Genomic DNA, 108,820 nt, shown 5'->3' with positions numbered 1-108,820 from the left:
ATGTGAAGCGTAATGTGTAATGTGATGACAATAATGTGTTGCTTTGTAACATGTTACATCCAGCATCCATCTTTTTTAATTGTTTAATACTGTGCACAATTTAAAAGATGTATATTATCACACCTTTTGAGAATCATTTTGTCTAATGTACATAAAAATAGGCCTTCTAAAGATTGTCTAATGTATATAAAATCAGACCTTCAAAAGATGGTATTATACATTTTATGTTAATTAGCTGCACAAAAAGATGATCTAACATCTTTGACAAGAAACATCAGGCTTTGGTGTCAGTTCCTCAGTTTAAAGAGGAAGAGCTTCATGCCAGATAACATTTTCCACTGACATTTAATTATCCTTCAGGGAGAAATGCATTTTTAATGAGCTGGAGATAGAAGCTGTCTCTAGACTTTAACCTTAATAGACAAAGAGACAAAACAGCCACAAGGAAATACTGTAATTTATTTTAATTTTTGCTGGTTTTGTGCAAAAATGACACCAGGCATTTAGTGATCACATCCTAATCACATGCAACAACAAGAAGATCATGTGGATTAATTGCTAAACTAGTGTTTCCTTATGTGTATTGACCTTATGTGGGTTTCCTGTCCCTTTTTTATTTGTTCCATTTCCACTTTTTTTTTTTTACTTTAACTTAACTTTAACTAATTCTCAAATCACTTCAAAGAGCGCTCTTATAATATCTTAAAGCTGAGAATATAAAATCACATTAATGAGGACTTTGTCAAACCTTAAGAAGTGAAATGTACCACCTTTATTCACAGCTTATATAAAGTTATCTTTTGTGCATGTGTTGCTGTATATTTATCCCCTTCAGACTTAATCCAGTTTTCCTTGTGCCTTGAGAATAGGTATGCCAGAAACCTGTACTCTGTTGTTGCAGCTGCATGTAGAGCACGCTTTAAACTAAATTCAAATTTCCGTGTTTCAAATGTTCTAAAATGCCATTCACTGCCAGTTTTAAATAAGCTATAGAAGTAACGGTATCAACTCCTATTTATATAAGCATTTCACATTTTACTGATGACTCAAAGCACTTTTCATGTGGTGTTTTATTCTATATGCTTTAAGCCTTCATCTACTTCAACTCAATGGACAATTGAGAATCATTAGTGAATTTAACATGCATGTCTTTGGACTGGAAGAGGAAGCTGAAGTACCCAGAGAGAGCCCATGCAAGCACAGGGAAGGATCCATGGAGTATATCACTGTGAGGTGGCGGTCCAATACTGCTGTGAAACTAACCTGGCCAGCATTAAAAAAAAGACAAAAATTATGTTAATGCTGACTATAATTAAAATAAAACTACGCTATTACACATTTTCAAATTGAAATTGAAATTCCCATGCTGCTATAAACACTTTAAAAACACAAATACTTACATTTTGTGACCAGCTGGCATGACCAAAACAAGGACATAACCCCAGCAGTACATGGGAGGTTGGCAAACATTGGTGCCTCCAGTTTTCTTCCTATTATAGAACTAAACAGGTATTTTGCTAGCTGGTGCATTTACCTCTTGGAACAAACATTCACACCCACACATGTATGCACATATAATATGGTGTGACTGTGTGGCAGGCCAAACATTGTTTCTCCTTACATTGTCCCTAATTCACATCCAAAGCTGCTCAGTGTTACTAACTGGAGATTATTCATGAAATAATGGATTGTTCTCTTTGTCTGGATTATGGTTATGTTAATCTGACTTTCCTGACTGAGACTGAAATATGTGACTCTTGTTGGTGGGTTAAATCGCTTTGGAGCTTTTCTGATGCTACATTGACCATCTTTTTTTCTCTCTTTAGTCTAATTGCTCATAATGTATTATGCAGTCTTTGACATACAGGTGGACTGCGTGCAAAACATAAACCCAGTGCAAATGATGCCAGGTAAAACATCCAGAAGGTCATGATGTACAGCAGACAGATGTGCAAATTAATACACCATTACTGGATTTTACAAACATTGCTTAGATGGGACAAAGGGTTTTAAAAAATGGATTTTCTATCAGCTTTTGTGTAATTTGGCATACTGTGTGGTCTAATTCTGTTATCTAATTCTGAAAAAATGCATTATGCTGTAACTAAAAGCTTAGATGATGACGCAATTTCCCTGTTTGCTAGCCTTGAAAGTAGCAACACAGTTTTTCGGTAATACTCGGTAGGTGTGGTTGTTTCCAAGGTTATTTAAGAACTTGCCAGAATTGCTCTGGTAACTAAGATCATCCTATTAGCTTTCTGTTCATGTAATTCCAGATTAACTCAGGTCAGTTACCTACTGTAAGATATTAAGGGTTTGAATACAAATCGAAAAAGCTGCCTGCCTTTCTTTCTTTCTTTCTTTCTTTCTTTCTTTCTTTCTTTCTTTCTTTCTTTCTTTCTTTCTTTCTTTCTTTTGCACTTGATCTCTGCATTTGATTTAATTGAACAATGACCATGATGTGGATTTATTGACTTTATTAAAACCAAAAAAATGGTTCAACATATTTAAGAAGTGTGACGGGAAAAGAGAAAGCCCCACCAAGGCGTTACAACTGTCTGCTGATGTCAGTGTACTAGACACCAAAACTGGGCAATATTACTTTTAAGGAGTTATGTTTTCTATCTAATTTGGCATTCAGCATAACTACTGTAAATCGTCAGCACTCTGTAGGAACTATGACCCATAATATTAGACCAGAAAAGAAGAAACAAATCAGATGATCCTCTATGTACAACCACTCGGTGATGGTGGGAAGGAAAAACTCCCCTTTTACAGGAAGAAACGCTGACTGAATCTGCTACCATTGACTGGAGGTGCATTCATCCAACCAACTTACTTTTACCATTTTCCAGCTCCTATCTCCATAAACAATCCATATTAAATAAAATTAAGAAGAAGACGCTACACAATACCAACACTGTACCTTTAATGGTGATGTCTGGTGCTATTTGTAGTGGGTGTTCTCAGCGTACATTCTGTGGGCAGTGTGTCTTTTTTGTCTTTTCTATCCCTGGTGCTCTGATACGGTGGTAGCACTGATAAGCCGAGGTGTAAGACACTTTCTGCTGAGGGTAAAATGTTGAGAATGAAGTTGTTGCTTTTCCTGTGCCTACCAGGGCACATGGGGAGGATGATGGAAGAGAGGTTTTCAGAGGGACAAAATAACAGCTAACTCTATTTGGATTCTCTGCTCTCAAAGGGCACTGAGGTGCTGAGGGCCTGGCAGGTTTGGCACATTGAGGGTTAGCAGCAATGCGTTCCATTCGATTTAATTCCTCGACCTGACGCTTTTTCCTTGTATGAGCTGAAGGCCTGCAGAATGTTAGTCAGCTTATGTTTCTAACTGTTGCCACCTGATAAACACTTTTTGGGTTTTGTTTTGTTTTTCATGTGAAAGCTCAGGCATATACATGCCAGGACTATACAGTGTTTTTACAATGACTAAACCCAAGTGTCAATCATTTCTGCTGTTTTTCCTCAGAAGGTCTTATGCACAACTTTCTTTCTTCATGCTAGCAGATGTATTTTTTTATCTGTTACTTTTTTTTCCCCACTCCAGCCTCTTTCGTCCTTAATATCGCCAGGGTTTGGAGCTATATAGCTTAGCATTATTCAAGTGTGTTATCTGCAGTTTGCTTCTTAATTTGTTTTGGTTTAGTCTGCTCTCAGGAATTTCAACTTGTTAAAAAATAAATAAATAAATAAATAAAGGTTAGCGTGAAAATAGACCACTTCGTAACAAAGCACAACTTCCATTTACCCATTTCATCTGCAAATAATTGTACTGAGTAAACAATTCGTAAATTGTCCACAGCAAAATGACAAACAGAGAACGAGGAGCTGCAGCTGTCCCTCGTGGGAGGTTTCTCCACCAGCGAGTCAATTAAATTCAGTTGTCTGTGCTGCACTTAACTCATTTTGCTGTAAGTAACACCGTGTGCAGAATGTAAGGAGAAAAAAAAGAACTTTGATAATACGAGTAATTTCATGTGTTGGCTTCCTGACTGGGTAGAATTTTTTTTCCCCACCCAATAAACGAGCCGCCACACACGTATTCTTTAGTAACCTTGGTTACAAAGGAAAGTCTAATCGCAATGGATAAAACTGGTAAATCTAAAGATCGATGCATATCTTCTATATGTTTTGTAGGGTTTTCATGGCTATTTTGAAGTACTAATGAGTAGTAACCAGTAATATGCACTTTAATAACAAATAGCATTAAAAGAACAAGTGTGGCCCTGCCATTAGTTTTTTATGAAGCACATTATAGTGACATTCATTTAATTTCTGTTTGGGTAACTAATGTTTGCCTGAGAATTAAAACTGAGCGACACCACAATAGTGATGGAAATGACAAAGACCAACAGAAACGAGAGACTGGGTGAGAAAAAGGAAGCCAGTCAGCCTGCGGTGGAAGTGATAAAGGGTAATGAGTTATAGCATTCACAGGTACATGGTGATCACATATATCACAGCTCCGTCAGCTCTGGCTGATTCGTGACAGAATATTTCTGCCTGATCTCACTCACAATCTCAAATGATTATACACTGAAGTGGCAATGGCTTTGCTTGAAGTCTATATGTGTGTGGCTGTGTTTGAATTAGACACTCTGTTTTGGGGGGGCTCCATGCAGACTTATCAGTCTATCCAAGTGAAAATAAGAGTAACTGGTCTGCGAAGGAGAGAAAGAGAGAAAGTGGCTTCTTTTCAGATCAACATCTCTGAACAAAGCCGGAAGCCTCCGTTAATGAATTGGACTGTCCCATACTAATGAATGGAGTCTAGAGATGGGCAAAGGAAATGAAGGGAGTAGGGGGATGTCAAACTACATGAACGATGAAGTCGCTCATATCAGGGCCCATATTACAGAAGCCTATTAGTCCTCCTGTCTCTGATGGCAATGGGCGTAATGAGGTAGTCTCCAAAGACCAGATTGATGCCTGTTTTAACACTCACACTCCAAGGATGATGAGAGAGCTTATTCTGAAGATGAGCAATGGGCTGTGATAACCAGAAAAAGTCTTGTTTGCTCCTGGAGTGTTGTATAATTACAGAACTTAAACTTTATCCCAGAGTATGAATTTCTTTAAGTTCATTTTTAAAATCTTGACATGCGACATTGCAATCAGAGGAATGTGACCCTATGTTAAGCAAGATGCCATTTCTCATATTGAGAGGTTTTATCATATTACAAATAAACTTGGTAGGTTAACACACTGTAATGCCGTCATTTGGAGTATTCTTCCCTAACTTAGTTTTCTCAACTGCCTTAGGTGATTATTCCAGCAACCCTGCGACCCTGTTAAGGATAAGTGGAAGAGAATGGATAGATGGATATTTTATTGTTATTAATATTAAGTAAAGACTTTTTGAATCATTTTTACTATGACCAACTCATATTTAGCTCCTTGGAAAAAGGCAAACGCATTATTGCTTACATAATAATTTTACTCAGCTAAACCAGCACTTATTCAGGCAACAGGAAATGTTACAGCTGTGAAGCGATTTCCAAATACCCAGTCTTCTACCACGTTGAAAAGATATTGATTTTTTTTGATAGAATAAGCCCTTTAGGCCTGTGTAACACTCAGAGGCAATTAAAGGCTTTTTCCACCTAGGTATGACACATTGATGTTCACAGACAAGAAAGATGCCAGGAATTAGTTTATGTTCAAGAGTTTCTCAAGGGTGAATGTATTTCTGGGTACAATAAAACACAGATTTATTGTTTAATTGTAACAATCTAGTGTTCTGTATGACTGCAATAGCTAATGAGTGTAATAAATGAAGTAAACGACTGAACAAAGAAGAGGACTGACACATTTTAAAAGTATATCTTAATATAAATATTTTATTCAGTGCATTTTTGTGTATACAACAAATAATAAACAACTGGAAGTTATCAGCCAGCCACAATGTCTGCCTGTATATGTTGTTTCATCAGAGTATCTGTCTGGTAGTTTGGAACACATGATCCAACATGGGTTAATACACATAGCCTACATCATGCAGCTCTAGACCAGAATTTCCCTGCCTTCTCCCATGCAACAGATAGGTTCACCTAATAAAGACCACCTCCAGAGGAAACCAAGAAAAGAAAGTCTCCCAGAAGCATGTACCAGAAGGAAGTTATGTAGCTGAAGGGAAGCGTACATAGCCCACAAAAGGGTCCTTTTTGTACATATGTGTTTGTACATGCCCAGTGCAAGAAAGGGAAGATGTTCATTTTTGTATGACTTTATCTTTTTTTTTCTTCACTTTTACAAATATGACGTGTCCTATAAAATGTTAAGCCACCTAAAAGTCCACAGTATTTTTTTTAAATATAGAAAATATTGTCACCACAATAAGTTACTCAAACACATAACAAGCATCCTGGGAAGGGTCATTCACCATCCTATGGTGAAGTGTATCAGTCAATAGAAGTCGACAAAAAAGGATGGTTGGGGTTTCGAAGTATGACACAAGCACAAAGGGAGGAACCGATTACGAGGACAAGAGCTAGAGACATTGTGACACTGTGGTAACAGAAGGGAATGGGGACACAGGATAGTCGTTTCATACCTCAGTCATCGAGTGTATCATCAAAAAGCACGTCAAGCACGCTGCCAACTCCAAAGTGGTTAAAATCACTTCCTTTGTCTTTCTTTTTTCTTTTTTCACAAACCTTTGCTTTCTCTCATCAAAAATGTACAATAAAAAAACAAAAAGATCCAGCTTTGCTTTTATACTGACTTGGCTTTCAGCGGCTTAAAGGGACACTCTTTTTCTGTCTTTGGTTTGCTGGAACCATTTTTCATTAATGAACAAAGATGCAAATGCTTAACGATGGCAAGGGAAGAGAACAAGAAGGAACATAATCAGTTATTAAACAAAATCTCACAGCTAATTCAGAAAATTAGCAAAAACTAAGGTGCAGCTGTGGCATCTCCAAATTTTTAAAAAAATAAAATAAAGGAAAAGGTAAAACTGCAAGAGAGCCACACTGCCCCTTATATCTCAGGTCAGTTGTACATAGGCTTCATTTTCCCATGCTAGAGAGCTCAGTCTCTGAGCGTGTGCACTAGGACGCAGGAGAGCTACCATCTGGCTGGCCACAGTCTCAGTAGCACTAGGCTGTACCATACCAGGGAGTTTATAGGCTTTGTATTCACAGAAGCATGGATGAGACAGAGATCAGGGCTTGTACGGTACCACTGCAACCTTGTAGACCAGCACCATTACTGACTGCCCTGAACACCTGCATGTCTAACTTCCCGTCCCTGTCTAACAGATACACGCGGGCTTGGTGTCTGCATGAAGAAAACTTACTGTGCACAGTAAAGTAATTACCAAAATAAGATAAAAATGAGCTAACTGGTATGCAATCATCACAAAAATAGAGTGTCTAAGGTCGTCAATAAACCTCAAGCCCAAAAATAACGTTTTAATCAGTTCCTTAATTCCAGAATGATCTATGTGCTGTTAAGTTTCTTACTGTTGATACTGTTTTGATGATGACCGACCAGGATGATAGGTGCTTTTGATTGACGGTGTCTGGTTGTTTATGTGTGATTTGTTGTCCTAGCTAGTCCTGAACCGCTGATCGGAGAAACAAGTCTGCTTGGATTCATGCTCTGCTAGAGGTAAGGTTTCACGGTTCGGCCCCAGGCCTGGGTTGGGCTACCAGGCTACGTTGATTCGTTCTGGCTCACAGCTTTCCCTCCATTGAGTACTGCTGAGGCACTCCGACTCTTGGTGGGTGTGCCACTGCCAGAGCGGGAGAACTCTGTCAAGTCGTGGAGAGATGGCTCTCTGTACATTGCAACTGTGAAAACACAAGAAAAATGCAAATCAGGCAAACTGACATGTTTTAACAATATTAGTGAAAGAGGCAGTGTTTTGTCCACTGGTTAAATGTCTGTTTAACCAGTTGTAACCATTATATTTCCAGATCAAAATACTGCCGAATATAGTAATTTCATGAGATGTTATCTGTCTCACTTGTCACCATCCTGGATTACATCATCCATTACGGCAATTAGCCTAAAAAAGGAGAGCTACCACAGCTGAATTACTGTCTCAGGCAGTAATAGGTGGCAGCTAGGGAGGATAGCAAAGTTTAATTGTTTAGTCAGCTTATTAATCAGATCATAAGCTATAATTACTCCTATCACCAGAAATACAAAACTTGTCTTTTTTCATTACTTTCAAACATAAATATCATCATGTACCCAGGAAAAAAACAGATAATATCTATGTATAACATGTTATTGTTGCTGTGCTGTTTGTTTTCTGTGATCTCACCATAGTTGTTCTTGCTTGACAATTGTTTTTGCACTATTTTAGCACATAAACATTAAAATTTGATAAATAAAGAGATTTACATTTTAAAAACCTGTGTCAGTTGATTAATGGTTCAAAATTAGCTCAGTATCGCTAAGAGACCATCCTTCTGCACACACATAAAACTACCTGCTATATTATTGTTTAAATGACAAAATAATTATTTGTCTTAGTCTTTTCTATGCATTAAAAACCTGTTCATCTAATATTTTGTGACGTTATGGAAGATTGCTCTCAGCTTATCTGTCCAAGTACTTTTTGGCACCACGTTATAGTTCCCTCCAAACTGCTGAATCAAGTAGACCCTCTTGGTGCTGAAGTAAAAAGAAAAATCTTATATTCACAGCATGACATTATAAATTCAAGAGTTGCTAGTGCTTCAGCTTTGCTGTGTGTGCAGCACTGGTCCAGTCTGCATTTAACAGCACCTTTTTCAGGAGAAATATCAGTAATCTGAGGTTCATAGTCTTTGGTTTCAGGATGTTGTCAACATCCTTCTGCCTAGCATGCTATTTGATGTTCATTCCTCAGGGAGTTTGTGGCTGAAACAGCAAACCCAGTCCTTCAGACACTTTACTTAGTCCAGCATTTTTTGTGTCAGCGGCAATCCAGTGCCCATCCTTGTATAAAAACATAAATCATTGGGAGGATTCGGTTGGGAAACTGCTGATTGGTTCCAGTCTTGTTTGTAACAGCAGGCTATTCTGTTATTACAGTGATAAGTGGCTGACCTCAACATTACGGTACTAGATCATTGCTATCCTCAACACCTCTGCTATTTTATGTATTTAAACCCAGAACTAACCATATTGTCATTTTTCACATTTCTCCAAACAAATCACCTAGTAGATGCTACTCCACATAAAAGCAGGTGTTTGCTTCATGTATCAGGAGTTTTTGGGAGAGTTTTAAGAGGCTTTTCCACTTGGACTTGAAATGACACGAGCTAAACTCGCTACATCCAGAGGAACACAGTATGAGAGGCTGTAGGCTGAGGCTCACAGAGTGCAACCAGAAGAGCAGTGAGTAATGTCTGAAAGAGATGTCATCGCCAGTGTTGAGACAGATTCTTAATTGGTGCCCTGTAACACTTCTCCCTCTGAATGATTTCAGAGGGAATGATTCTCCAGTGCAAAGTTATTTCCAATCAACTCGCTACATCTGAAATTCAAATGAAGATTTAATAAATATTGTGCACTACAGGATACTTTAAAGTTTGTACACAAGAAGGAGTATTACAATAGTGTCTCATATTATATTTGCTTTTGAAAAAAAGAAAAAAAAAACTATATTTCCTCTCCAAGTTAAAATGCAGCCACAGTCGATAGTTTTCGGTATCAGTTACAATTACTGTGTCACATAGCCTCGATCTATCCTCGTTATTCAATTCTTCTCTTTCTCTGTATTTGTCTGTCAGCATAAAGCAAGCCAGTCATTCACCAGCTGTTTCTCTTCAGTGTGTTTGAGACCCTCTGGATGGCCTGTTAAATGAAGGTGAAAAGCTATTATCGTGATCTCAGAGGGCAAATATGGGTTCTTAATAAGATGCTGGCTGGGGAAGCTTCCCTAAAGACACAAGAAGGGGGACCATTGATTCAGCAAATAGAAGAAATGAAAAAATTAACTCTAAACTGGAATATAAAGCACTCTACCGCAGCTGAAATACTGAAGAAAATTCCTCATATACTACTAAGGTATTCTTTTGTGTTAAGATGATGTTTTATGATTTGGTTCTTTATTGCCATTAAAAACGTAATATTTTAGGGGGGGATTTAATGTGGGTGAGTGGCAGATTTGACCCCAGGCATCTGCAATAGCCCTAGAGCTTATAGGTCACCTGCTTAACCCAGTAAGGTACACCAGCACCCGAGCGATGGCCAACTTGATGCTGTCTATGATTGCATAATAACAATAACAACTTCCTCAAAGCAAGCAAATGCACACTTATATTGCCAATATCTTCGACTTTAAGAGGTGTGCATAACAGCTGAGTCCTTATAAAAAATCTTCCTCATTCAGTCACTTTTGTCAGTTATTTGCAAAGTTTACATTGTGTGACAATCAAATTGTTCGAAGTGAAGAATACGGCCAGCGAAAGTACGTTCCAAGGACATGCACTTGGATAATTAAGCAGAGTTTAAGAGCCAAACAAACTTTCACACGACTGTATTCTGACAGAGACAATGTTTAGCAGGTGAAAAAGGACAATTTGAAACATTTTGTCTTGTTGCTGTTGCTAGCTATTATTACTGGACAAAAACATTTTTGTAAAGTGTCAGGTTGTCTACAAAAATAAAAATGAAAAATGAAAAATGTCAAAGCAGAATCCCAATTTGGCTGAAAACACAGAAAAATGAAATTTTCAGTCAAAGTCAAGCTTCAACATTCCAACCAGCTTCTTGGTCGTTTGCTTTCAACTGTGTACTCAGCTGAAGTGAAAATAAACTGAACTGTGAAAATTTCTACTTTACAGGAACAAAGACCTGCTATTACATCAGAATATGCCAATAACTGTGTTTCATGTGCAACCATCTGATGTGCCACAATCTCAAACGTGAAATTTGAGCTGCAAAGCAAAGATGGGTTCAAGACTAAGCACAACAATCTATCTCTTCTCCAGTTCTACAAACTATGTATGAATATGAACAATTTCCCCATTTTGAGGAGGTGGTTCTGAACCAATCTGAACCAAGTTCAAGCTGCAATTATCATCATCAGTACTACCATCACACTTCAGACACCCACCCAAAAAAAGGTTGGTCCAGCCACTGCATTTCAGAGACTAGTGTGAAATACAATATGTGGGGAATATCTGGCTTTTGAAGAATGTTACAAAAATTTAAATGCCTCTTAATAGGAAAAAAGACTACCATTGATTTAATATTCAATCTTAACATAATTTTAAAAATTATAAACATAATTTTTTTCCAAAACAGCCAGTGTAAAGCCAACCACGTACCGCATTTAATGCAATATAATGCTAACGTTGTCACGGTCCTGGGTCTCCTGACCCAGCGTTTTTAGTTCTTTGTGATTTTCGTATTATTGTACTTGTGTGTGATTTATTCTATGGCTTCTAGTTTTGATCCCTTGCCCTTCATGTCTCCCTGTGTGCCCCTCTGTGTATCTGTGAGCCCTCGTCTCTCCTTATGTTTTATTCCATGCTTCCCCTGCCCATTATGTCTAAGTTCTCCCCGTGCTCTCTCTTCCCCCTGTGTGCCCTCTATGTATTTATGAGCCCTCGTCCCCTTTCGTGTTTATTCCATGTCTCCCCTGCCTGTTACGTTGGTGTTCTACTCGTGCTCTCTCTCCTCCTGTACTTCCTGTTTCACCTCTCCCGTCAGTGTTCAGTTCACCCCGCCCTGTCTCGTTATGGTTATCAGTGTCACCTGTGTTCCCCGTGTGTTCCCACTTCCCTCGTTAACCCTCTGTGTATTTCTGTCTGCGTCTCCCTCTGTTCAGTGTGACGTCGTCCCTCATGTTGTGTGGATCTCCCTGTGTCTCTCTGCGTATGTTAGTTTACTTTTCCCAGTTTAGTTTTGTATTTCCTATGTTCTGCCATTCCAGCATTAAAGCTGTGATTTTGAGTTCATCCCCGTGTCTGTGAGTTTTGCGTTTGGGTCCTCCTCCTGCCTGCCACACAGCCGAGCCTTGACAAACGTATTAATGTAAGTTTGACATGCTGCCATGTTTATGACATTTTTATGAGTTATGTTGGTAAAATTAATGTTAAGCTGTCACAGCAATTTCTCAAATGACTGCAATTTTGTTTTAAAAATTCACAACTGCATCAGTGACACTTAATAACAAGAGCTGTAAACATTCAGCGAGACTCCCTCATACTCAAGACTCGTGTCATAGTTTTGGCACATCCTTAAAAGTAAATTTTTATATTTAAACTTGATTATCTAAATTCAGATCATTATTTTAAAGCTCAAAAATACAGAACCAGATGACAGGATCTAAACTGCACTTAACAGTCAACAATATAAAGAAACTGCCCTCTGCATTGTTTTGAGTATTTTGCACTGCAAGCCTTTGATTTCTTACTGAGACAAAAAATGAAGACCAGGGTGTTTTTCTTTTGTCTGACTAAAAAGAAAACAGTCTCTCTCTCTTTGTCTATCCCTCTCTCTTCTTTCTGAAAGGTAAATCTGTGTCTTGTCAAAGATGAAAGGACTGTGGCCTGTTTCCTCTGTTGCTCATGGCCACATTACCACATACATATTCTTTATGGGTGGGGTTCTCAGTGAATTTACAGTCCTGCATGGGGACTGCTAGTGAAAAGTGTCAGCCTCGCTTCGCATTGTGCCTGCAATGGAGTGTGACCAGCTTGAGGAAGCTATTGAATAGGTTAATGTAAAATTCTCTGAAGAAAATGCTTAGTGTAAAGGAGCCATATAGAAAACAATGCACTTAGTTTTTAGCCAATAATATCTACAAAAAGGTCTAAAATATAAATAAAATAAAAATGGGCTAATTGAATGGGAAAACTGATACCTTTTTGAAAAGCAACCATTTTGCAAAGTAGTGTTGTGTGTACATACTTGATTATATGCCAGTATTCTCTCTCTATTATTTCTGTTACTTGTCAGTATTTTTCATTTTCAGGGAAGACTACAGTAATAATAGCTACTGTTACCTTTTACACTTTTGAATATAAGCAATTAGAACATTAATGCAACCAGGTATGGATAATACATTCCACAAACTAGTTCCTATCATATAACAGATATATTCTGAACCTTAGTATTGAAAAGTAAAAAGTAAAAGCTCTGGAAAGGCCTACCTTTTAGAGGTTTGGGAAGAAAGTGGGCTGCTGGCTTGTTCTTCTTGACATGATTCCCCTTCATGATTTCTCCTTCCTTGTTCAGACCGAGGTACCAGCCCCTGCCCGACTGCTGCTGCCGGTATATCATGGAGGAGTATGTCACATAATAGTTCTCGAACACTGACTCCTTGAATTTGCACTCCGGTGTAAAGTGTTCCTGTCAGAGGATGAAGACAATCAGATATACAGGTAGTTTGACAGTAGTTTACGAGATCTAACGTTAATTTAAACTATATCTATAAATGGAAGCAGATGAAATAAATAGTTAATTACTTGATAGTGAAACCTAATCATGCTACATGTGCTGCAAGTTCGACAAGAACTGTATCTTAAGTTTCAAGCGTCTGCTTTAATGTGCCATGATAATCTTCTAAAATCTATCCGTTCCATTTACTGTAGTGAAGAATGTAGCATAGATAACAGTGATATGACAGATATAGAAGAGTATTAATAAAACATACAGGCAGATTGAATACTATATTCTTATTTGGTCCTAGCTGTTAAATATGTATGAGAAGATCATTATCTTTCTGAGTTAGGGAACTTTATGTGTACTTGAAGTTGCACATGCATCTTTTAAGGTTTTTTGAATACTTCTTTTCTCTGTCACTGATCTACTGGGTGTGGCAGTTTTGAAGTTCATCTTCTGGACTCCATACTGTGCAAGAGTTCATATGCCCTTTGAGTTAGGTTTAGTATCTAGCACTTGTATGGGTTTTTCTCATTATTGCTACAACAGCATCAGTGAGGCTTATTTCCCCTGAGACAAGTGCCTATGTGTGCGTGCATGTGTGTGTGTGTGTGTATGTGTGTGTGTGTTGGTGGTGGTGGTGGTGGGGGTATGTGCTTAGCTGAATGTTTGCAGTGTTTGTGGAGCTGCTTGGATGGTAAGCACAGAAAACAGTGTCTAATCTGTTAGGAGACAATTTCCCTTGAGAGAGATCAAGGGACAGTGCGTAAGACTGTGCATAAGGCAAGTAGGGCAAGTCACTGGTGATTGTTCCTGCTTTAGAGTTTTCTTCTTTGGACACTTTGAAAATGGAAGTACATAAAGTGCATGCAAACACCAGCATGTGCACAGTTAGTCATATGTAGAATAACCAGTAAAAAATAAGGATGCCTCTCACAGATTAGAGTTAGACTCAGTCTTAATCCAAGTAAAAAAAAAAACCAAAACATGACAGGTGAAAGTGATGACGTGTCTCCAAGGCCAGCAACCCAGTGTGAGAGCATGACAAACAACATGTCACTACCAGACACAGTCATCTGCAACAGCGTATCTTTTTTTTTTTTAACAGTTCAACAGTGTCACTTTTGTGAGCAGTAACAGGACTTCAAAAGGCGGAATGTCATGTGTGATGGTTTGGTTTGAAGCGTGTATACAAGACAGTTAAAGCACACAAAAGACTGGAATTTGTTGAACTTGTTAAAACAGCTCTACCACATCACACTGAGCCTTTTGTCACACAAAGCCTCAGAAGTTACTCAAGACATAAAATCTACACCTAGCTACAGTAACTGAGAACCAAGCTCATTTATCACCCCCTCTCACTGATTTAGCCTTCACAGACCATGCATCAAAAATCTCTAAAAGAAGCAGAGTGAAAGTGAAAGAAAGATGATGACACATCACCTTAATAAGATGTATCCAGTAAGCTCAGACCTAGTTCTCAGTTTTGCTTCAGCATCATGAGTACCAAAATTCTACTGATAGATCAATGTTTCCACTACCATTGCAATAAGAGACAGACTCTTTTTTGCATATCTTATGTAATTTACAGTCACACTAGTCTCTCTCCTTGCCTCCATTCTGGGCTTTTCCGACTTTGTGTCTATGTGTGTGTCTTTCTACCATGGGTCGGACTACCCAATTACCAGAGTTACTAATAATCTTGTATTCAAATGCATGAAAACATATTAAAGGCTTCTTTTTTTTTTGCTTTGTATATTATCACCATCATCTAGCTTTCAAAAATAAAAATTAGAGTGTAAGATCTTCAGTCATGTCCGTGCAGCTGTAGGCGGGCCTATAAGTTTAAGCAGTTATGTAAGTGGCTTCAGTGTGTTCTTACTGGATACCCAAAGATCGTGCTTTATTTTTAAAAGAGCTAGAAACTCCACATCAGGAGGTTTGAGGTTTGAGGGGTGGTTACAGAGCAAGTCACAGGTTTTTCAGTCTAAAGACTGGAGTTTGCTTCCTGATTTTTGCAGTTTATCCATTTTTTCTTTCCAATTTGTTTTTTTTTTTTTACCACTTGTTATAATTATTCCTTCTTAGCATTGCATTGGAACCTACTATAAGAAAATATGTTTGCATGTTTTTAAGTTAAAATATGCCCCCTTGTGATGCAAAGGGTCCTTTTCCATGCATCTTTTAGGTTGGAAACCTCTCTCTCACTACTTAAGACCAGTGTGTCAGGACACAGATGAAAATGTCACCCTGTGCATAATTTTGAGATACCAGAAGTTTTGACAAATCAGCATTTAAGGCCTCAAGGAGGAGAAAAAAACAACATATCTCAATTGCAGCAGCCTCCTTCAGCAGGACAGTCACTCAATGAACTACAAAAACTACTTTGAACACAGAGCCCAATGATCCATGGGTTGAAGTAGAACAAGCCTGAGCTGGCAATCCATTAGCAGGGGCACAAGGGGCAACGTACATAATATGCTGGTGGTTTTAATGTTGTGGCTGACCAGTGTAGAAAGACTAAGCAGCAGCCATCTCAGTTATGCACGAGCAGCAATTGGAACCAGAACAATAAGCTACTCTGAAGCCAAGAGTTCTGTTCTACCTTTAATAACGAGCCCATGTGGGTTTGGCTCATTACTCTCCTCCTGGAGAAGAATAAGTCCGAGTCTATTGATAAACAGACAGATACAGACACACGCACAGTTAGAGCCAGGATGGAGGAGAGGCTATTGGCCATTACAACTGTATCTGAACCGATCTCTGGACAGAAGCCTCGCTCAAACTGACGCAAAGAGGGGCCAAAATGGCAGGGGATCCCCATTTCTATTCTAACAGGACTGTGATAGACAGAAACATTCAGACTCTTTGGAGTTTGCTCCAGTAGCATTTTCTTCAGTCAATAGCATGCTGATTGTTCACTAAAACCAATCTCCCAGTGAAAAAATAAAAAAATCTTGCATCACTTTAATCATGACTCGACTGCTAGACGAAGCAGGGGGAAATCACTTTAAAAATAGAAAGCAGCCTTGTCATCTCTCTCAAAGCATTTCTCTATGGTGGATTGGCTAAATAGACCTTTAATGATTCCATAGCGCTGCATGGCCTTTTCAATGTGCAGCTATGAAAAGTCATTTTCCTAATGCTTCACAGCTGGCAACCTTACTTGGAAAAAGTTCAGAAAAGCTGTTTCACAGATACCAGAAATGGCTGAAGTAAATCAGATGAAGTAAGTCTCCCGTGTGTTTGATATAACCTGGACAATTACCCCTGCTGTGCTAGTACATCACCTTGTTCCTAATAATGAAGCCTGGAACTGTTAATAAATTTTTTACATTTAATACAAATGGAAAAAAAAAATCTGTCCTTGTCTATTCATATATTCCTTCTAAAGAAGCTTTGTAAAGGATGCTTTTATTTAACTTTATAGACCCTCTTTGTATTAGCATGCTCTTTGACATGCCTGGTAGGCAGAATAGAGATGGAGAATTAAAGGTTATCTTTTCACGATTTATTATCATGAAAAGAGTCCCTTTTTATTCACACATTTTTAAAAAATATTTCCCTGTTCATTAATTACACATTGAATTGTATGATTTGTGGTTCACAGGTTGGCTACCCATATATTCTATGTTATAAAAAAGATGTCATACCAGTAATTCTTAGTTAGTAATTGAATTTTTTTGTGTAGTTTTTTTTATCAGTATTAAAACTTCACAGCGTTCATACTTAGGTTTATTAAATTTTGCATTTTGAAAACGACAAATGAGCTCTCATTTCAGCAGTCACAAGCTTATCCAAATGTAGTCTTATAAACAAAAGGCTTTTATTGTCAAATAATATTGCATACAGAGAACCGTCTGCTGTTTTACAACAGCTGAAGGCATGGTAGTATTGCCTGAGCACGGTCTAATAACTGCCTGTAGGAGGGAGACATTTAAAAGCTGATGAAGCGTTAAACATACTGTGCTAAAGGATGTTTCCTTGTCATTTTAAAAAATACATTGACATGCATGGAAAGACCCACAATCTCCATCTGGGGAACCTGCACACACACACACACACACACACACACACACACACACGCACACACACACACACACACACACAATTAAACAAATCAAAAGTGGTATGGGTAACCGTTAAATGAGTATTCCATTAGCAAAGCAATCATGTCAAGAAACACTGTCAGTTACGATGCACTCTTAAATTGTTTGCTTCAGGGGAGCAATTGCAGCCCAGTAATGATTTTCTGATCCAATCAGCTGGAGGAGAAATACTAGCATAATGGAACTGATCTCCTCTGTAAATATACTGGCTGGATTTCGACGAGACAAGACAAGCCAAATCAATGCTATGTGCGTATTCAGCTGCCATATCAAAACAAAAATGACACCAATTATACCAGTGCATTCAGAACTGAGTGTTGTTCTTTGCAGACACATTAATTCACAGTGACTGACTGGGCAGTGGAGGCAAATCTTACTAAAACTGTTTTTTCACTGCCAGTGAAACTGGACTAAAAGGGTTTTTTCTGGGGTTTTTTTTTTTAACTTTAGCTAAAGAAGAAGAACATACTGCCAGTGGTGTTCAGTTGTTTGGGGATAAATTGAGATTTTTAATCTAGTGGAAAAGACCCTTGCAAATACCAAACACAAACAGGCACACCCACACAGGGTACACATTTAATTTACAAGCACAAGCACATACACACAGCACAAAGTAGTTAATGACACAGCTCAATGGAGTGAAACCATACAGCAGTGGCTATTTACCAAAGGTATTGTGCTTGCTAAATAGCTGAAAAGGCGAGCGCCAACCACATATCAAACAGGAGTGCACTAAAACACAAATACATAATGTACAAGGACATAATACACTTCTTTGATACCCTTCTATCTGTAATTTTATTTGCTGTGCAGTGCTAGTTCTGAAGAGCGTTCATGGGATATTTTCTGTAATTACAATTTACAGATGACTCTTGAATGCCCCACATGCTGACAGCTTGTATTTGTGATTGCTGACACAAACCTCACAGGCAGTAGATTGTCATGAAAAGTGAGAAAAAAAATTTTTTTTACTACAAACACATGTTTTGGTTACATTTTAAAGAATAAAACATGCCCTTTAATGGCCTCTGAAGAAAAATATTCTGAGTTAAAATGCATTTCTAAACATAAACTAAAATAGTAAGTGAGACTTCAAAAAGAACCTTTTTCTTTTCCAACCCACTCTTCTGATGATCTGTCCTTTAACTTTTGTATTTTTTGGCACTTTTTAAATGAGCATGCAGGACTTCACAGAATGTATGACCATTGTATAGATTTAAATGTCAGGTATTTTAGCCTATACACTTCAGTAGTTGCCTGATAAATATCTTCACCCCAAGAGCCCTGAACTCTCCATTTTACACGTATGCTCACACACAGCAGTCTAGACGAGACTCAACTGGAGCCATAGTGACTCACACTAATTCAAATTTGACCCACCAGGAAATTAATAACACCACTTCTAAGGCACCTCGTGAGATATGTGCACACACCTTAGCTCAGCATCTAAAAACATGCTTGCAGATCTGAAACTATATCAGCAAGGATTGTTTTATCCATATTAAAAAGCAGTGAGTTGGTAACTGCATGTTTTTGTTGATTCTTTTAGATTATACCAACAACAGTTATTCCTTGTTAATAATATTAGTCGAATTCTAATGCTAAACATGCTTCATTAATTCTGACAAAGGAGAGAAGCAAACAGAAAAATAGAGGATAGTAAAGTAAACTACATATTAATTGGATCTTCCTCTCCCACACGTTAACACTGATAGATGAATATATTTTCACTGGTGCATTCTGTCTCACCCACACATGTGCATTCTTTTTTCTCACTTTTCATTTCTCTCACACTACCTTTTTCTTGGTGTATGTCTCCTGCTCCTAAATGTACGGAACACGTCGTAATGTATGATCAAATACACAGGGAGGCAAAGCAGTCTCCAAAAGGTATTCACTTATTGGGATCAAAGGAAATGCAGAGCACTGGTTGAATCTAAAAATGCATATACATTTATAATAAATGACAAAATAATATTAGTGTCTAAAATGTAATCTGTAATCTGCCTATATATGAATTTCGGGAATCCCCTTTGTTTTATTACAAACGTGTTTCCACACTTATTTATGCACAAACCAATGAATGCAGAATAACTATATAACTATATCTATAATATAGCAGCACCACTCAATTCCCAACCCAGAGCACATTATCTGCTGTTCCACTGTTGATTAGGATTCTCCCTACAATAACTGACTCCTGGCTTAATGTGTGGCTAGAAGCCAACACTTTACCAGAGCAGCTATCCCAACAACACAAATACTAATTGTTGGCTTTCCATTCACTTCGGTTTCATTTCTAATTTAGCTGAAATAGAAAACTCAACAACCCAATACTTATCTGCATTCATACAATTTAAAAAAGAACAAAAAACAAAACAAAAAACTACTCTATTTGATCTGAGCTCTTTTATATCTCTTTATATCTATTACATATAAAACAGCATATGTAAAATACTGTTTTAGCATTTTGCCCTGGGATTCCCTCATTGGATAGAAACTGAGCTTTCAATATGGTGATCCAGATACTTGTTTCCCTAAAAGATGTAAATATATATAACTCACATCATCCCACAACATCTTTTTCACTTATAACACTGATCATGCCGCCAGACTCAGCCAGAATCTCACCAGGATGAGAAACAAATGGGGTAAAATTACATTACACACCATCTAGTGTTGTAATGACTCATTATCTATGCAGATGTCTTACCAGTGGAAAGTTCTTAGTGTGATTATATAGACTTTGAATTGGATTTTGAGTTCAACAAGAAGGCATCAGTCAAACATTTCAGGAAACCTGGTCAGAAAGTTTGGAATAAATGAATATCATCTGCATAGAAGTGACAGAACCAGAAGTACCACCGTCAAATAGTCTATTTTGTAAACGGGTTTTAAAATGTTATTTCAAATTCACAACAGAGTTGTTGCAATCAAATACAACACATGTAACCAAGACTGAAATGTAAAAAAAAATGCATACTATGCCAATCTAAGGCAATAGATTGAGAGTGTTTGCTAGCGCTGTCCTTAGAAAACGTCGTTTTTACCGTTTCTTGCCGCTGTAAACGCCACTGTTTTGTTCAGAAAAAGTTGAAATGGAGATTCTGGGTCGCTGCATCTTGTTGCTGTGTCATCTTAAATCAGTCGTGTGATTTTGACACGCCGGCGCGTCCATCGACCCCAGAGGGTTCATTTTCATATAACAACTATTGTTATGTTTTTAATTTTCAGTCTGTTTTTTGAGGTCATTATTTTTATGCTAACATTATTTTTTAATGCAGACACTTTCTCCTCAGTGATGTTTTTTTTCCTTCAACTTCTGTTAATGTTTTGGCATGTAGGAAAGGTGTTTATAGAAGGAGATAGCCAGAGCACAATTTCCATATAATCTGCATAAAATTTGCATAAATCAGAGTGATTGTCACTCTTCCTGTCTGACGTCTGCCTAAAGCACGGATATATTCAAGCCTACAAACTGATGGAATGGTAAGAAAATATTTTAATAGATAAAGTGAGTATCTCAGAGACTTTCAGTAAAGACTGAAGGCTGTTGAAACTTTCTCACTTGACTGTAGATTTTTTTAAAAGGTCATATTCATATCATCTCAAATGAGTTTAAGTCTTTGCTAGAGCTGCTGGTTTGAATCTAACTGTTTTTTTGCAATGCCACCTCTGCAACAGGCCAATCATTTTGTTTTAATACATATAAATTGACTGGGTTATAGTTTACTTTTAATTTGCCAGCTAGCATTATTGCTTGCTTGGTCGTGGCTCAGGCAGTAGAGCAGGTCATTTACTAATTATAAAGTTGGTGCTTTAATCCATGGCTGCTCCAGTCTGTATGCCCAAGTATTCCTGGGCAACATACTGAACCTTGATTCGTCAAAGCATGAATGTGTGTGAATGTTACATAGAAAGCACTTAGGCATAGAAACAAATGACTGAACTGTTGAATGAAACATGTATTATAAAGTACCTTAAGTGCTCAAGTAGAATAGCAAAGCACTATATAAGAACCAGTTTATTTACTGTATGTACACATACTAAATTCTGCCTTACTGGATATTGAACCTGCCAGATATTTTACATGTTTGTAAGACATTGTATAGCAGCAGTAATACTGGCCTCTAAGAGGGATATCAAAGGCTTATCTGCCTTTTACTATGGGTTAATTAGCAAACATAATTGAGTTAATGTTAGTTAATGCTCAAGTGGATCTCTGTAAAATGTGCATATGTTTATTAGTCAAGCAAACTTTACGCCTGATCCATTTTATTTTAGGGGGAAAAACTGCAAAGACAAGCAGACACACTTGCAGCTTGGAAGTTCCACATGAATTCATAGTAGCAATTGCTTTGTCAGGGAGCCAAAGGCTTAAGGCTGATATCGGCTTAAGAAGAATGTCCCAGTATGTCGTAAACAGCATGCAAACTATCCCTGGATTGCCAAACTTTCTTCAGTCCCTCCCACCACCACTTAACCTTCACACCAAAGCACCAGCAAATCTTTGTTCAGTACCAAAAAGAAACTTCCAGAGCTGCAAAATAAAGCCAACACAAAAGTGGAAAAACCTGGAGTTTAGTTTCTCCAAATGGTAATCAGACTCCACAGACTTTCATGTTGAAATGTCCAGCTTAGCAGCGCTGAAGAATTATATTTACGTCAGGTACAGAAGACATTTTTGGCTCTGTGGATAGTTTCCTTTTTCATGGGATGATCATTAAAGTGGACTTATCTGTGTGCTGTTAGTGCCTTTAGGATCATTTTAATGGATTATGTGACTTATGTCATGGCTTTTGTTTTGGTACAGTCAACTAAAAAGTTTATGTCTTAGTTTTGGTGAGTGAAATTTCAGTATTTTGTTACTTTAGTTTGTTACTTGGCAACAATTAGCTGATATGTCTGACTATGCATTATAGCCATACAGTAATGATTGCAACTTGCTAACCAAGATAGCAAACAATAAATGATAAATTTGCATTCCACTTTTCATCCGTCCAAGTTCACTTGTGGCTCCAAAAAATCAACAGAGGCCAAAATATTAATCACGATGGTGTGTGTGAAGTACAAAACCAGCGAGTGACTGTGGCTACATATTTTATGCTGCTCAGTACTTTTCAATATTTTCTTTTCACATTTAAGGTTTTAGCTCTATTGCCAATTTCAAATTTAAAGTAATGGTGTCAGCTCCATATAAACCTATTTATTAAGTGGTGCTTGTGTGTGTGAAAGAGTACATTCAGGCCAGAGACAGAGTGGCCAGGAGGTTTGATCGTCTTCTTTGTTCATCTCATTATTTTCAAAATGTGTAACAGATAATTTGTCAGCAGCAACTGCAGAGTAAAAAGTCACAAGATCATTAGGTTTGTTGTTTCCAAGCTTGATGCCATTAATTATTTGGGAGACCTTTTACCATAAAGAACAATTCTTAGTAATTTGATTATGAAGACATTCTGTCTACAAGGAATGTGTACATGGAAGCCCTCTGGGTGCACATCTAACCAGCCTGTCAGTCTTCTTAGTGGCACCTGCCACTGAGAGGTAGTACGGTGGTGGCATTTGCAAAAAAAAAAAAAAAAAAAACCCCACTAACAGGGGTAGGCAAACAACTGAATGATGCACTTTTTCACTGCTAAACCTGCTTACACACTCCTTGAACTCCTTATTCATGTTAAATTACATCATTTTTTGTTTTGTTTTGTTGTGTTTTTCTTTTTAGTCAGGCTTAGTATGATGTGTCTTACCGATGTGTACAGGAAGCCCTCACTGTTCATAGCCAGATAGAGTTTGGTCTGCACCCCCTGGATGGCCACAACTCGTAGCCCCACTGGAATAAGGTTGAACATGGCTAGAAAGAGATTGGACAAGAGAAACAAATGATAACAAATTTATTCTGCAAACAGTGCACTTATGTTAAACAATATATATGGTAAATAACAAAAAATGTCAATGTAAACCAATTACAATATTGTTTTATGATTTTATTGTTTCACTGATATTACAGCAGCAATGTCATCTAACAGTAAATGGGGTTACTATGGCCACAAGTGCAGGAGGACATGTCATGCTGTTTTTAGTAACTGTAGTCAAAGCACAGTCAGTACAGCAAAATGCAATCATTGAGAATCATTGAAGAATCCACTGGTAACGGTAACAAAGAAAGCAACCATATGTTTATTGTTTTAGCTCTTGTGTTGCTAATTCTGCATTCACATCTAAGAAAGAAAAAGAAAACCTTGCATAACTTTGGATGCATAGACCACATACAAACACACACACACACACACACACACACATATATAAAAACCTGTCTATGACCGGAGGGCTGAAAGCAAATTGTGAGGTTGACAGAGCCAGCGGCAGCCCGGCTGCTGTGTAGTATATCTCTACCTAATTAGTGTTAGCCTGTATAGTGTGTGTGTGTGTGTGTGTGTGTGTGTGTGTGTGTGTGTGTGTGTGTGTGTGTGTGTGCGCACACGTGTAGATTTCATAAGTTGCTGGCACTGAACACCGCAGGCTGACTAGAGGAAAGCACATGAATGTCCACCTGAGAGTCTCCATGCTTGCTTCTGTTCCCAAAAAAGGAAACTTCTCGCCTATTGTACTGACTATTGTTGGACACACTCCCAAATTCCACTGCCACTGCTGTGGGTTGTTGTTGTAACATTTGATGGTACTAAATAAAGCAAGTAAAGTCCATAGAAAAATAATGTTTCTCTTAAATTTCCCCTTTTGAGTGTCAAGCGTTTATGTTATCACATTATAAGAACTTTTCGATTTAGACACACGAGAAGACAAAGTAAACTTCTGTCAGTTGAGCTGTGAGTCAGTGTGCTTCCTTACTATAGATCCTCTTGTCAGCCACTTAGTAGATCTGTAAAGTCCTTAGAGCAAAGCACACTATATGGGTTTTATGATAGGCTATTTCTTTTGCTCTTAATAAAAAAAAACCCTACTGACTCCCTTCTCTCTGGGTTTTTTATTATATACAATGCTCAAAGGCATGTGTGATATATTTACTTTGTACTGCATTTTCAGGTCATTTCTGGTCCTGTGAAAAGCCCCAGAACCAGTCACTCTCTAGTTCTGTCTCTTTCTTATCTCTCTACTCCTTCTCTTCTTTTAATCCATATTTTTGTTTCCATCTTCAGTGAAGTATGAAGTATTCTTCCGAAAATACACTCTTGTCTGTTCTAATATCCTTATTGACATGTTTCAAATCATCTATCCCAGCTATCCTTCTGCTTAATGCTAATGAATTTTGTTTATGCATGGTGGATGCTCTCCCATGCATCCACAATTTTCAGAGACATTCTTAGGTGCTTGTGTAGTTGAGTCAGTGCAGAGTAAAAAGTCACAAGCCCATTAGGCTTGTTGTTTCTGAGCTTGGAGCCATTAATCAGGAGACATTTACCATAATCTTCAGTAATTTGATTATGAAGACATTCCGTCAACAATGACTGTGTACATGCAAGACCTTTGGGTGCACATCCAACCATCCTGTCAGTCTTCTTAGTGACGCCTGCCACTGAGAAGCACTGCAATGGTGACATTTGGAAAGAAAAACACTAGCAGGGCCATTGTTAGGCAAACAGCTGAATTATGCATGACTCGTTCACTCTTGGACCTGCTCACATACTTGTTTATTATAATATCTGTTATGACATGTTTCAAATAATCCATCCCATGAGTGTATTTTCCAGCCATTTAAAATGACACATGAATTAGATGGTGACTTGGCTAATCAAAAGTAATATATGAGAGCTGCTTATATTCTTAAAGTACTTTGGTAAAGTCTAGTTTATAATGTCCATATTATACAACAGTTATCATACTTTTTCTCTAATCTATTCATTATATAATCAGACCTTCTGTTTATTTCTCCTAACAACTCTAACTCTTGCTCACTGCTGCTGAATGCTGCATTTGTATGGTAGATTTTCTTTCATGCAATTCTCAGTGAGATTTGTAGTATATTTAAGTCAAATTGTTAATTAACTTGTCTGGCTAAAGATGCATCCCCTCTCAAACAGAAATGAAGACCGTCATCATTAATGCAGCTTTCAAAAAGATGGCACTAAAAATCATAACGCTCTATATTGAAGACGTAAAAATTACAGTCTGGTGCATGTTGATGTTTTATACAGCTCAAACGTAGGACCTACCACAGAGTTTCTGCAGTATTTTTAGGTGTACTCTAACTTATGCATTTAAGCTGATAAATATGATTGCCAAATATATATTTGGTGATTTTGGACCTCTGTAATTGTATTTGGACCTGTGTAATTCAATTTTGCATCGACTATTCCTTGTCTGTAATTTTGACCTGATTTGATGGCTCCTTTTCTCTAAAACCTCTTGCTGTTCTTGTCTTTGTAATTGCACCCTTCTCACTGCATCATTCCACTGAGTTTTCTGCCACGATACTCCCACCAAGATGCGCACGTACGCATCTGCACTCTACTTCATTTCAGAAGGATTACCAGCTGGTTTACTGATGGGGATTTTCGAGAGGTGAAACTCAATTACTTCTTGGATCCTAGAAACACCTGAGCACACTGGAGAGGATGATAGGTCTACCACCCACTCACAGACCTTTCCTGCTGCACAGAGGAATATGGAGTAAGAAGGGCGAGGAGGCCTGAGGGATAGTTTTCACAATTGCTTGCAAGCTGTCTAAGTTCCACGTACTAACAGCCATGAAGTCACAGAACAGTCAAATTTTAAATACTTTCTTTTACTCATTCTGGGAGCAACATGACAGCAATTAGAGTAGCCTGAATATGACAATATGACAAAGTATTGAAGCTTAAAAGGAAGCTGCGGTGACAACAGTGTAAGGCACTTCTGTGGTGAGATTAGTGTTGAACTAGTGACTCGTTGGTTGAGGAAAGTGGGTTACTTAAAAAAAACCAAAAGACTGAATTAGATAAATAATAAATAAGATTCTTGTGATGTGATTTGACTATGTACGACATAACTGATGTGTTACCCATTAGGAGCCGTGCCAATTAGTTTGCCCTTTGGGATTTAGAGTATCTAAAATTATGGATTCAAACATCTAAATCTATTTACAAAAATGAGGTATGAATGCCTCAAGATTGACAATAGTGTGTATGCTGAACCGTAAAATGCCCTCCTTCTTTCCTCCCCAAAAATGAGTTGTCTCATTGTAGTGCTTGATTTTCCTACTAGGTTTTCTTAGTTGTGATACAACACAAGAAAATATCTGATACTGTATAATATTGGAGGAAAAATCCATATTATTCTGTGAGACGTGTATGTCTTATTTGTGCCACTGGTTTAACAGCCACACTTGGTCTTCTAAACAAGTGGAAGTAGCAAACATCAAATCTTTGTTTGTTTTTTGGTTTGATTTTTGTTTTGTATTGTTTTGTTTTTTCTGTGTATCTGTGTGTGTGTGTACACATTTAAGAAGGTCCTCTCCCACCATCACAAGACACCAGTAGCTCCAAGAGGACTGTGCTCTCCGTCACCATGGAGACAAGCGCACCCAGCGCCTAACAACGCTATTTTTGGAGCAGTGCAAAGAGCTTCACTCTTTTTCCTTTTCCTATTCAGCAGCAATCTTTTTTTTTTTTTTTCCTCAAAACTATTTTAGTCCCATAATGCAGGTCAGTTGTTGCATAAGTTAATAAAAATGAGACCATCCAGATATTATGGGTGGGGTGGTCTGTGTAAGAAGTGAAGTGCAACATTTTGTGGGTGCATGTTTGTTTAAAACGTTTCATAAGCTTTGCTTATACTACTGTACGGTGTGCTCTGTGTATTATGGAACTTGATATTCTTATATTTAAGAAACAAACTTCACAGGACATTATAAGGTATTGCTCTGCTTAGAAAACATCCTACATCCACAGAGTTGCTATTTATATGTAGGAGACACCAAGGGACTCAATGAATACTAATTCAAAGGCCTCAGTAGTGTTTACATCCACTTAATGGTGAGATTACACAGCACTGAACAAATCCTGTTTCACAGAATACTGTGCACACTTTTCCCACATTGTTAGATGTTATTTTCACTCAGCAGCTATTTTATAATTTTAATCTTTCAGGGATATGTAGTAGTGCTCATTGCACCATCTAATTAAAAGTTGGTCAGTGTCTGTTGTATTGTTACGAGACAACTGCCTGTGCTATTCCACTTCCATTGATCTCTTTAATCAATTGGAAAACAAAGAGCTAGTGGGTGTGTGGCAACGAAAGGAATGCATCCACACATAGTGTAAGGCAAAACTAGATCTCATGACAGAGGCAGTGTGTAGGCGTGAAAAGCCAGTTATGACCTGTGTTCAGTTTGGAAAAGGATGATTTTGATTAGATCAAATTAAACAGGGTCACTACTTCACCGCTTAGTTTGTATACTTGCAAACATGTATACAAACTTAATATTTTCTATGTAATAAGAAATATTTAATGGCAAAAAAAATCAAGATCCATTTTGAACAGTTTAAAATGCTGCTCTCTATTAGAGTTAAAAGAAATTCAGCATTTAAAGTCAAGCCTAAGAAACCCACAAATAAGGAGAAAAAATATATATATCAGCTCTCCTATAGCAGTTTAAGGAACATGGGCTTTATGACAAACCTGAAACAGTCTTGACACACTGCAAGATGAATATAAGTGGTGTAACCTCAATTATAGTACATAGTATAGCACAGTGCTGATAAAAGGTAAAGTGGGTGCATGATTGAAAAATAAGTGGAATCCATACACCAGTACAATGGAGTGAAACTTACTGTAACCATTGTCCTCCTCCTTTGTTCCATCAATGGTTCCATCTGCCTGCAACTGCAGGTGGAAACCTTGTCGACTGTAGAGTTTCGTCACAATCCCCTTCAGCTGGGGCTCTGTGGAAGAAGAGAGCAGAGAGGAGGACACAAGGATGAAACCACAGAGTACAAGGTGGAAGATAAAGTCGTTCGTAGGTTTGTAATGGGACATACTGCCGCTTGCATTGTACTCTTTCCAACAGCTTTTCAGCTATTAAAACCACAAATAAAAGAAAACAAAATAAATCATTTGAGTCGACAGGTAATTAATGAGGCTGAGTGGCACACGTGATGGGAGATTTAAAAAAAGGAGAAATAGTCACAAATGAATGTGATGTTGTGAGACACCTGTCAGTCAAACAAATGCAACCAAAATGAGCAAAAACATGCTGGAAGGAGTATATTAACTTACTTTGCTCTCACCTTCTCGTGAAAAGGAATTAGAGACTACTGTAATTATGTCTTTCTAGACAGCATTAGAGACAGATTCTGGCCTCAGTTAGAGAAGCTGCAGTCAGACACGTTCAACTGACCATTTAAATGGTAAACTATTTAAAAGGTATTTAAATGGCAAACTATTAAGAGCTACAGTTATATCAAATTGTGTTGTGTCAACATTTTAAAAAGCATTATTTCTGTCTTTCGTCTGCAAAATCTAAGGGCCAGTAGCTTGACAACAGAGATGAGATCAAAGATGGACAAGAGTATCCAAATAAGAAATTGGTTCTGAGGGCATGAAGTGATTTAAAATGGCTGAAATTATGCAAGTAACCCCTCTTTCTCAATCCATGTTTCTTGTCAGTCTCTACTCCATCAGACCTGCCCAACAGATGGACAGCTACAAAAGTAAAAAGGAATACTAATAAAAATCTAAACTTCAATGAAAAATGGTATATTAAATGCTCTCAAAATGTTTGAGGCACACTTTAAGAGACAAATAGCACCGCAAATTACAGCGCATAATATTTCTGTCTAATTTTGCATGGTAAGGAAAGCGTTAGAGTTCTGAAATATCTGTTGAAAGCCTTGTGTTCTTTTGACCGTGTTCATCAAAAGTATGGTCTTAAAAAATGATAGTTTTAAATATTAAATCTGTTTTGCCTGTCTGAGTTACATTAGTGTCTGATAAGTGCTAAGTGCTCTTCAGTCTTTGGTTACTGTCCCAAGTGGAGTGTCCTTTACTGTTGTTAACCACACCATTCAGCTGTCCTATCATCTCATCCATCTTTCAGTGCTGTGATCACCAGCCTTACTAAGGTTGCTTTCGCTGCGCCAGGGTTTATTCAGTCTATAGAGTGGGGATAGCGTAATAATTGTGGTATAAAACTTTGCACAAAGACATAAAGGAGCCTAAATGCATTAGCTCTACAGCCGCATGTACATATAATGTATTTCCTTAAAGATGAGGCACCATATACCCGCCAAAAAGACAACACCCATTGCTTTCCCTACAGGATAACTGGAAATTGGATGTTAGAAAGATGCACAAACTGCAGGATAGTCAAAGTGTTATATAACCGCATGTCTTAACTTTCAGGTGAATTATACACAGAATTACAACAACAACAACTTGAAAATGAGTGAATTGGATAGAATAAAGTGGGAAGAAAATACAGAGATGAACGTTGTAAGGCTATAGGGTCATACCCACAAACATAAGGAGACTGACACTATAGCAAGATGTGATGCCACTGCAATAATGCAAGAAATTGCAGCCACTTTGGACTTGGATTTACATCTCACAGTAGAACTACATACCTAAAATACAGGAAATTCTTAAAAATACTGTATCTGCCAATGCTTTTATTCCTGCTGGATAAGTTTCAACAACAAAGCATTTGGCAACAGCATGCAGGAAATATTATTTGGAGCTAATTGTGAGGTTTGCTTAAAATTCTAAATGAAAGTTGGGACCTGCTTATTTAAATGTGTGCATCTGAAGTTTAATATTAATCTGTTTTTAAGTTCTGCCATCCTGGAAACCAAATATTATATCCATTTTGGAAACTAAAAAGAGTGAAATTTATATTACTTTTGATGGAGTGATTATCCAGATTAATTGGAACAGTAAATCTTATTAATTTGTGACAGTGAAGTCTTATGTGATTGATCACCTAAGCCTTTTTTACATCTAGTTCAGTAGATAGGCAACGAGCGATTGGTTTGATTTATCTCGCACTATTATTTGAGATGCAAGGCGACTTCTGTGTTGATACACTTGATAAGCATGCCTTTCAATCTTGCACCAACTTTTTCATCCATCTTTTCCGAGAAAGTGAGCGTTACATAGTAAATATCTTTTTTAACTGCAAAAAATGGCACTCGTAATAAGAAAGGTGATGATCAGAGTGATCAAAAATGTGAGAGCCTGATGAAATTGGAACAACAGACCTGGTCGTCTCCTTCGCCTTTTCTTGGAACCAAAGAGTTTGACTCGTGAAAAAACGTTCAGTCGACTTGGTTTTTCACAGCTTCCTTTGGTTTTACTGGGGCTGCTAACGCAGCGGCAGGCATTAGACTTCTCCCGCTCCCTCGCCTGCCTTTTCTGCCTTATGAGGGAGCTGGCAATAGCTGCCGCCATAGCCAGTTTGGCAGCTCTCTGGGGGAAAAACTTCCTGAGAAACGGGGAAGATATCACCCCCTTTGAATCCAAGAGATTGAGGGGAAATGTCCAGAATCCGATGCAACAACAACAACGATGTGTTAAATATGGGCTACTATAGAGCTTTCAAAGTGCACTCTAGTGAAAATGGAATAGTCCCAGGGGTGCAGCGAAGATGGCTAGATGATGTCCACATGGATCATTTTGATCATTAATTTAGTCGCTTTTCAGAAACTGTCCGTTGTAGCCTCGAGAAAAAAGTGAAACGTAACGAAAAGGATAAAAAACAAACGTTCCATCCGAAGCTGTACAAAGACTTTGGTCTCACAGCACATTGCATCTTCTTCCGAATGTATCATTTTCTCGGTATCACAACAAATGCGCACAAATACAGTTTGGTGAGCAGTTTTCCGCTAAACTACATGGTCGCACACATGGTAGTCGTGAATGAAGCTCGCTGCGTAGTCATAGGATGGAAACACCTGTTTGCAGACGCCTGGGGAGTGTGCAGTGCTCGTTATCTGATTTCCCTAATCTCTTGCTGTAGCTGCTACTGTTAAGAAAAAACAACAACAACAACGAGAAAAACAAGGAACGGAAAAAGGATTCAGACCGCTTTCGCAGATGATGTAAACGAATAACAACAGAGATCCCATTGTTTTTCTCTTTTTTGTTGAATCGAAGCAAGACAAGGTAACAGCAGGAGCTCCCTCATTCTGGGTCAGTATCCGAGACCGGCTCAACCACAAACTCAGCTGATCTACCGAGAGCATCCCACCTACAACCAAGAGAATGAGCAGTGGGGAGGAGGGAGAGGACGGGGAGTCTAACTGGTGAGACACAAACCAAGTAAGTGTGCACACTCACACACGTTTGACTTAAAGTAGTGATAATTCATATTAGGAGAAAGGTACGTAGACGTGTGGAGGCGGAAAATCCAGAGAGAAAGCGAAAGAGAGCGAGAGAGAGAGAGAGAGAGAGAGAGAGAGAGAGAGAGAGAGAACGAGTAGATGAAGAGAGAGAGAGAGCATATTAGAGACCTTTCTGGTTTCACTTGACAGAAGTGAACAGAAAGTTACTCAAAAACTACCAATATAACTCATTTTCCCCTATGGAAATATGAGAAAACAGCATGTGAAAAATAAATCCCGTATTTTAAACTGAGGTGAGAACGAACTCCCAGCCACATACTACTTGAATTATATGCATTTTAAACATTTAAAGTTGTAGTATTATTAAATATTTGTTATTTCCAATGCCCACCTAAAGGTGCAGATGACTGTAAAGAATAAAACCGTCAACTGTTCAGTTAATGTAAAATGAAAATAATGTATTAAGACCCAACCAACAAAATGACAGTAGATTAACCATCAGCATGTATCCTTAAAATGTCATAAATCCTCACTTAACACTAAACATCAAATTGAACAAATTGAAATCACCCCAATCTAAAACCCTTTCCACCAACATCGTGGTGAAATTTTCATTTCTTAATGTTACAGGAGCTACAGGTGAATTATGAATTGACTTTATGAAAATCGAAACTTAGTGTCAAACGTAGTGTCAGAAAAAAAAAACCGTAGTCTGGAATCTAAAGCTGAAAACAACTTGCCACGGTTTTGTTGTTTTCAAGCCTGACTTACAGCGTCCGTTGCTTTACTGAGAATATTTAACAGACTAACCAATGCTGCCATCTAGAGTTCTCAAGAAAATATTTTTTTAAGTAATTAATATTTTATTTATATCCACTGCTTTATAAATGAGACCAGTAACACACGTCAAGTTTATAACTAGCGTTGAATAAATATGAGTTTGCGCATAACTAAGTGTAAAATCTGGGGAAGTAGAAGTGCAATAAAATCAACTGAAAGGCATTTAGAATTAAGCTCGACAGAGTATAACCCCTTTTTTTCATAATTCTGAAAATAACTCGCTTAAAAATACCACATTTGAAAAAAGTTTGTTCAAACAAGATAAAATCAGTGAAGCACATAAGCGAAGATGAGATCCCCAGACCTTTTTATGTGTGTGTTGTTGTTGTTTTTGGAGCGATCTCCACTTCAGCACCATGGACAGCAACTTAAATGCAGTAGGATACAAATAAATGGACCAAATAGACCAGACGACAAAACACAATAATCGACTTTACTAGAAACTCTTTTACAAAAAAAGAGAGAAATAAATACGAGTTTAGTCCCAATAATTAAAGATAATTGCTTTTTCTTTTCCTTTTTTCAAAGCAGCATAAATTCTAAAACAAAATAAACAGCCTACCTGAAACTGATTTTCTCAAGGGAAAAGTCATATTTTCTCAACAGCGTAGCCAAAGCAGTGACTTGGATACTTGCAGTCCTTGGGTGGTGAAGTGAAGGCGAGTAGACGATATATTCAGCAAAGTTCAAACCATTGTCAGACAACTGTCAGAGGCGTAGTGAAAGAAAAAGCATCGAGGCGTGGCCACCAACAGGAAGATCGTTATAGGACATTAGCGACAGGCCATTATGACTTCTAAAAAGCTCATTAAAGATTAATTTAGAGGTCTTTTTTGTGCGCCAAAAACGTACGTGTATTCAATGTATTGCTCCGCTCGGAGGGGAAGTCGGACGAGCGGGGAGCAGATTGAAGACAAATGAACAAAAAAAACGCAGGCGAAGCTTGTACTTCCTTCTTGGGGCAGTGCAGACTGTTCTCATATTACAAAGAAATGTGTAAAATGATCCGATAATGCATTGACTAAACCTGTTATACAGGCCTGTCTACTTTCGACGGAAAAATATCGATAAGCATTCAGCAGAGACAACAGTACACATTAGACAAAGTGTATTTTGTCCGTATTTGCACTCAGTTCCTTGAAACTGTTCCTTTCTCAAAATGCCCAGTAACACTGAGGCTGACCAAATATAAGATGGGATTGTTATTCATTATTGCAGTATACATTTCTCTCAGTGCAAACCACGAAGCATGCTCTATTGGTTTAATTATACCATTTAATTTGAGTCAAAGTACAGCAAAATACAGTGAAAAGGGACTTGATCGCGAACGGGCCTAAAACCGAGAGCAGAGTGACGAGAACTACAACCTGAGTGATGAGGGCAGTGTACCCTGACTGACCATGTGCGCTTTCTTAACACTAGATGGAGCAAGTGGCCAGGCTATGGGGCAATCAATGCACCCGAAAGGGAAAAACCTACATTTGTCTTTGTAAGTGATTTTAAATTTAGTATACAGTAATAGAGAAACACTTAAGCTCTAATCTAAACTTAAATCCATAATGTAATAAGATGGAGTATGTCTATACTATTATACCAGACATGCCCCCATATTTTAAGGGCCAGTAATTGTCTCCTTTTTCTCCTTAAGGCATAGTTACATTTAAAATCAACACACTACAACTGACTTGTACTGTTGTTGTTGTTGTTACAAACAATATGGAATATTGTAAGATTACACCTTTAGCTACTACAGATTATTTAGTTAAATGAAATACCTAACACCAACATGGCGAAACAAACAAATCATCAAGGTCAAGAGTGCAAAAAAATGAAAAAAATCATAGTAAGTCTTCCCTAATGAAATTCATATATAAATAGATTTCAGGGGTTTTGTGGGCCCTGAATCAGAAAATATATATTTACTGGGAGGTGGAGTGAAACAATTATAACCGTGTTACATTACAGTGGTCTGCTAGAAAAGCTTGGATACCATAATTCACATGGATATTAGTGAGTTTGACACGTACCACCCACTAGAACATTCGTGCACACTAAGCACACCCACCATGATAAAAGCACTCCCAGACAGGAACAGCCTCTCCCAACTGGAAAATGTGCCATCACACTACAAAAATAGCTCTGAAGCGACTTGAGGAATTGATCCAGCCTCCAAACCCCCCAGATCCCAACTTAGTCTGGACGTTTCTGAACAAGATGGATTCACAGGGGCACCACCTTGCAACCTAGAGAGCCCAAAGAATCTGATGTGTCCTAGGCCCAAAAACCACTGTAAACCCACAACCCTGTGTCCACGTCCGATTGATTGAGAATTGTTTGAGAAAAAGAAGGAAAACTTGCACAATACATATTAGGTAATCATTTTGATTGCTTTGATAGATAACTGTAAATTGTTCGCACTCAGTTACAATATACTGATTTACAAGAGAGGGGCTCAAATGGGGTGAGAGTTGAAAATATTTAATTTTTCCATTCACCATCTTCAATGTGCTTCATAGATAGCTCAATATAATGGTCTAGAAACAAAACTAACCTTTAACCTCGCATGTTCTAACAGTATAGGACTGCTAACAAAATATAATTATAATATTAACATATTATATCAGTAACAAATACCCTTTAGAGGGTCATTATCTGTATAGCAGTTTGCACCATAATGTATGCTAGCTGTAGGGGACATTTTCACTGTGATTAATATCGCAATGCAAAACCAAATATTGGCTGTTGTAATCAATTCTGCATACTTTTCATATTTCCTTTCATTTCCTTCCTCCTCACTTGAAAGGCTAAGCTTTTTAAACAACAGAATTACAGATACAGACAAGAAATATTTTACGTTGAAAATGTGAATTAACATACTGTAGCTATGCTGTGGTTGTCAAGAAGCATTTTGTGATTTTTATCTTTACTTTACTTACTTTACTTTGTAATACTGTACGCGACAAAGGACTAACTAAATAATGAAGCAACTAGTTAAGCTGATCGGACTTGGCATGGTCTGTGACTCTTGCAAGTTAAATAGGAGTAGTTTATAAGTGAAACGTTACAATATACTGTATGTTTAGGAGATTTGCTGAATATTAATATGCACAGTATTGTACGTGCCATAAAAACAACTCAATCACAGTGGGAAAGGGGAATATTAAAACTCTGTCCAATCTTATTTATACAATGCAGCATACATTACCCACATCTGGTACTATCCAAAGCCTCTAATTCTGCCCATGGGTAAACACAGAACAGCAGCTTTCACCAATAATCTCACGTTTTGCGTCAGTTGTCCTACTATTGATAAAGCCAGACCATCACTCAAGCAAACAGTGTTGCAAATCTGGAGATGACTGGATTTATCACTGACAGTTAGCAAGACAGAGTGAGGTGATGAGAGTCGAGCTGCTGTGTACAAGCACACGAGATACAAAGAAGGTCGCTCTTGCTGTAGTGCTTATCTTTGTAGCAGCCCTTCTATGAAGGAAAGGTGGGATTGGGTGTGGGGATGTGCAGTGGCACAATAAACAATGCTAACAATAAAATAAAGTTATATTTTATAATGCTTCTTTAAATCTTGAATCCATCATTTTTGTTTGAGAAGATATTTCAGAATAAAACATACCTCTACTCCACTTTTGTCTTTGTATACTGTATATATATAAATATTTTTTTTGTAGGACAAAAGTGCAATATAGCTGTACTGTGCTCATTTGAAGTCTTGCTCTCATGAATTATGCTGTCATAAAATCAACAGATTGGCGATAACACAGCAATCTCTGGCTTTTGTCCAAATGCAAAATCTGTTCCTTTCTCAACAACAGAAAGAAACAGAGTGACCTCTGTAAACAACACCTATAGACACAGTAAATAAGACAAGTCAGTAAAACACAAGGGCACACACAAACACAGAAGCTGTCTGTCTGTGTATGTGTTTGGATGCTTGTGTAGCAGTATGCCCTGGGTACATTAATTATTGTAGTGCCCCAGAATGCCAGTCTACTGTAACCTCCCTGGGGCACCTTGCCTCTGCTTTGCCCACACACATGCATTCATACACAAAGGAAGACTGAGAAAATAGCTTAAAATAGCTAAAAACATACAACTTTGATAGTATCTGTCACAACTGTAGTAATGCAGAGTCTATAGGGTAGTCTGCCTGCACCAGAATCTTAGAACAGAAAACATACAGCATACTTTTTCCCCATTTCCTTTAATTTTCTGTAATATACGTAAATGTTTACATTAATATCTAGATTATCTTTACTTATAATGCAGACACATTTAAACTATAAAAGATGTTTAAAAGCCAGGACTTGGGGGGGGGGGGGGGGGGGGGCAAGAATGTTTGTCCTGTGTATACATGTAACTGTCCAGCAACCACAAAAGAAACCCAAAGGGTCACCCTAGTGCTCCATCATCTCTGGCAAAAAAGGGTTAAACATCAGAGGAAAACTAGAAGATAGCGTGTGTATTCCCAAGGTTGAGTGCTGTGTTAACCTTTATATTATTAAATATCACCCAACAATTAAAGCTATCTCATCTTTTTAATAACCCAAGGCTGTCATGATAACACCTAGCTCTTAATCATTTTTTCAAATTGTGAAAGAAAATTGGCCTCCAAGGGCAAACACTGAAAAAACTACAGCGGTTAACCTTGCCAGTGGTGTTTAATAGTGGGCAAAGTTGCATGATACGATGTGCTACTGACTGTATAAAGATATTTAATGTCAAAGTAAATTGTTATCTTCACGCACCATTTCAAATGGCAATAAGAGGATATTTAACCTTTTTGTACAGCGCGAGGGGATTAAGTGAAACATTATAAGGGAGACAGGAACAGTCTCATAAGCTCAGAGGGTTGCTGCTCTAATCATTTAGCTCTTTGGCAACATTCTCCTGGCTTTCTGCTCTTTGCGTGCGTGTGGGTAACAGTCACTCCACTCCAACAGCAGCTTGCAGCATGCTAGGCCACCAGTGCCATAGTGATACCACGCATTGCCATGGAGACCGCACATACGTAATAGGGTGTGTGTGTGTGTGTGTGTGTGTGTGAAAGAGAGACAGTGAGAGAGAGAATGGGGGTTGGGTTTTACAGAAAACTATCATTCACTCAATGTTTCAGTAGAGCATGGTTCTACAAGTCAGTCATGGGTGACTGGCAGACCCATAGCAATAATCGTGTGATCTCTCCAACTCTTTCTGAACCAGAGGGCTGTGCTCACTGTATGAAACCAAGGAGTCGGTAGACTGAAACTAGAGGACAATCTATTATTCCTTCGCGTGGATGATTCAGGATCATGTCTAAAGCCCCACCATGGGAACCAATATCTATTTTTTCACAAGCTTATATGCTAAAACATTTCCACAGTGGCTGTAATGCCTAAACAGCTGATGCAATTTGAAAAAGTTTGCACCTCCGTTAGAATTATTAAAATGGTGTCGTAGTCCAAATATTTATAGACCCAAGCGCCTTTTTCACTGTCTTTAAGTAATTTACATTAATTGACAAGGTATGTTTGCTTTTAGTTGGAGTGAAAATACGATAAAATATATATTTTTAAACATCTAAAAGGCATTAAGAAGATCATCTCTGAGCTTTTTCCAAGTCTGCTTCTCATTAAATCACCAGTTCCATCTCCACCTCTCTTTTAAATGCTAAAGCTAATTAGGAACAGACGGAATGCCTGGCATTTGTCAGCTAACCTCTCCCCTTTTGTACAACAACCATCTTCAAAGTCTTTATCTGCTGATTAGCGCTGCCATATTTCTTCTCACACAGATGACTACTAAGCTTTTTTGTACCCAAGTGACAGGAAAATAATTCTAATTCGTATATCAATGGAAGCTAAATATGGCAGTGAGACATAGGACCTGAGCACTCTGCCAGACACTTTGTGCCTGTTTGTTTGATAGCAATACAGATAGATGTGGAGATTCACTCCTGGGTAATTGCCATCATTTAGATGTTTATTTGCATTCTGAAAATTTGCAGCTAAACGTGAGGAATAAAATTAGACAAAGATTGTAATTGTGATTTTCAAATAATATGACATTGATATTTGTGATGTTATTTCATTAAGTATTTAAATTATATTAACTATTGAATATAAGAAATGCTGCCATTATGATGGTACAAACAGCACAGAGATTAGGCCATCTTTCTGCTTTTTAAGTGTTAGTGTTTAACTCATTTAGTTGTCTGATTTGTAGAGAAGAAATATTCTATGTTTAGAGTCAATTACAGCCTTTCATTCAAATATATGTTTGTTTAGACATAACATGTCCTTTACAGATGTTTGATATACTTCACAAAAGAAAAAACACAAAATAATACAAAGAATACACTGTTGGATCTGTTTAAACATCTCTGACTGTAGCTGTCACTTGTTAATTTACATTTAGACAAATTAACAAGTGACAGCTTTCGCTGGGAGCATACTCAGGGCTTTCATGTTCTCTGACCTTTGCTCCTATTGTGCCTCAAAATGTGAGCACATGCCTCTGTTCCAGTCTGAGCGTATGTGTGTACAATATGTGTGTAAAGGTTCCTAGGCTGTAATGATGTGGCAAAATCTCTGTCATGGTGTAAGAAATAGCAGCATCCTGCTCTGGATGACTAATGGGGCAAATGTTCCCTCATTATTTCAGCACATATGTAAATATGAAACGATTAGCTAAAGAGACTACCAGTTTTCTTGTCCTCTTACCCTTACTTCTTTTCGGACTTCAAAGATGAGGATGATTGCTGATGATTTGCTAAAAAATCTCCAAGTCACAGACCCTGAAGACCTTAGAGTTAAATCATGCCAATAAAAAAACTCATTAACCAGCTCTGGCATGCCTTATTTGACCCTCAAGGTGCTCTAAGCAGGTTTGCAGAAAAGTAGGATGTATGAAAAATGTAAATTGAAATGTAGCATCTATGTTTTACGCTGGCACATATTTGTGCAGTGTATGTAGATGAGTCATGCATTGCATGACCCTGCAGTTTTCAGGTCCCACGTGAATTATGGCTGAATCATAACTAACTCTGCCGGAGGCAAAGGAGAGGTTCTTAAAAGCTTCAGTGACAGATTGCTGTGCACGGAGTCCTAAGCAATGTGACTGTGAATGTTAAAACTGCAGAAACTGTTCTTACAAAAATAAAGCTATAATACAATAATCATTTAATAAACTGCACTCAGGTCAGGTTATATGAAATAAAGTTTAGCTCCAGAGGAATGTGGAGGACCAAGTTCATAGCAAATCACAGGCTTAGATTAATATAAAATACCATATATTATTTTTAAGTCTTTTTTTTCTTTCATTAATACTTAACTCCACATTGCTTTTCAGTTGGCCATTTAAGGCAGGGTACTAGGAAGAAAAGATTATACACCATGATTTAGATGTGCATCAACTTGAATATACTTCTAGCTGGCCAAAACTAATAGGAGTCTCTAAATGCCTGTTATCAGAACAAAGTCCAGCATCTGTCCTTGCCAGCATCACAACAGGAGTTAGCTGGAGGAGGGAATCAAGTGCAGGAGATGCTCCCTTGCCAAAACGGATGGTTGAACAGTCACATGGGTGAATCATAGCTAGATAAGTCAGTCGAAGCCCTTGGGCAATATCCATCATGATGAGACAGCTACGAGAAGATGGAAAGAAAATAAATGACTAAAACACTTTGATTTTCTTTCAGCTAATCTCCCCTTCAGTACGCTGAAAATGGGCTCCTGTCAAAGTGAAGAGGGACATCTGGTATCAAACATGGGATATGCAATATTAGTGGCTTCACTCGTCTTCTAAAGTGATGGGTAAGCCACCGTACTGTACATACATGATATTTCCCAAATAAGCAAAATTGCACATTACATAAAGTGACTTATAGAGCATGAGATTTACAGCTTTCATACTACATGTTGGATGAACATAAATATATCATTAACTGCTATTTCTATGGAACAGTGACCATGGTGCTCATTGAGATATGAAACCAACCAAGACGTTTTTTAGCCGATCAATAGAGAGTAGCGCGTGTCTGAAAGAGGATATAGAGAACTCGAGGATGTATGTTGCAGAGTTTCTGAAAGTTTGTATAAAAAGCTTCATGCTAATTATACCCCATCAAGTAGGAGCAGTCTTAGTCCCAGAATACTGTAAGTGAAGTGATGTTGTCCTACATAGTTTTTTCTCCAGTACGACACATCAAGGATGAGTATGGAGTATGATTAAAAGCATCATCTCAGACACCGGCTGGCTTAAACTGTCTGCTTACTGATGGAGACACAAAGAAAAGCTCAGAGTCTGGCAGAGCTCAAGGTCATGCTTCCTTCTTTTAAGAGTTGCTAACTTTAGACACATTTATTTTCTTGAAGGATGGGCTCTGTCTAAAAACAGATGATGAAAGCAAAAACATTTCTATTGATTAAGCTAAAACTACACTTACACCTAATATCGTGTCGCGATTTGTAAATTAAAAGATTAACTCTTACTTGAGATAAAAATGTTTTCTTGTCTTGTGTTTTTTAATAAGGAAGAACACTGATAATTGTCTGTATCTTTGTCATTTTGTGGCAACTTGTCTCTGTTTTTATAAGTTTGAGTTTTATTTTGTAACTGTGTTTTGTGTTTATACGTCCCTCTTTTCTTTTGCTTCCTTCACAGCTCTGTGTATACCATTTTCAATGTACACTCCCACCTTCTTTGCACTTTTTTTCCAGAAGTTATTAAGGAACTCTTTTATTTCACTATCTGTCAATTTGCCTGCAAGGAGATTTTTTAGCATTAATCAGGTCTCTGTCCTTAGAAAACCCCACTAACTGGCATCAAGAATAACTGAACATTATGCAATGAGGTCAAATGTGCAGTGCAGCGAACTGGATGTGAACAATATGAAGCTCAATTTAGTCTGGCCACGCACTCTGGGTTTCTAATGCACCTGATACATGTCCTCATGAAAGGTCTTGGTTTTTCATTTCCCTGGGGGGAAGCTGCGGTGCAGTGGCGTGTCATGAAACCTCATTAAGGTTCATAGACAGGAAAGATCAAAAGAATGGCTCTTGTCGTGCATACAGTAAGTGATGAGTGGTTGTACTGTATATGGCATCCCAATTATTATTAAAATTATGATAGTGTTTACAAAAGATCCGAATGTATGTGAACATGCCAGTGTGATTGCACGGTGTCAGATTAGGATGGATTTTTTCAGTTTACTTAAAAGCGTTAGAAGGAACAGATTGACTAAGCTGAAAATGACATGACAGGGGACATGAGTCAACTGATGGAAGTGGGTGGGTAAATAGGTCATGTTCCCTATCCAACACAGAGTCTCTCAGCTTTCAGTTCCATACCCCCATTCCTGTTAGTGAAGTTAGCACATAGAAAAATCAATGTAAGCATAATGAAAATGAATGGCAGTGGGCTAGTGTTTGACATATACTGGTGGGAGGAACCCTACACAGAAAAGATGGAACAAAACAAAACACTAAAGCAGCAGTGGTGCTCTGTGGTCTGAAGCAGGCATATATCAAAGAACAGAATTAGATTTGGAGAATCATACCAAAGTCTTCAGACAAGATTTTTTACATTACATGCTGAGTGGTCAAGTAAGGAGTTTTTAGCAACCTTTAAACCTGAACAAAAGTGTCAAAATAAAGCAGATTTAAGGGTGATAGCATGTTTTTTAAGTGTGAATTGTTCTAAAGAATCAGAAAAAATGTGTTAAATAATAAAGGACAAACTTATGTGTGCTAAAGCTACACTAATAATTAGCTGTTCACAATTTTTCCCAAAGTATTGTTTTCTAAGAACTATAAATTAGACTATTTGGTAGCAATGACATGCTGGCCTGACTTCACTCAACATGCTCTTATATTAATAAGAAGTCTCTTAGTACTGCTGAATCATATTTGTAGCACAGACCATGGGGAAAAGGCCACTGGAGAATCTTAGCATGACCTGCGACATGCACCATCATCCTGGGTCAATGTGTGTGTTTGCAACTGAGGAGATAACATCAGGAGATTATAACATATTAACCAACGCTTTGGCAGTCGTAGCAGATTAGGGAAGGGATGTTTTGTTGGACTGGCCTGATGTGGTGATGGTTTATGTGTGATGTTCAGTGCTGCTGATGGACTGCCTCACTGTCTATGTGATTGCTACCCATTACATCATTCTGTGGCCTGTGACATCCTACTCACACACATCAATAGGGACAAGCAAAGCGTACACTCATCATACCTACTATTCATCATACACAGAAGAAGCACTCATGTTATTACAATACACGAGCGGTGCCTCTCAGTTGATTTGGCTGCAAACAGTGCCCACTTGTACACAAAAAAACTAGCCGATTGGATATTTATCAATGTACTACCAACCTGCGTTAATGCAAACAGTTACAGCTTTTGCTACTCCTGTTCAGATACAGAAAAAACAGGCGGTGAGAGAGTGGTGAGGTCATGTCCCACTTCCTGCATTAACAAAAAGTAATGTAAGCTATTATTAGTGGAGGAGCACTGAATCTTTATTAACCTCATTCACATACGATGAATGACTAAGCCCTCTGCAAATAGTAAACAAAAGTGGATGGATTCTAGTTGAATAATGGAAGGTAAAACGGTACTAAGTTTTAACATTTCCTTCTTTCCTTTTTTGTAATTCTAAAAACTGGTACTGTTTGTACTGTAGATGCTGGATGGGAGGGCTCAACTTGTGTGCAACACAGCTTGCAAAACAATTGTAGAAATCCTGGGAGGCAGATGCTGTGCTGTATGTGGTTCTGGGAGCGGGGGGAGGTATGGCAAAATGCAGCTGGCGGGTCAATGAAGCAACAGCAGAATGCACTAAGGCTCGGAGAAGGCTTTGGGGGGATATGGCAGAAGTCTGCACTGGGTTGCCTCAGCAAGACAAAGCTTGGTTGACCAGTCTGTCTTTGATGTCTGCACATATGTATTTGCATGCACATCTGAATCCTGCATTATTTGATCAGCATTTGACAGCTGAGGTTAAGCACATCCAAAGAGATTCAACATCTCTGTGCTGCTGTTTATTCAGTCCAATGCACTGACCTGTCCCTCTTGGTGACTTACATGCCTACTGGAAAATTAGATTTCAGGCTTCAATAATGACTTCACAGCATACTGATGTAAGATACCTGACAGAGGTTATGTGCTTGTATGTAGGAGCAATGGGGGGGGGGGGGGGGGTGACAAGCTTGAATGACATAGGAGCACTACACTCTGCTGAAACATGTTGAAGGCTACTGGTTTGTATAGCAAGGCCTTCAAGTTACCTACATTTCTGAGTTTATTTTATAAAGACACACCACATAATTAAGAAGCACTGAACATCTTAAACCTGAAGTAGCACGCAACCACTAAATCTATAGATATCTACAAGTCTAGGATACCAATGTGAACACCCAGTTTGATGCAGTATCATGATTAAATCGATGATTTGACAATTTAAGCCTTTTTTTTTTAAACTACAGCTGGTTCCTCAAAACTCTGGAGGAGATAGTCATATCTACACTGTGCTGACTTGGAATTAAAATGTCAACTGTGGAATGCTCTAAACACTTTCCAGACATAAACTCCACTGAAAAGAAGGTAAACAAACAACCTGTCTCAGATTTGTGCAGCACCCCAAAATACAACAAAAGAAATTGTGAAATGGGGGTTGCATTAAATGCTTAAGTCTCAGTTCCCTATAATCCCTTTTGATTAAATGTTCTTAAACGTCAGCTTACAGCACCAACTTTTCTGCAACATTTGGCAATATCACTACACATAGTACACCCTCTGTATGTGAAGGACAGCAAAACTTTTCTAGTCCTTAATCTGGTTTTGTCTGCCTCAACGGAATTGCCAAGTCATCTTAGGGGGATGGCAGGCGACATGATGGGAACAATTGGGTGTCTGTATGAATCTTACCCAATATTAGCCTTGGATGGCAAGCTGGCACATTACTTGGTACCCCTGAGAGTAAACACTCAAGGGTTTTACATAACCCCGCCAGCTCCCAAGATGACCCTCCAACCGTCTCTACTTGTCTATTGTTCTTTCAGTCTCAGCTGTTGCAATGTTTCAGCACTTGTAGTGTAGTGCTTCTGCAGATTAGATTAGATCAGAAGGTCTTAGGAGCTTTTAGTGTCTTTAATGGTAATCACACTTTTTTTGACAGTCATCAGTTTGCCACAACTGATGATTTCTGATAAATATATTTTAAAATGATTTCACTCTGTAAATACCGATCAGATCCTTCAGAAAGAAAAAGCATCCAACCTCAGTTTATTTAGTTATTATTCAGTATTCAGCTGAGTGTCTGAACTCAGCAGTAAAACCTGTCTAATACTAGACCTTTAAAACATATATGTTTATATGCATATTTTTAAGCATATAAACATAATATTAAATAACATGCTGAAAAAAAGCACATTTGGTTATCAGACACTTGAAATCAAAGGTTAAAAGGGGTTGGAACAATCTGGACAATCTGGCACATTCAGTTAATGAGCAATTAAATCTGGAGGCAGGTTAATGCATGTTACTGTCACATGAATACTGCAGCCTGGCATTCTTTCCCGTGATGGCATGGGGATATGCTCTATTACCAAGAAAATAATGACATCCCACAGCATGGGGTCACCCTCAACACATCCGCTTTCTCTCCTTATCCCTCTCAAGCGATCATGGTGCAGATGTGATTTAAGTTGCGATTGTAGTACTAATGTACTCATGTTATGAGTGTAATTTGTTTTTGTTTTGCAGTTACAACAGTAACTGACTATATATAAAACTACAGCTAACGTTTATAATTTACTGTATATAATTTCTACATACCAATAATAGAATGTAGAAAAACTTGCTGAAGCCAGAGTCAATGAGGGCTAAATAACACCACAGAAAATTATTGAACTTGTTACTGTGGGTGCAAAAAGAAAAAAGAAAAAAGCTACAACTGTAGGTAAAAGGAGAAGGTTTAAACACTAATTTTTTGTTTTTTGTCTCACATCTAGGAGGATACGGGTAATTTAACTTTTGTTTTAGCTCTAAGAGTACACACAAAGAAAAAATGGACACAATAAGGACGGTTGGGCAGTCTCTACCAGTGAATCCCTGTGCTATGACTTGGCAAGGGGAACAAGCTGTTGAATAACTAGCAGTGCCATGCTGCAGTGCTGGCAGAGGACCAAATACAGTATAGTGTGCAGTGTATTGATTTTGACTGGTATTGTTTGAGGTTATTATGTAGTGGCAGAAAAATTGTAAAATAAAAGCAAAAAAAAGAACAAAAAAACACGATTTCCATCCAGGCTCCATTTAGAATATATGTATTGTCCATTTGAGTATTTTGCTTCAGATTCCAATGTGGGATTTAAATTTAGTCTCAGCTGCTATCAATAACAACAACGCTTTCAAAGATGCAAGGCTCTCAAACTGTTATAGCTTATTTTCTCATAATTATCTAAAAAAAAAAAAAAAAAGGAAAAGGAAAACAATTTAAGGCGCATTAAGAAAATCGACCCCTGCACTGTTTGTTTTGGCAAGAGCAACTTATTTTTTAATTCACAAATCACCAACTGCCAGTTTTTAAATATATATTATTAGCATAGCAAGGCACTGTAAACTGAAGAAGCGATGATCTGTATAAAGTGCAATGTTTACCAATACAAGAAGGAAGAGAATGAACTTGTGTCGTATAGAGGCACAGTTTTTCAGTTGTAGTTGTAGATAAGGTCACAACAGCATCACAGAAGCAGCCTGTTATACTACTTAAAAACAGAATGTTTTTGAACTGTTAATATATTACATCCACTGAACATCTTCTCCTTCTCTCCAATAAGTGACACTAATTTGTGTATATCTGTAATCTCCATCCTGGCAGCTGTCAGAAGCTAATTTGCTCGCTTCTCATTAATGTGGTGCTGACTCAGCAGCGTGCCTCATTGCCCCCATTAAATAGCTTAATGCTTGTTTACTCTGAGAAAGATGTACACACTGCTTGTGTCACAGTTACTTTAACGTGACTCCTCTAGTGTGTGGTTTAGACTCAGATTGTAGTCAAACATGAACTTTAGTGAATAAAACAAAGTCCATTAATGACATAAGCTGGGATATTAGTGTCAAGCTGGGTGAAGAAGTCAGGCAGTGATGGGAACTACTGACTTCATTAGACCGACTAATGTGTGCCGGGCAATAAACAGACGTGAGAAATTAAAACAGACCGTTTCTGCTGTCCTTGGACTGCATGAAATAAACAACTAGTATTTGTCAATTAATTACGATTTAGCATCTTTTATTTGCCAAACCTCACTTTAATTTACACAATATGAAAAAAAATATCATATACTGACTAAAATAAAGCCTTTTCTCACAAAAGTATGTTGCTCTTATCCACTTTTTCTTCTAGTCTCTGTTAGAATTCTCTGCAATCAACAGGGAGCAGCTTTGCTGAAATGCTACTATATAATGTACAGTGTTCCATTTGATGTGTGCCCTATAGTTATCACATACTCTGTTTGATTTAAATCTAGCCTTAGACGTTTCTAATTTATTTAATAGAGTTTCTGTTTGTAAGGGAGGTTGTGGGTGACATGCATCTCCTCCCGTTGCATGCACAGCACAAATTTTGATTAACTATATGACATGATGTATATTTAAACTGTGTACTGAACTGTATATCCACTCATGTCAAAGCAATTTACTGTATCTCTAAACAGAATGGCCCCGGTTATTTGCTGTCTTATTTCACTCTGTGTGGATATTGCCATGAGGAGAGAAACTGAGGCGTGCAGGGGAGAGAGAAATGTTAATTAAATAGACAATGATGGAATGTAATAAGCCTGGCAACTTGACTTTTCTGCATTGGTCTCCTGAGTAATTTCTTGTTAATGTTGCAATGAACTCCCGCTCCTGCTGATTGTTTATGCTTTCAGCTTAAGCTTCAAAGGTGCCAGAAATTAATGCTACATTAATATTTCTGCCAAAATCAGAGAAACATTTCCATGAACATACGTACTATTTTTACGTATATGACTTTGAAACCCATTTGGAGAGTAAAAACATAAATGTGACCATTTTATTTCTAGGTTTGTATGTCTGTAAGATTTAAGTCTAAGGCCATGGTTCTCAGCCCAAAAAAAGTGTGGAGCACCAGCTATGGGTTAGGAGTGAGTTGCTGCCCCAAATGGTGGAATTTAAGTATCTCTGGGTCTTGTTCATGTTTGAGGGTCGCATGTAGATTGGTGTGGCGTCACTGTACCAGTCTGCTGTGGTGAAGATAGAGCTGAGTGTGAAACATAGGCTGTTAATTTACTAGTCAATCTATACCAGCATATGTGGTTGAAACCCCAATGACACCTCTCTGGACTCATAGAAAGACGAATGTAACTATTTTATCCACGTAGAATAAAAGTTTTATCAGACTTACAAAGTGAGAAATATTCATCAGATAATTGCAAAGAGAAAGGTAATTGCATTTGTCCTGGAAAAAGTAGAAATTTATTCTAAGGCACAAATTTTCTCTTACTAGAAAGTTTAATTATAATATTTAGGTGATGCTGAAGTCCTCAAACTGACCTTGAAAGCACACTTTGGTTTTGACTTCTCCTCGTATACCACAGGTGATGTGGAGGTTTTGTCTAAGTGGCCAGAATGGGAAGTACTACTGTACTTAGTAGAATTTTTAAGTATCGGTACTTTACTTGAGTATATATTTTTCTGGCAACTTTTTACTTTTACTTCCTACATTTTAAAACAAATATCTGTACTTTCTACTCCTTACATTTTCAGAACAGGCCCGTTACTTTTGGTTGAACAGTATCATTTATAGCGTTAAAGTGGGCAGGAAGGAGTAGAGGTGCCCGTAAGTTGTGTTTGCGGTACTTCAGCATCTAGCTAGCTCTACAGAAGGAGAGGAAATATCAAGTGAGCAACATTTTTTTAAAGTGTCAGGTAATTTTATATTCAACAGTTCTATCAGCTCAACAAACATCAGCAAACACATAAGCTGTTTGTGCAGTTTGTCACACAGTGTGTTGCTAGCTAAAAGTCCAGCTACTGTATTTTCTAGGGAGAGAAAAGAAAGAGAACTTCACTCAGAGATGGAGAAAGACGCTGGGAGACAGACGGGACAGGAGAGGAAGAAGAGAGGTTTTATTTAAAGATAAGGATCACTCAGGGACACTTGATAAACTGCAAATTCAAAGCTTGCATGTAATGTCATCATTTTGCTCAGATGTATCTATCTATGTATGATGTGGTCTAATATATTATATATTTTCATTTTGTGAGACATCCTGCAAATTAAACTAAGTATACTAAATGTTTTTTAAATGTTGCATGAAAATTCTGGTTAGATTTGTGCAGAATAAACAGGTTTGCTTGCTTTAAAGCACTGTGTGTGACTGGTGCACAGTGGCTGTGGTTCTCAGAGTCACATTTAGGTTATATCAAGTGTAGTGGAGATGAATTTGCATTTAAGATGAGAGTGCTTAGATTAATTCGCTGAATTTCAACTTTATACCAGCTGTTTATGGTCTAGTATAAAGATAGTATAAAGACCATACTGTCAGTGTAGAGGATGGAAATCAGCCATGATGGCACTGAAACATCTGCGTACATCTTGTTAAATTCAGTTGTGTAAATCCACAAAGAGCAGCCGTTCAGCTGATCCTGTGCACTAAGAAAACCTAGTGAGGCTCACATTAGAAATGACTGTGAATTGTAATTCTTTTCCCTATGCTGAGCCACTACACAGATCCTAGCATTCCCCCAATCTGCTGAAACCCTGGCTGTTCTCATTTTACTGTTTAGGTGTGGAGGCAAAAGAAAAAAGTTTGTTTTTTTTTAATTACCTTTTACTGCATGTGACCTACATAACAGATTAGAATCCGAATTTAGATTAGAATAATATTTGTATTCTCATACACTAATAATATTTTATTATTACATTAATATAGCACATGGTCTCACTGTCGTTACCCACGTGAGCATTCAAGTCTCCCAGCCGGAAAAGAGTGGAGTGCCCACTCCGGGTCGGGGATGAGTTCCTGCCCCAAGTGGAGGAGTTCAAGTATCTCGGGGTCTTGTTCGCGAGTGATGGGAGAAGGGAGCCGGAGATCGACAGACGGATTGGTGCTGCGGCTGCAGTGATGCGGACGCTGCACCGGTCCGTCGTGGTGAAGAGGGAGCTGGGTGTAAAAGCGAAGCTCTCAATTTACCGGTCGATCTACGTCCCTACCCTCACCTATGGCCACGAGCTGTGGGTAGTGACCGAAAGAACGAGATCGCGGATACAAGCGGCAGAAATGAGCTTCCTCCGAAGGGTGGCTGGCCTCTCCCTTAGAGATAGGGTGAGAAGTTCAGCCATCCAGGAGGGGCTCAGAGTAGAGCTGCTGCTGCTCCACATCGAAAGGAGCCAGCTGAGGTGGTTCGGGCATTTGACAAGGATGTGTCCTGGGCGAAGTGTTCGGGGCATGTCCCACCGGGAGGAGGCCCCGGGGCAGACCCAAGACACGCTGGAGAGATTATATCTTTCGGCTGGCCTGGGAACGCCTTGGTGTTCCCCCGGATAAGCTGGAGGAGGTGGCTGGGGAGAGGGAGGTCTGGGCTTCTATGCTTAGGCTGCTGCCCCCGCGACCCGGCCTCGGTTAAGTGGAAGAAGATGGATGGATGGATGGATGGATGGATGGATGGATATAGCACAAGGTTCAAAAACGGTTACTAGGGGCTACTTTTTTCTTTCTTACTTTGAGTACATTTCAGAGCTGGTACTTTTTTACTTTAACTTGAGTAAAGAAGTTTCCTCTATTACTGGAGTATATTTTAACAATAATATCTGTACTTGTAGTTAAGAAAAGAAAGTCTGTACTTTTGCCACCTCTGTAAGTGGCAATACCTATCATTCTGAATCAGAATCAGAGAAACATTATTAATCCCTCTGGTACACAACTGTGATGATATCACTGTTTGTATGCAACACAAGGCATGAAGTGGGTGGCTTGACTGCGGGCCCATTATACCCACCGTTATGGTGGCATATGCCAAAAGTAACATCACATATGCTGGTGCAAGCTCTGCTTAGGCGTATTTCGGCTGGTCATGAACTTCTCGATTTTTGTAACGTTGTACACATGACACAGCTAGCTTGGTGACCACAATCATGTAAGTTTTTAAAAATAAAATTCTAATAATGTCAATGCAGAATCTCATAAATGTTCAGATTATACAGAGGGAAATCCTACTGCAAGTAGAAAAGATAAGATGAAGAAGAGATGTGTTCATGATGTGTTCGTTTCCTTCGTTTCACGTCTTTTATTGGTATACCACTGCTGATGTAGAGGTTTGGTTTTATTGCCTATCATTTAGGAGAAAACTGTAACAACTCTGGTGTACCCTCGATACCATTATAATTTATGACGGGGCTGTGATGATGTCATATTTAGTTCATGACACAAGCAGACCCTATTTGGGCCCATTACAGAGAGGGCAAGGAGCTTGGTCATTCGGGTGAGGTTTAGAGTAGAGCCACTGCTCCTCCACATCAAAACGAGCAAATTAAGGTGATTGGAGCATCTTACTAAATGCGTTTCAGGCATGTCCTACCAGTAGGAGGCCTCTGCATAACAACTCTTGAGTGGCTTTAATTTGCACTCTTTTTATTGTCTGATCAAAATGACTAAAAAATTGAAGTTTGTATAGCAGTTGTACTTACATCTGGATAAGGCTAAAAGCACATAAGAGAAACATAAGACTAAAAGTACACAGTAGGACTTTCATAAAATTCAAAATACAAATTTCTCCCCTTACATATGATCAGAGAGGTTAGGTAAATGCAGAAGAGCATGCAGTGCTGATATGACACTGACGCTTTTCTGCTACCCTGCGCTCTCCAGGTACCAAATCGCATTATCATACACATGATTTATTCATGCATAGTCTATTTATGCATCAACTTGGAATTATTGCCTTTATGCGGAAAGACAGACTGCAAAGGACAGAGAGAAAATTAGACAAGCTGCTACTGTGGAATGAGTGCATCTAATGGTTGCATGTTTGGTCTTGTTGATATTGCAGTAATGTGCAGGCCGCAGTGGGATCCCCCAACAGACTGTGCTATTATCAGCAGCAAAAGTAACCCCCTGAAATGTAATTGCAACTTTGTGGTGATTCACCATCATGCATAAGTGGGAAATAAATGGTGCTACTACTTACTCCTCTGGCATTTCTGTTTTCATTTCCTTGGCAGCAGATTAAATATTTGTCAGTACAGTAGAAACACATTAGGTAGTAGCATAAATGTTGCACAGGTCCTGGTCCCCAATGTGTCAGCATTACAAGTTCAGCGACAGCTGTGATTGGTTCAAGATATCAAGCTGTTGTGAAAAGAATGAAAATAAAAGGCCTAACGGGATGGAAATCTGCGACTACAAACAAGCAGTTACTCTTTGTATCCAGCATGGCTACAGCTTTTACAGAATGGCACCAGTGGCAGCCTTGCTTTCTGTGTAAGGTTCTTTGTGGGTGACTCTGTGCCCATTATAATTAAAAAAGAAACAATTTGCACAAACACAAAGAGAAAATCCTAGAAAAATTAGGTTTTCTTACGTAATTCTTTGGCTAAAAGTTGTGTATAGGTATAAGTCTATAAGTTGACAATGACTAAGCTTTTTGAGAGAACAAGGACTGTGGATATTGTCCCTCATCACTTGGTCTAAAAATTGATTTAGAAGGACTCTCCCAATAACCACAATTTAAAAACATTATTCATCTATACCATAACTTATTCAAGTTCCTCGTGTGCATTTGAATGCGAATATGTGTGACACCTAAAATGTCTATGTGTGTGAGAGACAGAAAAAGAGAACAAGAGACAGGGATACATATGATAAAGACAAGTTTGTGAAATGGGTATCTCAAAAGTGACAGCATGTGACATTTCTTTCTGCAACACAGTCACATTTCTACGTCAGTTAGCATTTTAAAACTCCTGCAATTTAAAGTCAGCCAATGTGAAAGAACATCTTGTGTCTGAAATGGACAGGAAAGCATAATTCAGCTGGAAATACTTCTACAGCTTATTAAGTATGTCACACGCAAATACTATATATATATGATTTAAGCACTTTACTTCCCAGATTGCCTTAGAAAGTTGTCTGTCTGTGTATATATCATATAGCCTCAAACTATAAAGACAAAGTCTTGCAGTACTTTGAATTATGGATGGATATTTACACAGATCTGCTCCTCAGGCACCATCTTTTGTTTCTACTGTGGAGACACAGAACAGAGCTAAAGAGAAAAACAGAAGCAGAAAACAATGATTTGAGTATAAAGAGAAAAAGATGGTTACACAGACTGAGTCAAGGAGAGTTTGGATAATACAGAGAACAAACTCTTTGACAGCAGGCGACCCACACAGGCCTGAGAATGTCACACATGTCTCTGGACGTGTAAAGCTAATATACTGGTCCCACTTCAGCCACTTCAGTGTAGTTCTGGGATATGCATCAGAGGAATTGGATTGACTTTCTTAAAGCCTAGGTAATTAATGGATCTTGCTGTTCATACTTCTTCAAAGCAAGTGTCACTGTTCACAGTTCAACAATCTACTCCTGCTGGCACAAAAGAAGTCTTGTTTTTACTACTTATTGTGATAGTTTTTATTTACTGTCACTGATGTAGTTTAACCATAGAGGGAAAAATGTAACAAACTGCAACAGCCTGGACTGCTGTCCACTGTGACTTACAAAGTCTGTTAGACACAGAGCTAAGTATTCTAGAAGCTAGAGTCCATGAAAATCATTAATAAGCAACACAAAGCAGTTGAAATGCTGTTGCCATGGTAACAGTGTGACGGGACTGACTTTCTTGCCCAGATTTCTCAGAACGCATAAACTTACATTAAATGCTGTCTTTTCAACGAATGTAAAAGCTAATTTGTTGCCATTCTACCAAAAAATATAAAACATTTTTGTTTTGTTTCTTAATGTGGGAGTTTGTGCTTTTGCAAAGATTTTCAGGAGACAATTACATATTCTTTATAATCTGTGTATCTCTCTACACGGCCTGTTCCATAGATCAGTTTAATAACACAGTTTCCATTCACATCATGCATCAGCATAAATGACATCCTCATGAACAGCTTACGTAAGAGCTGTAGTCTCCCCTCCTTCCTTTGTAAATTCAGTCACGTCCAACTGGAGCTGCAGACAAACTGAATAATACATCTGTAATTCTCCAGCCAGACCTCTGTTAGTATACCACTACTTTATCTCTCTCACCCTCACTTTCTTTCCTCACAAGGATAAGAACGTGTGTGCAAGTCCTTCAGTGAGTAAAGAGAACGTTATCAACAGGTCAACTAATATGACAGGTCCAGAAACTCTGTGCCAAACATGACATTTAAATACAGCAGAATATAGACCAGCACACTGTAGACAACATGTGTGAGAGAGTTCATCTCTTACCAATCACGATGTCTGTAAAGGAAAGCAATTTCTACAATCGTAATACCATACAGAAGGTTGAATGATAAATGAGGTAGCCAAAGAACCTGAATGCCAGAAAGAGCAAGGTGCAGTGACATGCTAGGAGCAGAAAGTTTTTATTTTGTTTTTTATTTTTCTTATACATGGACTTCTCTTAACAAATTCTGCGTACTTGTACTATATGCAGGTATATTTTCTCCCCATAGCTGCATACAGCAAGTATTGAAGCAGGAAAATGAAACATGGAGGAAATGTAAAACAAAATAATGTTAGGCAGGGAGAGAAGGAAGGAAGCAATGGTAGGCTGCAAAAACCAAGACCACTGAACCACAGGCAGAAGCATAGGAAACACGGGAAGGAAGGAGAGGGAGGAGGGGTTTGCTGACTTGACAGTCTGTGGATGAGTAGATCACTCTTTAGTCATGGATATGAAACATAATCTTCACAGCCTTGTGTTGTTTTGTTTTGCTTTATTGGGCCAGTTTAAGTGGAAGCACATACTGAAATCGCCTAGTCATTGAACTCATTAGGGCAGCAGCTGCCTCCATCTATAACCCCTTTTCTTTTTGCACTTTGTTTTGGTCTGTGCATGCGCCTCAGGGTGGCAATGACCGAGTTAATGGTTTGGGGTAGGGAGGGGTGGACAGGAGCTACAGATGCTATGCTCCTCAGTCCAACATAACGGGTATGCAGGCAGACACACATACGCTCACACAAACACGCACTAAACTGGACGAGGCCCAGGGAGAGACGCCGTCCTACAAGTTCTCTGCTAGCGAATATCCCCTCAGCACTGGGTCGTCTAATATGCCCAACACGCACACTTGCACGCACGCCTTCGTGCACAAACACACACATGCAGAAGCGCACCAGATGCTCTCTAAAAATGGAACAGAAATTTTGAAAAAAAACTTCGTTTGGAGGGACAGAATATGAAGAGGGGGTGAGATGAGAGTGGTCGAAAGAAGCGAGGAGCATCAGCAAATCAAAACAAGGAGGGGTGCAAACAAACCTTCGGGTTCTGCGTTCTCTTTGTGGGCGACTTGCTTCAGTGGGCAGCAGAAGATTTCGTGACACTTAGCACGAAAGGGGGACCCTTTACTCCTTATATCCGCAGAGTGGATGGAATCCTGCCGTAACATAATGTACTCCTGGGTACCTGGGGCAGCGTCATCCTGGACTGCGGTGTGCCATAACAGAATGAACTGGGGTTAGAAACCACATAAAAACAAAAGAAAACAACAACAACAGCAAAAACACAAGCAAATAAAAAGGCATTAGCAACAGCAACAGCATTAAATAACGGTACTAAAATGCATACTGACAGGCAGAGCAGGGAGAGAGAGTACAGGAGGATAAAAGAGAATAAGAAAGAAATAGACAGGCTCAGATAAAGAACACTAAGATCACAAAAATAACTCAAATAACAGACAGACAAATAAACAACAGTGGGGGTTGTGTTATATATATCCTTAGTCTCTGAAAAGGAAAAGTGTTAAAATAACACAAAGAAAAGATAAGGGGACCAAGAACAGTTCAATGTTCAAACTCAGTGTTATGGCAGGTTTTTAGCAGGCACTGGACCAGCACTTAAATGAGGTGATTGGGGTTGGGAGAATAATATTAAGTTGTGGACAAGCCAAAGCAGGTAAACGTGCAGTCTGCTACAGTATATATGAAGCAAGCATCCCAGAATCTTAAGGCCCCTTTCTGACAACATATCCACCCCATTTATTTTGAGTAGGCAAGCAAATGCAAGGCCATGCACAACCCCCCAGATCACACTGGGTGGCCACATTTGCTTTCATGAAATCATGCTTGGGACAAGTGACATTAAGGAGAGTTTTTATAACTTGACTTTGCATGTCTCTATAGGATTTCTGGGGTCTTGTGAAGATCCTTGTGTTTCTGATTCGGTCTGGACTGGGCCTAATGCATCCGTCCTCTTTAAGGCACAATGCATGTGCTTTAATCATTGACCTATTTTCTCTCTGTTGATGGATTAGCTACAAGCAAACCAGTCCAAATAAATTGTATCTTTTTATCCTAATGGATTTCAGTGTCATGCCTCTCTCTGACACACTTATTATTAAATGAAAATGACAAAAGAGAAGGCCATTAATCATCTGCCTCCACTGAACCACAAATAGGAGTAATACCCTGTTCATCTATGACATGTGTGACCAACATAATTATCTTCCATTTGCAGAAAAATGACATTATGAATAATTCCAAGGTTTTACATATAACTCATGACTCATTTTCCCTCACATTCAACTGATGATCTGATATTAAATCTTTTTGTATTGCATGTAAACTTCAGTCAGCCTCATCCAGAGGGCTAATCCATGAATTGATAAATACAAACTCAGATGTACAAACACGTACACAGACCCTCAGCACACATTGATGTGGATGCACTGTACTTTAACACCTAGTATGTCAAGGTACATACACACCTCACACATATCTTGAAAAAACATCTTGTACTCTTGTTTTGACTGTTTAATATTATACCTGTCATTTATTGACCTTGATATGTTGTAACCATATGGAGGAAATCCTGACAGAGCAGTGTGCAATCCACTATGACTTCCAAACTCTAAGATTAAAAAACAAACAGCATGAAAAAGTATATAAGCAGCACATGGCCTTACTTAATGTTTTTAACTAGTCTTCAAGATAACCTATAAGTTACTGAACACTGTGTTGTAGAGATAAAATGTTCTTCATCTAGTCTATGTGCTGCACACCAGCAACAAATCAACAATCCCAAACATATAGCTAGACTAAAAAAGGAAAAGGAGTCAGAGCCCTGAACGTCATAGACATCTGTGGTTACAAGAATCAACACGAGGCACCCAATGCCCTTACAGCCAAAGAAAGCTGTTGCAAGTTCTTTATGATGCTGAAGAACAACCAACCTTCCAAGTAAAAACTATGCAGGTGTACATGGACTTTACTACTTTAAAGATCATGGGTGGGTCCATAAAATATTAATTTGAGTTTATTCTCACTCACTCATTCTTTTAACTCATATTTTTATACTTTGTTTGAAGTCACTTGGAAAAGAAAAGTTAAATATAAGATAGATTTTTTTTTAAATGTCCTAAAGCATCTTCACTTTTAGTCACTAAAATGTTTTCAGAGTGTGCTGTATTGTTATTAATGTACTCATAAATTGTTTGACTTTCCTGAACTGTTGATTATGGTGGGGTTTAATGGAAACAGTGGACTCTGTATAGGAGCAATATGTCTATCAGCAAATGGCAATCAGTGTGTGATTATAGTTCAAAAATCCAACTTAGGCAACATTATGACTATGATTAAGATTGTTGTTGTTAATGTTAATAATTATAATTGTTATTATTAAAATTAAAAACACCCAGCACGCCCCTGCGGGCGGTTTATCCTTCAAGCTCGGGTCCTCTACCAGAGGCCTGGGAGCTTGAGGGTCCTGCGCAGTATCTTAGCTGTTCCCAGGACTGCGCTCTTCTGGACAGAGATCTCCGATGTTATTCCCGGGATCTGCTGGAGCCACTCGCCTAGCTTGGGAGTCACCGCACCTAGTGCTCCGATTACCACGGGGACCACCGTTACCTTCACCCTCCACATCCTCTCGAGCTCTTCTCTGAGCCCTTGGTATTTCTCCAGCTTCTCGTGTTCCTTCTTCCTGATATTGCTGTCATTCGGAACCGCTACATCGATCACTACGGCCGTCTTCTTCTGTTTGTCTACCACCACTATGTCCGGTTGGTTAGCCACCACCATTTTGTCCGTCTGTATCTGGAAGTCCCACAGGATCTTAGCTCGGTCATTCTCCACCACCCTTGGGGGCATCTCCCATTTTGACCTCGGGACTTCCAGGTTATACTCGGCACAGATGTTCCTGTACACTATGCCGGCCACTTGGTTATGGCGTTCCATGTATGCCTTGCCTGCTAGCATCTTGCACCCTGCTGTTATGTGCTGGATTGTCTCTGGGGCATCTTTACACAGCCTGCACCTGGGGTCTTGCCTGGTGTGATAGACCCCAGCCTCTATGGATCTTGTACTCAGAGCTTGTTCTTGTGCTGCCATGATTAGTGCCTCTGTGCTGTCTTTCAGTCCAGCTTTGTCCAGCCACTGGTAGGATTTCTGGATATCAGCCACCTCCTCTATCTGCCGGTGGTACATACCGTGCAGGGGCCTGTCCTTCCATGATGGTTCCTCGTTTCCCTCCTCTTTCTTGGGTTTCTGCTGCCTGAGGTATTCACTGAGCACTCGGTCAGTTGGGGCCATCTTCCCAATGTATTCTTGGATGTTCCTTGTCTCATCCTGGACTGTGGTGCTGGCACTCACCAGTCCCCGGCCCCCTTCCTTCCGCTTAGCGTACAGCCTCAGGGTGCTGGACTTGGGGTGAAACCCTCCATGCATGGTAAGGAGCTTTCTTGTCTTTATGTCAGTGGCTTCTATCTCCTCCTTTGGCCAGCCTATTACCCCAGCAGGGTACCTGATCACGGGCAGGGCGTACGTGTTGATGGCCCGGATCTTGTTCTTACCATTCAGCTGACTCCTCAGGACTTGCCTGACCCTCTGCAGGTACTTGGTGGTTGCAGCCTTTCTAGCGGCCTCTTCATGGTTCCCATTTGCCTGCGGGATCCCCAGGTACTTGTAACTGTCCTCTATGTCTGCAATGTTGCCTTCTGGTAGTTCAATCCCCTCAGTTCTGACTACCTTCCCTCTCTTTGATACCATCCGACTACACTTCTCCAGTCCGAACGACATTCCAATGTCATTGCTGTATAGCCTGGTAGTGTGGATCAGTGAATCGATGTCTCGTTCACTCTTGGCATACAGCTTGATGTCATCCATGTACAGGAGGTGGCTGACAACTGCTCCGTTCCGTAGTCGGTATCCGTAGCCAGTTTTGTTAATGATCTCACTGAGGGGGTTCAGGCCTATGCAGAACAGCAGTGGGGACAGAGCATCTCCTTGGTAGATCCCGCACTTGATGGTGACTTGTGCTATGGGCTTGGAGTTGGCCTCTAGTGTTGTACGCTACATCCCCATTGAGTTCCTGATGAAGGCTCTTAGGGTCCCATTGATCTTGTACAATTCTAGGCATTCCAGTATCCAGCTGTGGGGCATTGAGTCATAGGCCTTCTTGTAATCAATCCAGGCAGTGCACAGGTTGGTCAGTCTGGTCTTGCAGTCTCGGCTGACTGTTCTGTCTACCAGTAGCTGGTGTTTTGCGCCTCTGGTATTCTTGCCAATCCCTTTCTGTGTCCCGCTCATGTATTGACCCATGTGCCTGTTCATCTTAGCCGATATGATGCCTGACAGGAGCTTCCATGTAGTACTGAGGCAGGTTATTGGTCGGTAGTTGGAGGGGACCGGTCCCTTCTTGGGGTCCTTGGGGATCAGGACCGTCCGGCCTTCAGTTAGCCATTCCGGGTGTCTCTCGTTAACTAGCAGCTGGTTCATTTGTGCTGCCAGACACTCGTGGAGTGCAGTCAGCTTCTTCAGCCAGTAGGCGTGAACCATGTCGGGCCCTGGTGCTGTCCAACTCTTCATACTGGAGACCCTTTCTTGGATATCTGCCACTGTGATGGTTACTGGACCCTGTTCAGGGAGGTAGCTGTGGTCTGCCCTCAGATCCTCTAGCCACTGAGCATTGCCGTTATGGGTTGCATCCTTCTCCCATATGCTCTTCCAGTATTGCTCCGTCTCCAGCCTTGGTGGTGCTGTTCTCTTATTGTTCCCTTGCCACTGAGAGTACACCTTTGCTGGTTCTGTGGAGAACAGCTGGTTTATTCTCCTGCCTTCTATCTCTCTGGTGTACCTCCTCAAGCGGCTGGCCAAGGCTGTGAGTCTTTGCTTGGCAGTTTCCAAGGCCTCAGGTATGGACAGCTTGCTGTATTTCTTAGGCACCTTATTTGTCGCACCTTGCTGCAACTCCGTTAGTTGGCTAACCTCCCTCCGTGCTACTTTGATCTTGCCCTCTAGCCTCCTTCTCCATGGAGGGTACTGCCCCTTGTCGCTGTTCAACTTGTAGCCAAGCATCTCACTGATCACTGCTGCCGTATTGTAGATCAGCTTGTTAGTGTCAGTAATCGTGGTTGTAGGTATTGCCCGTAGTGCTGCATTAACATGCAGCACTAGCAATTATATATATATATATATATATATATATATATATATATATATATATATATAATTGTAACAGAGGAATTATGACTTGATAATAGTTACACCAAGACTCCAATCACAGTGGAAAAAGCCAGCTTATTAGACTAAATAAACAACCTTTTAGCAAGACCAGAGTCCTAAACAATGACCATAAACTCTAAAGTTAGTACAGAACGTCCCTTGCTTGGCACAGTATGTGTCTCCTCACATATTTAATAGATAGATACGCAGAGCATATATTCAATTTTCCACACCTGGAACAATCAGTTATCACATAAATTGTGTCCTGCACAACTCAGCGGCATGTTTGCTCCTCTTTGATGCTCTCAGATAACCTTTCTCCAGTAGTTCAACTCAGCAAAAAATATATTTATATATACCGGTAACTTTTCATATAAATAAGTAGCTCAGACTGATTCAAATAGCAACACAAAACAATGCCAGAAAGGAGTCAGTCAAGAGAATATTCAAATATTCGCTCCATCTTTTAGCAGTTTTCTCCCTGTCCCATGTTTGCTTTGTATTCTTCACAAGAAAACTAAACATAGACTCTTTCGCCATTATTATAATTATTCCAAAGCTCGATAGAGTTAAGCTGTAAACCATTTACTACATATTTAATCCTTTATATCATTTTTACTAAATATACCTTTCTGAGGTCACTGCTGATGTAGAAAATGGGAACGGGTGTAAAAGACAGGGAGAAAAGACTCTTGAGAACTACAACAAATGTCTAATTACAGCCAGCAATTATTAATGAGCCAGCTAACTGTTGGCTCATTAGAGGTAATAAAAAAGAGTGACGATGGGGCTAAGAGGACGACTGCAAAGGAGGGGGTAGGCACTATGTTTTACAGCTTTCATCCTCTCCCCTGCCTTGATGAAGAACGCATATTTGGGAATGAAGGACGCATGATGGATGATACAGCGAGGCTTGGTACCTCACTCTCCATCAGGACAGCCACTCACAGACAGAGTGAAATGTCAGCCAGGTTCGTGATAGTCCGTGATCTATAGACACCAGTGCTGCCGCACTGGACCTCCAGCAAACTGCAATAGATATTCCTGCCCCTCTGACAGGAATAAATCTAACAGTAAGGAGAAATACTTACAAATAAAGTGCAGGGCAGTGCAGGATATATCTTGCTTTGGTTAGTTGAACATCTATTTAACACCCCCTACCATTAGGTCATGTGTGCAACAGTACAGTAGATGTGCTGCGTATTTATAGTATGTAGAATAAAGTAAGTAAGGCACAATAACAATGTTGTGCTCATTTTCATATTTGGGTTTATCTATGTTACTGTGGGACAAAGGAGCAGGCTTAATATGAACAGGTATTATTGTTCACATGCTCAAACTTCCATCTGCCATGGTCAAATGAGGTTCAAGGACAACCAACTGATGTAGTGTCAGATCTAGAGAAATGGCTTTGACTTCCATAGGTGCACTGGTAATTTGCACCAGTTACTCAAGTCATGGCTTGTATCCATCACGAAGGCGACGCACATGCATCACGTGCTTGACAAATAGCATACTCACTAAATTAGAATCAAAATTAAGCACAGAAAACGGGTCTGTAGCCTGAGGTTTGTGTTTCAAAAATAGCCTGGCCTCAATGTAGTTTTACAAGAAGCAGAATCTAGCACATTGTCTTCTGGGATGCTTTTGGTTCAGCGTGGCTCAATCTCAAGAAAGAATAGTTTTATTTTGGTTGTAAGTCACCTTGCAGGCAGCAGAGAAAGTAAGTCGAGTTGAACTGGAGGTTTTCTTTGAAACGCAGAATGAGCTTGCATTTTTATTCCTGCTCTATCATGCCTCTGAACTGTCACACTCACTTTTTCTTTGTCTCTTTTTCTTTTGCTTCTTTTTTTTTTTTTACATAACCAGCAACTTTATGGAGTGGTAGTTTTAAATACCATAAGCTCATCTAATAGATAACCTTTCTAATTACTATGAATCTGATCCAGCCAGAAAAACACTAGCAGCCTTATTTTGTTTTATCTTTCTATATCTATAATAAACCCTAACCAAGGTTTCTGCATTGCTTAGCCTTCATTATGTCTAATAGCTGTTATATTTTATAGATGAATTAAACTTTTAAATTGTGGCTTTAGCGTATGGAGAAATGTAAAATATTGTGTATGTTTTCAGATAATTTGTCATGCTCCAGTAGTATTATAGTATATTAAAACTTATGTCAGAATCCAATTCCATTAGTAGAAAGAAAGCACAACTTGTAAAGGACCACAGAGCAATTACTCAAATGCAACATGATATGGCCATAGCTCCAGTCATGCTCCCCCAGCAAAAGCAATCCATTTACACCAATATGTACCATGTATAGAAGCTATGAGTCTGCCTCAAAGGGGCGGCAGACATCGTGTCCTATTTATTCATCTAGAAATGAGTAGGTGTTGAAATATTGTGTCTTTTCTCAAACAATAAGCTTCAAAACAATGTGGAAAAAACAGGAAGTCTTGGTCCACTGAACTAAGGCGCAACAGAACAAGGAATTTAAGACGTTGCCATGAGGAGAAAAAGGTATGGCCAAAGGAGGACAATGAGTAGAAGCTTCTGACCAACTCTTCTAGTATGAGCCCAATCGACTGAGTTACTTTTGGTGGCTTTAATAGGTTACTAAAAAGAAAAGCCTTTTTAAAACTGCTGTAGTAACATGCAGAACACTTGTTTCTCTTCTTCTAAAATTGCATCAGTGGTCTTAGAACATAATTTGTGACCCCTGTTGAGGTGTCTTAGCAAGTTACTGTAGGAGTTACTGTGGTAGAGCGCTATCAGAAGTTCTCATAGGATTTTCTGCTTGCAAATTAGTGAAATAAAGGTGTATTTCTGAACAGCGTGGCATTGAAAATAATAGGGTTCAGTATAACAGACTTCCAATGTAGGGATCCCTTAATAATAAGAAGTATAAAAGCTATCATTTATATTTAAAAATGTAAATATTGGTATATGTAATGATAGACAGTATAATATACATAATAGCACCATAACCAATAGCACCAATAGTTATCCCGCTGGCACTCAAACAGTGCAGTATTGCACCTACCATAATACTACCTACTACGCAAGTGAATAAGGAAGAATAAGAATAACTAGCAGGGGTTGACAAAGTTTTTGTCAAAGAAAAAAATAATGGATATTTATGAGAAGTCTAGAAAGATCATTGTAAACCTAAGTGCTTGGTTATTCTTAACCTTACTATAAAACATGCCCTGAGAGTAATTTTTTACATGTAATTTCACCTTTTTTGACACTTTTTTTTCTCACCTTTTGCTCTAATGTGCTACTTTGCATGTATGCACACAAGCATTTATAGACGCACAGATGAACATGTAAAATGTTTCATCTCCCTCCCCGTCATGCATTCAAATATTTCTGGGTTCAAACACGCACTCATGCTGAGAGAGATTAATGTTAAAGATCCATTTCACCGCAATTAACAGCTGACGAGAGCAAACTGGATCATAAAGTCTATACTACTGCCTGCTGATTAATAGGCCTTTGACTGCGGGATGACTGAAACATTGTGGGAGGTGGTTCAAGGGTAATAGGATCAACAAAGCCTGAGAGGTAAGTGACTCCAAGTAGCTTATGATATATCTCATGTCAAATCCACTTCAAAGTCACATACGATTTATACTTTCTTTTCACATCAACCCCACGCTCGCTGTAGAACATTACGAATAACGTTACACCGATCGAAAGAACATGTAGCTTGTCCATCACACTATATGGCTTGCCGGTGTTTAAAAGCATATACTTTGATGTGCAGTCATCTTCCCATGGGGATTTTAATAGGAAACATCTGTCTTTTAAGCATAAGACGATTAGCACAGTGTCAACTATCTCCTCCAAAAGCCCTTGGATTTGAAGAAATTAACCAGGCATTGACATGGTAAGAGTGGATATTAAAACATAAAATACATAAAATCTTCATAATCAATTCTGGAAAAACAGACAGTCAATCTTGTTGCAAGATTTAAAAAAATTAAAAAATAAATGTTTTGGTTACATTTTTGATGACATTAAGCTGCCTGTGAAGCTTGTAATTGATTAATTTTCTGGAAGTGGCCGATTGCAGCCTTTTTGTTTTATTAACCAGTTCAGAATGTGATATAATAAAATTACTCCTTAGCCTAAAAAAGAAATTCAAACAGTTGCTGCTTTCAAATGACATGGCAAGTTCATTAATGCACTGCAGAAGTCTGTAGCAGCTGTTTGACTGCTCTTGGCTCCAAGCGGAGCATTTGTTGCTTTTTGATGAAAAAACATGTGATATAGCTATGAATGGGTGAACAGAAAGATGCCACTCATGTTAATGGATCGATGCACTTAATTAAAGTGGGCAATTGCTCTTCAAAAGCACACCATGTGGTGCACAGAGAGCAAAGGGAGAGAAAAATAAGTAGCATGTAAAACACTTTGCAAAAGCCATAAATGTGTCCTTGAGAGGTCCAGTGGTATTTGTGGCCTTAGATGCTCAATACAAAAATATGAGAAATTGCTTGCTGCCAACAGAGCACTGTCATCTAGTGAGTTGGATAGAAGGAGGTAATCTCAGTGTGAGACCTGCAGCTGAGTGCAAGAGAAAGAGCGAATCCATGCTGTTGGCCCATGAAGCCAAGTATCATTGTCTGGAGCATAGTAGTTATAGATCTCCTGTAGTCAGTCGGTTTAATCTGACGAGAAAACAATAATTAAAACATTCAAAAGCTGTAAACTAGCATCAGTATTTGACATAATCAATTATTTAAACCCACTAAGTTTGTCATTTCTTGTTGTCCAATAGTATTATATAATGGCATGCAGTGCACCTGCCTTCTAGGTAGCAGTGGCAGCAGTCATCCAATAACTAACTGCACTAACTAATGTCTGAGTTCATGGTTGACTAAATGCAAATGGAAATCTCACATTCTATATTACACATTACTATAAGTTAGTATGAGGTCATCGGGTCTTGGGTCAGTGTTAAGTAAACTCTACCTCAAACTACATAGAGGTAAAGAGCAAAGTAGACAAAGTACTGAGCGGTTCAAACACTATATCACTAAATTCAAAGTTAAAATTTGAGAAGTTGTGTAACTGGATGTGAGTACCATATAATCATATCACCACTAAGCCTTCACAGGTTGTGACAAGACTCTTTATTAATTACTGCACTGAAATAGTCCTTGAACCAAGCCTTTCCGCCAAGAACACAGTCTCTGGCAGAGCAAATATGGAGGGCAGCATCTTCCTGTGCCTTCTGCCAACCAGATCAGATCCCAGATGGGCATCAAAACCTATCGTACTTTAGTTTATTAATGCACATTTACAGCCTTCACTGTTGTTAGAGGAGGAAAGGTAGCAGAGGGAGAGGGGGCGGAGAAGGAAAGTGGAGGAGTAAAGCCATTTGCACAGTTTTAAAGAACAAGAGTACGAGGTGGAGAAGAGAAAATCAGGGTGACCTTATTAGTGTGAGTCTATTTACTGAATTTCTGCAGCAAACATGCTGAAGAGTCTTCAAGTCTTTTATGACAGATCAGTATTTTTTAAAAATAACAGCTCCAGGGATGGAAATGAGAAATGTTAGATTTAAAGTTGAAGTGGTCAAGAAAAATGCCTCTCTCCATATCGCTTTGCAGAGATTTGGAAGAGAAAGAAGTCACTGAATACTTTATAGGACCTATATTTTTTAAAGACTAAAACTATGTAAACTATGTAAATATAAAACTCAACAAACTTAGATAAATATTTTAATTTGTGTTTATTAATTTAAAAATAAAGTACTGTTAAATTATCACAGCTGTGGCAACCAAACACTTTAATTAACAAACACCTCAGACACTACAGAATTAAATGTTAAAAGAGTAGTGAAACACACTTGTTTTACAGGGTTTTTTGTTTGGTTTTTGTTGGGGGGGTTTTCCAGCCAAGTGTTGTTCACTCTGCAAAAGTGAACATTACAAAAAAATTACAGAAAATGTGTTTTTGTTAACCTCATTGTGTTGTGACGGTGTTGTTAAGAGCTGCAATAAACACTGTTCCATATGTCTTCTTTGATTAATATGCTCTATAAAAGTCCTGCAGTGTGTGTTAATAATGTGTGGGTATTGAGGGGGAGTTTATGAGGAAATGAAATTCAAATAAAAAGTTATGAGCCTCTGGTGAGACCTGGAGATTTATACTGCAATCCATGGTTTTTAAAGCCACGTCTGGTATTATTCCTTGTAGGAGCTTTAATTATATATTCACGATAGTTTTTTAAGTAAACATGCTGTAGATATGAATATGAAGGATAAATAAAACTGGGTAAAATTTGGAGAACATGTGAAGCGGGACAACTTCTACCAAATTAATTTTTTTAAAAGCACGGGGATCAGTTAATAGCTTCTTTTAGGACAATATCAGGTAATATAGCTAACCCTTTCTGCTATATTAACATGTAATTAACATACTGTCAAATTCTAAATTGACCCAAGAGTCCCAGCTTGCTTGCCCTTGATGTAGGATTACATAAAGGATCCAAGTTCCAGACATTCAGAGAGAAGATATTTAGGAACAGCTAATCCCAAAATCTGAATCATGAAATATATGTGATTGATTTTTGGTGCCTCTGATTCCTCATGGTGTATTTTGGAAGGTTCAGAGGTAGTTTTTTTTAACTGTATCATTTAAAAAAAAGATATTTGTTATGTTTTATGAAAAAAACTAAAGCAGTAGACTGCCAAAAAAAAAGGGCAAAACAAAGTTCTGTCTCAATTGTCTGATGATCTGAACTGGAACAAATCAGGTTATTCCAGAACAGTATGGTGCAAGAGTAACAGGAGGCCTTAAAATAAGGGAAACTTGATCTTCTATTGGCTTGTATGCTTTGCATTAGTATTTACTCAGTGTCAGTAATTTTCAGATATTTGATATTGTTTTACCCCTAACACTGATCAGCAAAACCAATTTCTATTTTTTTTTTTTTTTTTGATGAAGATGGTAATTTTTTCAAAATTTATTATAATATAGAAAATAGATAAAGACTATATGTAATAGATACAGTTATGCTTACCAAGATGGTAAATGTAAAAGGTAAATGTAGAGAATATAATGTACCACTTTGGAAAGTTTGTCCTAGAAATTAGATTATGTATTTGCAGATCCATTAATTTCTCATTGTATTATTAGAATATGAATTGAACTACATATTCCAGTTCTTGTCATGTGACAATTGACAAATCCTGTTCATTCGCAGCTGTTACACACCCTCAACCTTTCCTACTACATAAGCCAACATCACAGCTGCTGAACCATCATGTGCTTAACACACTCTCCCAAACACACCCAGCTACATTCTCAAATGTTCAACCAGTAGAAAATGGCACATGGGGACATTTAAAGTGGTGTTGGTAGCAGTCATCAGTCATAGTATTGCCAAAATAGTTCATATGATGTTCAGCACATCCCTAGATGCCATATTCACACAGAAAAAGAATGTTTCTTTTCTGGTGCTTTGCTCCTGTATAACAGTGTCTGCATTTGTGAAATCACAATTATTTGAATTTTTGTCTGTTGTTTTGACACTTTAATAACCGTTTAAAGTAAAACACAGATCCACCTTTTTTTTCCTCTTTTCATCTGTTTTATACCAAGTCTTAGTCCCCAGCATAATACGTCAGTGGGAAATGGTGACTGCCTCACTTTGTCTCCCTGTCTAAATCCTACACAAGCTCTGACGATGGTCTGCCAGCACAGTGAAAAAAAACCTACCTCTTCTGAGGCCTCTGTCACTTTGAAGAAATCAAACTGGAGCTGTAGCACGTAACACCCACGTCACAGCACGACAGCGCCGACAACAATTTCATTCCGGCTGTTTATGGTGAGCTCATTGTCTCTGGTCATCTTGGCTCTCGTGTTTCTCACAGCTGACTGACTCAAATGTGATTGTGTACGTTGAACAAGCCTGCATACCGCAGTTTGCATGGGAGGGAGTATCTGGGAAGTCCATCTGCCCAAAGGGCCTAGGGGCATGTGAAGACTATGCTTGTGTGTGTATTTTTATATTCATGTTTTACCTTTATGAGCCAGGACAGTTACGGAAAGTGAGGACATTCCTGCTATTCCTCTGTTTGAACTATCAAAAGCCCATTTCACAGATAAGTCAGAGTTAGGGCTTTACACATAATACGTTTATGTGTGATAATAAAATGTGCTATATAAGCAAAACTGCCACTGCTAATTGGAGGGCATTTTAACCCATTGTTAGATCGTTGCTAAATAAGAACCTACAGGGGTCTAATATTTACTTGGATGCCAAATCCTTGTGGTGTAGGACTTTACAAGAGAACACATACATCATACTAAGATGTATATATAGTTCCAAGACATAATCGAGACTCGACAATAGCTAAAATTATTAGCCACCATTTCTTACTGACATCTACTGATATCTTATGCTGGGTACTAAGGCTTGGTACACAGATGGAAAGTATCTAAGTATTTTTTTGAAAGTGACTTTCTATTGGCTGCTAGGGCTTTTTATGTGTTTGTTTGGCGACCGCCTTTCAAAGACCCTCAAAATTCAAGTTGTTCTTTATCTGTGGTGCTCTCTTCATGTTTTTTGATCTTATCATTTGAAGTTATCATATGGTAGTTGATATTGAATATATTTTTCATACAGTCCCCCGCCAAGAATTTTTTAAAGTGCCCATCTTTTTACAGTTTCAAGGACAACTTCCAAGATGTTTCCGTGAAACGGGCTACCTGGTGCATTAAGTTACTGTAGTTTTATGTCACAGCTTGAAAACCTTGTTTTGCATAAAGCTAAATAAAGTTGACTATTTATGGTTCATATATTTTGCCAGTTTAACTACAGAGAGAACTTTTTGGGTGGGTTTCCAAGCAGGTGTGGCAATGTCTCTCTAATTTATCAGCATATCTTGTGTTACAAGGAGGGTGGTTGAATCTAAAACTTTAAAAGAAAGCAAATGTTTGAAATGAAAGACAGTGTGATAAATAAACTATGTCTACAAAGTGCTGCAGCTGAGTGCAGTTCTGGTTCTGACTTCTTACCAGGTTGACATTCTGAGTCTGTGCGTGTGTTTTTGTGTGCGTGTTTGGAAAGGATAGGATGGGCATCAGATGACGCAACAGTACCAGCATTTTATGACTACACAGAAGCCATTACAAAGTTGAAGAGTACAGCGGAGAGAGAGGGAGAGAAAGAGGGATGAGTGTAGGATTTAGCTTCACACCAAGACATAAATTATGCATTCGGGCCATCCAGACATGTAGTTGTGTATCTTTTATGAATGCCTTACAGAGGCAAAGCAAGTTTAGCTAACATTTCAGTGCTACACATTAAGTGAGAGAGAGAGTGAGCGAGAGTGGTAGATGTAAAAGGGGCATTGGGGGGGGGGGGGGGGGTATTTTAGCAGTAACGTCTGACACAACCTATGATAAAAGCTGTCATCCGAGAGCAGTGCAGCAAAAAAGGTTCATTCCATCCGTCTTATGTGGGCACTGCACTTGAAGGATTTAAAAAAGTGATACATGGAGTAGAGTTCTCCCACTCTCGCAGTTTGATCCCAAGTGAGCGTTTTATAGGAATTGCATCCAGTCATAAACAAACAGGGCAAATGGCACCATCTGTGCAAACTGGATGAGGGGGTTATCATTTTAAGTCCTGCAGATAGTGACCATTAAAAAACAGGACCACTATAAAAGACCACACTTTGTCATCAAGTGTCATCTCCTTTGATCTTAAAGAAAAGATACATGTGTGTCAGCATGTAACCAACTATAAGTCCAGGTGTAGTTGTACTGCCAGTATTAGTAAATATAAGTGGAAAAACTGTGCACATGTGCGCGTCCAATGCTGAGTGAAGCTCCAGGCTAGGTTTACTATCTAGTGTTTACAGAGAGCCTGATCAGAGGGATTACAATTACACAGGAACTGCTTAAGACAGCTGCTTTACTCAGTGTTATCAAGCCACCCACACTCACCATACGCTGACACCTAACAACACGCACAAGTGGTAAATGGAAATCTACACCCTTCCTGGTATTTACGAGCACTTAAAACAGTAACAGGTGACGATCTGGGGTGCTGGTAGATTTATTGACAACATTTCTCCAGGGATTACTGGCATCCGGACATATCAAACAACAGGCAAGTAACATAGCATCAGAAAATACCTTTGTTTTTCAGTCTGTATGTCATACTGCAATTTCTTGTAACTATTCAATTTTAAGGCACTAATAGTGAGCATCATTCACAAGTATGTATGAATAGTGTAGACTTAAACAGAGACAAAAGACATGGGTTTTGCCAGTTTGACAGTGTTTACTGGGATTGGAAATGAAGACAGAAATAGCTTAAGCCAAATCAGATCAGTTCTCATACTTATTTATTTATTTATTTATTTTACAGAAACATTTTTTACAGTCACTCCAACTTGTTATATATTTGAACAATGAGAGACATCTGTCTTAATCTTGCTCATCATTTGCCCTAGGCTAGGTAGTCTACCTAAACACTCTCAAAACACTCGCTTACTGAAATGCATCAATTCAGCCCAAAAATCAAATAACTTTTTTTTTGTTGCTCTATTTAAAATGTGACAATTTGGTTTCTAACAAATGTGGTTCAGCTCAACACCTCCCAAGAAAATCAAATACACTAGATTTAGTCTGATCTGCCTCAAAATAAGCTTTTCTCCAGTGTGACAGAATGAAATAAAACTACATCATAGCAGTTATCCAGCAACTATTTTTAACACAACACAAAAAGCTGCCAGATTATTTAGTGATATCATGTGAGACTAAATGTCAGCTCCAGGGAGGGGAAAGAAAGCACCAGTTGTTGGTCATCTCCATGATGTTAAAGTGCTTCTGTAACTGAAAACCACTGGTTAGCCTGCCACACTTTTCCAGAACATTCTACACTGCAGGGTTTGAGGAATAACTGGTGAGTCTCACTAAAATGCTCCAGCTTCATTTTTTATATGCTTTCATTCATTTCATTCAGACATTCACCCACTGATAGATTCCTGTTGCCTGAATGGATTGCTGAAAATAAAGTACCTGGCCCATGCCTGCATCCTCTTCCTCCTGTAAAGAGAGATTACTGTGTTCTTCCCTCATTAATGGTGCCACAGCTGTTTGATTTTTGTGTATTTAAACAGCCAGCACTGATGAGCAGGCACCAAGGCCACAAAACAGTAAACCTGCTTACAGCATTGCAGATAATTGCTATGACAACATCCACAGTGGATAAGACATAGAGCGGCTGGAATAGAAACAAAGCAAATGTTTGCAATGTTCGATCAAATGAGGCAGTTTTTCCCATGAGATATGGGCTACAGTATGGTCGATACTTGTTTAATGAGGAACTATTGTATCAATTAGGCACTAATTACTCCATTATAGCTCTTGTGACTTTATAGTTGGGTAGTTTGTTAGTGGGATTCATCCAACAATTAATGCCATGGTGCCATGATTCAAATGCTGCTGACACTGTTCACAAGAGCAAAGTGTATATGTTCTTGTCTGTGCTGTTAACTTCACTTTTGTACACTGAACTTAAGTACAAGGCATGTTTGTCAGCTACATCAGCTATACTGTTATAATAATTATGCGATTGCCATATTTATACAGCAGAGGCTGTTTGCAGCAGTGATGGTATACTTTGATTTAATTTCTTATTTTAGTTACAATATGCTGTATTTTTATATTTTAATTATTTAAATGTCATTTGTATTAAACCTATCCCTAAAATGTTGCCCAGAAGTGCAGCTTTCCTATTTAAAAAAAAAAAGAAATGCATTTTTCTTTAAAATGATGCCTCTGATCATATATCATAATTGTCATGTGATGACAATTATGAGCATTCTTGACAGTTTCATAGGTCAGTTTGTACTAACAGTGCTGCCCTTTAGTCCTAACAGAAAGCCAAGTAAAACACTAGAAACAAATGCCACACCACTGACCAATGAAAATGGCACTGAGAAAGATTCTTGATGCAGCATCCCTTCCCTCATGTTATTATAGTTGTATTGCCACAGCTACAGGCAAGATGTCATATTCAGCTGAGATGAAGAGATACTAAGAATAAACCCAGTATGCTCGGTGCTTGATAATAATATTAAAATCAAAAACACACGCACACGCATCAGGAGTGCAGGATTTGAAATTACGCACCACGGCAAACTATCACAGTGATCAGTAAAGCTACAGATTTTGTTTTGAATCACACCCAAAATTTGACTGCATCCATGACAATTTACGCAGATCATTGAAAGTCATTATCAGCTCCAGCTCCTGCGCTATCAGTGTCTGTCTTTCTAAAGACATCGAGCTCAGTCTTCATGGTAGCATACAAAGGTATTGTGAAATAAATGGTTTAGATTTTCTTTATTATGCTGTGTAACTGCTAATAAGGATGGTTTTCAAAGCAGTAACCAAATAATGTAAATTATGTATTTTGAGGAAATGATTTTGATTCTTTGAGTAAAAAAATGAAAAAAGTGCCAGTCACACCTAATTTATCTGAAATATACTTAATGAGGCTCTACATGTGCTTATACTGCATTTCTATTATAGCTGCAATGATAGAGCTATACATTTTTTTTGTTATTGGGTATACTTGTGTTGTTTTTGTACAATAGTAAATTAAATATTTGTAAGTTTTAGGCTGTTATTAGGACACAAGAAGACATTTGATGGCATTTTATACTCTACAATATTATGATTGTTCTATTTTCAGCCTTATGTTCATTTCTCTGTGCTTCAAAGCCTCTCTAAGACAACCATAATCCTACATATTTATGCAGCCTGTATTCCTGATAACAAGTCAACCAAAAATGCAAGATCAGTGGCGCACTTCTTCTATATATTAATAATACAGCCAACAATTAAGAGCATAATTTCTCTGTAATTTAATTAAATTTCAATGCATTATAATTTATATTAGAATGTAATTGTATTTGCCTAAAAGCTACATGTAGTGTGCCTACCTACTTCATGGTAGGGACTTCATGTTCTGCTTTACCAACTTACAAAAAAATAAATACTATCAAAATTTGCAGGCCTTATAATAGTACAGGTAACATTATAATGATAGAGCTAAAGCTAAGCAACTGGCACACACCCCAAACACCCCAGTGCACTCACAGTGTGACATAGGGAAATATTGTTTGTTTTTCCACAAAATTACCAAGAAAGTACACAGTAATTAAAATTACTTCCTGTAAAATACCATGAATTTAGGCACTACTTTAAATGAGTTTTGGACTTCCTAAATATAATCATAAAGTATTTTTTCTTCTTTCCTATAAAATACATGAAGTTATGCCCTACTTATACATGTAAAATTACTTACGCACTAACTAAAATTCTCCATGCAATTCTTAAAGTTATTTACATAATAATTTGTGTTTCTTTTCCTGTAAAATAATGGAAGTTATGAACTACCTAAAATTACTTATTAATGATTTCTTTGTTTCCTGTCTAAACCTGGCGTGTTGACCCTGATGAAGGCCACAGGCTGAAACGCGTTGGTCAATTATTAAAGTTGTTCATCTTCCCTCAAGTGTTGCTGGAGTTCCTGCATTGTAAACCTGGCGTGTTACCCAATTGTTATAGTGTACCTGTTTTTCAGTATTTGCAGGAAAATGTGATATAATATAAATATAATAGCATTTAATTACAGGAGGATTACACCCTTAGTCATTAGTTGTATTATAAAGTATCACTATTTTTTTTTCATTATGATACATAAGATATTTGGAAACTTTAGACTTCAGCAATGCCGCAGAAAATAAGTTTAAATCCCTTTAGACACATTACATACAGTTAGACCCAAACAGAACAGCATTTTAGATGCTTTCTGATTCCACAACTTATCAACAGGATTTTTAAACAAGGGTAAAAAGACCAGGTGCTCTTTTTAAATACAATAGCTCTCTGCCAGCAATCTGGAGTCATGGATCTGTCAGATTGTTTTGAGTACAGGTTTTCATTAAACTGTTGTATGCTGCTGTTTCCTATCTGATGTTGATAAGGGCTCTGACATAAAGTCACAGCCCTTTTTAATGTCAGAGCAGCAGACCTAATCCAGCAAACATGAACATGCTACCACTGGCATCAGTACTGAGGCGCTTACAACAGTACACATCATTCTCACAGACTTACAACTGATGCTTTCCCCACAGTCTATCAGGTCTAAATCTAATGCAGACTGGATATGCCTTTGTCCTTCATGTGACCTAACCACAAACACTCCATTATGGCTTGACACTATAAATCCCAGAGGGACTCTGGTTCAGTACATAAAGCACCTTTGCTCCAGCACAATTCCCTTAATTGAACTTTTTCATGTTACTCTGATTACCATGGTATGTCAAAAAGCTATTAGGGTAAAGTAGCCATTGCACACACTCAGCTTTTACTGTACTTCTAATTCTATCTAGTATGAACTGTCAGTCGCTGTGTCTTTAAACTGTAAAAAAAAATGCATGTATGACATGTAGCATATAGCACAGTAAAATTTGGCAGCAAAGTTGAGTGATAATGGTTAGGAACTCCAATCACTAAAGTGAGCAGCAGTGCTTTTCCGTGACCTTTCTTGCTGCTAGCTTGATTTTCACCAGCCACAGAGGATTGTGTATAAAAGGGAAGAAATGATGAAAGATCTCTTTCAGGGTAGAGGCGATCTAATTTGAAAGAGGCCGACAGATGCAGAGTAGTATAGCCACAGACTATACGCATACTACAGTTTAAGACACAACAACCGGCTAATATGTATATGGACTATAAAAAGACACACAGATTGCTCTTATGGGAAAAACGTTTGACGGTTATACAATAATCTGGAAGGTGATCATTGTATAATAATGTTCAATAGTCACCTTACTTTTCAATTTAAATACCAACAGTAGATTCAGATTTTAAGAGCATGCTTAAATTTTTCGTAAGCAGATGATTGTTGGTAATAAAAAAACGAAAGAAATATAGAATAGCAGCGTCTGTGAACCCGATGACCTGACTACCTTCTTGAAAATTTATAGAACGCACTTCTGCACCTCTCCACCTGTCACACGTCGGTACCTTCAGAGCTCATCCACAAATACTAACACTTCAAATACTTTAGCAGTAATCAGCACCACATCCACAATCATTCTCTTCATTCTTGGCCTGCCTTCAGCCTACTCAGTGACCTGCCCCCTGACCTCTGCCATAAACAGGTGTGATGACAGGCTGTAGGAGCAAAGCTGTGAACGTGGCACAAAGTTAAACGCATGACGACAGCTTAGCAACCAGTGAGTGTTTTAAAATAGCTCGTGTTTTTGGCCCAGCAAAATAACTTGATAATACTTTAACCAAAAATACTGTGGACTGTTGCACTTAGACTTTTAAGAGAAACATTTAGGAAAATGCTGATTACTGCAGTTTGAAACCTGACTTTATTTTAATCACCGTCACTGATGAGTATTTCGAAATACCTCAATGATGTCATACTTTGAGACCAGCATATGTGTCACATGTGGTCAAACATTTGTAGATCCTTTAATGGATTCCGATCTGCAACATTAATAATTGCAAATGCCTCGCCAAACTTAAACTTCTCTGCGAGAAGTGTAACTTCTGCAGGACACGAGTGAGTAATAGGTTTTACTGCTGTGCCAACTGGGGTCCTAAAAGTCATAATCATTTTATTATTATTAATGGAAACACTTTATTTGAATACAACATTTGGCTCTTACAGTGTAGTAAAAAGCAACTTTACATTTTTAAACGTATTCCAGTGTAACTGTAGATATAACTTTTAGGGCAAATAAAATATTAATTTTCTCTATCTTTGGCAACAACTGTAAACAGTGAACACACACAGCTCCAAGTGTCCAAAGGATCAGGGGAATACAGTCCAGAGCAGCCCAGTTTCACAGTATTTTTTTTTAACTGGTCCCATTGTATTTACTGGTATGAATGAGAATACACACACTGCAGCATATACTGCATGTGTTTGACACAGAGACAGTGGATGCCAATCACCTATTTACAGACAAGCGTGCTGTGTTACCATACTTAGAAAACACATAGAGGAGCCTATAGCCTATATTATGACCTAGATGGGAGAAAGAGGGGCAGTGAGAAGACTTAAACACTCTTCTCTGTCTGCTGTCTCAGTGGAAGTGTAGAATTTTCCTTCTCCGACACACTTAGCAACTTAATGAGGGCTTGTAGATATTGTGCTGTGGAAAAAGTATTTACCCCCTTCCCAATTTTGTACTTTTTTTTGCATATTCGTTACATGTACATGTTTCATACTCAAACAAATTTTATTACTAGACACAGATAATCCAAGTAAATACAATGTGCAGGTTTTAAATTATGATTTCATTTATTAAGAGGAAAAAAAACTGGCTAAACCTACCCGGCCCTGTGTGACCCTGCCCCTCATTGTTAAGTCAATAATCACCTCATCGAGAAATTGCTTAAATAGAACCTGAATGACAAAGTGAAAGCTCTCAAAAAGCAACAAATCATGCCACGAGAAATAAAGTCTGTGACATCTATCAGTCAGGAAAGGGTTACAAATCTATTTCTACAGCTTTGGGACTACAGCAAACCATCAAGAGAGCTATTTTACACAAATGGATAAAACTTGGAACAGTGGTTAACCTTCCCAGGAGTGGCCAGCCTACTAAATGTTCTCCAAGAGCACTGACAAGTCATCCGGGAGATCGCAAAGATCCCACAACATCTAAAGAAATGCAATCCTCACGTGTTTCAATTAAGCTTCGTGCTCATGACTCAACATAACAAACAGACAAAAATGGCATCCACAGGAAAGTTTCAAGGTAAAGACCATTGATGATCAACAAAATAAACATTGAAGTTTTTGAAAGGTTTACATCCTATTACATCTGGAGTAAAGCTAATACAGCATTTTAAAAAAGAGAGCATCATACCAACAGTCAAACATAGTAGTGCTGCTTTGATGGTCCAGGGCTGCTTTACACTTGAGTTTCAGTTTGTGTTTTTGTATGTGTTTCCTTATACACGTGTGAGAAACAGAGTGGCACGTTCATCCCCCTTCAGCTGTCATCGCCACCATGACTACCTTACCAGTCACACAAGCCACAGGCCAAAAGCCTACTCATTAAAGTTAACTGGCTAACACGTGAGCCAGTGATTTAACAAAATGAAGGGCTTCACAGGAAACTGGTTGCTGCACTCAGCTCTTTTATGAAATGGGCTGAGCTGTACAAATTTCTGAGTAGCGGGGGTGATAACTGTCATAAAACGTAAAGGCAAAGTCCTCTGGAAGAACTTTTGCTTTGTAAAGTTAAAATGACCAGTGTGAGCTTAAATGGCCTGAGTAACTGGGATGGTCTGATCTGGTGTAATCTGGGCCGGGTTGTTCTGGGTCTGTCTGTTGACTGTCCCCTGCTCAGCTCTGCCAGTCTGTACCCAGAGGGCCTGTTATTTTGGGAGCTCAGCTGAGAAGAGATGACAACATCATGGACTGCTTAAGCTGCTTACATTTCCTCAAGCACTCCCAATGCACCCTGGGATCTACACTCTTGTGTTGCTACACTTACTGTTGCTCCACAAGCATTGAGTGTATGTGAGCAGGCACTGTGTTGCATTCTCAACCAAAAACCGTTCAAATCTTAACAGTTACACAGGAAGAAAAGTCCTGTTAAAAGTGATAAAGAATGATGTGCAGAGAAACATGTTGGAAGACCAAGCAATATGCAAGACATAAGAATAAGTAAAGTTTAGGATGGAAGAGACTGAAGACAGGTGGGGTTGAAGTGACGCAGAAGTGGTATGATGTAAGGTGTGCATTTGTGTTTGTAAAGGAGTTCCAGATATCAGACATAGATTAGCAATGAACGAGAGCTTAAGTTATCCATGATTTAGGAGCTTTTTTCCATAAGATGTGCAGGATTTACTATAAATGATTTCAATTAATTTACATTTTTGTATTATTAATGAAAAACTCTTATTAGATGCTTATTGCAGACTGCTTATTGGATGAACCCTAGCTGATAAGGTCTTTACTATGTAATCAAGAATCCTGTAGCTTTAAGCAATTTTATGTGATTTGTGTGTAATGACTCTTATACAGCACGGCTGCTCTCGTTTGGGTAAAATCTGTTTAAGTACTGTTTTTGATATCCTATGGGCTAGACAGAGGGGAGGTAATAGGTAAACGGGGTTCAGGCCATGAACTGTCAGAGAGCTGATATTTTAACAGCAAACATAATTCCTGTGTGCCTGGCTCAGGACTTCTCAGCTATCATTGCTCACCCTGCACTCAAACATCCAGCTCTCATCCAACGGCACAGACAAACCACCATAAAACTTCTGGCCCAGGATATTACAAGCTCATTGGCCTGGAGAGTGACATAAAATTTAATGACATGCAGTGTAAGTGTCGCTGAGGAAAGAAGAGGAGGAGTTAAACAGTATGTTACACAGAGTTCAGTGTTAACAGAGTAAGTTGGAGTGGCAGGGATAGAAGGGGAAAGAGACAGGCAAAAGGATTTAAACCTACATGTGACAAAAGCAGTCTACAAGTGCATCACTTTAATTTTAGACTGGGCTTAAGAGTTTTAAATATTTATTGAAACCTACTTGTTTTACAGTGGGGGGTTTTAAAGGTCCATATTACTTAGCTAAAATGAGATCTACTGTGTTTTTTGTTTGTTTGGGGGTTTTTTTTTCTTTAAATCGTTTTTATTTCAGTTCTGGAAAGTAACCGCCATTTCTAAGTTGCAGCATTACTGTACAATAGATGCAGACCTTTATTTACAATTATCTCTGTTTTAGGGTGGCATGATGGTTCAGTGGCTGACACTGTCAGCTCACAAAAATAAGGTCCTAAATTTGAAGCCAGTTTGGATGTTTTCCCTGTGTCTGTGTCGACTCTCTTGCGGTTCTCTGGCTTTCTCCCACAATCCAAAGACATATACGGGGCTAGGTTAGGGAGCCTACATTTCTTATAGGTGTGAGTGTAGATGGTTGTCTGTCTCTATGTGTTAGCCCTGCAGACTGGCGACATGTCCACTTCTGAAGACTATCATCAGAATACAAGTAAATGAGGCAGTCAACCCTACTCAAACTCAAGGCTTGATTTTACCTGTGTGTTTTACATGTGTTTAATCCTGATCAGTTTGTGAATACTGTAGGTAGGAATGTTTGTTAACTTCCCTAGGTGCAAAGGGTTAAATTGGAGGGCAGATAGATGGCAAGATCAGTCACAGATTATCTGTCCAGACATTCATCACCAATCAGACTGCTGCTGGTGCAGACAGCTTCCTACTCCACGGCATGCTTCAAAGTAGGAGAGACAGAAAGCGAGAAAGCCTCCAGCTAGAAGAGTCACACGAAGTAACCTCACAAGACCGCATACATGGGCCTCTAGCATGCAAACTTTGAGCATACTTATATTAGCAGTCACGCAGCTTGTACAGAAAGGGTAAACCACCATATGGTGCTACTCACATGCAAACATAATTTAATCTTGTGCCTTATGTTGGTTTTCTTCTGCATTCCTTCATAACTACGTTTATAATTTACTGCTTTTAAACTGGAACTCATTTCAAAAAGTCTGTTTCTCACCCTGTGCTGCTTGGCTTCATTTCTGGGAAACTGAGAAATGATGCTGTGCCTAGATTATTTTGCATGTTTACAAACTGTCACTTAATTGATGCTAAAATATTCACACTACACAACATGCATTGATATAATATGCATACAGACATTGACAGAATCTCCTCATATGATTATAGAGTCTGACATGCACGCTGCCCCACGGTATTCTCTGTAATGTCTGCAAACCAAGCTTAAATTACTTGTCTTGCTCCAAGTTGTGTATTAGATGACATGAAGGAACATGAGACCTCTCAACAGTCTCAACATTGCTCAGATACAGCAGATGGTGAAGTAATTATTTCTATACTGGCTTACACAACCTCTGCCTCCAAGGGTTTGCTTTTACATACTCTGAAGTAAGGGTTCAATCTCTAAGCTTTCAAAATAAAAGCTGGAACCTCAGTTTTCACCATCCCCATCTGTAGGAAATAAACTTGGTGTGCACACAGGCCAATAAACTATAACAAAAGCTGACAAAAATTTATTGTATCTGGCCATGATCAGTGTTCTTAACAGCTCCCTGCAGACTTGTAAGTTGGCAGGATGCAGTTTCACCTTTATGAAAAACTGCAAATAAAGCAACATTCAGTGTATTAAATTCAAAGTTCAAAGTGTGAACAAAATTATAAAAACATACACTGCTTTAATGAATGTCTGCCATTGTCGGGTCATTTTTCTTCCACCTTTCTGTTTTCCGTGACTCTTCAATCAGTAGACAGGGTGCCATGACACAACTACTTATTAGTAAGAAGCAGTGGGCAGGCAGAGATCGCTTTGCAAAGACAAACAACTTAATTAGTGGCGGCACAGCTTTAATAAGTTCAGCTCAAAATAGTTTGGAAAAGCTGGTGAAAAAACAGCACTGTAATTATGACTGTGCTTTGATTCCCAATTTATAGGGGAGGCCACAATTACTGTGTTTGTGGAGCTTTCCGTGTATTGTTGGTATTCTCCTGAATGTGTGGTCAACAAGTGTGTGTGATGTAAGAACTCACTGTTAAGAAGTTTTCAGTTATGTGAAGCTCATCTGTCTGGGAAAAGCCAGAACAAGCCTGCAAATGTAAAGTCCTTTCTGCAAAGAACACTTGGATTTTATCTTCTTGTGGCACACCCAAAATGCATGGCCACTTTTGTGTTAATCATTTAATTTAATTTATTTAATTTGTTTATCAGTTATTTTCTGTGGCTATTAATATCCAAAATGACTTTGACAACATGACCAACCTAACCAGTGCATTATTTTGTCACATAAACTGTATAGAAGGTACAAAGAAATGGAGCAACACCCCAGGTGGAACTATTATTCCAAGACAGGTGCAACCCGGTTGCTTTAGGGGGATGGACTTCCGCCCACGAGTCAGATGCAAGCTGAGAGGCAAACCGAGTGCACTGTCTTCATTGCTCCTGAACTTTACCTGTGTTTGCAGGTTGGTACCTGGTAAAGAAATACTACTACTGTTTGTACATAACAATGTTTTATCTCCATGTTAACTTGTGAAGAAGTAGAACAGTACCTGTAACACTTATGGGCACTGCCGCGCGGTCGACTCGCATCAGTGTGAGACAGCGGCGTCAGGCTGCGCAGGCCGCTAGTAGAAACGGCGCGGTAATGTTTTGTATTGTGGGTCGTTAGCGCCCAGAGCATTGTCTTGTAGGAAGGTCATTCATATCGATTTATTTTCTTTTCATTATGAAGGTTGGTACTCCCGCACACTTTACTATTTTATATAAAGCTTATGATACAAAGATGTTTTATTGTTAAGTGTCATTGAGGTTTGAAAAGTATATAGCTGTTTAATATGTGAGTGTTAATGACATGTGAAGTAGAAAGAAGTTGTCCATGTTATGCAAAAGTGAATTTCATCCTCAGTGTGCTGTAAATGTGTGTCTAATTCTGCTCAATTTCAGTATTCAGAATCTGTACAGTCGTATATTGCTGTAAATTCATTGTAGATTACAGTGGCTTCCAACTGCTTAAGTAAGAGCAGGTGTGTACTTTTGTTTTGCTTAGACTGAGCGATCGCATGAAGTACATGTAAAATAGTGGAACGTGTAGAGTGTGAATTCATTTATTTTTCTACTTGTGACTTTGGGGAAATGGACAGATATGGACACTGGGACTGAAAAAGTCATGCACACGTGGATATTGTTAATGCTGTTCATGTTTGTTGAAACTTGAATAAGAGATGCAAGCTGAGAGGCAAACCGAGTGCACTGTCTTCATTGCTCCTGTGTTTGCAGGGATTTCTTCTTTGTTATTGTGGCACCATTCCTGGGGCCCGTAACAAATTGTGGGGGCTCGTCCGGGATCCACTTCCTGTTGAGTCTTCTAAGGAAGAGGGTCCAGAGATACTAGAACCAGAAAGTCAACGTGAGATGGCATCGCTGTAGCCGAGACGACAGCTGGTGGGTGTCCACAAAGAGAAGTCAAGATCTGTACGAGGGTCTTCACTCCACCAACGGAACTGCACCTCTGTGTCTCATTAGTCGAAGCTCATCATGGCAGCAGGAGCTGGTTTGGAGCATCAAAAAGAACATGTATAAGCTTTCAGGTGCAGAAGCCTATCAGCTCGCAAGGGACCTGGTCACAGACAGCCAGAGTAGTGAATTAGAGTCCACTGATGAAGAAGGTTGTGTGGATTGCATTATCAACTATATGCAGTCAGATGCTTTGTTAAATTCTGAGGATGAGGGAATGAGTCAGTTGCTGGTGCTAAATGATCTTGTATGCAGTATGGTTGAAAATCGTGGCCTATTGAACACTGCTAATGGGGTGGCGCAGCCACTGGAGTCACCAGTTGTTAGTGCTAAGACAGTCGAGCGCACTACAGTGACACATGCTACCTTAGGCCAGTTACCACCAGTTACTAACACTCAACAGCATACCACCCCCTTACTTTCCATCCCCAGAGAGCCTACAACATCACAGCAGACTGACTTTGGTGCACAGGCTCGCACCACCAATCTGAGTCCAACCCAGCCTAGAATCATAAATGATGAGCGGGGTGGAGAGCCACAGCATTTTAGAAATGCAAGTAACACACATCCTAGTGGGGCACACAGTATAGGTGACCCAGTAACACATGCAGCAATACCTCACCCCTCATCACATGTAACCACTGAGAGAATGGTTTCCTTAAAGGACCTCTCTTACCTCCAACGGAGGGAATTTAAGGTACATGGTGGCCAGATTGGGGACCACAATGCTGACATAACTTATAGCAGCATGTGTAAACAGATAGATGAAGGCATTAGAGAGGGTTTCACAGAGACTGAGGTTATCCGGGGTGTACTGAGAATTGTAAAGCCAGGTGTCTTCAAGGATATGCTCATCAACAAAGATGAAATCACTGTGAATGAACTCAAGGGCTTTCTCAGATCACACCTGGGTGAAAAGGCCAGCACTGAATTGTTCCAAGAGCTTATGTGTGCAAGACAGAGTGAACAAGAAACCCCACAACAGTTCTTGTACCGCATGATTGGACTCAAACAGAAGATCCTGTTCCAATCAAAACAGGTCAGTACAGACATTCGTTATGAACCCAAAACTATTCAGGAAGTCTTTCTTCACAGTATCCACCAAGGCCTGGGCACAAAACATACTGACATCAGACAGCAACTAAGGCCACTCCTTTCAAACAGCAACGTCACTGATGAGGAGATTCTCAGACAGGTTATGAAGATGATTAGCGATGAAAATGAACACCAGCGTAGGTTAGGTCATGACCCCCGTCAAAAAACAACACATACACATAGTGTCCAGGTGGAAGGAGGGGATGTGAGTGCAAACAGTGGGGATAATGATGCGATCCAACAGCTTAGTGCACAAGTAGAGGCTTTGACTAACATGGTTGCAACTTTAATGGGCCAACAAGCGGCAGCTATTCATACAACCCAATCAAAGACTGCACCTTTCCAAACGCCAGGCCAGGACCAATTCCATGGCACCCAACCTCTTGTTAACCAGGCACTCACTCCTCCACCAAGTCAACCTTCAGCTGCAAGGAGAGGTAAAATACCCAGCTGCACCAAATGTATGCAGCAAGGCTCAGAAAACTGTAATCACTGCTTTGTGTGTGGGGATGCCGGGCATAGGGCAATTGGCTGTTTAAAACGAACCAACCAGCCGGGAAACGGGAGCCGGTCTCTGTTGAGGGACAGACAGAGACCATCCCAAATCCCCAGTCCCACTCAGTAATGCCCACTAGCAAACTGAGACGTCTGAAGGGAAAGGGGAAAAAACGCTGCAAAGAAGAAAGCCAGCCCTCCCCACTGAAAAGCCAAGCAGTTACTGACAGTACAGCCCGAACAGTGCCATTGATTGGTAAAAAGAGCCTACTAAATTGTTTTGTCAACGGCTATGCTGTGACAGTACTATTTGATACTGGCTCACAAGTGAGCATCATTGATAGATCCTGGAAGGAGACGTTCATTCCCCAATATGCAGTGAGGCCCTTACAAGAACTTCTTGATCCTGGGGAAAGCCTTGACCTGTGTGCAGCAAATGGACAGCCAATCCCATATGATGGGTGGGTGGAGCTAACAGTTAATCTCCCGGGGAACACCGATCCCAACCTTACAATGGAAGTACCCTTCCTAATCAGCCAGCTCCCCCTCCCCCAGCCACTACTGGGAGCCAATGTCCTCCAAGGGATGATTAATAGTCATAAGTGTGATGCAGATGCACACACTATGATCCTCAGCCTTCTCCGCAAAGCCCTAGGAGTGGAGGAAGAACAGGCAAGAGCCATGGTCAACTTTATCAATCTGCAGAAAGAGTCAAACCACAGTATAACCACCATTAGGGTAGGGAAGGAAAATGTTTATGTTCCACCTGGTAAAACGGTAAATGTGCGATGTAAAGTACCATCTACCTTTGACATTTCCAACCCTGTTGTCCTGTATGAGCCACTAGAGGATAGCGCCACGCTAGAGCAGCTGAGTGTGGGGGAAGGATTGTTGGAAATCAGTAACACCAAACAACCATTTGTTAGAGTGCCAATTTCCAACCACACAAACCAAGTAATCACTCTGCCAAAGAGGTCCCAACTTGGCTCCATCCAACATGTTGCCAAAGTTCTGGAACCAGGCGAACAGGACGTTGGAGATGGGGGTCCAACACAAGCTTGTGTATTGAAGGCTGAAGTTAATGTGGCCTCTCCTGGCACTCCCCCTGCTGACCTGTGGTGACCACCGGTTGACCTCAGTCACCTTAGTTCAGAACAGCAGAGAATAGTCGAGAAAATGTTGAATGAGGAATCAGCTGCTTTTGCACGGGATGGCAGTGACATTGGATGTATACCCTCTCTCCAAATGTCAGTTAGACTCAAAGATGACACCCCAGTCCAAAAGGCTTATGCGTCAGTCCCAAAGCCATTGTACAGGGAGGTTAAAGAATATATACAGGAGCTGCTTGTGAAGGGGTGGATTGTAAAATCACACTCGCCATATGCTGCCCCTATTGTTTGTGTGAGAAAGAAAGACGGATCATTGCGCCTGTGCATTGATTACCGGCTTCTCAACAAAAAGACTGTGCCAGATCGGCACCCCCTCCCCCGCATACAGGACCTGATTGACTCACTCGGAGGCTACAGGTGGTTTTCCATCCTAGATCAGGGCAAGGCTTACCACCAAGGCTTTATCGCGGAGGGGTCCAGGCACCTGACTGCATTCACCACCCCATGGGGCTTATATGAGTGGGTCAGGATCCCGTTTGGCCTTTCTAATGCACCAGCAGCCTTCCAAAGAAGCATGGAGGAAATGTTGGACACACTCAGGGATGAGTGTTGCATCCCTTATCTGGATGATGTGCTATGTTTCTCCAGGTCCTTTGAGGAACATGTTGAGGTCTTGCGGCGTGTACTTCAAGCTCTGCAACGCCATGGAGTTAAGCTCCGCCCTGAGAAATGTGAGCTACTTCGCAAAGAGGTCAGGTATGTAGGCCGCCTGGTGTCGGCAGATGGAGTGAGGATAGACCCAAAGGACCTAGAGGCAGTACAGGCGCTAAAGCAAAAAGCCCCTCAAACAGTCGGTGATGTCAGGCGGCTACTGGGTTTTCTGAGCTACTACCGGGCTTATGTGCAGGACTTCTCCCGCATAGCCAGGCCGCTTTATGAATTGCTCAAGACAAACCCCAGCCCACCTCTAACTAACCTTGTAAGAGAAAAGGGGAAGGGGCCGCAGTTATCTTCACGGACTCCAGTAGAGTGGGGCAGCCAACACCAACAGATTCTTGAGCGTCTCATAGACATTCTAACAAGCCCACCAGTGCTAGCCTACCCAGACTTTGATCACCCTTTCATACTGCACACAGACGCGTCCCAACAGGGCCTGGGGGCGGTCCTGTACCAAAAACAAGATGATAAGATGAGGTTGATAGGTTATGGGTCACGCACACTGACCCCAGCAGAACAGAATTACCACCTCCATAGTGGGAAACTGGAGTTTCTGGCCTTGAAATGGGCAGTATGTGAAAAATTTGTCGACTACCTGTACTATGCGCCCCATTTCACGGTCTTCACGGACAACAACCCCCTGACCTACATTATGAGCACAGCCAAGCTCAATGCTGTGGGTCATCGCTGGGTGGGGCAGCTTGCCGATTTCCATTTTGAAATCAGGTATCGGCCAGGCAAACAGAACATTGATGCAGACACGCTTTCGCGCTGTCCACTTGATATCAGTGTTTTTATGGATCAGTGCTCAGAAAGACTACCAGAAGAGGCAGTGTGTGCCACCTGGGAGGGAACTAGGACTGCAGAAAAAGGGGATGTAGCATGGGTGGCAGCCCTCAACATAACATCACAACACCAGACACATGCAGACACTGGAACATTTCCAGTCATCAGCTGCAAAGAGCTCTCAGATGAGCAGCGGAAAGATCCTGTTATCAGCAAAATGTTAGAGTTAAAGGAGAATAACAGAGATCTAACTGATGAGGTTCGTAGAACATTGGACAAGTCCACAAGGAAATTGTCACGAGAATGGAGTAGGCTGCAGGTGGAAAATGGCTTACTCTATAGGAAGACTCCCAGCCGAAAGCAGTTAGTCCTGCCTGCCATCTACAAACAAACTGTCCTCTCACACCTCCATGACAACATGGGACATGTTGGTGTGGAAAGAGTCCTTAGCCTAGTAAGAGATCGCTTTTATTGGCCCTTTATGAAGAGAGAGGTTGAGGAATATATCACCAGACGATGTCGTTGCATTAAGCAAAAAAAGCCAGCCTTACCTGACAGGGCACCTATGGGGAGCCTTACATCGAGCTCGCCCCTAGAGCTCGTATGCATTGACTTTCTGCACCTTGAGACCAGCCGGGGTGGGTACGAATACATACTGGTTGTAGTCGACCACTTCACCAGATTCGCACAAGCATACCCCACTAAAAACAAGGCTGGAAAGACAGCTGCGGAGCGAATCTTCGGTGACTTCATCCTACGGTTTGGCTATCCAGCTAAGCTTCACCATGATCAGGGCCGGGAGTTTGAGAATGAGTTGTTTAGGGCTCTCAGACAACTGGCCGGTGTAAACCATTCTAGGACTTCCCCATACCATCCACAGGGCAACCCTGCAGAGAGGTTCAATCGGACTCTGCTACAAATGCTCAGGACGTTGGGCGAGAAAGAGAGAGAGAACTGGAAAGATCACCTGTCTCACGTTGTGCACGCATACAACTGCACCAAACATGAGTCCACTGTGTTTTCTCCATATTACCTCCTTTATGGTCGCCATCCACGTCTCCCCGTCGATCTCCTCTTTGGGTTGGTAGCTGAGGACGAGGCCGACACTCCAAGTGGATATGCAAAACGATGGAAAGAGAAAATGATCGAAGCGTACAAGATAGCCAGCACGAACAGCCAACATTCGAGTGTCAAAGGCAAGCACTATTATGACAAACGGAACAGGGGTGTAACCCTACAACCAGGTGACAGGGTTCTTGTTCGCAACGTTGCAGAAAGGGGAGGTCCATGCAAACTGAAACCCTATTGGGAGAAAACTATCTACATTGTCAGAGAGCAGGTTGGTGACAACCCAGTTTATAAGGTCAGCCCTGAAAACAGAGGTCACCATACTCGCACCCTCCACAGAAATTTGTTGCTTCAAGTTAATGATCTACCAGCAGACATTACAGATGATCGCATGCCTGATAGACTGCCAAGGGCAAAAGGAAAGTCAAATCAGCCACGGGAAACGGTCGACCAAATAGAGGCTGGTGATGTAAGTGGATCTGAAACGGATGAGGAGGCACCTTGTTACTGGCTGCGGGTACCCAGAGAATCATTAAGGACCAATCGGGACATTCCTAATCAGGTCCCAGTGAGCGGGTCATTGGTTAGTCCTGAGACACCTGGTGACATGCAGGGTGGCGATGCTCCTATGGGATCAGAGTTTGACCGAGTGAGTGTAGGAGAGATGGAGCAGGAGAGAGAGAATGACATTTCGCCCCCTGTGGAGGAACCAGAGTTTGGCGAAGAGCAGCTGGCGCCCCAGACCAATGACTCCAGTGAAAACACTCAAGGGTCTCAACCTGAACCTCAGCCCGTACTAAGGAGATCTACAAGGCAGAGGAGACCTGGCCAGATACTGACCTATTCTTCCCTTGGCCAGCCAACGTATCAGCCACGTCTTGCTGTTAGTTCTGTGGGTGTACAGCCAGTGTTCTATATGCACCAGTGTCCACAATCGTACTGGCATTCAGTCCAACCCATCCATATTATGCCTGGTGTACACTCCGCTGTCACTTACCCGATCTGCTGCTGAGTTTAAGACGGGCATAGGACCTTGGGTACATATAGTGTTGGGTATTCAGAAAATGTAGAAAATCATTGCACACCCATATGTATTTGTAATTTGTGAGTATATTGAGTGAAGAGTTAAAGTTTGATTCAGAGTTAATGGAAGTTTACACTGTTAATTGCAAGTGTCGGGAGCCACTTTTGGTTTGTAGGGGAGTGTGTGGCACACCCAAAATGCATGGCCACTTTTGTGTTAATCATTTAATTTAATTTATTTAATTTGTTTATCAGTTATTTTCTGTGGCTATTAATATCCAAAATGACTTTGACAACATGACCAACCTAACCAGTGCATTATTTTGTCACATAAACTGTATAGAAGGTACAAAGAAATGGAGCAACACCCCAGGTGGAACTATTATTCCAAGACAGGTGCAACCCGGTTGCTTTAGGGGGATGGACTTCCGCCCACGAGTCAGATGCAAGCTGAGAGGCAAACCGAGTGCACTGTCTTCATTGCTCCTGAACTTTACCTGTGTTTGCAGGGATTTCTTCTTTGTTATTGTGGCACCATTCCTGGGGCCCGTAAGAAATCCCTGCAAACACAGGTAAAGTTCAGGAGCAATGAAGACAGTGCACTCGGTTTGCCTCTCAGCTTGCATCTGACTCGTGGGCGGAAGTCCATCCCCCTAAAGCAACCGGGTTGCACCTGTCTTGGAATAATAGTTCCACCTGGGGTGTTGCTCCATTTCTTTGTACCTTCTATACTGTTTATGTGACAAAATAATGCACTGGTTAGGTTGGTCATGTTGTCAAAGTCATTTTGGATATTAATAGCCACAGAAAATAACTGATAAACAAATTAAATAAATTAAATTAAATGATTAACACTAGAGCAGGGCGATATGGCCAAAAATATTTATCACGATATATATTTGAAAATTTGCGATAACGATATAACCGACGATATAATTGATGCGAGACAAAATACAACTCCACAACATTACTAGCGCAAAAAGACAACCTTCCATTTATTTTCACTTAAACAAGAAGCTGGTTTTTATGTACATTAAAGCTTTATAAAAATGTAACAGTGCAAATGCAAATTCCTTGCTGAAAGTTTAACCAAAAGGCATTTCCAGTAGAAATGGGCTGACATATCCTGAGCATAACCATGTATAATATCCACTGAAGTCAAAAAGAGGTGCTTTGCAACATTAAACTGCAGTGTGCAGTACGCATTTTTCGGACCATAAGGTGCACGGGATTATAAGGCACATTAAGCGAAACAAAGCAGTCAGATAAATCAAACTTTATTAAACTCATTCTTCTTGCTTCCTCCACTTCTGTACCATTGATTCATTAATGTTGAATTCTCTGGCAGCTGCTCTATTCCCATGTAATATACTGCAACAGCAGTATATTAATGACTAACCTCGTATTGTGGATGGATTATCTCAGTTGTTCTCCTGACTGAAGTTTGGTCCGTTTACAGCATCCTGCCATGCGATTGCATTTGTCTCTAACCATGAAGAACCTTCACGTTAACTTTTATAAGTGGAAAAGTGTTAGTGTTCGTCCTCCAGCTTCACTGTTTATGTTATGCTAACATAGCTGTGTCGCTAGCGATCACGTAGCACATCATTATATACCAGCTAGCCAAACTTCAGTAACCCTACAAACGTCACTGCTGTTTAGTTTCCTGTCTTCATTTATGGTGGAAGTGATAGCAGAGCTGTACGTTTGAATTTTTTCAGAAATCTCTCAGTCAGAACATGCAATATCATGCTTAGGTAACTAGCGAAACTAGCGAGCTAACTTCCGCTAGCTTCCTGCTAACTTCTAACTCCGTTAAATGTAATAACTTTTGTTTTCATGGATGCCTGGAAGTTAAACTTTATAGTTACACCTGGTAAAGCAGCAATGCTGATCGTTTTATTAAAGATGAAAGAATTTAGACAGTTTTTAACTCTAAGTGATGCTGCAGTGTTGTTTGACCTGAAGAATACGGAGTTTAGGACCCAGATTACTGCCAGATTTAAGAGCATCTTAGAACGGCCGCTTGCATGTTCTGCAAAAAAATGTGCTTTGTTGTGTATCTGACGGACAAACACCAAACCAGTTCCACATCACGGAAGTTGCACCGTTTTTACAAACCAATTCTGGTTCATCTGTTTCACTCAACAATCGGCCATGTGCGTATGAAAACAAAGGCACTGCGCATGCGCGTTTTACTCCCATTCTATCGCGATATTTCATTTTCCTATCGTTGCCTAACATTATACCGGTATTACCGTGAACGGTATAATATGGCCCAGCCCTAATTAACACAAAAGTGGCCATGCATTTTGGGTGTGCCACATTCTTCAGTGTGCAAGACTAAAGTTAGAATTGTGGTCCTCAATTTCATCCCGGTAAAGTCTACAACGTAGTCGTCTACGTCCTTTTTTGCACTGTATTACGCTCGTGTGCTCGTGTATCTGCCCTGCTCTGCCAGCACGACAGAAACTGAGCTGATCATGTTGAAATTGGAGCTAATAAATAATGAACAACTGAAATGCAGGGAAAAAAAGGACTTCAGAACAGACTGAATCTATACATAGATTGTATGAAGCATGAAAATGAGAAAACATACTCTACATTGGGAGAACATTTCATATTGCATTAGCATTATCAGAAAGCTAAATACAATAGCAGCCTATTGGATTTTAATAGAGGTACCCCAGCCATGTGATAATTAATCCACTGCACTGTGTTTACGCTGCATAATACTACCATGTCTCATGTTGCACGTCATGCTACAGTGTAGTATAAGCATGTGTGTGTATTTCTGTGTGTGTTCACATTCCATCTGTAAGGTGTATTGAAAGAATTTTGCTTTGCCTTCAGTACACACTCAGCTTTTTATCTGTCTAAAAATGTGCTACAAAGAAGAGCAAATAGAGAGATGATTAAATAAAACACTTCTGCACTGCTACACAGCTGCTCACACATGCAAATATATACGCATCCCACTAGGGTTTTTAGTCTTATTCAGAGCAGGATGAGAAGTGCCGGAGCAGCAGTCATCAACTGCACAACGATAAATTCCACTTTTTTCATCATTCAACTCTCTCTTCGGTATAAACTGTGGATCGCTAGGGCCAGGTTTAGGCAGGGCAAATTTGCACCGCTTCCTTTATTCAATTTGTGCTACCAATCTGTGGGTAATTTGTGCTTTATTATTAAGGTAATGGCTAATTACTCAATAAGGGACTGGGACTCCCTTCCAACATTGCAGTTCAGTGGCAAGAGAAAGATTATAAAGGTTCAAAAGTCTTTATAAACATTACAGTTTATAAGCAAATAAATATGTGGAAAAAAATCATATAATTTCAGGAGATAAAGTTGCATTGGATTATGAAGGTAAGTTGTGTCATAGAGATTTTTAAGCTAAGTTTCTCTTACTGTGTATTTTGGGTACAGTATACACAACTCTGCAAAACAACATGGTTCTATTAAATTTAATGAAAAAACTGCTGAGCTAAGTTGCCTGTCACAGCGATTAGCATGCTGGATTGGACTCTGGCAGGGGTCAGGTCACTTGATGCAGCAGGGTTGGTGGTTATTACAGAGTAGGCAGCTTGATTAGCCTGCAGGGTAAAGACCAGATACTTCCAAGTATGTGTTTGTGCTTGTGTTTGTGTGTGTGTGTATGTGTGTGCGTGCATGCACGTGTGTAAATGTGGATTGTATGAGTAGGTGGGTACTATTGTTTTGCCAAGGCCAAGACAGGATGGCAACCCAGAGCCAAAGACAAGAAACCGGTAGAGCAACTCAACAACAAAACTGAGCAGCCATCTGTGCCTCTGAGCTTTGAAGCATAAATTGTTGAGAATCAACCCACCCACTCACACAAGCACAACCTATACACGTCTATACTATGTAAAATTACATATATTCATCAGAGAGAAACTGTGGATTTGTAGAGCATGTTGTGTGCATCATGCCTGAACATTTCACAATTTGTGAGGGAACGAAATCATAATGTAAGACCCATGAATGAACAAAAGAGTTAATGGATTCAGCTGAAAACCATTTTTACAGTTGCTACTATAATTAAACATTTGCTTTGTCAATGCATTACAGCCCTGTACATCTGTAACAAAAACATACATGTTCATTAACAGAAAGTCCTTATATTTCATTCAACAATAACTGCCAACAGTTGTGGTTTTGTTTTGTTTTTAAGATTAAAAAAAGCAAGAAACAATAATAATGGCAATCATTTTTAGTGACCTGACAGACAAAAATATTACTTTTATATTATTTTTTGGTTTTCTAGTGTCTCACAGCTGAGAAGCCATGCAAGTGCTTTTTTTAATGGGTGTGATGATTTTAGCGAAAGTGTGAGGACTGCCTCCACACAGTGTTAACAACACATTCTGTTCCTCCTACCAAATAAGCCCACAGGGTTCAAGTACAGTCTCTGAACAGACACACCAACATACACAATGCATCAAATCAGAAGCATGGGAGACAATCAGATTTATTTATATCGTTCACAAGGCTCATCTCAGCACTTGATACCAAAAGACAGAATGAAATGTATAAATCACTTTTTTTAAGTGATTTGTTTGTTTTTACTGGTAGCATGATGTAATCCTGTGGAACTAGGATCATGTGTGAATCTACAAATGTTCTTGTTTCTCAATATTTCCATCCACGGTGGACCTCAAAAGTTTTACCAATTTTGCTTTCAGTGCTGACTTAATTTTTCGTGGCATAGATTCATCCACAGATTCATCCATAGGTGCTGATGGAAACATTCCTCAGAAATTTTTGTCCATATTGACATGAAAACATGACACATTTGCTCTAAATTTGCACTCATGATGCAAATCTCCCATTCCATGACATCCCAGAGGTGTACCACTGGATTGAGATTTTGTAACTGTGGGGAGCCATTGGAGTACACTGATTTTAATGTCATGAAATTGTTACACTGTGGTCATAAAGGGACGGACATGGTCAGCAACAATACTCAGGTAGGCTGTCAAATTTAAACAGTGCTCAAACTGGTAATAAGGAATCCAAAGTGTACCAAGAAAATATTCTCCAAACCATTTTATCATCGCCGTGAGCATAACCCACTGATACAAGGCAGAACTACTTCAGATTCAATATGGTGCACGAAAAGGGATGCTCTTCTGCACACCTTGGTTGTAACAGATGGTTATTTGAGTTGCTGTTGACTTCCTACAGTCTTAAAGCAGTCTGTTCATTCTCCTCTGTCATCAACAAGCCATTTTTGCCTAGAGAACTTCCGTCACTGGATATTTTTGTCTTTTTTGCACCATCTTCTGTAATCCTTAGAAATGTTCGTGTGGAAAATTCCCAGTAGATGAACAGTTTCTGAAATTCTCAGAGTAGCCCATCTGGCACCAACAACCACGCCCATTAAGTCATTTAAAGTCACTTAAATCACCTTTATTCCCCATGTTGATGCTTTTTTTTTCCAGCAGGTTGTCTTTACCAGAAAAGCTCAGAGTTACTGCCATGCGATTTGCAGATTAGATATTTGTGTTAACAAATGGTTGAACAGTTGTGCCTAATAAAGTAACCGTGAGAGAGTATGTGAATGTTTTCATGTCCTCTGAATGCATTTTTTTTTTATCATCAGCAATTTTTATTTCATTTTAAACTTCAATAACAGAACTGAAAAAATAAATACATAAATAAATAATTTAAAAAAAATAAAAAAACAAAGGGAGATTATCCTATTCTTTCTTCGCACACCAATCCCCACACCACCACTCTCTCATTACTCCTCTGTCCATCAAGTTACAGAAAGCCAGCTTGTAAAGGGAGACCAAATACAATCATATTGATGCAATTTATCTAATAAACCATAATTCACTTTTTCGTAAGATGCCAACTCTCTGAATTCATTTTTGTCTTCTTTTTTTTTTAGCGATGCTAGCACTAGAGCTGATATTTGAGTATTGATCATTTTAATCATTATTAGTATTAGAGTTCAAGGGGATTTCTTCTAATTTTTTATTTTGTCCAAATCTAGATTTCAACGTATAAAGAAATCTGTAAAATTGGAACCTGTGAAAGTCTCCAATTTTATACCTTATTTATCAGCTAATTTTGTGTAACACATAGATGGAAGATAATGTTTTCTTTTAAAATGCACATATAGTGAACAAAGCAAAGATTTATTTAGCAAAAGTATCAATAGATGTAAAATTCCTCTTCAGAAAAAGTAAGCACATCCTCAGCTTTTGAAGCCAGTTCAGCCTCATCCACCAGGAAATGGTCCTTTTGAAAGGGTTTGCTACTCTTCCTTCCAAAATGTTTTCAGTTCAGTTTAAGATGTTTGAGCTTTTGCTTGCATGTGCTGCTCTCTTTCAAATATCCTACAGTTCAGCAGAATTCAGATCTTTGACTACCCATTCCATAACTCTTCATTTCTTCTTCTTGAGCCATCCCTGGGTGGATTTGCTAGTGGTGCTTAGGATCAAAGGTATACTTACAGTTTAAGCACTTTTTTGATATGATGTGAAATTCACAGTTAAAGCACGTAATGTTCCCCAGTCGCCAAGTCAGCAAAGCAACTCCAAATACTACCATTTCAAAGCAACTATGTCACTGATTCATCTGTCCAGAGCACATTCTTATTGTAAATAATCTTTCCTGTTTGTAAAACCTCTTTACAATTAAAGATGTATCCAATTTGACACCATCAGTTGTGACAACTGCCTACAGATGAGAAGACATTTTTGAGTTATGGCAGACTTTTTTCATCAAAATGTATGTTCTTGTATTTATACAAGTTGGCAGTCGTGTGAAACACTAATAATCTCGCGAGCATCCACAACCAGTTTTTTCCCTGAAGTTCTCGTGGAGCAGCTTAGGTCTTGGTAGATGACATCACACACTTTAACAGCACAAAAAACACCTGATGACATGGAGTTAAATAAGTCTCCCTAATCATTAGCACCTACTCTGAATCCTGTGACACTAACATTTCTATATTTGAATAATATAGACTAAAGAATGATGTAGACTACTCTTTCCATGAAATACATCAGCTTTTTCTCTCATTGAAATTCTAATTGATTCTGTGTCACATTTTCAGGTAATTTTTTTTAAATGTTTACTTGCTCAAATGTGTCCGAAAAGCCAACAGTCTTCTACACAGGCTGTATATCGATCTGTATGTGCATAGTATAATACACAGAATACTATCACAATACAAACATGAAAGAAAATCACATTAAATCTACATCATAAACTGACGCCAGATGCTGTCAATTCTGATTTACAGAGTATAGCCGAACAGAGAAAGCCCTGCAAAATCCTAAGATAACTCTGGCAGACCAGACATAAAAAGCATTAACACACACACACACACTTGTACCATGTGAAAACAAGAGCTATTTCTGACTCTGCTGTTTGGGGATTTCAGTTTATTTCCTGCTCTGTCAAACATGTTCTAAATGTTGGTGCGAGAGTCACGTCTTTGTTCTATAAGACCAGGGGAAACAAGTGACCACTTGATTACACAGCACAGCAAACACATGACATAAAGGTCAGGAACACAAAGGAGTGGGTACACAACTGCAGAGCATTGTGCAGGACGCATTGGTGTTCTCATCGGCTCTTCTGAAACTATACACATCTATTACTGATTAGAAATATAAAATTAAATAAAACTGGAATCAGCTTTATTTTAGGTGACATTGCTACTATAAGATATTGCGCAAGGTCCCCCAGTAACCAAAGGAACTGAAGCAATTTAACATTGTCTTTGTCCTAATTTTCCACTGTAACCTTTAAGCAAAGCTGAAATATTTTGGCATTATTGCACGTAACCTTTTCATCTCGCCTACAGCACTGTTCATCTTCTTTATGCTGGCCAGTTCTCCTGTTATGTATTACTGTTAGATCACTGACTGCCATCTCTCTCTCTCTCTCTCTCTCTCTCTCCCGCTGTCTCTCTCTCTTAACTCTCCATCTCTTTTGTCTTTCTCTATCTCAGTGCTGCAGTGTAGGCAGAGACTTGTCTCCTCTAATTACATTGAAAACGATGTGATCATTCAGTACAGAGAATCTCTAATGACATCTGGCAAAACAAAGAAAAAAGTTTTAAGGCAGGAAACTGAATCACACTGCCGCCTGGCTAAATGTCCATTGACTATGAGGTTAACGGTGGGGAAACTGTAGCACCACGGTGTTTGCTTTCAAGCAGTTTTAACCGTTTCCACATTATCAAGTATCCAATCCTAACGCAGCTTGTACAAAAGTTTCTGGTAGGGTAGTACTTAAAGTGCTATGGTTTGTGTCAGGAATGCCTGGAAAAGACTGTGTTAAGACTGGCCCTCGTGTTTCCAGTGAGACTTCGTGTTACTCTTACAGAATGGATCTCGTTCCCCTTGCTTTCAAACCTCCATCCACCCTTTTCTGTGCTGAAGGTCAATCACAACAATTATAAGGGTTGATATGATGACTAGCATCTCTGACATTCCTCTGTTGATCAGTGCTATTTCACATCATCTCTGTTTTGTTTTGTTTCTTTCTCTGATTAGTAGCTGAGCTGTCCAGTAACATCCCAGGGACATGCGGCCTATGCCTTTAATAAACCCTGAAGAAGATTTCAACTGAACTGAGAAGATGAAAACTATTTTGCATTTGTCTGTCAATGCCAGACTAACTTCAGGGCAGTTTATCAGAAGATGTTCTGGCTGTGGCTTTTTTTTCTGGTAAGTACTGGAAAAAATGTGATTCACAATTAAGAGTAAAAGTTGCCCATTAAACTGTAAAGTTTTCCTTCTTATGTTATATGATTTTATCGGGCTATTAGCGTGATGATGATTTCATGCGGAGAGGGCATTCTACCACTCTGGTTGGTCAGTGTTGTGCTAGTTTTAACTGGTTTTCACTATATAATCCTGGGCAACATAATCTATGAAGAGCTCGGGAGCTAAACCTTACATATACTTTTGAATTGTTAGAAGCACTAATAAAATGTTATTCAAATTACAAATTTATTTTAAAAAAAACAATAGGGGGCACTAATTTACTGTTGCCTTTCCCTTTTCATTTTATAATGAGCTGTGTATCAGCATGCATTTTTCTTTGTCTGGGTCACAGCATGCACATTTGCAGCGCTGCGTTCAGTGCATGTAAGCAAGCCACCTCGATATCCTCCACCCATGACTGACGACTTCCATGCTTATTGGGGCTTTGTTGCCGTGGCAGCGTCTCATTATGTAAATGATGTCTCCCTGATGAAAAGGAGGCAGGCGCAGCCGTGATGTTCACTGCTCCAGACTGTGTAAAACTGGCTTCAGGGACCAGTGAAGGAGCATTGCTATATTTAGCAGTCATCTTAACAATGGCTTTCTTCTTTCTTCTTTCTCACATCTTTGAAACAGAAGGCCCACTCACATTTAACACTTGTGTCATCTTTTTCACACAGTGAGTACTAAAATATTACTCCAAATGCACATAAAGGCACATTACCAACATTTCAGTGGCTGTGGCATTTACGTCTTCAAGGCTTAATATGTTGTATTTCTAAATTCTTGAAAGTTCTTTCTGTTGAATAGTTTCCTAAGAATGTATTATCCTTCCTTTCTCTGCCATATATCATCACTGTCATGACCCAAGCTCAAAAGGTTTTATTCCAGCCCAATAAAAATGATCCTTTTAATGTTATAGCCAGTTTTTAAAATAGACAAAATATGTGCTGCTATTGAATTAGATGCCAGAAACATATTTTAATAAAGTAGGGTTAGGGATACCAAAAGCTTGGACAAGCTTTCAGCATCAAAGTCTGACTCTTTGAGAAAAAAAATTTTAAGGAAACTGTGTAAATGAATAAATAATTCTTGTTGTAGAATGAAATTGCAAAGGATTTGGAAATTTCATCATCTAGGCGCCATAATATGATTTAAAGATTTCAGAGAAATCTCTGTGCGCAAGGGATCAGGCAGAAAATCAAATACTGAACGCTTGTGATCTTCGGGCCCTTACATGGCACCACATTAAAAACAGATGCTATCTTATAGTAGAAAATACTGTATAAGCTCATGAACACTTTAGATCATACTTCATAAAAAATGCTTTTGTCTTTCCCAATCTAACAATATATTGGATCAGTTAAGTATTACCCTTGTGCTTCCAACACTGATATGTTTTTCTCATAGACATCCAGTGAACTGCTAAGGTAGATCACTGATGCAAGCTGAAGTGTGGCCCTGCCTGTAACTTGCGTGTGAAACAGCTGCAGGACTGGAGGAGAGCAAGAAGCTGGTAATCCTTTAAACTATTCTCTGCACGTTTTGCAGAGGAGATGGTGGTCTGCTGCTTTGGAGTCTTCCGGTTGAATTCACTCTACAGAGACTACAGCCTTGTCCGGCATTAAGAGACTGTCAATCACTAATCTGCATTCTGTTCAAACCTGAGGCAATCATTTGCCCTTACCATAAGCACTGCTGGCCAGTTAGATGCTGTTTCCCAGACCTGCTCAGCCTGTAGATCCTGTTTATTACCACTGGTTCATCCTTATCTTGTCCCTTTCCTACCTCGGCTTAATCCCCTTTATAATTATCATCAACTTTAATTAGTTAATGTGCAGAGCAACTATTAATCCTGAGCATCATTTCAAATACAGAAACCAAGGCCATGAAACCTTTGAACGTGACATGATGTTAAAGCATTAACAGAAACATTTCAGTGCTGTCACTCTGAGCCGAAAATGTCCCCTTTTGAATCTTTATTTCACAATAACTTTATGTGACACTGTTCCCGTCCCACTAGGCTCCATGGATGACAGGACACATGGTTTCTATGGTAACCTTGGGATGCTGTAATTGCTTCTGTGACCTCTTTCTGCCCTCAAAACATCCAATAGCTCCTCATTCATTGTCTGTTGTAGTAAGTACAGTCTTTACAGTTAAAAATATGTTGCTAAAATGTGCTTAATGTAATTAACAATGTCTATACTTAGAAGCACAAATTGCTCAGCAATAAAAGATCCACTTGGTTCCATATGTTTGGGGATAATTGGAAAGAACATCTGTGGTAAAGCTTCTGCAGAACTGCACGTGTTGCATACCCTCCACAAACTGTATGTGAGCCCAAGGTGGCGTGAAGGCTTTCCACACAAATGAGTCACTCCTGCCACATGCTCAGTTGAACAGATGAACGCTTTCCTTCATCTCAGTCGGGCTAACAGCACTAGATCTGCGCTGAGTCAATTAACAATCAGAGCTTGATTTTCTCACACCTGGCAACAGTATTATATGAGAAGGACATAATTCTGTTTACCATTTGTCATCTCTAGATGATGAGCATAAAAAAGAAACTAAGCAATGCCATTTAAACATGCTTTCATTATAACAGCAGCGGAAAGGAGACCAGAAAATGATTCAATTTTCTGCTGATTTTATCTTTGTTAAATTTAGCAGATAATAGACCACTGGGAAAAATGTTCTTCTTCCCTCATTAAATCCCTGAGCTAACATGAAGGTGGCTAACCTCAACTTGGCTTACTGACATGAGCAGCTATAGGAAAGTGTAAGTAGGTCCAATAATCTGAAGCTCACACTTGCATAAAAGTGGTTTATCTCGTACTTTTTAAGTAAGCAAAACACAGCAATCCCAATCTGAAATATTTCTGTTCTTTCCTTATTGAGAGAGATTTTTATTTTGTTATCAGCCAGTTTGACACACACAACCACAATTATGGGGGATTATCTTTAGATGGGATTAACTGCTGTAGCACGGAGTGCATTTCTGAAAGTTAAACTGCAGTAATCTAAAATCCACAGGTAGTGAATAATCCCAAACCTACTGTCAGACTTTTAGTACACACAATCATTTTTGATGAAATGATTCAAGTGAAGTAATAAGATTACTATCATGAACCATGTTAGCATTAGCAGGCCATAGTCAGATCTGAAGAGGACTTTGGAAAAGAACATGTTGTTGTTGTGTTAAAACGCACTCGTTTTGTGCAGAAGTCAAAAATACGAAATGGCAAAAAACATTAATTTTGATATTTTATCTGTTCGCGTTCTGTGACAAGGAAGTCAGTAACTTCTTTTTGTGTATTCCATTTAATTTCCATCTACTGTGCTGGTATAATGGCACTACCTTAATAACTGGAATAAAAACTACCTTGAACATCATAAGAACCCTTTAGATCCCGGATCCTCATACAAATTCTTACTCATCCCAGTTCCTGTGCCAATTCATGCACACCCCATGTACTGTATATTGAGCCTTATTTTTCATCCCATATATTTACATGAGTTGGTTGTTAGCAAACTGTCAGAATTTTCAGCTCTGGACACATACTTACTCCTGAACCTAATTTGGGGAGATAATGTTAATTACAAGACCATGTTGAGTAACTTTTATTGGAAGAATTGGAAGTTAATACAATGAACATAATATTCAAAAAAATGTTATTATCATTGTTAAAAAAAACAAACATGGCCTATTATTTTTGAGATTAGATTAACAGATAATCGCATGCTTGCTAAACAGCTGTGATATTCAGCAAAGAGCATTCATGGCCTTTTTTAAGTAATAAGGATTAAATGTCTTTAGCCCCTCTTAGTCACAATATTTATGGAGGAAGCCAAATGACATGTGTAAATTAACAACCAGGTATTTCAAAGTATAAAACTGCAAAGATTAGTTGAAAAATGAAAAGTGCAGTATAAACTATAGGGGCACTTTAAAACCTTTCTATCGGCCATATGCTTCGACAGTCTGAAAATACTCATGTGATCTTTTCTGAAATGGCAAGAGGTTCACAGGAAGAGCCAGGCAGAGCAGGAAGCAGCGTAATTGTCATTTGGGACCTTTTTTCACTCATCGTTTAAGCACAAAAAACTATTTCAGGTACTATGTTCCAACCCCGTGAGCTTATTACATGAGCTTATTTACATGAGTTTATTCACACGGCTGGTAGTGGTCACTTAACTTTAAAATTTAGTACTAGGTCAGCTTACACAGCTTACACAAACAACCTGCGGGTTTGTTTTCTGAGGGAGGCCAGCCTCTCACAAAAGCCTCACCTCAGAAGACACGCAGCTCTGTGGATTACCAGCAGCAGGCAGACTAATGCACCCGCAGTGAAGCATTTAGAGATTTTAGGGGCAGAACATTTCTGGCAGCAATGACGTAAAACATAGCATAGTTTCCATTTCAAAGTTGAGAAATTAATAAGATTAAAATGTCTTCATCCTAAACACATACGTTCAGATGTATTTCACTGCTAAATGATCAATACATAACCATTTCCAACAATGCAGCTGTCATGCTGAACCAAAACACACCTTTCATGTGAAAGAAAAAAACATCCTAGGAACTCTAATGAATCACGCACCAGAAACCAGTCACAGGGGACCCTGAGTCAGAAACCCAAGCTTAGGAACTGAAGAGACAGGCCTTCAACATTCTCAAACACCGATCAGCACACAATTCAGCAATGGAAAGTGGCAGATCACTGATGGCACTCGGAGATCTGAGTGGCATTAGACTCCGCTCAGGAGGTGAGCCAGTTTCCTTGAGGTCGTGTAGCCGGATCTGCGTCAGTACAAGTAAAGCATCTGACAGTGCAGAACCACGCACTTTCACACATTAACACTTGTCACTAACTTCAAAGTTGGGACAAAGTTGGGACAGAGTATGGTACAGACTTGTAGTGTAATGAAGAACATAACCTGTTTGGATTGACATAGAAAAGAAAAGACAATCTATAATCTGTTCATTCATGTTACCAGATCCTGACATACTCTGACAAGATTAGAATATCCAAACACTTCAATATCAAGGGAATGTTAAGCTACTTAAACTTCACAATTTTGGTAGGACAGTCACTAAAAAGGACATAAACTGGGGGAAAAGATTCATTTTGTGTTGATACAGTATGCTGAATAAATATTATGAATCTGAGCCAGACAAATGTGAGAAAATCCTGTGAGTTTACAATGTTGAAACTTTGTTTGGAGTCATTTTTCACCCTGGCGTGACTTTTGTTCGACCCCTGCATGTCAAACTATTAACTACAAGTTGATCTCACAAATGCCAATCCTGTCACTGCATGCTGTGTCTTATTTTTGTTAAAACATCCCGAGAGAGTTCACAACAGTACGGGTGCTGAAGGCATTTAATAGAGTCTTAATGATTAAAGTAGTGGATCCTCCCTTCACCACATATTGTTCAAAGGAGATTCTTGAAGAGCCTCATTAGATTAAAAGAAGTTAATGACACTGTAGACAGTATTTGGTTTTGCTGATGAGACCAGAGCAGGTGTCAGTGTTGTGGAGGATAGAGTTGCCTGCACTGTGATTAATGAAGCAGCTCCAAACTGTTCTCTGCATATCTATTGATTCATTTCTGTGGCTGGCGCTGAGCTGAATTAATCTCCCTGCAAATATGCAAGACTTATGTCTTCTTCTGCACTTTGTCCTGCAGTCTGAGGCAGACATGAATCGACTGGATGACACTCATAGCCAAAGAGGGGGTTTATCAATGCACTGCGCTAGGATCAAGTCTGAGGAAAGTAACAGAAGCACAAAGTTGTTGTTTTTTTCAGAAATATGGAATCTTTAACTGATTATAATGATAAATTAGCAAAATGATGATAAAAAGCAATCAGAGAAATGTACGTTAAATTGGACCATAAAGTAAAACACATACGGTGCAAATGTTTGTATAACCAATGGAGAGTTAATCATCTCAACAGTTAATGCATATGCACGAGAGTTATCTGAGAGAGGCTTCAAGCCCTGGAAAGTTATAAAGCCGAGCGAGTGTATACGTCATGCTTTGACACATCACTTTGTCCGCACAACTAAGCTTCAGAAGGACAAGGGGAAACTAACACAACGTGATTCACTGGTGTTGATACTGGTACTCTACACAGAGCCATGTTTCTCTCTTTCAGTCTATGCATGTTTTCTGTTTTCACATGCTTTGCTAACAAAATAAATCCCTGAGGGAGTCGGAGAGAGAAAACAGTGCCCTGTCACAAAACTGAGTCACCAAGAAAACACCCTGTAACAAAAAGTGACTTTCTTACTGAGTGACAGCTTGAATAGCATGTCTTTGTGGTATGACTACTACTAGGACCCCCACAGAGAACATTACTTGTACTTTTCAGGATTTAAATCTGTCTGTAGATGCAAAAACGAGATGCTCATGCTCGACCCCTCTTTTTTTTTTTAATTTTCTAACCAAATAATGTTTTTGTAAAGATGTAAGCATTCAGAAAACTACAACTGCAAAAGACATACTACTAAAATAAAATTAAAATATGCCATCATAGGTAATTTAAGCAGCTTGGCAAGAGAGATTCTTTTTTCAAATTAAGAAAAAAGGGGGTATCACTCTGTTTAAAAAAAGCAGGGCAGTGAGAAGCTTCTGCAGTCCAACAGCTTGCAGGGGGAAAAAGGAGCTGTGGAGATGGCAGGTGGTTCCGGCTTTAATGGACTGTTTCCCTGAAATAATTTGTGGGACAGGTGGTTGCCAACATTGGCAGGGTCGGTGGTGATTTTCCCCATGCGGTTCTCGGCTCTTGTGCAATTCAAGTCTCTGATGGAGGGCAGCTGGTACCAAATGACCCTCTCAGCAATTCACAGTCTACTGTCCTCCCCCGAGCCCCTTCTATTTTTTTCCTCTCACATGAAAGCACGTCAGCTACACCACATTTGTGTGTTTTTCTGTAAATTTATAAAAGGAGACAAGCCTTAGTGAACACTCATAGTTAAGTTGAAGATGTTTTGCTGTCATCTGATAGTTTTGGCGATAGCGCTTCCAGAGAGCGTGCCATTGATTTCCAGTGGGAGACAAGAACAAAAGCTCCCGTGGAGGTTAATCTTGAAATCAATTAAAGCATGTTTTACTCACTGCACATTCAGCAAAAAAACTGATAAGCTTCCCTTACTGGTGTTTTATTTTAGATGCAGAAGTTAGTTGTCAAGCATCTTATACTATAAACATTAAAAAGACATACTATAGACATACTAGACATAATATGGATCTAAAGGTTATATAATATCAAAAGAATATCTATTTTTCCATTATATGTTTTGTTAAATGCATCAACAAATTAACCACGGAGGTTGAGAAGTAGAGTGGTTTAACAACAAATGCACCATGACACCAAATCTTTCCTTCTGTGCCCTCATCCAGGAAAGCAGCTTTGGATGAGGTATGCTCAATAGCTCACTAGGCAGTAATACTTTATTAATGCCTATTAATAAAGATTAAATGTTAATAAAAACTGTAATATTCTGTAGTACCCTGATTAGGATGCATCTGTACCATATATAGTAACACCAAAAGTCAGGTAGCAGTGTTGCCAAAATAAGCCAATAAGTTCATTGATTTGTTGTAAGCACTTCAAGCGGAGTCAGAACACGATAGTAGGAAGATTCAATTGCATTTCTATACTGTAAGTAAACAGGAAGACTGTTATGGGCACGCTGCCACGGTGTGAGTGTTGGGTATTTTATTCTGTCACTAAACCTGGGAAACAGCCGTTTTTACTGGTTGCAATTAAGAGTTATTTTTTAAGTTATTTTATTTTAATACCCAGATATTTACTGACGCGAAAAGTCCTGTCCTCTCTGGTGTGTGGTTTTTTTAAATCTTTTAATAGAAAACTGAGCACGAGGACAAAGACGCAGTAACGTGTGTGACGGTGCGTAAGCTGTCCCGCACATCAGGACGGAACGGTTGCGATTAGTCCCTCTAGGTTTCTTTGGCAACCTGTCTCCATTCTGTCTCCATGGCAATGCCAAGGCAGTTTACTTCCTTTTTTCTCAGGGATACGGAGCCTCTTTGTTACGCCACAGGTCATAAACTCGAGCTACGAGACCGAGAGGGCTCCGCGCGTCGTGGCGGTGCAGATGTGACGAGAGTGTGCGGCTCAGTGTACGAGCGAGAAACACAAAGGGACCTTTCAACAGGATGCCAGTGACACAATAGGATGCCACCACCATCGCTACACTGGTTTTACTGGTTAGCTTATTAACACCCTGTAACACACACCCTGTAACATATTGCCTTTGCTAAATCATCTGCGTTTCTGACGATCACCAAGTCAAGGCAAGAAACGCATGTGATCTCAAACTCAAAACATCGTGCAGCGTATAGGCCTGCAATAGCATATCTCAAAGAGCAATATCCACATGCATCGTGCTGGGAATGGTGAACCATCCAGTGGTTGGTATTGTTTTCAGTCAAACCTCAAAGGGTGATTTGAGCACCATGCAGGGAATGAATGAGCGCATGGTCGCGTTTAAACCTGTGATTTGGGGATAAAGCAAGCTGTGCAAGCCAAGGCTCTTCTCTTACCCTTGGAAGCATCCTTGTCTTCTTTAGGCTTCGCCACTTTTCCGCTCATAGATCCCAGTTTGGATGTGTAATTCCCGAATTAGATAAGAATCGAAATCCCCTTAATTGCTGACAGTCCTCAATGAAATCCTGACCGGAGATTCCAAGTGATGAGATAAGGCTTCTGTAAAGAGAAATATTCATCAAAATTGCATTTTCTCTCATAACACAACAGCTGCGTTTGGTGTTACAGCAGGGCCAAAGAACGTAACAATGGAGCTACTCGTGCTGCAAGGTGTTTCTCAATTGGGTATCAATGAAAACATTCAACTATTGATAGACACACTCACACGCCACACGACAAAGACCTCATGTAGTTTCAATAAACACAAAGAAGCAGCCTATACGCATGCCTATCTTCGTATAGCCTTTCCAGTGATTTAACACCGCGCTTTAACCTACCTTATCTCCTCCACGTTTTCTGCTACATCAATGCACATTGATGAAAGGAAACGTCCCCACTATGAATCCCGTTATGTTGCATACGAAAAATCACGACCTACTCTATTGTGACAAGGGAGACGAGCAAAAAGCTGCGAAATGGAGCGCACTTTTGCTCCCCACAGGTCTTCAGTCAAGAAAAATTCAAGTGAATAATACACTGAGCTGTAGTGTCTAACAAACCCCGAGAGTAATCCCATCCAGTGTGGCTTTTGGCGACCAGGTTTTCTTGTCTGAGGCTTTCACGGTCGAGCTCTGCTCCTCTAAACACTCGGCAGATAGAATCAACAGGATACACAACGTGAGAGCGCTCTACCAGTTACAGCGCCCGTTCACACAGTGGACAATTGTTTTTTGACCCGCGTATGACGGCTGTGGTGAAAACGAGCTGCTCGATCCATGAATGCAGTCAGCATGTGAGCTGTGATGTCGATGCGGAGAAGAATTAAAGCAGGAGGTTGTGCTGCATGGCGCGCACCATCTTGCTGTTGCTCTCATTCAGTTGCCTTTGCAGAGCTATGCGTTATCCCATTCACATCCGAGATGCGCATTTTCTAAATATATATTCGGAGGTCTTTCCTTTGACTTGATTAAATATGCATTTGGAAGTCAGTAAGTGGCTGGAGGATAACACATAAAAATAAAAACCGCAGTAAATTCTTGTTATGCTTTCTTACATACCTGCAGCTTTATCATTTTACAGTTTACATAACCTCATTAGTTAATAAGATATTTGTTGCATATGACTAATACGATGGTGTTATGTAAAACAAGCTCCGATGGATCGGACTCTTAACTGAGAACATAACCCACCTAGTTAAGACTGGATAGTGGAACGTATCAGTTTGTTTTAGTTTCATGAACACTTCTCAGGTCCTTGAAAGTTTTTCAGGTCCTTGAAAGGACACATCCAGTTCTACAGCAGTGTTTTGAGAGTGCCAACCACATTAAGTCCTTTCCCCCTTCTGCCACCAGATGAGCATTTTTTTTCCAGATGCCACCTCACATTCCTGTTACATAATCACAAGGTGAAGTTTATCACATAGGTGTCTTTTACACCGGAGAAGCTAATGTCGCAGTCCCACCACTGTTTTGAAATGCGTTTTGTCCCCATACCGCACAGATTTTTACAGGTGTAATTGGTTCAGATAAATAAAGATGAATTGTTTGAGAAATGCTTGCAAGTTTACACATTTAAAAAACATGCAATACAGTTTCAATGTAGATAAACAAATAGTATACTGAGTAACTCCTTTGAGTGTGACGTGATTCACTGTGGGTCATGACAAATCGATTGTGGGAGTGAGGAATACCTCAATTTCAGTGCACTCACTGTAAAATGCATGCAATAAAGAGTTAACTATAATTATCTTTTTGTAAGTGTTCAGAGACTATCAGACTAATGAATAAAGCCATTTATTAATATTACTGCAACATATTACTGCAGTAATATGTTATATAAGTGTCCTTACCTTGTGAAACTTGTAAAGATGAAGCCTAAAAGCTTCACTTGAAGTCACGTTAAACTGTTCAGTTTCAACTGAGCCATATCAACAGCAAAACATATTGATTTCCATTTTTAAGGACACTATAATCTTTTTAATTAGGGGTGCTATTTTTTAGATTCTGTTCAAAAGTCTTTCAATCCATGTCCAGTTTTTAGCAGGCTCTATGTCACAACCCCTGGTCATGCAGAGCTGTAGCATGCAGTGGCAGCAAAGGGAAAAAGACCCCTAGGTTAAGGGTTACACGCCATATGGTTGCTATTTTTAGAAGAAACTGGAACCACTTCGAACTTTCTTCACATCCGCAGATCTTGCTGAGACATTTGAGACATACTGGGACCTGTCTCGGTGAGTTACTTTCCCTTAAAACAGTCCAGTCATTGCATTGTTTTTTAAATTGCACTCTACTGAGTTGAGTTTAGTTATATTTCTGACACAGGATTTAAAGAAAGTGAACCCCAGTTAAGCTAAATCATAATCTTTTAAATACTTTTTTAGACAGAGGATGGTTATTAAAACATGATATGCATCAAGCAGCCATAACATATTTTGTAGTGCTGCAAAAACACCTATCACCTGGAAACAGAACCTCTGTGGGTTTCCAGGGGAATCCTTTTGAGTCTTGTGGATTACAGGATGGGGTCTCGATGCATAAAACACAGATGTATGCCTATATTTTTATATCTTTAGATTGTATTGACAGTGGTGATGCTACAGAATCCTTGCTATGAAGTTATGAAAAAATATAGACAGATTAATTATAGAGCTTCAGTTTAGTGATTTTTTTGTAGATTTTTTTCATAAAAACCATGTTTTTCACAGCATAGTCAATGATGAATGT

General features: G+C 39.3%; 2 protein-coding genes and 1 long non-coding RNA gene across 7 annotated transcripts; 2 read left to right on the top strand and 1 right to left on the bottom strand.

Annotated features, from left to right (window-relative positions):
* Window positions 1-5,835: 5,835 nt before the first annotated feature.
* On the bottom strand, window positions 5,836-108,094 carry fgf13a (fibroblast growth factor 13a). 5 transcript variants are annotated; one of them, XM_076875187.1, is made up of 7 exons: window positions 107,947-108,094; window positions 105,995-106,157; window positions 55,075-55,242; window positions 28,226-28,336; window positions 23,207-23,310; window positions 13,119-13,317; window positions 5,836-7,811 (listed from the first exon to the last, which is right to left on the bottom strand). In XM_076875187.1, the coding sequence occupies exons 2-7, from the start codon at window positions 106,041-106,043 to the stop codon at window positions 7,675-7,677; spliced, it is 768 nt and encodes a 255-aa protein (XP_076731302.1). In that variant the 5' UTR covers window positions 106,044-106,157; window positions 107,947-108,094; the 3' UTR covers window positions 5,836-7,674. The 5 variants fall into 5 exon arrangements, with proteins under 5 accessions (XP_076731302.1, XP_004545735.1, XP_004545737.1 ...); XM_004545678.5 differs by lacking the exon at window positions 107,947-108,094 and adding an exon at window positions 106,436-106,980; XM_004545680.5 differs by lacking the exons at window positions 55,075-55,242; window positions 107,947-108,094 and adding an exon at window positions 106,436-106,982.
* On the top strand, window positions 70,220-99,717 carry LOC143413047 (uncharacterized). Its single transcript, XR_013093606.1, has 4 exons — window positions 70,220-70,392; window positions 97,201-97,374; window positions 98,050-98,092; window positions 98,824-99,717. It is a non-coding gene; the product is annotated as an uncharacterized LOC143413047 (long non-coding RNA).
* On the top strand, window positions 80,394-84,898 carry LOC143413034 (uncharacterized). Its single transcript, XM_076875181.1, has 2 exons — window positions 80,394-81,316; window positions 82,131-84,898. The coding sequence occupies exon 2, from the start codon at window positions 82,426-82,428 to the stop codon at window positions 84,085-84,087; it is 1,662 nt and encodes a 553-aa protein (XP_076731296.1). The 5' UTR covers window positions 80,394-81,316; window positions 82,131-82,425; the 3' UTR covers window positions 84,088-84,898.
* Window positions 108,095-108,820: the final 726 nt, after the last annotated feature.

This window comes from Maylandia zebra, linkage group LG2 (genome assembly GCF_041146795.1).
Source record: "Maylandia zebra isolate NMK-2024a linkage group LG2, Mzebra_GT3a, whole genome shotgun sequence".
Lineage (NCBI taxonomy): Eukaryota > Metazoa > Chordata > Actinopteri > Cichliformes > Cichlidae > Maylandia > Maylandia zebra.
The sequence above is the reverse complement of the archived record's forward strand: the minus strand, read 5'-3'. Positions and strand labels throughout refer to the sequence as shown.

What these genes read in the sequence shown, in the direction of transcription:
- LOC143413034 (XM_076875181.1), top strand. Translation starts at nt 82,426, where the DNA reads ATGTATAAGCTTTCAGGTGCAGAAGCCTATCAGCTCGCAAGGGACCTG.
- fgf13a (XM_076875187.1), bottom strand. Translation starts at nt 106,043, where the DNA reads ATGAGCGGAAAAGTGGCGAAGCCTAAAGAAGACAAGGATGCTTCCAAG. An exon ending in GGAGGAGGACAATGGTTACA is followed by an intron (nt 23,311 to 28,225) that starts GTAAGTTTCACT and finishes ATCTCTTTCTAG; the next exon opens with CCATGTTCAACCTTATTCCA. An exon ending in TCTTCCCAAACCTCTAAAAG is followed by an intron (nt 7,812 to 13,118) that starts GTAGGCCTTTCC and finishes GTGTTTTCACAG; the next exon opens with TTGCAATGTACAGAGAGCCA.